This window comes from Oncorhynchus gorbuscha, linkage group LG02 (assembly GCF_021184085.1).
Source record: "Oncorhynchus gorbuscha isolate QuinsamMale2020 ecotype Even-year linkage group LG02, OgorEven_v1.0, whole genome shotgun sequence".
Classification (NCBI taxonomy): domain Eukaryota; kingdom Metazoa; phylum Chordata; class Actinopteri; order Salmoniformes; family Salmonidae; genus Oncorhynchus; species Oncorhynchus gorbuscha.
The window spans coordinates 43413544-43557722 of NC_060174.1; the positions used below are offsets into that span (position 1 = coordinate 43413544).

The 144179-nt window shown below is 41.3% G+C and overlaps 4 protein-coding genes and 1 pseudogene across 5 annotated transcripts in view; 2 read left to right on the forward strand and 3 right to left on the reverse strand.

Moving 5' to 3' along the window:
* Nucleotides 1-691: 691 nt before the first annotated feature.
* LOC123992876 (carbohydrate sulfotransferase 1-like) lies at nt 692-71485 on the reverse strand. The gene is made up of 3 exons (XM_046294485.1): nt 71380-71485; nt 57546-57720; nt 692-2186 (listed from the first exon to the last, which is right to left on the reverse strand). The coding sequence occupies exons 1-3, from the start codon at nt 71380-71382 to the stop codon at nt 1048-1050; spliced, it is 1317 nt and encodes a 438-aa protein (XP_046150441.1). The 5' UTR covers nt 71383-71485; the 3' UTR covers nt 692-1047.
* Nucleotides 71486-83735: 12250 nt separating this feature from the next.
* Nucleotides 83736-85568, forward strand: LOC123992884 (annotated as a pseudogene).
* A 7463-nt stretch (nt 85569-93031) lies between these two features.
* Nucleotides 93032-103508, reverse strand: LOC124002654 (dihydrofolate reductase-like). Its single transcript, XM_046310244.1, has 6 exons — nt 102707-103508; nt 101977-102026; nt 101610-101718; nt 94845-94971; nt 94405-94520; nt 93032-94203 (listed from the first exon to the last, which is right to left on the reverse strand). The coding sequence occupies exons 1-6, from the start codon at nt 102805-102807 to the stop codon at nt 94107-94109; spliced, it is 600 nt and encodes a 199-aa protein (XP_046166200.1). The 5' UTR covers nt 102808-103508; the 3' UTR covers nt 93032-94106.
* A 1852-nt stretch (nt 103509-105360) lies between these two features.
* Nucleotides 105361-116479, reverse strand: cry1b (cryptochrome circadian regulator 1b). The gene is made up of 9 exons (XM_046310258.1): nt 115907-116479; nt 112530-112638; nt 110981-111123; nt 110446-110719; nt 109805-110257; nt 109524-109675; nt 109013-109215; nt 108590-108709; nt 105361-106574 (listed from the first exon to the last, which is right to left on the reverse strand). Exons 1-9 carry the CDS (start codon nt 116062-116064, stop codon nt 106489-106491), a joined length of 1698 nt encoding a protein of 565 aa, XP_046166214.1. The 5' UTR covers nt 116065-116479; the 3' UTR covers nt 105361-106488.
* Nucleotides 116480-119880: 3401 nt separating this feature from the next.
* The window catches only part of btbd11b (BTB (POZ) domain containing 11b), a 133297-nt gene continuing 108998 nt past the window's right edge, over nt 119881-144179 (forward strand). For both annotated transcript variants that reach the window (XM_046310271.1, XM_046310278.1), the window contains exon 1: nt 119881-120967. In XM_046310271.1, coding sequence (XP_046166227.1) covers nt 120100-120967 — 868 coding nt within the window. In that variant the 5' untranslated portion in view covers nt 119881-120099. The remainder of the gene's footprint in view (nt 120968-144179) is intronic.

The following is a 144179-nucleotide window of genomic DNA, read 5'->3' on the forward strand; positions in this document are numbered from 1 at the left end:
GCCAGGATCTTTGAATGAAGCAGAGCTTAAACATACTGTACATTAAGCAGCTTTATCTAAGACCACTCAAACAACCTGAGATTCTCCTCTGTGCTGTCATGTAACATACTGGCCTAGCAGTTGAGTTCTATCAGTTTTTGGAGTGCAATTTTCAAATCACATGCAAACTGTAAAGGAAATACATTTCAATTCCACTGAAACATTTTCTGAAATATCTTAAACAACGAAATATCTTAAACAACTGGGCATAAACAAAACATGCTTGGAGATATTAAATGTGATGAAGTCAACGAGGCTGCGTTTACACAGGCAAAGATGATCTATTATATTTACAAGATAGTCAAGTGACCGCTCTAACAATGGAAATACGTGTCCTAAAAGATGGAAGGCAGGTTGGAGGAGGCAAGATCAGCAAGTGGGACCGTTCTAGCCAATGAGAGGGCAGTGTTGAATTTGGTTGACAAAAACTGCTGATTTGCTTCATGAGGCTTATTTGATCTAATAAAAGTTTTGTAATGGTTAGGTTGTTACAAATGCACTGATATAAGTGGACGCACGTGAAAAAAACAACAACTTTGTATTGGAGTTGTGTATGTTGTTAGCACGCATATCTGGACTCTCATTGGCTAGAATGGTTCTACCTGATCTCGTCTCCTCCCGCCTTCCATCTTTGAGAACATGTATTTCCATTGTTAGAGCGGTCACTCGACTATCTTGTCAATATAATATATAATATTTGGTGATGTACAACTTCGTATCATTGGCTAGGTCTACACAGACAGTACAATTCTGATCTTTCACCCAATTATAGGCAAAATAGCTGATCTGATTGGTCAAAATGTATTTATTTGATTTAACCCTTATTTTACCAGGTAAGTTGACTGAGAACACATTCTCATTTACAGCAACGACCTGGGGAATAGTTACAGGGGAGAGGATTTGTAAAGACCAATTAGTGGAAAAAGATCCAAATGGGACTGCCTGTGTGAAAACAGTTACACTATGAAGCTCGTGTAGCATTACATCCAACCACCTGCATGGTCACAGTTATAGGAGAGTCTGAAATGTCCTGGGCTCCACCAAACTATTTGACATGTTTCTGAGATCAGCCACAGAGTGGACCACCCTGTAGCCTAGAAGAGAGAGTGTATCATTGCAGAGCGTCTGCAAAGTCCTCACTATATCAAACCCTAGTCTTAGCCTCCAGCTCTCTGCTGTGGCTTTGGAGTCTCTGGTGGTGGAATACTTATAGTTCCACTCGGATGTAGAAGGCACGCTGTTGTTGGTGTTCTGTGCGATCCACGAGCGCACGTTCTCGTCCATCTCCAGTCCCACAAACTTGTATAGCTCCCGGGCCTTCTCCGCTGGGTTAATGGCCAGGTCCTCATAGCGGACCAGGAGGTAGCGTCCACGCAGCCATGCCGGTCTCTGCAGCCCCATCTCTGCCGACTCTGCCATGTCCCTACAGGTGCTGGTGATCTGCGATAGGTCCACGTAGCGTGGCTTCCTGCCTGTAGCATTCCAGATCTTCCAGGCGCGGAACTGCTCAGAGAAGGCCATCATCCGTGAGGCCAGGATGGCTCTGGGATCACGCACCAAGTGTACAATCCTCAAGTCCAGCCGTGGGTCCTCGGTCAGGGTACGCAGGTCCCCCACCTCCGGAACACGAACTGTCTTGATGGCCACGTGACCCCGCGACAGACATGCCATGGAGGCCAGGGTGAGGTTCAGCGCACCGCACTTCTTGGGGCACCAGGTCTCATCAGGCTGACCCCCAGAGGCCCCCTCCCCACCCTCGGGGCACACAGGGTTGGAGCAGAGTGCTCGGCTGGAGCTACGGCGAAAGAAGGACCCAGTGATGTGTTCCTGGGGCTCGGGGCGGATGTAGTTCTCCAGGAAGCGCAGGTCACAGGTGTAGAGGTTAAGGAGGAGGTCCCGGTAGGCCCCCAGCAGGGCCCGTCGGTCCAGGGCTCGACGCAGCCTACTGCTGGAGTTGGTGAAGGCCTGTTGGACGTGGTAAAGGGGCTCGAACACATAGAAGATTCCAGGGTGCTGGTTGAAGAGCTGGCCAGTGAAGGAGGAGCCGCTGCGTGTGGTGGTGAACAGGAGGATGTGGCGCCGGGAGGCCGCGGCCGACATCTCCATGGGCAACATGCTGTCGTCACACAGAGCTCTCCACCTGGAGTCTAGATGTACAAAGGGACAAGGAGAGGATCTGTACCCCATGTAATACACATAGAATCCTATTGTACTGTGAAGAATTTCATAAACTACAGTAGCGGCATTTGCTTCTAGAAAACGATACAGTTGATTAAGTATTAAAGTATTAATAGTAGAATAAAAAATGATGGTCAACCAAGGCCCATAATATTGTTTTACATTTTCTCATCAATCTGCACACAATGCCCCATAAAGACAAAGTAAAAACAGGTTTTTAATTGTTTCTGCAAAATGTATTAAAAAACAACGGAAATATCACATTTACATAACTATTCAGACTCTATACTCAGTACTTTGTTGAAAGACCTATGGCAGCAATTACAGCCTTGAGTCTTTTTGGGTATGACGCTACAAGCTTGGCACACCTGTATTTGGGAGTTTCTCTCTCTGTACTTCTCTCCATTCATCTTTCCCTCAATCCTGACTAGTCTCCCAGTCCCTGCCACTGAAAAACATCTCCCACAGTATGTTGCTGCCACCACCATGCTTCCCCGTAGGGATGGTGCCTTGTTTCCTCCAGATGTGAAGCTTGCATTCAGGCCAAAGTGTTCTTGGTTTAATCAGACCAGATAATCTTGTTTGTCATGGCCTGAGAGTGCCTTTTGGCGAACTCCAAGCGAGCTGTCATGGGCCTTTTACTGAGGAGTGGCTTCTGTCTGGCTATTATACCATAAAAGGCTGATTGGTGGAGCGCTGCAGAGATGGTTGTCTATCTGGAATGTTCCCCCATTTCCACAGAGGAACTCTGGAGCTCTGTCAGAGTGGCCATCGGGTTCTTGGTCACCTCCCTGACCAAGGCCCTTTTCCCCCAATTGCTCAGTTTGGCCGGGCGGCCAGCTCGAGGAAGAGTCTTGGTGGTTCCAAACTTCTTCTATTTAAGAATGATGGAGGCCACTGTGTTCTTTGGGACCTTCAATGCTGCAGACATTTTTTGGTACCCTTCCCCAGATCTATGCCTCGACACAATTCTGTCTCTGAGCTCTACAGACAATTCCTTCGACTTGTCCTGGTTTTTGTTTTTTTGCTCTGACATGCACTGTCAACTGTGGGACTTTATATAGACAAGTGTGTGCCTTTCCAAATCATGTCTAATCAATTGAATTTACCACAGGTGGACTCCAATCAAGTTGTAGAAACATCTCAAGGATGATCAATGAAAACAGGATGCACCTGAGCTCAATTTCGATTCTGAATACTTATGTAAGGTATTTATTTTATTTGTAATACAGGCTGTAATGTAACAAAATATGGAAATAGTCAAGGGGTCTGAATACTTTTCTCGAATGCACTGTACAATATTAATGGTCTTGGTTGACTATTATTCTTTATTCCACTACTTTATGAATACAACTTTGAATATGAATTGATTGCCTAATCCACTCAAACTATATTTTGTTATTTTTGTGTAACTTGCCACATCATATTTGCTTCTCTAAAATCCTAAATCTTGAAAACTTGACTGCTGACATGCAAAACATTGTGGGACTGTATCAAGAGTGGATTAATTTTTAAAAAATAAAAAGATAGTTTTGGTATTTTTCCTTTAAGGAGATTATTTGTTAAATTATTCCTTTAAGGAGAACACCATCAGACAAAGATGTTCTGCAATCAACCCTAAGTTCTTAACACATAGACACATGGAAAGAAAGAAGCTTATAAAATAAAATAGAATCTGGTTTCATCATCATTAACAGAGGACTGAGAAAAACCAAGTGAAGATTCTATCAAGCCAATTTCCTTAATAATTCAGAAGGTAAACATGCATGAGTAAGATGCTTGTCTGCCGATGTTTACCCAGGGACCAGTGAAATGGTTCCTCTAAATATAGAGCAGATTGCTACCATGTGTAATTACTGCTGATGAGGAGTTGATTGCAAATGGGACGTTACTTTTATGCGGAGACGAGCTAGACGAAAGGTGCATACAGCCACCGCACAAAAGCTGATTAATTAAGATAAATTGGAAGATAATTGTCAAATGAATCAAAATGAATCACAGATATTACATCTCTCTCATCCTTTCCTCCATGAAAAAGGGGAATTCCCTTGGTGAAGGATTAGCCTACCATTTTCTCTCTCGAGTGTCACTGACTAATGCCCCCACACAAACAAATGTGGCTTTTATGTGGAAAAAAACATTGGAAAAATCAAACTTGTGAACCTTAAATATACAGTACCAGTCAAGTTTTGGGGTTTTCTTTATTTGTACTATTTTCTACATTGTAGAATAATAGTGAAGACATCGAAACTATGAAATAACACATATGGAGTCATGTAGTAAGCAAAAAAAGTGTTAAACAAATCAAAATAGATTCTTTAAAGTAGCTACCCATTGCTTTGATGACAGCCTTGCACACTCTTGGCATTCTCTCAACCAGCTTCACCTGGAATGCTTTTCAAACAGTCTTGAAGGAGTTCCCACATATGCTGAGCTCTTGTTGGATGCTTTTCCTTCACTCTGCGGTCCAACTTATCCCAAACCATCTCAATTGGGTTGGGTGGTGTGATTGTGGAAGCCAAGTCATCTGATGCAGCACTCCATCACTCTCCTTCTTGGTCAAATAGCCCTTACATAGCCTGGAGGTGGGTTGGGCCATTGTCCTATTAAAAACAACAAATGATAGTCCCACTAAGCGCAAACCAGATCGGGTGGAATATCGCTGTAGAATGCTGTGGTAGCCATGCTGATTAAGTGTGCCTTGAATTCTAAATAAATCACTGACAGTGTCACCAGCAAAACACCCCCACACCATCACACTTCCTCCTCTAATGCTTCACAGTGGGAATCACACATGCAGAGATCAAAAGTTCACCTATTCTGAATCTCACAAAGACACAGTGGTTGGAACCAAAAATCGCAAATTTGGACTCATCAGACCAAAGGACAGATTTCCACAGGTCTAATGTCCATTGATCGTGTTTCTTGGCCCAAGCAAATCTCTTCTTATTATTGGTGTCCTTTAGTAGTGTTTTTTTTTGCAGCAAGTCAACCATGAAGGCCTGATTCACACATTCTCCTCTGAACAGTTGATGTTGAGATGTGTCTGTTACTTGAACTCTGTGAAGCATTTATTTGGGCTGAAATCACTGAGGCTGGTAACTCTAATGAAGTTATCCTCTATAGCAGAGGTAATTCTGGGTCTTCCTTTCCTGGGACGGTCCTCATGAGAGCCAGTTTCATCATTGCACTGAATGGTTTTTGTGACTGCACTTGAAGAAACGTTCAAAATTCTTGACATTTTCCGGATTGACTGACCTTCATGTTGTTTCTCTTTGCTTATTTGAGCTGTTCTTGTAATAATATGGACTTGGTATTTTACCAAATAGGGCTATCTTCTGTATACAACCCCTACCTTGTCACAACACAACTGATTGGCTCAAACTCATTAAGAAGGAAAGGAATTCCACAAATTGACTTTTAACAAGGCACACCTGTTACTTGAAATGTATTCCCAGTGACTACCTCATGAAGCTGGTTGAGAGAATGGTTACTACATGATTCCATATGTGTTATGTCATAGTTCTGATGTCTTCACTATTATTCTACAATGTAGAAAATAGTCAAAACAAAGAAAAACCTTTGAATGAGTAGGTGTGTCCAAACTTTTAACTGGTATTGTATATACTCAATAATGAGGTATATGAAATATATTATCAATCAATTATAAAATAGGAACATCTATGTATGCCCTCTACTGGTCACATTTAGAGTGACTGCTGGCCATCAGTTGAAATCGTCACATAAAGAACACAAATTAGAATGTCTAGATACATAATAGTAATTTTCAAGGAATATTGTACTTTAATTAACTGGAACAAAATATATACAGTAGAACATATAGCTACTTCTGTACAGTAGAACATATAGCTACTTCTGTACAGTAGAACAGATTGCTACTTCTGTACAGTAGAACAGATTGCTACTTCTGTACAGTAGAACAGACTGCTACTTCTGTACAATGGAACATATAGCTACTTCTGTACAGTAGAACATATAGCTACTTCTGTACAGTAGAACAGATAGCTACTTCTGTACAATGGAACATATAGCTACTTCTGTACAGTAGAACATGTAACTACTTCTGTACAGTAGAAAATATAGCTACTTCTGTACAGTAGAACATATAGCTACTTCTGTACAGTAGAACATATAGCTACTTCTGTACAGTGGAACAGATAGCTACTTCTGTACAGTGGAACAGATTGCTACTTCTGTACAGTGGAACAGATTGCTACTTCTGTACAGTGGAACAGATTGCTACTTCTGTACAGTGGAACAGATTGCTACTTCTGTACAGTGGAACAGATTGCTACTTCTGTAACAGTGTAAACAGATAGCTACTTCTGTAACAGTGGAACAGATAGCTACTTCTGTAACAGTAGAACAGATAGCTACTTCTGTAACAGTAGAACAGATAGCTACTTCTGTAACAGTAGAACAGATAGCTACTTCTGTAACAGTAGAACAGATAGCTACTTCTGTAACAGTAGAACAGATAGCTACTTCTGTAACAGTAGAACAGATAGCTACTTCTGTAACAGTAGAACAGATAGCTACTTCTGTAACCGTAGAACAGATAGCTACTTCTGTAACAGTAGAACAGATAGCTACTTCTGTAACAGTAGAACAGATAGCTACTTCTGTAACAATAGAACAGATAGCTACAGTTCTTTTGTACAATAGAGCAGACAGCTACTACTGTACAGTAGAACATACAGCTACAGTACTTCTGTATGGTAGAACAGATAGCTACTTCTGTACGGTAGAATATGTAGCTACTTCGGTACAGTGGAACAGATAGATACTTCTGTACAGTGGAACAGATTGTTACTTCTGTACAGTAGAATATGTAGCTACTTCGGTACAGTAGAACAGATAGATACTTCTGTACAGTAGAACAGATTGCTACTTCTGTACAGTAGAACAGATAGCTACTTCTGTACAGTAGAACAGATTGCTACTTCTGTACAGTAGAACAAATAGCTACTTCTGTATAGTAGAACAGATAGCTACTTCTGTAACAGTAGAACATATCGCTAATTATGTAGAGTAGAACATATAGATACTTCTGTACAATAGAACAGATGGCTACTTCTGTACAATAGAACAGATGGCTACTTCTGTACAATAGAACAGATGGCTACTTCTGTACAATAGAACAGATGGCTACTTCTGGACAATAGAACAGATGGCTACTTCTGTACAGTAGAACAGTTGGCTACTTCTGTACAGTAGAACAGATTTCTACTTCTGTACAGTAGAACAGACTGCTACTTCTGTACAATGGAACATATAGCTACTTCTGTACAGTAGAACATATAGCTATTTCTGTACAGTAGAACAGATAGCTACTTCTGTACAATGGAACATATAGCTACTTCTGTACAGTAGAACATATAGCTACTTCTGTACAGTAGAACATATAGCTACTTCTGTACAGTGGAACAGATAGCTACTTCTGTACAGTGGAACAGATTGCTACTTCTGTACAGTGGAACAGATTGCTACTTCTGTACAGTGGAACAGATTGCTACTTCTGTACAGTGGAACAGATTGCTACTTCTGTACAGTGGAACAGATTGGAACAGATTGCTACTTCTGTACAGTGGAACAGATTGCTACTTCTGTACAGTGGAACAGATTGCTACTTCTGTACAGTGGAACAGATTGCTACTTCTGTACAGTGGAACAGATTGCTACTTCTGTACAGTGGAACAGATTGCTACTTCTGTACAGTGGAACAGATTGCTACTTCTGTACAGTGGAACAGATTGCTACTTCTGTACAGTGGAACAGATTGCTACTTCTGTAACAGTGTAAACAGATAGCTACTTCTGTAACAGTGGAACAGATAGCTACTTCTGTAACAGTGGAACAGATAGCTACTTCTGTAACAGTGGAACAGATAGCTACTTCTGTAACAGTGGAACAGATAGCTACTTCTGTAACAGTGGAACAGATAGCTACTTCTGTAACAGTAGAACAGATAGCTACTTCTGTAACAGTAGAACAGATAGCTACAGTTATTTTGTACAATAGAGCAGACAGCTACTACTGTACAGTAGAACATACAGCTACAGTACTTCTGTACGGTAGAATATGTAGCTACTTCGGTACAGTAGAACAGATTGTTACTTCTGTACAGTAGAATATGTAGCTACTTCGGTACAGTAGAACAGATAGATACTTCTGTACAGTAGAACAGATTGCTACTTCTGTACAGTAGAACAGATTGCTACTTCTGTACAGTAGAACAGATTGCTACTTCTGTACAGTAGAACAGATTGCTACTTCTGTATAGTAGAACAGATAGCTACTTCTGTAACAGTAGAACATATCGCTACAGTTCTTTTGTACAATAGAACAGACAGCTACTTCTGTACAATGGAACATATAGCTCCAGTTCTGTGCATTAGAACATATATCTACTTCTGTACAGTAGAACATACAGCTACAGTACTTCTGTATGGTAGAACAGATAGCTACTTCTGTACAGTAGAATATGTAGCTACTTCTGTACAGTAGAATATGTAGCTACTTCTGTACAGTAGAATATGTAGCTACTTCGGTACAGTAGAACAGATAGCTACTTCTGTACAGTAGAACAGATAGATACTTCTGTACAGTAGAACAGATAGCTTCTTCTGGACAGTAGAACAGATAGATACTTCTGTACAGTAGAACAAATAGCTTCTTCTGGACAGTAGAACATATAGCTAATTATGTAGAGTAGAACATATAGATACTTCTGTACAATAGAACAGATGGCTACTTCTGTACAATAGAACAGATGGCTACTTCTGTACAATAGAACAGATGGCTACTTCTGTACAATAGAACAGATGGCTACTTCTGTACAATAGAACAGATGGCTACTTCTGTACAGTAGAACAGATAGCTACTTCTGTACAGTAGAACAGATTGCTTCTTCTTGACAGTAGAAAAAATAGCTACTTGTGTACAGTAGAACAGATGGCTACTTCTGTACAGTAGAACATATAGCTACTTCTGTACAGTAGAACAGATAGCTACTTCTGTACAGTGGAACATATAGCTACTTCTGTACAGTGGAACATATAGCTACTTCTGTACAGTGGAACATATAGCTACTTCTGTACAGTAGAACAGATAGCTACTTCTGTATAGTAGAACAGATAGCTACTTCTGTAACAGTAGAACATATCGCTACAGTTCTTTTGTACAGTGGAACAGACAGCTACTTCTGTACAGTGGAACAGACAGCTACTTCTGTACAGTGGAACAGACAGCTACTTCTGTACAGTGGAACAGACAGCTACTTCTGTACAGTGGAACAGACAGCTACTTCTGTACAGTGGAACAGACAGCTACTTCTGTACAGTGGAACAGATAGCTACTTCTGTACAGTGGAACAGACAGCTACTTCTGTACAGTGGAACAGACAGCTACTTCTGTACAGTATAGACAGCTACTTCTGTACAGTAGAACAGATTGCTACTTCTGTACAGTAGAACAGATTGCTACTTCTGTACAGTAGAACAGATTGCTACTTCTGTAACAGTAGAACAGATTTCTACTTCTGTACAGTAGAACAGATTGCTAAGATACTTCTGGACAGTAGAACAGATAGCTAAGCTACTTCTGGACAGTAGAACAGATAGCTAAGCTACTTCTGTACAGTAGAACAGATAGCTAAGATACTTCTGGACAGTAGAACAGATAGCTACTTCTGGACAGTAGAACAGATAGCTACTTGTGTACAGTAGAACAGACTGGCTACTTCTGTACAATAGAACATATAGCTACTTCTGTACAGTAGAACAGATAGCTACTTCTGTACAGTGGAACAGATAGCTACTTCTGTACAGTGGAACAGATGGCTACTTCTGTACAGTAGAACATATAGCTACTTCTGTACAGTAGAACAGATAGCTACTTCTGTACAGTAGAACAGATAGCTACTTCTGTACAGTGGAACAGCTACTTCTGTACAGTGGAACATATAGCTACTTCTGCTAGAACAGATTACTTCTGTGTAGAACAGATAGCTACTTCTGAACAGTAGAACATATCGCTACTTCTGTACAGTGGAACAGACAGCTACTTCTGTACAGTGGAACAGACAGCTACTTCTGTACAGTGGAACAGACAGCTACTTCTGTACAGTGGAACAGACAGCTACTTCTGTACAGTGGAACAGACAGCTACTTCTGTACAGTGGAACAGACAGCTACTTCTGTACAGTGGAACAGACAGCTACTTCTGTACAGTGGAACAGACAGCTACTTCTGTACAGTGGAACAGACAGCTACTTCTGTACAGTGGAACAGACAGCTACTTCTGTACAGTAGAACAGATTGCTACTTCTGTACAGTAGAACAGATTGCTACTTCTGTACAGTAGAACAGATTGCTACTTCTGTAACAGTAGAACAGATTTCTACTTCTGTAACAGTAGAACAGATTTCTACTTCTGTAACAGTAGAACAGATTGCTAAGATACTTCTGGACAGTAGAACAGATAGCTAAGCTACTTCTGGACAGTAGAACAGATAGCTAAGATACTTCTGGACAGTAGAACAGATAGCTAAGCTACTTCTGGACAGTAGAACAGATAGCTTCTTCTGGACAGTAGAACAGACTGCTACTTCTGTACAATGGAACATATAGCTACTTCTGTACAGTAGAACATATAGCTACTTCTGTACAGTAGAACAGATAGCTACTTCTGTACAATGGAACATATAGCTACTTCTGTACAGTGGAACATATAACTACTTCTGTACAGTGGAACATATAACTACTTCTGTACAGTAGAACAAATAGCTTCTTCTGGACAGTAGAACATATAGCGAATTATGTAGAGTAGAACATATAGATACTTCTGTACAGTAGAAAAAATAGCTACTTGTGTACAGTAGAATAGATGGCTACTTCTGTACAATGGAACATATAGCTACGCTACTTCTGGACAGTAGAACAGACAGCTACGCTACTTCTGGACAGTAGAACAGACAGCTACGCTACTTCTGGACATTAGAACAGATAGCTCCGCTACTTCTGGACAGTATAACAGAAAGCTACGCTACTTCTGGACAGTAGAACAGATAGCTACGCTACTTCTGGACATTAGAACAGATAGCTAAGCAACTTCTGGACAGTAGAACAGATAGCTTCTTCTGGACAGTAGAATGTGTAGCTACTTCGGTACAGTAGAACAGACTGCTACTTCTGTACAATGGAACATATAGCTACTTCTGTACAGTAGAACAGACTGCTACTTCTGTACAATGGAACATATAGCTACTTCTGTACAGTAGAACATATAGCTACTTCTGTACAGTAGAACAGATAGATACTTCTGTACAATGGAACATATAGCTACTTCTGTACAGTAGAACATATAGCTACTTCTGTACAGTAGAACATATAGCTACTTCTGTACAGTGGAACATATAGCTACTTCTGTACAGTGGAACATATAGCTACTTCTGTAACAGTAGAACAGATAGCTACTTCTGTAACAGTAGAACAGATAGCTACTTCTGTAACAGTAGAACAGATAGCTACTTCTGTAACAGTAGAACAGATAGCTACTTCTGTAACAGTAGAACAGATAGCTACTTCTGTAACAGTAGAACAGATAGCTACTTCTGTAACAGTAGAACAGATAGCTACTTCTGTAACAGTAGAACAGATAGCTACTTCTGTAACAGTAGAACAGATAGCTACTTCTGTAACAGTAGAACAGATAGCTACTTCTGTAACAGTAGAACAGATAGCTACAGTTCTTTTGTACAATAGAGCAGACAGCTACTACTGTACAGTAGAACATACAGCTACAGTACTTCTGTATGGTAGAACAGATAGCTACTTCTGTACGGTAGAATATGTAGCTACTTACTTCTGTACAGTAGAACAGATTGTTACTTCTGTACAGTAGAATATGTAGCTACTTCAGTACAGTAGAACAGATTGCTACTTCTGTACAGTAGAACAGATTGCTACTTCTGTACAGTAGAACAGATGGCTACTTCTGGACAATAGAACAGATGGCTACTTCTGGACAATAGAACAGATGGCTAATTCTGTACAGTAGAACAGTTGGCTACTTCTGTACAGTAGAACAGATTGCTACTTCTGTACAGTAGAACAGATTGCTACTTCTGTAACAGTAGAACAGATAGATACTTCTGTACAGTAGAACAGATAGATACTTCTGTACAGTAGAACAGATTGTTACTTCTGTACAGTAGAATATGTAGCTACTTCGGTACAGTAGAACAGATAGATACTTCTGTACAGTAGAACAGATTGCTACTTCTGTACAGTAGAACAGATAGCTACTTCTGTACAGTAGAACAGATTGCTACTTCTGTACAGTAGAACAAATAGCTACTTCTGTATAGTAGAACAGATAGCTACTTCTGTAACAGTAGAACATATCGCTAATTATGTAGAGTAGAACATATCGCTAATTATGTAGAGTAGAACATATAGATACTTCTGTACAATAGAACAGATGGCTACTTCTGTACAATAGAACAGATTGCTACTTCTGTACAGTAGAACAGACTGCTACTTCTGTACAATGGAACATATAGCTACTTCTGTACAGTAGAACAGACTGCTACTTCTGTACAATGGAACATATAGCTACTTCTGTACAGTAGAACATATAGCTACTTCTGTACAGTAGAACAGATAGATACTTCTGTACAATGGAACATATAGCTACTTCTGTACAGTAGAACATATAGCTACTTCTGTACAGTAGAACATATAGCTACTTCTGTACAGTGGAACATATAGCTACTTCTGTACAGTGGAACAGATTGCTACTTCTGTACAGTGGAACAGATTGCTACTTCTGTACAGTGGAACAGATTGCTACTTCTGTACAGTGGAACAGATTGCTACTTCTGTAACAGTGTAAACAGATAGCTACTTCTGTAACAGTGGAACAGATAGCTACTTCTGTAACAGTGGAACAGATAGCTACTTCTGTAACAGTGGAACAGATAGCTACTTCTGTAACAGTGGAACAGATAGCTACTTCTGTAACAGTGGAACAGATAGCTACTTCTGTAACAGTGGAACAGATAGCTACTTCTGTAACAGTAGAACAGATAGCTACTTCTGTAACAGTAGAACAGATAGCTACAGTTCTTTTGTACAATAGAGCAGACAGCTACTACTGTACAGTAGAACATACAGCTACAGTACTTCTGTACGGTAGAATATGTAGCTACTTCGGTACAGTAGAACAGATTGTTACTTCTGTACAGTAGAATATGTAGCTACTTCGGTACAGTAGAACAGATAGATACTTCTGTACAGTAGAACAGATTGCTACTTCTGTACAGTAGAACATATAGCTACTTCTGTACAGTAGAACAGATTGCTACTTCTGTACAGTAGAACAAATAGCTACTTCTGTATAGTAGAACAGATAGCTACTTCTGTAACAGTAGAACATATCGCTACAGTTCTTTTGTACAATAGAACAGACAGCTACTTCTGTACAATGGAACATATAGCTCCAGTTCTGTGCATTAGAACATATATCTACTTCTGTACAGTAGAACATACAGCTACAGTACTTCTGTATGGTAGAACAGATAGCTACTTCTGTACAATAGAACAGATGGCTACTTCTGTACAATAGAACAGATGGCTACTTCTGTACAATAGAACAGATGGCTACTTCTGTACAATAGAACAGATGGCTACTTCTGTACAATAGAACAGATGGCTACTTCTGTACAATAGAACAGATGGCTACTTCTGTACAATAGAACAGATGGCTACTTCTGGACAATAGAACAGATGGCTACTTCTGTAAAATAGAACAGATGGCTACTTCTGTACAGTAGAACAGTTGGCTACTTCTGTACAGTAGAACAGATTGCTACTTCTGTACAGTAGAACAGACTGCTACTTCTGTAACAGTAGAACAGATAGCTACTTCTGTAACAGTAGAACAGACTGCTACTTCTGTACAATGGAACATATAGCTACTTCTGTACAGTAGAACATATAGCTACTTCTGTACAGTAGAACAGATAGATACTTCTATACAATGGAACATATAGCTACTTCTGTACAGTAGAACATATAGCTACTTCTGTACAGTAGAACATATAGCTACTTCTGTACAGTGGAACATATAGCTACTTCTGTACAGTGGAACAGATTGCTACTTCTGTACAGTGGAACAGATTGCTACTTCTGTACAGTGGAACAGATTGCTACTTCTGTACAGTGGAACAGATTGCTACTTCTGTAACAGTGTAAACAGATAGCTACTTCTGTAACAGTGGAACAGATAGCTACTTCTGTAACAGTGGAACAGATAGCTACTTCTGTAACAGTGGAACAGATAGCTACTTCTGTAACAGTGGAACAGATAGCTACTTCTGTAACAGTGGAACAGATAGCTACTTCTGTAACAGTGGAACAGATAGCTACTTCTGTAACAGTAGAACAGATAGCTACTTCTGTAACAGTAGAACAGATAGCTACAGTTCTTTTGTACAATAGAGCAGACAGCTACTACTGTACAGTAGAACATACAGCTACAGTACTTCTGTACGGTAGAATATGTAGCTACTTCTGTACAGTAGAACAGATTGTACTTCTGTACAGTAGAATATGTAGCTACTTCGGTACAGTAGAACAGATAGATACTTCTGTACAGTAGAACAGATTGCTACTTCTGTACAGTAGAACATATAGCTACTTCTGTACAGTAGAACAGATTGCTACTTCTGTACAGTAGAACAAATAGCTACTTCTGTATAGTAGAACAGATAGCTACTTCTGTAACAGTAGAACATATCGCTACAGTTCTTTTGTACAATAGAACAGACAGCTACTTCTGTACAATGGAACATATAGCTCCAGTTCTGTGCATTAGAACATATATCTACTTCTGTACAGTAGAACATACAGCTACAGTACTTCTGTATGGTAGAACAGATAGCTACTTCTGTACAATAGAACAGATGGCTACTTCTGTACAATAGAACAGATGGCTACTTCTGTACAATAGAACAGATGGCTACTTCTGTACAATAGAACAGATGGCTACTTCTGTACAATAGAACAGATGGCTACTTCTGTACAATAGAACAGATGGCTACTTCTGTACAATAGAACAGATGGCTACTTCTGGACAATAGAACAGATGGCTACTTCTGTAAAATAGAACAGATGGCTACGTCTGTACAGTAGAACAGTTGGCTACTTCTGTACAGTAGAACAGATTGCTACTTCTGTACAGTAGAACAGACTGCTACTTCTGTAACAGTAGAACAGATAGCTACTTCTGTAACAGTAGAACAGATAGCTACTTCTGTAACAGTAGAACAGATAGCTACTTCTGTAACAGTAGAACAGATAGCTACTTCTGTAACAGTAGAACAGATAGCTACTTCTGTAACAGTAGAACAGATAGCTACTTCTGTAACAGTAGAACAGATAGCTACAGTTCTTTTGTACAATAGAGCAGACAGCTACTACTGTACAGTAGAACATACAGCTACAGTACTTCTGTATGGTAGAACAGATAGCTACTTCTGTACGGTAGAATATGTAGCTACTTCGGTACAGTGGAACAGATAGATACTTCTGTACAGTAGAACAGATTGTTACTTCTGTACAGTAGAATATGTAGCTACTTCGGTACAGTAGAACAGATAGATACTTCTGTACAGTAGAACAGATTGCTACTTCTGTACAGTAGAACAGATTGCTACTTCTGTACAGTAGAACAAATAGCTACTTCTGTATAGTAGAACAGATAGCTACTTCTGTAACAGTAGAACATATCGCTAATTATGTAGAGTAGAACATATAGATACTTCTGTACAATAGAACAGATGGCTACTTCTGTACAATAGAACAGATGGCTACTTCTGTACAATAGAACAGATGGCTACTTCTGTACAATAGAACAGATGGCTACTTCTGTACAATAGAACAGATGGCTACTTCTGTACAATAGAACAGATGGCTACTTCTGTACAATAGAACAGATGGCTACTTCTGTACAATAGAACAGATGGCTACTTCTGTACAATAGAACAGATGGCTACTTCTGTACAATAGAACAGATGGCTACTTCTGGACAATAGAACAGATGGCTACTTCTGGACAATAGAACAGATGGCTACTTCTGTACAATAGAACAGATGGCTACTTCTGTACAGTAGAACAGTTGGCTACTTCTGTACAGTAGAACAGTTGGCTACTTCTGTACAGTAGAACAGATTACTACTTCTGTACAGTAGAACAGATTACTACTTCTGTACAGTAGAACAGACTGCTACTTCTGTACAATGGAACATATAGCTACTTCTGTACAGTAGAACAGACTGCTACTTCTGTACAATGGAACATATAGCTACTTCTGTACAGTAGAACATATAGCTACTTCTGTACAGTGGAACAGATTGCTACTTCTGTACAGTGGAACAGATTGCTACTTCTGTACAGTGGAACAGATTGCTACTTCTGTACAGTGGAACAGATTGCTACTTCTGTACAGTGGAACAGATTGCTACTTCTGTAACAGTGTAAACAGATAGCTACTTCTGTACAGTAGAACATATAGCTACTTCTGTACAGTAGAACATATAGCTACTTCTGTACAGTGGAACAGATTGCTACTTCTGTACAGTGGAACAGATTGCTACTTCTGTACAGTGGAACAGATTGCTACTTCTGTACAGTGGAACAGATTGCTACTTCTGTAACAGTGTAAACAGATAGCTACTTCTGTAACAGTGGAACAGATAGCTACTTCTGTAACAGTGGAACAGATAGCTACTTCTGTAACAGTGGAACAGATAGCTACTTCTGTAACAGTAGAACAGATAGCTACAGTTCTTTTGTACAATAGAGCAGACAGCTACTACTGTACAGTAGAACATACAGCTAGAGTACTTCTGTACGGTAGAATATGTAGCTACTTCGGTACAGTAGAACAGATAGATACTTCTGTACAGTGGAACAGATTGCTACTTCTGTACAGTAGAATATGTAGCTACTTCGGTACAGTAGAACAGATAGATACTTCTGTACAGTGGAACATATAGCTACTTCTGTAACAGTGGAACAGATAGCTACTTCTGTAACAGTAGAACAGATAGCTACTTCTGTAACAGTAGAACAGATAGCTACAGTACTTCTGTACGGTAGAATATGTAGCTACTTCGGTACAGTAGAACAGATAGATACTTCTGTACAGTGGAACAGATTGCTACTTCTGTACAGTGGAACAGATTGCTACTTCTGTACAGTGGAACAGATTGCTACTTCTGTAACAGTGTAAACAGATAGCTACTTCTGTAACAGTGGAACAGATAGCTACTTCTGTAACAGTGGAACAGATAGCTACTTCTGTAACAGTGGAACAGATAGCTACTTCTGTAACAGTGGAACAGATAGCTACTTCTGTAACAGTAGAACAGATAGCTACTTCTGTAACAGTAGAACAGATAGCTACTTCTGTAACAGTAGAACAGATAGCTACAGTTCTTTTGTACAATAGAGCAGACAGCTACTACTGTACAGTAGAACATACAGCTACAGTACTTCTGTACGGTAGAATATGTAGCTACTTCGGTACAGTAGAACAGATAGATACTTCTGTACAGTAGAACAGATTGTTACTTCTGTACAGTAGAATATGTAGCTACTTCGGTACAGTAGAACAGATAGATACTTCTGTACAGTAGAACAGATTGCTACTTCTGTACAGTAGAACAGATTGCTACTTCTGTACAGTAGAACAGATAGCTACTTCTGTACAGTAGAACAGATTGCTACTTCTGTACAGTAGAACAAATAGCTACTTCTGTATAGTAGAACAGATAGCTACTTCTGTAACAGTAGAACATATCGCTACAGTTCTTTTGTACAATAGAACAGACAGCTACTTCTGTACAATGGAACATATAGCTCCAGTTCTGTGCATTAGAACATATATCTACTTCTGTACAGTAGAACATACAGCTACAGTACTTCTGTATGGTAGAACAGATAGCTACTTCTGTACAGTAGAATATGTAGCTACTTCTGTACAGTAGAATATGTAGCTACTTCGGTACAGTAGAACAGATAGCTACTTCTGTACAGTAGAACAGATAGATACTTCTGTACAGTAGAACAGATAGCTTCTTCTGGACAGTAGAACAGATAGATATTTCTGTACAGTAGAACAAATAGCTTCTTCTGGACAGTAGAACATATAGCTAATTATGTAGAGTAGAACATATAGATACTTCTGTACAATAGAACAGATGGCTACTTCTGTACAATAGAACAGATGGCTACTTCTGTACAATAGAACAGATGGCTACTTCTGTACAATAGAACAGATGGCTACTTCTGTACAATAGAACAGATGGCTACTTCTGTACAATAGAACAGATGGCTACTTCTGTACAATAGAACAGATGGCTACTTCTGTACAATAGAACAGATGGCTACTTCTGTACAATAGAACAGATGGCTACTTCTGTACAATAGAACAGATGGCTACTTCTGTACAGTAGAACAGATGGCTACTTCTGTACAGTAGAACAGATGGCTACTTCTGTACAGTAGAACAGATAGCTACTTCTGTACAGTAGAACAGCTACGCTACTTCTGTACAGTAGAACAGATAGCTACTTCTGGACAGTAGAAAAAATAGCTACTTGTGTACAGTAGAACAGATGGCTACTTCTGTACAATGGAACATATAGCTACGCTACTTCTGGACAGTAGAACAGATAGCTACGCTCTTTCTGGACAGTAGAACAGATAGCTAAGCTACTTCTGGACAGTAGAACAGATAGCTAAGCTACTTCTGGACAGTAGAACAGATAGCTAAGCTACTTCTGGACAGTAGAACAGATAGCTAAGCTACTTCTGGACAGTAGAACAGATAGCTAAGCTACTTCTGGACACTAGAACAGATAGCTAAGCTACTTCTGGACACTAGAACAGATAGCTAAGCTACTTCTGGACACTAGAACAGATAGCTAAGCTTCTTCTGGACAGTAGAACAGACTGCTACTTCTGTACAATGGAACATATAGCTACTTCTGTACAGTAGAACATATAGCTACTTCTGTACAGTAGAACAGATAGCTACTTCTGTACAGTAGAAAAAATAGCTACTTGTGTACAGTAGAACAGATGGCTACTTCTGTACAATGGAACATATAGCTACTTCTGTACAGTGGAACATATAGCTACTTCTGTACAGTGGAACATATAGCTACTTCTGTACAGTAGAACATATAGATACTTCTGTACAGTAGAAAAAATAGCTACTTGTGTACAGTAGAACAGATGGCTACTTCTGTACAATGGAACATATAGCTACGTTACTTCTGGACAGTAGAACAGACAGCTACGCTACTTCTGGACAGTAGAACAGACAGCTACGCTACTTCTGGACAGTAGAACAGATAGCTACGCTACTTCTGGATAGTAGAACAGATAGCTATGCTACTTCTGGACAGTAGAACAGATAGCTAAGCTACTTCTGGACAGTAGAACAGATAGCTAAGCTACTTACATTTACATTTACATTTAAGTCATTTAGCAGACGCTCTTATCCAGAGCTTCTGGACAGTAGAACAGATAGCTTCTTCTGGACAGTAGAACAGACTGCTACTTCTGTACAATGGAACATATAGCTACTTCTGTACGGTAGAACATATAGCTACTTCTGTACAGTAGAACAGATAGCTACTTCTGTACAATGGAACATATAGCTACTTCTGTACAGTGGAACATATAGCTACTTCTGTACAGTGGAACATATAGCTACTTCTGTACAGTGGAACATATAGCTACTTCTGTACAGTAGAACAGATAGCTACTTCTGTATAGTAGAACAGATAGCTACTTCTGTAACAGTAGAACATATCGCTACAGTTCTTTTGTACAGTGGAACAGACAGCTACTTCTGTACAGTGGAACAGACAGCTACTTCTGTACAGTGGAACAGACAGCTACTTCTGTACAGTGGAACAGACAGCTACTTCTGTACAGTGGAACAGACAGCTACTTCTGTACAGTGGAACAGATTGCTACTTCTGTATAGTGACAGTAGAACAGATTGCTACCTCTGTACAGTAGAACAGATTGCTACCTCTGTACAGTAGAACAGATTGCTACTTCTGTAACAGTAGAACAGATTGCTACTTCTGTAACAGTAGAACAGATTGCTACTTCTGTAACAGTAGAACAGATTGCTAAGATACTTCTGTAACAGTAGAACAGATTGCTAAGATACTTCTGGACAGTAGAACAGATAGCTAAGCTACTTCTGGACAGTAGAACAGATAGCTAAGCTACTTCTGGACAGTAGAACAGATAGCTAAGCTACTTCTGGACAGTAGAACAGATAGCTTCTTCTGGACAGTAGAACAGACTGCTACTTCTGTACAATGGAACATATAGCTACTTCTGTACAGTAGAACATATAGCTACTTCTGTACAGTAGAACAGATAGCTACTTCTGTACAATGGAACATATAGCTACTTCTGTACAGTGGAACATATAACTACTTCTGTACAGTGGAACATATAACTACTTCTGTACAGTAGAACAAATAGCTTCTTCTGGACAGTAGAACATATAGCGAATTATGTAGAGTAGAACATATAGATACTTCTGTACAGTAGAAAAAATAGCTACTTGTGTACAGTAGAATAGATGGCTACTTCTGTACAATGGAACATATAGCTACGCTACTTCTGGACAGTAGAACAGACAGCTACGCTACTTCTGGACAGTAGAACAGACAGCTACGCTACTTCTGGACAGTAGAACAGATAGCTCCGCTACTTCTGGACAGTATAACAGAAAGCTACGCTACTTCTGGACAGTAGAACAGATAGCTACGCTACTTCTGGACAGTAGAACAGATAGCTAAGCTACTTCTGGACAGTAGAACAGATAGCTTCTTCTGGACAGTAGAATGTGTAGCTACTTCGGTACAGTAGAACAGATAGCTTCTTCTGGACAGTAGAACAGATAGATACTTCTGTACAGTAGAACAAATAGCTTCTTCTGGACAGTAGAGCATATAGCTAATTATGTAGAGTAGAACATATAGATACTTCTGTACAATAGAACAGATGGCTACTTCTGTACAATAGAACAGATGGCTACTTCTGTACAATAGAACAGATTGCTACTTCTGTACAGTAGAACAGATAGCTACTTCTGTACAGTAGAACAGATTGCTACTTCTGTACAGTAGAACAAATATCTACTTCTGTATAGTAGAACAGATAGCTACTTCTGTAACAGTAGAACATATCGCTACAGTTCTTTTGTACAATAGAACAGACAGCTACTTCTGTACAATGGAACATATAGCTCCAGTTCTGTGCATTAGAACATATATCTACTTCTGTACAGTAGAACATACAGCTACAGTACTTCTGTATGGTAGAACAGATAGCTACTTCTGTACAGTAGAATATGTAGCTACTTCTGTACAGTAGAATATGTAGCTACTTCGGTACAGTAGAACAGATAGCTACTTCTGTACAGTAGAACAGATAGATACTTCTGTACAGTAGAACAGATAGCTTCTTCTGGACAGTAGAACAGATAGATATTTCTGTACAGTAGAACAAATAGCTTCTTCTGGACAGTAGAACATATAGCTAATTATGTAGAGTAGAACATATAGATACTTCTGTACAATAGAACAGATGGCTACTTCTGTACAATAGAACAGATGGCTACTTCTGTACAATAGAACAGATGGCTACTTATGTACAATAGAACAGATGGCTACTTCTGTACAATAGAACAGATGGCTACTTCTGTACAATAGAACAGATGGCTACTTCTGTACAATAGAACAGATGGCTACTTCTGTACAATAGAACAGATGGCTACTTCTGTACAATAGAACAGATGGCTACTTCTGTACAATAGAACAGATGGCTACTTCTGTACAATAGAACAGATGGCTACTTCTGTACAATAGAACAGATGGCTACTTCTGTACAGTAGAACAGATGGCTACTTCTGTACAAGAACAGATGGCTACTTCTGTACAGTAGAACAGATGGAACAGTAGAACAGATAGCTACTTCTGTACAGTAGAACAGCTACGCTACTTCTGTACAGTAGAACAGATAGCTACTTCTGGACAGTAGAAAAAATAGCTACTTCTGGACAGTAGAAAAAATAGCTACTTGTGTACAGTAGAACAGATGGCTACTTCTGTACAATGGAACATATAGCTACGCTACTTCTGGACAGTAGAACAGATAGCTAAGCTACTTCTGGACAGTAGAACAGATAGCTAAGCTACTTCTGGACAGTAGAACAGATAGCTAAGCTACTTCTGGACAGTAGAACAGATAGCTAAGCTACTTCTGGACAGTAGAACAGATAGCTAAGCTACTTCTGGACACTAGAACAGATAGCTAAGCTACTTCTGGACACTAGAACAGATAGCTAAGCTACTTCTGGACACTAGAACAGATAGCTAAGCTTCTTCTGGACAGTAGAACAGACTGCTACTTCTGTACAATGGAACATATAGCTACTTCTGTACAGTAGAACATATAGCTACTTCTGTACAGTAGAACAGATAGCTACTTCTGTACAGTAGAAAAATAGCTACTTGTGTACAGTAGAACAGATGGCTACTTCTGTACAATGGAACATATAGCTACTTCTGTACAGTGGAACATATAGCTACTTCTGTACAGTGGAACATATAGCTACTTCTGTACAGTAGAACATATAGATACTTCTGTACAGTAGAAAAAATAGCTACTTGTGTACAGTAGAACAGATGGCTACTTCTGTACAATGGAACATATAGCTACGTTACTTCTGGACAGTAGAACAGACAGCTACGCTACTTCTGGACAGTAGAACAGACAGCTACGCTACTTCTGGACAGTAGAACAGATAGCTACGCTACTTCTGGATAGTAGAACAGATAGCTATGCTACTTCTGGACAGTAGAACAGATAGCTAAGCTACTTCTGGACAGTAGAACAGATAGCTAAGCTACTTACATTTACATTTACATTTAAGTCATTTAGCAGACGCTCTTATCCAGAGCTTCTGGACAGTAGAACAGATAGCTTCTTCTGGACAGTAGAACAGACTGCTACTTCTGTACAATGGAACATATAGCTACTTCTGTACGGTAGAACATATAGCTACTTCTGTACAGTAGAACAGATAGCTACTTCTGTACAATGGAACATATAGCTACTTCTGTACAGTGGAACATATAGCTACTTCTGTACAGTGGAACATATAGCTACTTCTGTACAGTGGAACATATAGCTACTTCTGTACAGTAGAACAGATAGCTACTTCTGTATAGTAGAACAGATAGCTACTTCTGTAACAGTAGAACATATCGCTACAGTTCTTTTGTACAGTGGAACAGACAGCTACTTCTGTACAGTGGAACAGACAGCTACTTCTGTACAGTGGAACAGACAGCTACTTCTGTACAGTGGAACAGACAGCTACTTCTGTACAGTGGAACAGACAGCTACTTCTGTACAGTGGAACAGATTGCTACTTCTGTATAGTAACAGTAGAACAGATTGCTACTTCTGTACAGTAGAACAGATTGCTACTTCTGTAACAGTAGAACAGATTGCTACTTCTGTAACAGTAGAACAGATTGCTACTTCTGTAACAGTAGAACAGATTGCTACTTCTGTAACAGTAGAACAGATTGCTAAGATACTTCTGGACAGTAGAACAGATAGCTAAGCTACTTCTGGACAGTAGAACAGATAGCTAAGCTACTTCTGGACAGTAGAACAGATAGCTAAGCTACTTCTGGACAGTAGAACAGATAGCTTCTTCTGGACAGTAGAACAGACTGCTACTTCTGTACAATGGAACATATAGCTACTTCTGTACAGTAGAACATATAGCTACTTCTGTACAGTAGAACAGATAGCTACTTCTGTACAATGGAACATATAGCTACTTCTGTACAGTGGAACATATAACTACTTCTGTACAGTGGAACATATAACTACTTCTGTACAGTAGAACAAATAGCTTCTTCTGGACAGTAGAACATATAGCGAATTATGTAGAGTAGAACATATAGATACTTCTGTACAGTAGAAAAAATAGCTACTTGTGTACAGTAGAATAGATGGCTACTTCTGTACAATGAACATATAGCTACGCTACTTCTGGACAGTAGAACAGACAGCTACGCTACTTCTGGACAGTAGAACAGACAGCTACGCTACTTCTGGACAGTAGAACAGATAGCTCCGCTACTTCTGGACAGTATAACAGAAAGCTACGCTACTTCTGGACAGTAGAACAGATAGCTACGCTACTTCTGGACAGTAGAACAGATAGCTAAGCTACTTCTGGACAGTAGAACAGATAGCTTCTTCTGGACAGTAGAATGTGTAGCTACTTCGGTACAGTAGAACAGATAGCTTCTTCTGGACAGTAGAACAGATAGATACTTCTGTACAGTAGAACAAATAGCTTCTTCTGGACAGTAGAGCATATAGCTAATTATGTAGAGTAGAACATATAGATACTTCTGTACAATAGAACAGATGGCTACTTCTGTACAATAGAACAGATGGCTACTTCTGTACAATAGAACAGATGGCTACTTCTGTACAATAGAACAGATGGCTACTTCTGTACAATAGAACAGATGGCTACTTCTGTACAATAGAACAGATGGCTACTTCTGTACAATAGAACAGATGGCTACTTCTGTACAATAGAACAGATGGCTACTTCTGTACAGTAGAACAGCTACGCTACTTCTGTACAGTAGAACAGATAGCTTCTTCTGGACAGTAGAAAAAATAGCTACTTGTGTACAGTAGAACAGATGGCTACTTCTGTACAATGGAACATATAGCTACGCTACTTCTGGACAGTAGAACAGATAGCTACGCTCTTTCTGGACAGTAGAACAGATAGCTACGCTCTTTCTGGACAGTAGAACAGATAGCTACGCTACTTCTGGACAGTAGAACAGATAGCTATGCTACTTCTGGACAGTAGAACAGATAGCTAAGCTACTTCTGGACAGTAGAACAGATAGCTAAGCTACTTCTGGACAGTAGAACAGATAGCTAAGCTACTTCTGGACAGTAGAACAGACTGCTACTTCTGTACAATGGAACATATAGCTACTTCTGTACGGTAGAACATATAGCTACTTCTGTACAGTAGAACAGATAGCTACTTCTGTACAATGGAACATATAGCTACTTCTGTACAGTGGAACATATAGCTACTTCTGTACAGTGGAACATATAGCTACTTCTGTACAGTAGAACAGATAGCTACTTCTGTATAGTAGAACAGATAGCTACTTCAGTAACAGTAGAACATATCGCTACAGTTCTTTTGTACAGTGGAACAGACAGCTACTTCTGTACAGTGGAACAGACAGCTACTTCTGTACAGTGGAACAGACAGCTACTTCTGTACAGTGGAACAGACAGCTACTTCTGTACAGTGGAACAGACAGCTACTTCTGTACAGTGGAACAGATTGCTACTTCTGTATAGTAACAGTAGAACAGATTGCTACTTCTGTACAGTAGAACAGATTGCTACTTCTGTAACAGTAGAACAGATTGCTACTTCTGTAACAGTAGAACAGATTGCTACTTCTGTAACAGTAGAACAGATTGCTACTTCTGTAACAGTAGAACAGATTGCTAAGATACTTCTGGACAGTAGAACAGATAGCTAAGCTACTTCTGGACAGTAGAACAGATAGCTAAGCTACTTCTGGACAGTAGAACAGATAGCTAAGCTACTTCTGGACAGTAGAACAGATAGCTTCTTCTGGACAGTAGAACAGACTGCTACTTCTGTACAATGGAACATATAGCTACTTCTGTACAGGAGAACATATAGCTACTTCTGTACAGTAGAACAGATAGCTACTTCTGTACAATGGAACATATAGCTACTTCTGTACAGTGGAACATATAACTACTTCTGTACAGTGGAACATATAACTACTTCTGTACAGTAGAACAAATAGCTTCTTCTGGACAGTAGAACATATAGCGAATTATGTAGAGTAGAACATATAGATGCTTCTGTACAGTAGAAAAAATAGCTACTTGTGTACAGTAGAATAGATGGCTACTTCTGTACAATGAACATATAGCTACGCTACTTCTGGACAGTAGAACAGACAGCTACGCTACTTCTGGACAGTAGAACAGACAGCTACGCTACTTCTGGACAGTAGAACAGATAGCTCCGCTACTTCTGGACAGTATAACAGAAAGCTACGCTACTTCTGGACAGTAGAACAGATAGCTACGCTACTTCTGGACAGTAGAACAGATAGCTAAGCTACTTCTGGACAGTAGAACAGATAGCTTCTTCTGGACAGTAGAATGTGTAGCTACTTCGGTACAGTAGAACAGATAGCTTCTTCTGGACAGTAGAACAGATAGATACTTCTGTACAGTAGAACAAATAGCTTCTTCTGGACAGTAGAGCATATAGCTAATTATGTAGAGTAGAACATATAGATACTTCTGTACAATAGAACAGATGGCTACTTCTGTACAATAGAACAGATGGCTACTTCTGTACAATAGAACAGATGGCTACTTCTGTACAATAGAACAGATGGCTACTTCTGTACAATAGAACAGATGGCTACTTCTGTACAATAGAACAGATGGCTACTTCTGTACAATAGAACAGATGGCTACTTCTGTACAATAGAACAGATGGCTACTTCTGTACAGTAGAACAGATGGCTACTTCTGTACAATAGAACAGATGGCTACTTCTGTACAATAGAACAGATGGCTACTTCTGTACAGTAGAACAGATGGCTACTTCTGTACAGTAGAACAGATGGCTACTTCTGTACAGTAGAACAGATGGCTACTTCTGTACAGTAGAACAGATGGCTACTTCTGTACAGTAGAAAAAATAGCTACTTGTGTACAGTAGAACAGATGGCTACTTCTGTACAATGGAACATATAGCTACGCTACTTCTGGACAGTAGAACAGATAGCTACGCTCTTTCTGGACAGTAGAACAGATAGCTACGCTCTTTCTGGACAGTAGAACAGATAGCTAAGCTACTTCTGGACAGTAGAACAGATAGCTAAGCTACTTCTGGACAGTAGAACAGATAGCTAAGCTACTTCTGGACAGTAGAACAGATAGCTAAGCTACTTCTGGACAGTAGAACAGATAGCTAAGCTACTTCTGGACACTAGAACAGATAGCTAAGCTACTTCTGGACACTAGAACAGATAGCTAAGCTACTTCTGGACACTAGAACAGATAGCTAAGCTACTGGACAGTAGAACAGACTGCTACTTCTGTACAATGGAACATATAGCTACTTCTGTACAGTAGAACATATAGCTACTTCTGTACAGTAGAACAGATAGCTACTTCTGTACAGTAGAAAAAATAGCTACTTGTGTACAGTAGAACAGATGGCTACTTCTGTACAATGGAACATATAGCTACTTCTGTACAGTGGAACATATAGCTACTTCTGTACAGTGGAACATATAGCTACTTCTGTACAGTAGAACATATAGATACTTCTGTACAGTAGAAAAAATAGCTACTTGTGTACAGTAGAACAGATGGCTACTTCTGTACAATGGAACATATAGCTACGTTACTTCTGGACAGTAGAACAGACAGCTACGCTACTTCTGGACAGTAGAACAGACAGCTACGCTACTTCTGGACAGTAGAACAGATAGCTACGCTACTTCTGGATAGTAGAACAGATAGCTATGCTACTTCTGGACAGTAGAACAGATAGCTAAGCTACTTCTGGACAGTAGAACAGATAGCTAAGCTACTTCTGGACAGTAGAACAGATAGCTTCTTCTGGACAGTAGAACAGACTGCTACTTCTGTACAATGGAACATATAGCTACTTCTGTACAGTAGAACATATAGCTACTTCTGTACAGTAGAACAGATAGCTACTTCTGTACAATGGAACATATAGCTACTTCTGTACAGTGGAACATATAGCTACTTCTGTACAGTGGAACATATAGCTACTTCTGTACAGTAGAACAGATAGCTACTTCTGTATAGTAGAACAGATAGCTACTTCTGTAACAGTAGAACATATCGCTACAGTTCTTTTGTACAGTGGAACAGACAGCTACTTCTGTACAGTGGAACAGACAGCTACTTCTGTACAGTGGAACAGACAGCTACTTCTGTACAGTGGAACAGACAGCTACTTCTGTACAGTGGAACAGACAGCTACTTCTGTACAGTGGAACAGACAGCTACTTCTGTACAGTGGAACAGATTGCTACTTCTGTATAGTAACAGTAGAACAGATTGCTACTTCTGTACAGTAGAACAGATTGCTACTTCTGTACAGTAGAACAGATTGCTACTTCTGTAACAGTAGAACAGATTGCTACTTCTGTAACAGTAGAACAGATTGCTACTTCTGTAACAGTAGAACAGATTGCTAAGATACTTCTGGACAGTAGAACAGATTGCTAAGATACTTCTGGACAGTAGAACAGATAGCTAAGCTACTTCTGGACAGTAGAACAGATAGCTAAGCTACTTCTGGACAGTAGAACAGATAGCTAAGCTACTTCTGGACAGTAGAACAGATAGCTTCTTCTGGACAGTAGAACAGACTGCTACTTCTGTACAATGGAACATATAGCTACTTCTGTACAGTAGAACATATAGCTACTTCTGTACAGTAGAACAGATAGCTACTTCTGTACAATGGAACATATAGCTACTTCTGTACAGTGGAACATATAACTACTTCTGTACAGTGGAACATATAACTACTTCTGTACAGTAGAACAAATAGCTTCTTCTGGACAGTAGAACATATAGCGAATTATGTAGAGTAGAACATATAGATACTTCTGTACAGTAGAAAAAATAGCTACTTGTGTACAGTAGAATAGATGGCTACTTCTGTACAATGGAACATATAGCTACGCTACTTCTGGACAGTAGAACAGACAGCTACGCTACTTCTGGACAGTAGAACAGACAGCTACGCTACTTCTGGACAGTAGAACAGATAGCTCCGCTACTTCTGGACAGTATAACAGAAAGCTACGCTACTTCTGGACAGTAGAACAGATAGCTACGCTACTTCTGGACAGTAGAACAGATAGCTAAGCTACTTCTGGACAGTAGAACAGATAGCTTCTTCTGGACAGTAGAATGTGTAGCTACTTCGGTACAGTAGAACAGATAGCTACTTCTGTACAGTAGAACAGGTAGATACTTCTGTACAGTAGAACAGATAGCTTCTTCTGGACAGTAGAACAGATAGATACTTCTGTACAGTAGAACAAATAGCTTCTTCTGGACAGTAGAGCATATAGCTAATTATGTAGAGTAGAACATATAGATACTTCTGTACAATAGAACAGATGGCTACTTCTGTACAATAGAACAGATGGCTACTTCTGTACAATAGAACAGATGGCTACTTCTGTACAATAGAACAGATGGCTACTTCTGTACAATAGAACAGATGGCTACTTATGTACAATAGAACAGATGGCTACTTCTGTACAATAGAACAGATGGCTACTTCTGTACAATAGAACAGATGGCTACTTCTGTACAGTAGAACAGATGGCTACTTCTGTACAATAGAACAGATGGCTACTTCTGTACAATAGAACAGATGGCTACTTCTGTACAATAGAACAGATGGCTACTTCTGTACAGTAGAACAGATGGCTACTTCTGTACAGTAGAACAGATGGCTACTTCTGTACAGTAGAACAGATAGCTACTTCTGTACAGTAGAACAGATAGCTACTTCTGTACAGTAGAACAGATAGCTTCTTCTGGACAGTAGAAAAATATAGCTACTTGTGTACAGTAGAACAGATGGCTACTTCTGTACAGTGGAACAGATAGCTACGCTACTTCTGGACAGTAGAACAGATAGCTACGCTCTTTCTGGACAGTAGAACAGATAGCTACGCTCTTCTGGACAGTAGAACAGATAGCTAAGCTACTTCTGGACAGTAGAACAGATAGCTAAGCTACTTCTGGACAGTAGAACAGATAGCTACGCTCCTTCTGGACAGTAGAACAGATAGCTAAGCTACTTCTGGACAGTAGAACAGATAGCTAAGCTACTTCTGGACAGTAGAACAGATAGCTACTACTTCTGGACAGTAGAACAGATAGCTAAGCTACTTCTGGACAGTAGAACAGATAGCTAAGCTACTTCTGGACAGTAGAACAGATAGCTAAGCTACTTCTGGACAGTAGAACAGATAGCTAAGCTACTTCTGGACAGTAGAACAGATAGCTACTTCTGCTAACATTAGCTACTTCTGTACAGTAGAACAGATAGCTACTTCTGTACAGTAGACAGATAGAACAGATAGCTACTTCTGTACAGTAGAACAGATGGCTACTTCTGTACAATGGAACATATAGCTACTTCTGTACAGTGGAACATATAGCTACTTCTGTACAGTGGAACATATAGCTACTTCTGTACAGTAGAACATATAGATACTTCTGTACAGTAGAAAAAATAGCTACTTGTGTACAGTAGAACAGATGGCTACTTCTGTACAATGGAACATATAGCTACGTTACTTCTGGACAGTAGAACAGACAGCTACGCTACTTCTGGACAGTAGAACAGACAGCTACGCTACTTCTGGACAGTAGAACAGATAGCTACGCTACTTCTGGATAGTAGAACAGATAGCTATGCTACTTCTGGACAGTAGAACAGATAGCTAAGCTACTTCTGGACAGTAGAACAGATAGCTAAGCTACTTCTGGACAGTAGAACAGATAGCTAAGCTACTTCTGGACAGTAGAACAGATAGCTAAGCTACTTCTGGACAGTAGAACAGATAGCTAAGCTACTTCTGGACAGTAGAACAGATAGCTAAGCTACTTCTGGACAGTAGAACAGATAGCTTCTTCTGGACAGTAGAACAGACTGCTACTTCTGTACAATGGAACATATAGCTACTTCTGTACAGTAGAACATATAGCTACTTCTGTACAGTGGAACATATAGCTACTTCTGTACAGTGGAACATATAGCTACTTCTGTACAGTGGAACATATAGCTACTTCTGTACAGTGGAACATATAGCTACTTCTGTACAGTAGAACAGATTGCTACTTCTGTACAGTAGAACAAATAGCTACTTCTGTATAGTAGAACAGATAGCTACTTCTGTAACAGTAGAACATATCGCTAATTATGTAGCGTAGAACATATAGATACTTCTGTACAATAGAACAGATGGCTACTTCTGTACAATAGAACAGATGGCTACTTCTGTACAATAGAACAGATGGCTACTTCTGTACAATAGAACAGATGGCTACTTCTGTACAATAGAACAGATGGCTACTTCTGTACAATAGAACAGATGGCTACTTCTGTATAATATAACAGATGGCTACTTCTGTACAATAGAACAGATGGCTACTTCTGTACAATAGAACAGATGGCTACTTCTGTACAATAGAACAGATGGCTACTTCTGTACAATAGAACAGATGGCTACTTCTGGACAATAGAACAGATGGCTACTTCTGTACAATAGAACAGATGGCTACTTCTGTACAGTAGAACAGTTGGCTACTTCTGTACAGTAGAACAGATTGCTACTTCTGTACAATAGAACAGACTGCTACTTCTGTACAATGGAACATATAGCTACTTCTGTACAGTAGAACATATAGCTACTTCTGTACAGTAGAACATATAGCTACTTCTGTACAGTAGAACATATAGCTACTTCTGTACAGTGGAACAGATAGCTACTTCTGTACAGTGGAACAGATTGCTACTTCTGTACAGTGGAACAGATTGCTACTTCTGTACAGTGGAACAGATTGCTACTTCTAGAACAGATTGCTACTTCTAGAACAGATTGCTACTTCTGTACAGTGGAACAGATTGCTACTTCTGTACAGTGGAACAGATTGCTACTTCTGTACAGTGGAACAGATTGCTGATTCTGTACAGTGGAACAGATTGCTACTTCTGTACAGTGGAACAGATTGCTACTTCTGTACAGTGGAACAGATTGCTACTTCTGTACAGTGGAACAGATTGCTACTTCTGTACAGTGGAACAGATTGCTACTTCTGTACAGTGGAACAGATTGCTACTTCTGTACAGTAGAACATATAGATACTTCTGTACAGTAGAAAAAATAGCTACTTGTGTACAGTAGAACAGATGGCTACTTCTGTACAATGGAACATATAGCTACGTTACTTCTGGACAGTAGAACAGACAGCTACGCTACTTCTGGACAGTAGAACAGACAGCTACGCTACTTCTGGACAGTAGAACAGATAGCTACGCTACTTCTGGATAGTAGAACAGATAGCTATGCTACTTCTGGACAGTAGAACAGATAGCTACTTCTGTACAGTGGAACATATAGCTACTTCTGTACAGTAGAACATATAGATACTTCTGTACAGTAGAAAAAATAGCTACTTGTGTACAGTAGAACAGATGGCTACTTCTGTACAATGGAACATATAGCTACGTTACTTCTGGACAGTAGAACAGACAGCTACGCTACTTCTGGACAGTAGAACAGACAGCTACGCTACTTCTGGACAGTAGAACAGATAGCTACGCTACTTCTGGATAGTAGAACAGATAGCTATGCTACTTCTGGACAGTAGAACAGATAGCTAAGCTACTTCTGGACAGTAGAACAGATAGCTAAGCTACTTCTGGACAGTAGAACAGATAGCTAAGCTACTTCTGGACAGTAGAACAGATAGCTAAGCTACTTCTGGACAGTAGAACAGATAGCTAAGCTACTTCTGGACAGTAGAACAGATAGCTAAGCTACTTCTGGACAGTAGAACAGATAGCTTCTTCTGGACAGTAGAACAGACTGCTACTTCTGTACAATGGAACATATAGCTACTTCTGTACAGTAGAACATATAGCTACTTCTGTACAGTGGAACATATAGCTACTTCTGTACAGTGGAACATATAGCTACTTCTGTACAGTGGAACATATAGCTACTTCTGTACAGTGGAACATATAGCTACTTCTGTACAGTAGAACAGATTGCTACTTCTGTACAGTAGAACAAATAGCTACTTCTGTATAGTAGAACAGATAGCTACTTCTGTAACAGTAGAACATATCGCTAATTATGTAGCGTAGAACATATAGATACTTCTGTACAATAGAACAGATGGCTACTTCTGTACAATAGAACAGATGGCTACTTCTGTACAATAGAACAGATGGCTACTTCTGTACAATAGAACAGATGGCTACTTCTGTACAATAGAACAGATGGCTACTTCTGTACAATAGAACAGATGGCTACTTCTGTATAATATAACAGATGGCTACTTCTGTACAATAGAACAGATGGCTACTTCTGTACAATAGAACAGATGGCTACTTCTGTACAATAGAACAGATGGCTACTTCTGGACAATAGAACAGATGGCTACTTCTGTACAATAGAACAGATGGCTACTTCTGTACAGTAGAACAGTTGGCTACTTCTGTACAGTAGAACAGATTGCTACTTCTGTACAATAGAACAGACTGCTACTTCTGTACAATGGAACATATAGCTACTTCTGTACAGTAGAACATATAGCTACTTCTGTACAGTAGAACATATAGCTACTTCTGTACAGTAGAACATATAGCTACTTCTGTACAGTGGAACAGATAGCTACTTCTGTACAGTGGAACAGATTGCTACTTCTGTACAGTGGAACAGATTGCTACTTCTGTACAGTGGAACAGATTGCTACTTCTGTACAGTGGAACAGATTGCTACTTCTAGAACAGATTGCTACTTCTGTACAGTGGAACAGATTGCTACTTCTGTACAGTGGAACAGATTGCTACTTCTGTACAGTGGAACAGATTGCTGATTCTGTACAGTGGAACAGATTGCTACTTCTGTACAGTGGAACAGATTGCTACTTCTGTACAGTGGAACAGATTGCTACTTCTGTACAGTGGAACAGATTGCTACTTCTGTACAGTGGAACAGATTGCTACTTCTGTACAGTGGAACAGATTGCTACTTCTGTACAGTGGAACAGATTGCTACTTCTGTACAGTGGAACAGATGGCTACTTCTGTACAGTGGAACAGATGGCTACTTCTGTACAATAGAACAGATGGCTACTTCTGTACAATAGAACAGATGGCTACTTCTGTACAATAGAACAGATGGCTACTTCTGTACAGTAGAACAGATGGCTACTTCTGTACAGTAGAACAGATAGCTACTTCTGTACATTAGAACAGCTACGCTACTTCTGTACAGTAGAACAGATAGCTTCTTCTGGACAGTAGAAAAAATAGCTACTTGTGTACAGTAGAACAGATGGCTACTTCTGTACAATGGAACATATAGCTACGCTACTTCTGGACAGTAGAACAGATAGCTACGCTCTTTCTGGACAGTAGAACAGATAGCTACGCTCTTTCTGGACAGTAGAACAGATAGCTAAGCTACTTCTGGACAGTAGAACAGATAGCTAAGCTACTTCTGGACAGTAGAACAGATAGCTACGCTCCTTCTGGACAGTAGAACAGATAGCTAAGCTACTTCTGGACAGTAGAACAGAAAGCTAAGCTACTTCTGGACAGTAGAACAGATAGCTAAGCTACTTCTGGACAGTAGAACAGATAGCTAAGCTACTTCTGGACAGTAGAACAGATAGCTAAGCTACTTCTGGACAGTAGAACAGATAGCTAAGCTACTTCTGGACAGTAGAACAGATAGCTAAGCTACTTCTGGACAGTAGAACAGATAGCTAAGCTACTTCTGGACACTAGAACAGATAGCTAAGCTTCTTCTGGACAGTAGAACAGATAGCTTCTTCTGGACAGTAGAACAGACTGCTACTTCTGTACAATGGAACATATAGCTACTTCTGTACAGTAGAACATATAGCTACTTCTGTACAGTGGAACATATAGCTACTTCTGTACAGTGGAACATATAGCTACTTCTGTACAGTGGAACATATAGCTACTTCTGTACAGTGGAACATATAGCTACTTCTGTACAGTAGAACATATAGATACTTCTGTACAGTAGAAAAAATAGCTACTTGTGTACAGTAGAACAGATGGCTACTTCTGTACAATGGAACATATAGCTACGTTACTTCTGGACAGTAGAACAGACAGCTACGCTACTTCTGGACAGTAGAACAGACAGCTACGCTACTTCTGGACAGTAGAACAGATAGCTACGCTACTTCTGGACAGTAGAACAGATAGCTATGCTACTTCTGGACAGTAGAACAGATAGCTAAGCTACTTCTGGACAGTAGAACAGATAGCTAAGCTACTTCTGAACAGTAGAACAGATAGCTAAGCTACTTCTGGACAGTAGAACAGATAGCTAAGCTACTTCTGGACAGTAGAACAGATAGCTAAGCTACTTCTGGACAGTAGAACAGATAGCTTCTTCTGGACAGTAGAACAGACTGCTACTTCTGTACAATGGAACATATAGCTACTTCTGTACAGTAGAACATATAGCTACTTCTGTACAGTGGAACATATAGCTACTTCTGTACAGTGGAACATATAGCTACTTCTGTACAGTGGAACATATAGCTACTTCTGTACAGTGGAACATATAGCTACTTCTGTACAGTAGAACAGATTGCTACTTCTGTACAGTAGAACAAATAGCTACTTCTGTATAGTAGAACAGATAGCTACTTCTGTAACAGTAGAACATATCGCTAATTATGTAGCGTAGAACATATAGATACTTCTGTACAATAGAACAGATGGCTACTTCTGTACAATAGAACAGATGGCTACTTCTGTACAATAGAACAGATGACTACTTCTGTACAATAGAACAGATGGCTACTTCTGTACAATAGAACAGATGGCTACTTCTGTATAATAGAACAGATGGCTACTTCTGTACAATAGAACAGATGGCTACTTCTGTACAATAGAACAGATGGCTACTTCTGTACAATAGAACAGATGGCTACTTCTGGACAATAGAACAGATGGCTACTTCTGTACAATAGAACAGATGGCTACTTCTGTACAGTAGAACAGTTGGCTACTTCTGTACAGTAGAACAGATTGCTACTTCTGTACAATAGAACAGACTGCTACTTCTGTACAATGGAACATATAGCTACTTCTGTACAGTAGAACATATAGCTACTTCTGTACAGTAGAACATATAGCTACTTCTGTACAGTAGAACATATAGCTACTTCTGTACAGTGGAACAGATAGCTACTTCTGTACAGTGGAACAGATTGCTACTTCTGTACAGTGGAACAGATTGCTACTTCTGTACAGTGGAACAGATTGCTACTTCTGTACAGTGGAACAGATTGCTACTTCTAGAACAGATTGCTACTTCTGTACAGTGGAACAGATTGCTACTTCTGTACAGTGGAACAGATTGCTACTTCTGTACAGTGGAACAGATTGCTGATTCTGTACAGTGGAACAGATTGCTACTTCTGTACAGTGGAACAGATTGCTACTTCTGTACAGTGGAACAGATTGCTACTTCTGTACAGTGGAACAGATTGCTACTTCTGTACAGTGGAACAGATTGCTACTTCTGTACAGTAGAACAAATAGCTACTTCTGTATAGTAGAACAGATAGCTACTTCTGTAACAGTAGAACAGATCTACTTAGAACATATAGATACTTCTGGAACAGATGGCTACTTCTGTACAATAGAACAGATGGCTACTTCTGTACAATAGAACAGATAGCTACAGCTACAATTACTGTACAGTAGAACATACAGCTAACAGATGGCTACTTCTGTACAGTAGAACAGATGGCTACTTCTGTACAGTAGAACAGATTGCTACTTCTGTACAGGAGAATATGTAGCTACTTCTGTACAGTAGAACAGATAGCTACTTCTGTACAGTAGAACAGATTGCTACTTCTGTACAGTAGAACAGATAGCTACTTCTGTACAGTAGAACAGATAGCTACTTCTGTACAGTAGAACAAATAGCTACTTCTGTATAGTAGAACAGATAGCTACTTCTGTAACAGTAGAACATATCGCTACAGTTCTTTTGTACAGTAGAACAGATAGCTACTTCTGTACAATGGAACATATAGCTCCAGTTCTGTGCATTAGAACATATATCTACTTCTGTACAGTAGAACATACAGCTTCTGTACAGTAGAACAGATAGCTACTTCTGTACAGTGGAACTTCTGTACAGTAGAACAGATAGCTACTTCTGTACAGTAGAACAGATACTTTCTGTACAGTAGAACAGATAGTTCTTTTGTACAGTCTACTTCTGTACAGTAGAACAGATAGCTACTTCTGTACTTCAGTGGAACAGATAGCTACTTCTGACAGTAGAACAGATAGCTACTTCTGTACAGTGAACAGATTGCTACTTCTGTACAGTAGAACAGATAGCTAAGCTACTTCTGGACAGTAGAACAGATAGCTAAGCTACTGGACAGTAGAAGATAGCTAAGATACTTCTGACAGTAGAACAGATAGCTACTTTCTGGACAGTAGAACAGATAGCTACTTCTGGACAGTACTACTTCTGTACAGTGGAACAGATAGCTACTTCTGTACAGTAGAACAGATGGCTACTTCTGTACAATAGAACAGATGGCTACTTCTGTACAATAGAACAGATGGCTACTTCTGTACAGTAGAACAGATGGCTACTTCTGTACAGTAGAAAAGATAGCTACTTCTGTACAGTAGAACAGCTAGCTACTTCTGTACAGTAGAACAGCTATGCTACTTCTGTACAGTAGAACAGATAGCTTCTTCTGGACAGTAGAAAAAATAGCTACTTGTGTACAGTAGAACAGATGGCTACTTCTGTACAATGGAACATATAGCTACGCTACTTCTGGACAGTAGAACAGACAGCTACGCTACTTCTGGACAGTAGAACAGATAGCTACGCTACTTCTGGACAGTAGAACAGATAGCTACGCTCTTTCTGGACAGTAGAACAGATAGCTAAGCTACTTCTGGACAGTAGAACAGATAGCTAAGCTACTTCTGGACAGTAGAACAGATAGCTAAGCTTCTGGACAGTAGAACAGATAGCTAAGCTACTTCTGGACAGTAGAACAGATAGCTAAGCTACTTCTGGACAGTAGAACAGATAGCTACAGTAGAACAGATAGCTAAGCTACTTCTGGACAGTAGAACAGATAGCTAAGCTACTTCTGGACACTAGAACAGATAGCTAAGCTACACAGTAGAACAGATAGCTAAGCTTCTTCTGGACAGTAGAACAGATGCTACTTCTGTACAATGGAACATATAGCTACTTCTGTACAGTAGAACATATAGCTACTTCTGTACAGTAGAACAGATAGCTACTTCTGTACAGTAGAACAAATAGCTACTTCTGTACAGTGGAACATATAGCTACTTCTGTACAGTGGAACATATAGCTACTTCTGTACAGTAGAACATATAGCTACTTCTGTACAGTAGAACAGATAGCTACTTCTGTACAGTAGAACATATAGCTACAGTTCTTTTGTACAGTGGAACAGACAGCTACTTCTGTACAGTGGAACAGACAGCTACTTCTGTACAGTGGAACAGATTGCTACTTCTGTACAGTGGAACAGACAGCTACTTCTGTACAGTAGAACAGATAGCTACTTCTGTACAGTGAACAGATAGCTACTTCTGTACAGTGGAACAGATTGCTACTACTTCTGTAACAGTAGAACAGATACTTCTGTACAGTAGAACAGATAGCTACTTCTGTACAGTAGAACAGATTGCTACTTCTGCTACTTCTGTACAGTAGAACAGATAGCTAAGCTACTTCTGTACAGTAGAACAGATAGCTAAGCTACTTCTGTACAGTAGAACAGATAGCTAAGCTACTTCTGTACAGTAGAACAGATAGCTAAGCTACTTCTGTACAGTAGAACAGATAGCTACTTCTGGACAGTAGAACAGACTGCTACTTCTGTACAATGGAACATATAGCTACTTCTGTACAGTAGAACATATAGCTACTTCTGTACAGTAGAACATATAGCTACTTCTGTACAGTGGAACAGATAGCTACTTCTGTACAGTGGAACATATAGCTACTTCTGTACAGTGGAACATATAGCTACTTCTGTACAGTAGAACAGATAGCTACTTCTGCTAGAACATTCTGTAGAGTAGAACAGATAGAACTTCTGTAGTAGAACATATAGCTACTTCTGTACAGTAGAACAGATGGCTACTTCTGTACAATAGAACAGATGGCTACTTCTGTACAGTAGAACAGATGGCTACAGCTACTTCTGGACAGTAGAACAGATGGCTACTTCTGTACAATAGAACAGATGGCTACTTCTGTACAGTAGAACAGATGGCTACTTCTGTACAGTAGAACAGATAGCTACTTCTGTACAGTAGAACAGATAGCTACTTCTGTACAGTAGAACAGATAGCTAAGCTACTTCTGTACAGTAGAACAGATAGCTACTTCTGTACAGTAGAACAGATGGCTACTTCTGTACAGTAGAACAGATAGCTACTTCTGTACAGTAGAACAGAACAGATATGCTACTTCTGTACAGTAGAACAGATAGCTACTTCTGTACAGTAGAACAGATAGCTACTTCTGCAATAGAACAGATTACTTCTGTACAGTAGAACATATAGCTACTTCTGTACAGTAGAACAGTACTTCTGTAGAACATATAGCTACTTCTGTACAGTAGAACATATAGCTACTTCTGTACAGTGGAACAGATAGCTACTTCTGTACAGTGGAACAGATTGCTACTTCTGTACAGTGGAACAGATTGCTACTTCTAGAACAGATTGCTACTTCTGTACAGTGGAACAGATTGCTACTTCTGTACAGTGGAACAGATTGCTACTTCTGTACAGTGGAACAGATTGCTGATTCTGTACAGTGGAACAGATTGCTACTTCTGTACAGTGGAACAGATTGCTACTTCTGTACAGTGGAACAGATTGCTACTTCTGTACAGTGGAACAGATTGCTACTTCTGTACAGTGGAACAGATTGCTACTTCTGTACAGTAGAACAAATAGCTACTTCTGTATAGTAGAACAGATAGCTACTTCTGTAACAGTAGAACATATCGCTAATTATGTACAGTGGAACAGATAGCTACTTCTGTACAATAGAACAGATGGCACTTCTGTACAATAGAACAGATGGCTACTTCTGTACAGTAGAACAGAACAGTTCTTTTGTACAATAGAGCTACTTCTGTACAGTAGAACATATAGCTACTACTCTGTACAGTAGAATATGTAGCTACTTCTGGTACAGTAGAACAGATAGATACTTCTGTACAGTAGAACAGATTGCTACTTCTGTACAGTAGAACAGATAGCTACTTCTGTACAGTAGAACAGATAGATACTTCTGTACAGTAGAACAGATTGCTACTTCTGTACAGTAGAACAGATAGCTACTTCTGTACAGTAGAACAGATTTCTGTACAGTAGAACAAATAGCTACTTCTGTACAGTAGAACAGATAGCTACTTCTGTAACAGTAGAACATATCTTTCTGTACAATAGAACAGACAGCTACTTCTGTACAATGGAACATATAGCTCCAGTTCTGTGCATTAGAACATATATCTACTTCTGTACAGTAGAACAGATACAGTACTTCTGTGGACAGTAGAACAGATAGCTACTTCTGTACAGTAGAACAGATAGCTACTTCTGTATAAGAACAGATAGCTACTTCTGTACAGTAGAACATATAGCTACTTCTGTACAGTAGAACAGATAGCTACTTCTGTACAGTAGAACAGATATACAGTAGAACAGACTTCTGTACAGTAGAACAGATAGCTACTTCTGTACAGTAGAACAGATAGTACAGTAGAACAGATAGCTACTTCTGTACAGTAGAACAGATAGCTAAGCTACTTCTGGACAGTAGAACAGATAGCTAAACAGATTAAGCTACTTCTGGACAGTAGAACAGATAGCTAAGCTTCTTCTGGACAGTAGAACTAGTTCTTCTGGACAGTAGAACAGATGCTACTTCTGTACAATGGAACATATAGCTACTTCTGAACATATAGCTACAGTAGAACAGATAGCTACTTCTGTACAATAGAACAGATTCTACTTCTGTACAGTAGAACAGATGGCTACTTCTGTACAGTAGAACAGATAGCTACTTCTGTACAGTAGAACAGATAGCTACTTCTGTACAGTAGAACAGTATGCTACTTCTGTACAGTAGAACAGATAGCTACTTCTGGACAGTAGAAAAAATAGCTACTTGTGTACAGTAGAACAGATGGCTACTTCTGTACAATGGAACAGATGGCTACTTCTGTACAGTAGAACAGATAGCTACGCTACTTCTGGACAGTAGAACAGATAGCTACGCTACTTCTGGACAGTAGAACAGATAGCTACGCTACTTCTGGACAGTAGAACAGATAGCTACTTCTGGACAGTAGAACAGATAGCTAAGCTACTTCTGGACAGTAGAACAGATAGCTAAGCTACTTCTGGACAGTAGAACAGATAGCTAAGCTACTTCTGGACAGTAGAACAGATAGCTAAGCTACTTCTGGACAGTAGAACAGATAGCTAAGCTACTTCTGGACAGTAGAACAGATAGCTAAGCTACTTCTGGACAGTAGAACAGATAGCTAAGCTACTTCTGGACACTAGAACAGATAGCTAAGCTACTTCTGGACAGTAGAACAGATAGCTGAAGCTTCTTCTGGACAGTAGAACAGACTGCTACTTCTGTACAATGGAACATATAGCTACTTCTGTACAGTAGAACATATAGCTACTTCTGTACAGTAGAACAGATAGCTACTTCTGTACAGTAGAACAAATAGCTACTTCTGTACAGTGGAACATATAGCTACTTCTGTACAGTGGAACAATAGCTACTTCTGTACAGTAGAACAGATAGCTACTTCTGTACAGTGGAACAGATAGCTACTTCTGTAACAGTAGAACATAAACAGTTCTTTTGTACAGTAACAGACAGCTACTTCTGTACAGTGGAACAGACAGCTACTTCTGTACAGTGGAACAGACAGCTACTTCTGTACAGTAGAACAGACAGCTACTTCTGTACAGTGGAACAGATGGCTACTTCTGTACAGTAGAACAGATAGCTACTTCTGTACAGTAGAACAGATAGTACAGTAGAACAGATTGCTACTTCTGGACAGTAGAACAGATTGCTACTTCTGGACAGTAGAACAGATAGAACAGTAGAACAGATAGCTAAGCTACTTCTGGACAGTAGAACAGATAGAACAGACAGTAGAACAGATAGCTAAGCTACTTCTGGACAGTAGAACAGATAGCTTCTTCTGGACAGTAGAACAGACTGCTACTTCTGTACAATGGAACATATAGCTACTTCTGTACAGTAGAACATATAGCTACTTCTGTACAGTAGAACAGATAGCTACTTCTGTACAGTGGAACAGATAGCTACTTCTGTACAGTGGAACATATAGCTACTTCTGTACAGTGGAACATATAACTACTTCTGTACAGTAGAACAGATAGCTACTTCTGGACAGTAGAACAGATAGCTACTTCTGTACAGTAGAACAGATATGCTACTTCTGTACAGTAGAACAAATAGCTACTTGTACAGTAGAACAGATGCTACTTCTGTACAGGAACATATAGCTACTTTCTGTACAGTAGAACAGATAGCTACTTCTGGACAGTAGAACAGATAGCTACTTCTGTACAGTAGAACAGATAGAACAGTATAGCTACTTTCTGTACAGTAGAACAGATAGCTACTACTTCTGTACAGTAGAACAGATAGCTACTTCTGGACAGTACAGATAGCTAGAACAGATAGCTACTTCTGTACAGTAGAACAGATAGCTACTTCTGTACAGTAGAACAGATAGACAGTGGAACAGAAGCTAGATGGAACAGATAGCTACTTCTGTACAGTAGAACAGATACTTCTGTACAGTAGAACAGATGGCTACTTCTGTACAGTGGAACAGATAGCTACTTCTGTACAGTAGAACAGATTGCTACTTCTGTACAGTAGAACAGATTGCTACTTCTTAGAACAGATGGCTACTTCTGTACAGTAGAACAGATTGCTACTTCTGTACTAGAACAGATAGCTACTTCTGTACAGTAGAACAGATTGCTACTTCTGTACAGTAGAACAGATAGCTACTTCTGTACAGTAGAACAGATAGCTACTTCTGTACAGTAGAACAGATAGCTTCTTCTGTACAGTAGAACAGATGCTACTTCTGTACAATGGAACATATAGCTACTTCTGTACAGTAGAACATATAGCTACTTCTGTACAGTAGAACAGATAGCTACTTCTGTACAGTAGAACAGATAGCTACTTCTGTACAGTAGAACAGATAGCTACTTCTGTACAGTGGAACAGATAGCTACTTCTGTACAGTAGAACAGATAGCTACTTCTGTACAGTAGAACATATAGCTAATTATGTAGAGTAGAACATTCTACTTCTGTACAGTAGAAAAAAATAGCTACTTGTGTACAGTAGAACAGATGCTACTTCTGTACAATGGAACATATTGCTACTACTTCTGGACAGTAGAACAGATAGCTACGCTACTTCTGGACAGTAGAACAGATAGCTGCTACTTCTGGACAGTAGAACAGATTGCTACTTCTGTACAGTAGAACAGATAGCTAGATTCTGGACAGTAGAACAGATAGCTACTGTAGAACAGTAGGAAGTAGAACAGATAGCTACTTCTGGACAGTAGAACAGATAGCTACTTCTGTACAGTGGAACAGATAGCTACTTCTGTACAGTAGAACAGATAGCTACTTCTGCAGTAGAACAAATAGCTACTTCTGTACAGTAGAACAGATAGCTACTTCTGTACAGTAGAACAGATAGCTAACAGTAGAACATATAGCTACTTCTGTACAGTAGAACAGATAGCTACTTCTGTAGAACAGATAGCTACTTCTGTACAGTAGAACAGATAGCTACTTCTGTACAATAGAACAGATGGAACAGAACAGATACTTCTGTACAATAGAACAGATAGCTACTTCTGTACAGTAGAACAGATAGCTACTTCTGCAGTAGAACAGATTCTTCTGTACAGTAGAACAGATAGCTACTTCTGTACAGTAGAACAGATAGCTACTTCTGTACAGTAGAACAGATAGCTACTTCTGTACAGTAGAACAGATAGCTACTCTGTACAGTAGAACAGATAGACTTCTGTACAGTAGAACAGATAGCTACTTCTGTAGAACAGTAGAACACAGTATAGCTACTTCTGTACAGTAGAACAGATAGCTGTACTTCTGTACAGTAGAACAGATAGCTAGCTACTTCTGTACAGTAGAACAGATAGCTAGTACTTCTGTACAGTAGAACAGATAGCTACTTCTGTACAGTAGAACAGATAGCTACAGTTCTTCTGTACAGTAGAACAGACTACTTCTGTACAATGGAACATATAGCTACTTCTGTACAGAGAACATATAGCTACTTCTGTACAGTAGAACAGATAGCTGTACAGTAGAACAGATAGCTACTTCTGTACAGTGGAACATATAGCTACTTCTGTACAGTAGAACATATAGCTACTTCTGTACAGTAGAACAGATAGCAGATAGTAGAACAGATAGCTACTTCTGTAACAGTAGAACATATAGTACAGTAGAACAGTTCTTTTGTACAGTGGAACAGATAGCAGCTACTTCTGTACAGTAGAACAGACAGCTACTTCTGTACAGTGGAACAGACAGCTACTTCTGTACAGTGGAACAGATTGCTACTTCTGTACAGTAGAACAGATAGCTACTTCTGTACAGTAGAACAGATTGCTACTTCTGTACAGTAGAACAGATTGCTACTTCTGTACAGTAGAACAGATAGCTAAGTATACTTCTGTACAGTAGAACAGATAGCTAAGATACTTCTGGACAGTAGAACAGATAGCTGCTACTTCTGGACAGTAGAACAGATACTTCTTCTGGACAGTAGAACAGATAGCTAAGCTACTTCTGGACAGTAGAACAGATAGCTACTTCTGGACAGTAGAACAGATGCTACTTCTGTACAATGGAACATATTCTTCTGTACAGTAGAACAGATAGCTACTTCTGTACAGTAGAACAGATAGCTACTTCTGTACAATAGAACAGAACATATAGCTACTTCTGTACAGTGGAACATATAGCTACTTCTGTACAGTAGAACAATAGAAGTAGAACAGCTACTTCTGTAGCATATAGATACTTCTGTACAGTAGAACAGATAGCTACTTCTGTAGAACAGTAGAACAGATATAGGCTACTTCTGTACAGTAGAACAGATAGCTACTTCTGTACAGTAGAACAGATAGCTACTTCTGTACAGTAGAACAGATAGCTCCGCTACTTCTTAGAACAGATGTACAGTAGAACAGATAGCTACTTGCATAGCTAGAACTTCTGTACAGTAGAACAGATAGCTTCTTCTGTACAGTAGAACAGATAGCTACTTCTGTACAGTAGAACAGATGGCTACTTATAGCTAATTATGTAGAGTAGAACATATAGCTACTTCTGTACAGTAGAACAGATAGCTACTTCTGTACAATAGAACAGATGGCTACTTCTGTACAATAGAACAGATGGCTAGTACAATAGAACAGATGGCTACTTCTGTACAGTAGACAGTGGAACAGAACAGCTACTTCTGCAGTAGAACAGATTCTGGACAGTAGAACAGATACTTCTGTACAGTAGAACAGATGGCTACTTCTGTACAGTAGAACAGATACTTCTGTACAGTAGAACAGATACTTCTGTACAGTAGAACAGATAGCTACTTCTGTACAGTGAACAGACAGTACAGTAGAACAGATAGCTACTTCTGTACAGTAGAACAGATACTTTCTGGACAGTAGAACAGATAGCTAAGCTACTTCTGGACAGTAGAACAGATAGCTACTTCTGGACAGTAGAACAGATAGCTACTGGACAGTAGAACAGATAGCTAAGCTACTTCTGGACAGTAGAACAGATAGCTAAGCTACTTCTGGACAGTAGAACAGATAGCTAAGCTACTTCTGGACAGTAGAACAGATAGCTAAGCTACTTCTGGACAGTAGAACAGATAGCTAAGCTACTTCTGGACAGTAGAACAGATAGCTAAGCTACTTCTGGACACTAGAACAGATAGCTAAGCTACTTCTGGACACTAGAACAGATAGCTAAGCTTCTTCTGGACAGTAGAACAGACTGCTACTTCTGTACAATGGAACATATAGCTACTTCTGTACAGTAGAACATATAGCTACTTCTGTACAGTAGAACAGATAGCTACTTCTGTACAGTAGAAAAATAGCTACTTGTGTACAGTAGAACAGATAGCTACTTCTGTACAGTGGAACATATAGCTACTTCTGTACAGTAGAACATATAGCTACTTCTGTACAGTGGAACATAGTAGAACAGATAGCTACTTCTGTACAGTAGAAAAAATAGCTACTTGTGTACAGTAGAACAGATAGCTACTTCTGTACAGTAGAACATATAGCTACGTAGTAGAACAGTGGAACAGACAGCTACTTGTACAGTAGAACAGATAGCTACTACTTCTGTACAGTGGAACAGATAGCTACTTCTGTACAGTAGAACAGACAGCTACTTCTGGACAGTAGAACAGATAGCTACTTCTGTACAGTTCAGATAGCTACTTCTGTACAGTGGAACAGACAGCTACTTCTGTACAGTGGAACAGACAGCTAGCTTCTGTACAGTGGAACAGATAGCTACTTCTGTACAGTGGAACAGATAGCTACTTCTGTACAGTGAACAGATAGCTACTTCTGTACAGTAGAACAGATAGCTACTTCTGTACAGTAGAACAGATTGCTAACAGATACTTCTGTACAGTGGAACAGACAGCACTTCTGTAGAACAGATAGCTACTTCTGGACAGTGGAACAGATTGCTACTTCTGTAGATACTTCTGTACAGTAGAACAGATTGCTAGCTAAGCTACTTCTGTACAGTAGAACAGATTGCTAAGCTACTTCTGGACAGTAGAACAGATAGCTAAGCTACTTCTGGACAGTAGAACAGATAGCTACTTCTGGACAGTAGAACAGATAGCTTCTTCTGTACAGTAGAACAGACTGCTACTTCTGTACAGTAGAACATATAGCTACTTCTGTACAGTAGAACAGATAGCTACTTCTGTACAGTAGAACATATAGCTTTCTGTACAGTAGAACATATAGCTACTTCTGTACAGTGGAACATATAGAACTTCTGATAGAACAGATATCTACTTCTGTACAGTAGAACAGATAAGCTACTTCTGTACAGTAGAACAAATAGCTACTTCTGTACAGTAGAACATATAGCAGAGTAGAACATATAGCTACTTCTGTACAGTAGAACAGATAGCAGTACTTGTGTAGAACAGTAGAACAGAACAGATAGCTACTTCTGTACAGTAGAACAGATAGCTACTTCTGTACAGTAGAACTACTTTCTGGACAGTAGAACAGATAGCTACTTCTGTACAGTAGAACAGATAGCTACTTCTGTACAGTAGAACAGATAGCTACTTCTGTACAGTAGAACAGATAGAACAGAGAACAGATTGCTACTTCTGTACAGTAGAACAGATAGCTAGCTACAGATTGCTACTTCTGTACAGTAGAACAGATAGCTACTTCTGTACAGTAGAACAGATTCTACTTCTGTACAGTAGAACAGATAGCTACGCTACTTCTGTACAGTAGAACAGATAGCTACTTCTGGACAGTAGAACAGATAGCTACTTCTGTACAGTAGAACAGATAGCTACTTCTGTACAGTAGAACAGATAGCTAAGCTACTTCTGCAGATAGCTAGCTACTTCTGTACAGTAGAACAGATAGCTACTTCTGTACAGTAGAACAGATAGCAGCTACTTCTGTACAGTAGAACAGATAGCTGCTACTTCTGGACAGTAGAACAGATAGCTAGCTACTTCTGTACAGTAGAACAGATAGCTACTTCTGTACAGTAGAACAGATAGCTACTTCTGTACAGTAGAACAGATGGCTACTTCTGTACAGTAGAACAGATAGCTACTTCTGTACAGTAGAACAGATAGCTACTTCTGTACAGTAGAACAGATAGCTACTTCTGTACAGTGGAACAGATAGCTACTTCTGTACAGTGGAACAGATAGCTACTTCTGTACAGTAGAACAGATAGCTACTTCTGTACAGTAGAACAGATAGCTACTTCTGTACAGTAGAACAGATAGCTACTTCTGTACAGTAGAACAGATAGCTACTTCTGTACAGTGGAACAGATTGGCTACTTCTGTACAGTGGAACAGATAGCTACTTCTGTACAGTGGAACAGATAGCTACTTCTGTACAGTGGAACAGATTGCTACTTCTGTACAGTAGAACAGATTGCTACTTCTGTACAGTGGAACAGATTGCTACTTCTGTACAGTAGAACAGATTGCTACTTCTGTACAGTAGCTACTTCTGGACAGTAGAACAGATAGCTACAGCTACTTCTGGACAGTAGAACAGATAGCTAGCTACTTCTGTACAGTAGAACAGATAGCTAAGCTACTTCTGGACAGTAGAACAGATAGCTAAGCTACTTCTGGACAGTAGAACAGATAGCTAAGCTACTTCTGGACAGTAGAACAGATAGCTTCTTCTGGACAGTAGAACAGATACTTTGGAACATATAGAACAGATAGAACTATAGCTACTTCTGTACAGTAGAACAGATAGCTACTTCTGTACAATGGAACATATAGCTACTTCTGGACAGTAGAACAGATAGCTAAGCTACTTGGACAGTAGAACAGATAGCTACTAGAACATCTGACAGTAGAACATATAGCTACTTCTGTACAGTAGAACAGATAGACACAGTAGAACAGATAGCTACTTCTGGACAGTAGAACAGATAGCTAGCTAGCTACTTCTGGACAGTAGAACAGATAGCTAGCTACTTCTGTACAGTAGAACAGACAGCTATAAACAGATAGCTAGCTACTTCTGGACAGTAGAACAGATAGCTACTACTTCTGTACAGTAGAACAGATAGCTGTACAGTAGAACAGATAGCTACTTCTGTACAGTAGAACAGACAGCTACTTCTGTACAGTAGACTTCTGTACAGTAGAACAGATAGCTTCTTCTGTACAGTAGAACAGATGGCTACTTCTGTACAATGGAACATATAGCTACTTCTGTACAGTAGAACATATAGCTACTTCTGTACAGTAGAACATATAGCTACTTCTGTACAGTAGAACATATAGCTACTTCTGTACAGTAGAACAGATTCTGCTACTTACTGTACAGTGGAACAGATTGCTACTTCTGTACAGTGGAACAGATAGCTACTTCTGTACAGTGGAACATATACTTCTGTACAGTGGAACAGATTGCTACTTCTGTACAGTGGAACAGATTGCTACTTCTGTACAGTGGAACAGATTGCTACTTCTGTACAGTGGAACAGATTGCTACTTCTGTACAGTGGAACAGATTGCTACTTCTGTACAGTGGAACAGATAGCTACTTCTGTACAGTAGAACAGATAGCTACTTCTGCAGATAGCTACTTCTGTAACAGTAGAACATATCGCTAATTATGTAGCAGTAGAACATATAGATACTTCTGTACAATAGAACAGATGCTACTTCTGTACAATTGGCTACTTCTGTACAATAGAACAGATAGCTACAGACAATAGAGCAGACAGCTACTTCTGTACAGTAGAACAGACAGCTACAGTACTTCTGTACGGTAGAATATGTAGCTACTTCTGGACAGTAGAACAGATAGCTAAGCTACTTCTGTACAGTAGAACAGATAGCTAGCTAGAACAGATAGATACTTCTGTACAGTAGAACAGATTGCTACTTCTGTACAGTAGAACAGATAGCTACTTCTGTACAGTAGAACAGATTGCTACTTCTGTACAGTAGAACAAATAGCTACTTCTGTATAGTAGAACAGATAGCTACTTCTGTAACAGTAGAACATATCGCTACAGTTCTTTTGTACAATAGAACAGACAGCTACTTCTGTACAATGGAACATATAGCTCCAGTTCTGTGCATTAGAACATATATCTACTTCTGTACAGTAGAACATACAGCTACAGTAGAAAAAATAGCTACTTGTGTACAATGGAACATATAGCTACTTCTGTACAGTGGAACTTATAGCTACTTCTGTATAGTAGAACAGATAGCTACTTCTGTACAGTAGAACAGATATACAGTTCTTTTGTACAGCTACTTCTGTACAGTGGAACAGACAGCTAGAACTTCTGTACAGTGAACAGATTGCTACTTCTGTACAGTAGAACAGATTGCTACTTCTGTACAGTAGAACAGATTGCTACTTCTGTACAGTAGAACAGATTGCTAAGATACTTCTGGACAGTAGAACAGATTGCTACTAGAACAGATTGCTGTACAGTAGAACAGATAGCTAAGCTACTTCTGGACAGTAGAACAGATAGCTTCTTCTGGACAGTAGAACAGACTGCTACTTCTGTACAATGGAACATATAGCTACTTCTGTACAGTAGAACAGATGGCTACTTCTGTACAATAGAACAGATGGCTAACAGTAGAACAGATGGCTACTTCTGTACAGTAGAACAGATGGCTACTTCTGTACAATAGAACAGATAGCTACTTCTGTACAGTAGAACAGCTAAGCTACTTCTGTACAGTAGAACAGCTATGCTACTTCTGTACAGTAGAACAGATAGCTTCTTCTGGACAGTAGAAAAAATAGCTACTTGTGTACAGTAGAACAGATGGCTACTTCTGTACAATGGAACATATAGCTACGCTACTTCTGGACAGTAGAACAGACAGCTACGCTACTTCTGGACAGTAGAACAGATAGCTACGCTACTTCTGGACAGTAGAACAGATAGCTACGCTCTTTCTGGACAGTAGAACAGATAGCTAAGCTACTTCTGGACAGTAGAACAGATAGCTAAGCTACTTCTGGACAGTAGAACAGATAGCTAAGCTACTTCTGGACAGTAGAACAGATAGCTAAGCTACTTCTGGACAGTAGAACAGATAGCTAAGCTACTTCTGGACAGTAGAACAGATAGCTAAGCTACTTCTGGACAGTAGAACAGATAGCTAAGCTACTTCTGGACACTAGAACAGATAGCTAAGCTACTTCTGGACACTAGAACAGATAGCTAAGCTTCTTCTGGACAGTAGAACAGACTGCTACTTCTGTACAATGGAACATATAGCTACTTCTGTACAGTAGAACATATAGCTACTTCTGTACAGTAGAACAGATAGCTACTTCTGTACAGTAGAAAAAATAGCTACTTGTGTACAATGGAACATATAGCTACTTCTGTACAGTGGAACATATAGCTACTTCTGTACAGTAGAACAGATAGCTACTTCTGTATAGTAGAACAGATAGCTACTTCTGTAACAGTAGAACATATCGATACAGTTCTTTTGTACAGTGGAACAGACAGCTACTTCTGTACAGTGGAACAGACAGCTACTTCTGTACAGTGGAACAGACAGCTACTTCTGTACAGTGGAACAGACAGCTACTTCTGTACAGTGGAACAGACAGCTACTTCTGTACAGTGGAACAGACAGCTACTTCTGTACAGTGGAACAGATTGCTACTTCTGTATAGTAACAGTAGAACAGATTGCTACTTCTGTACAGTAGAACAGATTGCTACTTCTGTAACAGTAGAACAGATTGCTAAGATACTTCTGGACAGTAGAACAGATTGCTAAGATACTTCTGGACAGTAGAACAGATTGCTAAGATACTTCTGGACAGTAGAACAGATAGCTAAGCTACTTCTGGACAGTAGAACAGATAGCTAAGCTAATTCTGGACAGTAGAACAGATAGCTAAGCTACTTCTGGACAGTAGAACAGATAGCTTCTTCTGGACAGTAGAACAGACTGCTACTTCTGTACAATGGAACATATAGCTACTTCTGTACAGTAGAACATATAGCTACTTCTGTACAGTAGAACATATAGCTACTTCTGTACAATGGAACATATAGCTACTTCTGTACAGTGGAACATATAACTACTTCTGTACAGTGGAACATAACTACTTCTGTACAGTAGAACAAATAGCTTCTTCTGGACAGTAGAACATATAGCGAATTATGTAGAGTAGAACATATAGATACTTCTGTACAGTAGAAAAAATAGCTACTTGTGTACAGTAGAATAGATGGCTACTTCTGTACAATGGAACATATAGCTACGCTACTTCTGGACAGTAGAACAGACAGCTACGCTACTTCTGGACAGTAGAACAGACAGCTACGCTACTTCTGGACAGTAGAACAGACAGCTACGCTACTTCTGGACAGTAGAACAGATAGCTCCGCTACTTCTGGACAGTATAACAGAAAGCTACGCTACTTCTGGACAGTAGAACAGATAGCTACGCTACTTCTGGACAGTAGAACAGATAGCTAAGCTACTTCTGGACAGTAGAACAGATAGCTTCTTCTGGACAGTAGAATGTGTAGCTACTTCGGTACAGTAGAACAGATAGCTACTTCTGTACAGTAGAACAGACAGCTACTTCTGTACAGTGGAACAGACAGCTACTTCTGTACAGTGGAACAGACAGCTACTTCTGTACAGTGGAACAGACAGCTACTTCTGTACAGTGGAACAGACAGCTACTTCTGTACAGTGGAACAGACAGCTACTTCTGTACAGTGGAACAGATTGCTACTTCTGTATAGTAACAGTAGAACAGATTGCTACTTCTGTAACAGTAGAACAGATTGCTACTTCTGTAACAGTAGAACAGATTGCTACTTCTGTAACAGTAGAACAGATTGCTAAGATACTTCTGGACAGTAGAACAGATAGCTAAGCTACTTCTGGACAGTAGAACAGATAGCTAAGCTACTTCTGGACAGTAGAACAGATAGCTAAGCTACTTCTGGACAGTAGAACAGATAGCTTCTTCTGGACAGTAGAACAGACTGCTACTTCTGTACAATGGAACATATAGCTACTTCTGTACAGTAGAACATATAGCTACTTCTGTACAGTAGAACAGATAGCTACTTCTGTACAATGGAACATATAGCTACTTCTGTACAGTGGAACATATAACTACTTCTGTACAGTGGAACATATAACTACTTCTGTACAGTAGAACATATAGCTTCTTCTGGACAGTAGAACATATAGCGAATTATGTAGAGTAGAACATATAGATACTTCTGTACAGTAGAAAAAATAGCTACTTGTGTACAGTAGAATAGATGGCTACTTCTGTACAATGGAACATATAGCTACGCTACTTCTGGACAGTAGAACAGACAGCTACGCTACTTCTGGACAGTAGAACAGACAGCTACGCTACTTCTGGACAGTAGAACAGATAGCTACGCTACTTCTGGACAGTAGAACAGATAGCTAAGCTACTTCTGGACAGTAGAACAGATAGCTTCTTCTGGACAGTAGAATGTGTAGCTACTTCGGTACAGTAGAACAGATAGCTACTTCTGTACAGTAGAACAGATAGATACTTCTGTACAGTAGAACAGATAGATACTTCTGTACAGTAGAACAAATAGCTTCTTCTGGACAGTAGAACATATAGAATTATGTAGAGTAGAACATATAGATACTTCTGTACAATAGAACAGATGGCTACTTCTGTACAATAGAACAGATGGCTACTTCTGTACAATAGAACAGATGGCTACTTCTGTACAATAGAACAGATGGCTACTTCTGTACAATAGAACAGATGGCTACTTCTGTACAATAGAACAGATGGCTACTTCTGTACAATAGAACAGATGGCTACTTCTGTACAATAGAACAGATGGCTACTTCTGTACAATAGAACAGATGGCTACTTCTGTACAATAGAACAGATGGCTACTTCTGTACAATAGAACAGATGGCTACTTCTGTACAGTAGAACAGATGGCTACTTCTGTACAGTAGAACAGCTAGCTACTTCTGTACAGTAGAACAGCTACGCTACTTCTGTACAGTAGAACAGACTGCTACTTCTGTACAATGGAACATATAGCTACTTCTGTACAGTAGAACATATAGCTACTTCTGTACAGTAGAACAGATAGCTACTTCTGTACAGTAGAAAAAATAGCTACTTGTGTACAGTAGAACAGATGGCTACTTCTGTACAATGGAACATATAGCTACTTCTGTACAGTGGAACATATAGCTACTTCTGTACAGTGGAACATATAGCTACTTCTGTACAGTAGAACATATAGATACTTCTGTACAGTAGAAAAAATAGCTACTTGTGTACAGTAGAACAGATGGCTACTTCTGTACAATGGAACATATAGCTACGTTACTTCTGGACAGTAGAACAGACAGCTACGCTACTTCTGGACAGTAGAACAGACAGCTACGCTACTTCTGGACAGTAGAACAGATAGCTACGCTACTTCTGGATAGTAGAACAGATAGCTATGCTACTTCTGGACAGTAGAACAGATAGCTAGGCTACTTCTGGACAGTAGAACAGATAGCTAAGCTACTTCTGGACAGTAGAACAGATAGCTAAGCTACTTCTGGACAGTAGAACAGATAGCTACTTCTGGACAGTAGAACTACTTTCTGGACAGTAGAACAGATAGCTAAGCTACTTCTGGACAGTAGAACAGATAGCTTCTTCTGGACAGTAGAACAGACTGCTACTTCTGTACAATGGAACATATAGCTACTTCTGTACAGTAGAACATATAGCTACTTCTGTACAGTAGAACAGATAGCTACTTCTGTACAATGGAACATATAGCTACTTCTGTACAGTGGAACATATAGCTACTTCTGTACAGTAGAACAGATAGCTACTTCTGTATAGTAGAACAGATAGCTACTTCTGTAACAGTAGAACATATCGCTACAGTTCTTTTGTACAGTGGAACAGACAGCTACTTCTGTACAGTGGAACAGACAGCTACTTCTGTACAGTGGAACAGACAGCTACTTCTGTACAGTGGAACAGACAGCTACTTCTGTACAGTGGAACAGACAGCTACTTCTGTACAGTGGAACAGACAGCTACTTCTGTACAGTGGAACAGACAGCTACTTCTGTACAGTGGAACAGATTGCTACTTCTGTACAGTGGAACAGATTGCTACTTCTGTATAGTAACAGTAGAACAGATTGCTACTTCTGTACAGTAGAACAGATTGCTACTTCTGTACAGTAGAACAGATTGCTACTTCTGTACAGTAGAACAGATTGCTACTTCTGTAACAGTAGAACAGATTGCTACTTCTGTAACAGTAGAACAGATTGCTAAGATACTTCTGGACAGTAGAACAGATAGCTAAGCTACTTCTGGACAGTAGAACAGATAGCTAAGCTACTTCTGGACAGTAGAACAGATAGCTAAGCTACTTCTGGACAGTAGAACAGATAGCTAAGCTACTTCTGGACAGTAGAACAGATAGCTAAGCTACTTCTGGACAGTAGAACAGATAGCTAAGCTACTTCTGGACAGTAGAACAGATAGCTTCTTCTGGACAGTAGAACAGACTGCTACTTCTGTACAATGGAACATATAGCTACTTCTGTACAGTAGAACATATAGCTACTTCTGTACAGTAGAACAGATAGCTACTTCTGTACAATGGAACATATAGCTACTTCTGTACAGTGGAACATATAACTACTTCTGTACAGTAGAACAAATAGCTTCTTCTGGACAGTAGAACATATAGCGAATTATGTAGAGTAGAACATATAGATACTTCTGTACAGTAGAAAAAATAGCTACTTGTGTACAGTAGAATAGATGGCTACTTCTGTACAATGGAACATATAGCTACGCTACTTCTGGACAGTAGAACAGACAGCTACGCTACTTCTGGACAGTAGAACAGACAGCTACGCTACTTCTGGACAGTAGAACAGATAGCTACGCTACTTCTGGACAGTATAACAGAAAGCTACGCTACTTCTGGACAGTAGAACAGATAGCTACGCTACTTCTGGACAGTAGAACAGATAGCTTCTTCTGGACAGTAGAACAGATAGCTTCTTCTGGACAGTAGAACAGATAGCTTCTTCTGGACAGTAGAACAGATTGCTACTTCTGGACAGTAGAACAGATAGCTAAGCTACTTCTGGACAGTAGAACAGATAGCTAAGCTACTTCTGGACAGTAGAACAGATAGCTTAGCCACTTCTGGACAGTAGAACAGATAGCTAAGCCACTTCTGGACAGTAGAACAGATAGCTAAGCTACTTCTGGACAGTAGAACAGATAGCTAAGCTACTTCTGGACAGTAGAACAGATAGCTAAGCTACTTCTGGACAGTAGAACAGATTGCTACTTCTGGACAGTAGAACAGATGGCTACTTCTGGACAGTAGAACAGATGGCTACTTCTGGACAGTAGAACAGATGGTACTTCTGGACAGTAGAACAGATGGCTACTTCTGAACAGTAGAACAGATAGCTACAGTTCTTCTGGACAGTAGAACAGATAGCTACAGTACTTCTGTACAGTCGATCAGATAGCTACAGTACTTCTGTACAGTCGAACAGATAGCTACAGTACTTCTGGACAGTCGAACAGATAGCTACAGTACTTCTGGACAGTAGAACAGATAGCTACAGTACTTCTGGACAGTAGAACACATAGCTACAGTACTTCTGGACAGTAGAACAGATGGCTTCTTCTGGACAGTAGAACAGATGGCTTCTTCTGGACAGTAGAACAGATGGCTTCTTCTGGACAGTCGAACAGATAGCTTCTTCTGGACAGCAGAAGAGATAGCTTCTTCTGGACAGTCGAACAGATAGCTACAGTTCTTCTCTACAGTAGAACATATAGCTACTTCTGTTTGTTGCTCTGTGTTTGTTATGTGTTATGTGTTTGTTATGTGCTATATATACGGTCCAGCCACTTTGTTCTGTATTAGTGGTTACATGCTTGGCAGAGTCATGCCTATACCTTTGGACAGCAGGCTCCGGCTGTGGTAGACACACACAAAGTAGGCTACAACATACAGTAGAACATGTGCTTCCTAAGCCATATAATGCACAGCCACTTTGTGCTTGTTTTTCTCTGTGTGTGCTTGGCATATTTTTGACACTACCTTTGGGCTGTGGGCTCTGGAAATAGTGGACTCCTTAGTAGACACACAAAGTAGAAACAGTGGAATGTGTGCTCCCTAATCCATTTAGAGTACAGCCACTTGTACTTTTTGTTGTGCATTAGTGGCTACATGCTGGAGTTTTGTCCTACCTTTGGGCTGTCGGCTCTGGCAGTGGTAGACGCCACCGTGGCAGGGCCCAGACAGGGAGTCCCTCAGGGTGCGGATGGCTGTGTACTGGACTCCCAGAGAGGCACACACCAGCAACAGCACTGTCTTCCAGGAGCACTCCATCCTGCCTCCTCCTCTGCCCCTACATCCTACATGCTGCAGCCACCGGGGGAAACATAGAGAGGTCACACTCTCCTCAGGTAAACGTGGTGCAGAAGAGTAGGCATTTGGGATTTGACATTGTGACTTTCATCTTTCTGCAGACATTCTGACCAGATCAGATTTGTACCATAGCTTATTATCATTAACATACAAGGAAGCTACAATAACATATGACCATTTAAACACATATTACCAGAATAACTCAACCTTAATATTTCAACCGTACAGTATATAGCATATGTACACTGATAACTGATGGCTGTCTTCATCTAAACCCGAAGTCGCTGCAGTAAAAGCATAGTTTGTTTACCATTGGGAAAGAGAGACCTGGGTTAAAATACCGAAGCAATAAAAAGCATTAGAGCAAAAAGCCTCTATTTTCACACCTTCAGGTTAATGGTAGGTAATAGCACCTGCCGATCCAGATTATTAAAACCCCTTCCAGCTATGCTTCCACAAACACTCCAAATTGCTCTCTTAGCACTTAGTGAAATAGATCCAAATAGCTCCACACATGAGCAAATATCATCAAAGCCATACCTTGATAGTACTAAATGTATAAATAGAAGGAGAAATTGGAAATGCCTCCTCTTTCTCTCGCCTCCCTCTCTCTCTCTCCATCCCTCCACCATCCCTTCTCCCTTTTAATTCCTCATGTTCATTGATGATGTTTATGTTTTTGTGGCAGGTTAATGTCCCCAGGAACATATCTTACAGCCCAGAGATAAGCTTTTGATGTTCCATTCATCACAAACAGGCAGCATCCCTCCCTGCCATAGACATTCACTGTAAAGAATGGGATCAAAAATTGCCCACATCGTAGTAGACATAATCTAGCACAATAAAATATGATTTGATTATTTTAACTCTAGGAAAATAAAAGGTAGTGATTTGTAAGACTGATCTGTCTGAAGTGTCAATGATTTCCATGAAAAATGTATATCTGAGCATGAATGATTGAATGAGATCAAATAATGAGTAACTTTGACCAGGCTACTTAATACCATTGATTCCCTGGGAAAGAAAAGAACAGGCAATCAGCCGTTATGACAGCACATGTACAGCCCGTACAGCCTGTATGCATATTGGAGATCATGTGAATCCTCAGTGACTAGTTTGGTTTTCATTGCCATTCATAATCAGAGCTCACAGACCCTCTGCTCCTTGTCCTCCCGAGACAACAGAAGCAGATGCCAAGTGTACGGATTAAAGCAATTTGATTTGTAAGGGACTTGTCTTCCCTCTCAAGATCTGCCATTTTGCCGCTATGGGATTCCTCCCAAATATTCCATCAACAGCTCGAAAACAGACTTTGTGTTTTGAATTGTCTGTTGGCCTCATCTATTTTTCATAGCATAACAGCATTACAGAGGATAAATGCCTCAGGGGATGATAGGTTTTAGAAGAGACAGTATGTCTCTTGCTGGGTGTTGTTTTTGAAGAATTACAGTGGGACCTGAGCAGGTGTTTTTCTAGTCTAAATAAAAGGGACAACAGGAGATAATGGCTTTTGTGCTTTAAAGTCCAGAGAAGGGGAGGTGGTCGTTGAAGTGAGGCATAGGGGGGAAAAAGAGGCTTTTGGGAAGCAGGTGAAAGCGGTGACAACTAAAATTCTGAATTCATTTAATTATTGGTTACGTACACAGTTTAGCAGATGTCATAGTGGGTGCAGCAAAATGCTTATGTTACTAGCTCCTAACAGTATAGTAAAATGTCAAACAAGTACACACATAATATTCAATTAAAACTAGAAACAAGAAATTAAGAATGTCAGGACGAATCCAATGAACAAACAAAAAACACTGTATCAGTAATTCAAATGCAATATATGCATATATACACCAAAATACATAGTCAGTGTATCTGTACAGTATGCTGTGTACAGCAGTAGATATATTACAGTGAGCTATGTTGAGAATCCAGTGTAGTGCTGTCAGAGCGTGGACGAGCGGCGCTCCCTCACTTTTCAATTTGAGAATACATGGAGCTGGTAAAACTATTTCTGGAAAATTCATTCTGAGAAATTCTAAATAAATGATTTAATTACCACAAAAATTCTATGAAAAACGATAGCATGAGAAACCAAATAAATGTGTATACGTAGCAGCCTAGAGGTAGGTAAATAGTGTTTTCTTCCTCGTCTTCCCTCTGGCTGTGGAGAGAATGATGAACTATTCTGCTACTTGTTTGCACTGCGGAGGCCCGTCGGAGGCTTGACCACATTGGCCAATCAGAATGTTGAAAAACAATCTAAATTCACTGTGTGTCTGCCTTGATGTTCATAAAACTCCATGGACCACTCTTGCGATGTGGAACCCAGAATGATATGTGACCACTTGGTTATGGCGACACCCAAGCCAGAGTGGCCACCGCAAAGCCCAAGGAGCCTGACCCTCTCTGGAAGTTGCTGTAGCCCTTCCTCAGGATATTTAGCAGCCTACATTGGCTATTGGTTGAGACGCAGGGCCCGTTCTAGCTTTGTATGTCAGGATGGGTAATTGGAAATGTGAATTGGGTCAAGTTGGAGGTAATAATGCATTTACTGTAGGTTACCGTTTATTGAGATGAATGAATACACCACAACAAAGGCTTGATTTTATGGCTGTTTTAAAAAACGACTTTCTGCAATTGTACATAGTAATGATTTATTTTCACTACTTGTAACAAGGCACAAGGTGAGACCCAGATGCAGATTCAGGAGTCTTGGAATGTTTATTAATCCAAAGGGGTAGGCAAGAGAATGGTCGTGGACATGCAAAAAGGTCAAAACCAGATCAGAGTCCAGGAGGTACAGAGTGACAGACAGGCTCGTGGTCAAGGCAGGCAGAATGGTCAGGCAGGTGGGTACAAAGTCCAGAAACAGGCGAGGGTCAAAACCTGGAGGACTAGAAAAAGGAGAATGAAAAAAGCAGGAGAAAGGGAAAACTGCTGGTTGACTTGGAAACATACAAGACGAACTGGCTCACAGAGACAGGAAACACAGAGATAAATACATTGGGGAAAATCAGCAACACCTGGAGGGGGTGGAGACAATCACAAGGACAGGTGAAACGGGTCAGTGCGTGAACTTTGTCAATTGATTTGATATCATGTATAATCAATGCAAATAAATTAATAGTTCTGTAATAGGTTATATTGTAACTACGTGTTCAATCCAATTTTATTTATGAAACAGCGTGTAAACTATGCAATACAATAAAATGCCTACTCTCAAATAAAGCTGTTCTCGCAAACAGTGCAATAATGTTAAGCTATCTATATTTGTATTGACATTAGGCTATAGCCTACAAATAGCTATAACATGTAGTCGTAGGCCTACTGCAAATTATTGTTGTTTGTTTCTGAACTTTGTCCTTATTATTCTTTGTTGAGGGAAAACCCATTGAGACCATGGTCTCATTCCCAAGGGTGCTCTAATCCCAACAAACAATACATTGTAAAACAAAACAGCAATCAATACAAAACACAACATTTATGAAAAGTTACAGTCCTCATCTACTAGGTCCTCAATTAACACCCTCAACTGCCCGAGCAGCACCAGAACATGTAATTATAACGAGTTCTGCAAATTGTTCCAGCAGTGAGGCGCATTAAAACTGGCGGATTTACCTAATTTGGTGGAGACCCGAGGAACCTTAAGAGTTAACCAACCACGTGAACGGGTTTGATAACTCATGTTTTTATACTTCAACTACAAAGTTAGGTAAATCAGAGAAGAGCTTTGTAAACCAAAAAGTTAAGTGATCTACCGGACATTAATGAGGAGTAGGCAACATTTTAATATACAGTGCCTTGCGAAAGTATTCGGCCCCCTTGAACTTTGCGACCTTTTGCCACATTTCAGGCTTCAAACATAAAGATATAAAACTGTATTTTTTTGTGAAGTATCAACAACAAGTGGGACACAATCATGAAGTGGAATGACATTTATTGGATATTTCAAACTTTTTTAACAAATCAAAAACGGAAAAATTGGGCGTGCAAAATTATTCAGCCCCCTTAAGTTAATACTTTGTTGCGCCACCTTTTGCTGTGATTACAGCTGTAAGTCGCTTGGGGTATGTCTCTATCAGTTTTGCACATCGAGAGACTGAAATTTTTTCCCATTCCTCCTTGCAAAACAGCTCGAGCTCAGTGAGGTTGGATGGAGAGCATTTGTGAACAGCAGTTCTCAGTTCTTTCCACAGATTCTCGATTGGATTCAGGTCTGGACTTTGACTTGGCCATTCTAACACCTGGATATGTTTATTTTTTAACCATTCCATTGTAGATTTTGCTTCATGTTTTGGATCATTGTCTTGTTGGAAGACAAATCTCCGTCCCAGTCTCAGGTCTTTTGCAGACTCCTTCAGGTTCTCTTCCAGAAAGGTCCTGTATTTGGCTCCATCCATCTTCCCATCAATTTTAACCATCTTCCCTGTCCCTGCTGAAGAAAGGCAGGCCCAAACCATGATGCTGCCACCACTATGTTTGACAGTGGGGATGGTGTGTTCAGGGTGATGAGCTGTGTTGCTTTTACGCCAAACATAACGTTTTGCATTGTTGCCAAAAAGTTCAATTTTGGTTTCATCTGACCAGAGCACCTTCTTCCACATGTTTGGTGTGTCTCCCAGGTGGCTCGTGGCAATCTTTAAACGACACTTTTTATGGATATCTTTAAGAAATGGCTTTCTTCTTGCCACTCTTTCATAAAGGCCAGATTTGTGCAATATACGATTGATTGTTGTCCTATGGACAGAGTCTCTCACCTTAGCTGTAGATCTCTGCAGTTCATCCAGAGTGATCATGGGCCTCTTGGCTAAATCTCTGATCAGTCTTCTCCTTGTATGAGCTGAAAGTTTAGAGGGACGGCCAGGTCTTGGTAGATTTGCAGTGGTCTGATACTCCTTCCATTTCAATATTATCGCTTCCACAGTGCTCCTTGGGATGTTTAAAGCTTGGGAAATATTTTTGTATCCAAATCCGGCTTTAAACTTCTTCACAACAGTATCTCAGACCTGCATGGTGTGTTCCTTGTTCTTTATGATGCTCTCTGCGCTTTTAACGAACCTCTGAGACTATCAAAGTGCAGGTGCATTTATACGGAGACTTGATTACACACAGGTGGATTGTATTTATCATCATTAGTCATTTAGGTCAACATTGGATCATTCAGAGATCCTCACTGAACTTCTGGAGAGAGTTTGCTGCACTGAAAGTAAAGGGGCTGAATAATTTTGCACGCCCAATTTTTCAGTTTTTGATTTGTAATTTTTTTTTGAAATATCCAATAAATGTCATTCCACTTCATGATTGTGTCCCACTTGTTGTTGATTCTTCACAAAAAAATACAGTTTTATATCTTTATGTTTGAAGCCTGAAATGTGGCAAAAGGTCGCAAAGTTCAAGGGGGCCGAATACTTTCGCAAGGCACTGTAGGATGTAGTGAAGAGTATTAAAACTGTCACGGTCAGGTGCAGAGAAGAGACCAGACGAGGAATCAGTGGTTAAGGATAAACATAATACTTTACTGAGAAACGGTAGCCTCAGGATCACAGTACACTTAAAAAAACACCAAACACTAAGTCTCAAAGTCACTCAGGAAATGAACGCACATGGTAAACAATTCAAGCTTCTGCAAAGGACAACAGAAAACACACCTCTTTTAACAGGGAAATCAAAATCAATAAATTGGACACACCTGAATCTACACACAATACCCTATGATGACAAAGCAAAACAGGTTTTTAGAAAATGTGCAAATGTATTTAAAAAAATAAAAAATGAAATATTACTTTTACATAAGTATTCAGAACCTTTACTCTGTACTTTGTTGATGCACCTTTGGCAGCGTTTACAGATCTGAGTCTTCTTGGGTATGACAGGCTTGGCACGCCGGCTCTGTCAGGTTGGATGGGGAGTGATGCTGCACAGATATTTTCAGGTCTGATGCAATAAGCATGGCACACCTGTATTTGGAGTTTCTCCCATTCTTCTCTGCAGATCCTCTCAAGCTCTGTCAGGTCGGATAGGGAGCATCGCTGCACAGCTATTTTCAGGTCTCTCCAAGAGATGTTCGATTGGGTTGAAGTCCGGGCTCTGGCTGGGCCACTTAAGGACATTCAGAGACTTGTCCCGAAGCCACTCCCGCGTTGCCATGGCTGTGTGCTTAGGGTCATTTTCCTGTTGGAAGGTGAATCTTCACCCTAGTCTGAGGTCCTGAGCACTCTGGAGCGCGTTTTCATCAAAGATCGCTCTGTACTTTGCTCCGTTCATCTTTCCCTCGATCCTGTCTAGTCTCCCAGTCCCTGCAGCTGAAAAACATCCCCACAGTATGATGCTGCCACCACCATGCATCACCGTCGAGATGGTGCCAGGTTTCCTCCAGACATGACGCTTGGCATTCAGGCCAAAGAGTTCAATATTGGTTTCATCAGACCATAGAATCTTGTTTATCATGGTCTGAGAGTCTTTAGGTGCCTTTTGGCAAAGTCCAAGTGGGCTGTCATGTGCCTTTTACTGAGGAGTGGCTTCCATCTGGCCACTCTACCATAAAGGCCTGATTGGTGGAGTGCTGCAGAGATGGTTGTCCTTCTGGAAGTTTCTCACATCTCCACAGAGGAACTCTGAAGCTCTGTCAGAGTGACCATCCGGTTCTTGGTCACCTCCTTGACGAAGGACCATCTCCCCCAATTGCTCAGTTTGGCCTGACGGCCAGCACTAGGAAGAGTCTTGGTGGTTCAAAACTTCTTTCATTGAAGAATGATGGAGGTCACTGTGTTCTTGGGGACCTTCAATGCTACATACTGTACATGTTTTGTTATCCTTCCCCAGATCTGAGCCTCAACAACAATCCTGTCTCGGAACTCTACAGACAATTCCTTTGACTTCATGGCTTGGTTTTTGCTCTGACATGCACTGTCAACTGTGGAACTTTATATAGACAGGTGTGTGCCTTTATATAGACAGGAATTTACCACAGGTGGACTCCATGTCACGCCCTGACCGTAGAAATTATTTTTATGTCTCTATTTTGTGTTCTTAATCAGAGGCAGCTGTCTATCGCTGTCTCTGATTGAGAACCATACTTAGGTAGCCTTTTCCCATCTGTGTTTTGTGGGTAGTTGTTTTGTGTCAGCACGAGACAGAACTGTTTCAGTTTCGTTCGTTCTCTTTGTTGGTTTTTATTCCGTGTTCAGTTCAATTAATAAATCATGAACCCTTCCCACGCTGTGCTTTGGTCCTCTTCTTCAAACAGCTGTTACAGAACTACCCACCACCAAAGGACCAAGCAGCCTGGAAGAGAGGACTAGACATGGGAGGACATCCTGGCTGGAAGGGATCGCCTCCCATGGGAACAGGTGGAGGCAGCCAGGAGAGCAGAGGCAGCAGGAGAAAGGAGGCAGCCCCCCCCCCCAAAAAAAATGTTGGGGGATAAACAGGGAGTGTGGTGGAGTCAGATTGAAGACCTGAGCCCACTCTCCGTTCTTACCAGGGCGAGCATGTGGCTGGTCAGGCCCAGTGCTATGGGGTGATGCACACTGTGTCTGTCCGGAGCTGTCAGAGTCGCCCTCCTGTCCGGAGCTGTCAGAGTCGCCCTCCTGTCCGGAGCTGTCAGAGTCGCCCTCCTGTCCGGAGCTGTCAGAGTCGCCCTCCTGTCCGGAGCTGTCAGAGTCGCCCTCCTGTCCGGAGCTGTCAGAGTCGCCCTCCTGTCCGGAGCTGCCAGAGTCGCCAGTCCGGGGCCAGCGGCGAGGGTCCCCGCATCAGAGGCGCCGCATAAGGTGGAGCGGGGTCCATGTCCCGCACCAGAACCGCCACCGCGGATATATGCCCACACAGACCCTCCCCTATAGGTTTAGGTTTTGCGGCCGAAGGGGAGGGGGGGCCCCTGACCATAGAGATCCTTTTCATGTCTCTATTTTGGTTTGGTCAGGGCGTGGGTTGGGGTGGGCATTCTATGTTTTGTGTTCTATGTTTTCTATTTCTGTGTGTTTGTCCGGGTGTGGTGTTCAATCAGAGGAAGCTGTCTATTGTTGTCTCTAATTGAGAACCATACTTAGGACTGTTTTGTTTTCGTTCATTCTCTTTGTTATTTTGTTTTATGTTCAGTTTAAATAAAAATAACATGAACACTTACCACGCTGCGCTTTGGTCCACACCTTAATACGACGACCGTTACACTCCAATCAAGTTGTAGAAACATCTCAAGGATGATCAATGGAAACAGGATGCACCTGAGTTCAATTTCGAGTCTCATAGCAAAGGGTTTGAATATGTATGTAAATAAGGTATATATGTTTTTTTATATATTTGCAAAAATGTCTAAAAACCTGCTTTCGCTTTGTCATTATGGGGTATTGTATGTAGATTGAAGAGGGTAAATCCATTGTAACGTAGCTGAATGTGGGAAAAGTCAAGGGGTCTGAATACTTTCCGAATGCATGGTATATATAGTCTTGCCCACATTAAGTACAAGTTCAAAACCAACCAGAGCATTTTGTAAAGCAACAAAGTCAGTTTGCCGCTCTAGCAACGCCTGGTCTACATTTGGGGCAATGGCATACATAACAGTATCGCCTGCATAAAGAGGAATATTACGAGTTTTAACAGAGACCAATATCATTTATATAAATAGTAAATAGAACAGGTCCCAATACCGACCCCTGTGGTACACCTTTGGGAATATCCCGGAACATAGACTTAACACCATCAGAAATCACACATTGTGTCCTATCTGATAAATAATTCTCAAACCACTTGCATGAAGTCTGATCCAGGCCCATTTCAGTGAACATTTGAATGAGAGTGTGATGGTCAACAGTGTCAAAGGCTTTGGAAAGGTCTATCAATAAGGAAGCACAATCATTTTTATAATTTAAGCAATTTAACACATCATGTAAAACAAGCGTAGCAGCTGAAACGGTGTTATGTCCAGGACTAAAACCGGATTTTGTGCTATCCTTCAGCACCACAAGTTGGTTCAACTTCATTAACATCATTGTGCTTCAATCGCTTAAAATGACATTTCATCTAGATCAGTTGCCTACTCCTTATAATAATATAATAATATATGCCATTTAGCAGACGCTTTTATCCAAAGCGACTTACAGTCATGTGTGCATACATTCTACGTATGGGTGGTCCCGGGGATCGAACCTACTACCCTGGCGTTACAAGCGCCATGCTCTACCAACTGAGCTACAGAAGTCCTACTCATCACGTATAATTGTTATTACAAATAGAAGATGATCACTTCTCACAATGGTGCTTGTTTTGTAAAGTTAGAACAGAGCTGAATCCATGTCTCACAAGATCACATAATGATTCATTTGACTTTTAAATAACAGAACCGAGTATAATACCATAGCATAGTAGACCTATAACGTTACTGCTATTCCCAAAACACCTCATTTCTAAGGAGATTTTAGGATGGTTAGTCCAAAAAATATATATCATGCTCCAAAACTCAACAGAGCGTGCCACAAGGTAGGTTATACGCTTTGATTGAAACAAAATACAGGAAGTCTAATAGTTTGTTAATTAATTAAAACTTTTTGACGCTACCCATGCCTTTAGCGGGATAATTGTCATCAACAACCGCTAAATTGTAGAGCACCACATTCAAATAATATTACTAAAAATATTTATATTCATGAAATCACAAGTGCAATATAGTAAAACACAGCTTAGCCTTTTGTTAATCCAACTGTTGTGTCAGATTTTTAAAATATGCTTTACAGTGAAAGCAATCCAAGCGTTTGTGTAAGTTTATTGATCGCTGGACAAAACATTATGAACCCCTAGCATCAAAGTAACTTGGTCATGAAAATCAGAAAAGCAATCAAATTAATCGTTTACCTTTGATCTTCGAATGTTTTCACTCACGAGACTCCCAGTTACACAATAAATGTTCCTTTTGTTCCATAAAGATTATTTTTATAACCAAAATACCTCTGTTTGTTTGTCACGTTATGTTCAGAAATCCACAGGAAAGAGCGATCACGACAACGCAGATGAAAATTCCAAATATTATCCCTAATGTCCACAGAAACATGTCAAACGTTTTTTATAATCAATCCTCAGGTTGTTTTAAAATATTTAATTGATAATATATCAACTGCAGCTGTCTTTTTCAATAGGAGAGGGACAGACAATGGCTGGCCAAACTCTGTTGCGTGAGCAAAACGCTGCTGGCACCCAGCCATACAATGACGCAATCTTATCGTTCTCACTCATTTTTCAAAATAAAAGCCTAAAACTAACAACTGTTGACACATTGAGGAAGCGATAGGAATCTGGTTGATATCACTTTAAATGGAGCAAAGGCTGGCTATGGAACATAATATATAATAATAATAATATATGGAGTTTTCAAAACTTACAGTCATGTGTGCATACATTCTACGCCACTTCCTGGTTTGATTTTCCTTTTCAAAATAGGGTTTGATTTTCCTCAGGGTTTCGCCTACAATATCAGTTCTGTGATACTCACAGACAATATTTTGACTGTTTTGGAAACATTAGTGTTTCCATCCTAATCTGTCAATTATATGCATATTCTAGCATCTGGTCCTGAGAAATAGGCCATTTACTTTGGGAACGTTATTTTCCAAACATAAAAATAGTGCTCTGCTATAATTCACTCACCAAACAGTTATTCAAGAAGATCTTAATGCATCTTCCCATGAAACTGATTGAGATCAATCAAATGATTGCCATGGACCAGTAAAATGTGAAGAATTATCATTCACGATTGACAGTGATGATGGCCTATTTTGAAAGTAGGTAACCTATACCTAACTTGGTGTTTGAGGGTATTAATATAACAATATGTATGTGTGTGGGTATAGTGCAATTGAAGTATGTGTTCTATGTATATTCTATAATGATAGGCCATTTGATTGGCTGTCGGTACCAACTTTGATTTGAAAATTATGATGTCATTTAAAAAAGAATAACACTACAACACTGATGGGTGTATGGATGTGTGAGTGTACAGTACCAGTCAAAAGATTGGACACACCTACCCATTCAAAGGTTTTTCTTTCTATTTACTATTTTCTACATTGTAGAATAATAGTGAAGACATAAAAACGATGAAATAACATATATGGAATCTTGTAGTAACCAAAAAAGTGTTAAACAAATCAACATATATTTTATATTTGAGATTCTTCAAAGTAGCCTCCCTTCGCCTTGATGACAGCTTTGCACACTCTTGGCATTCTCTTAACCAGCTTCCTGAGGTAGTCACCTGGAATGCATTACAATTAAAAGGTGTACCTTCTTAAAAGTACATTTGTGGAATGCCTTTCCTTCATAATGTATTTGAGCCAATCAGTTGTGTTGTGACAAGGTAGGTGTGGTATACAGAAGATAGCCCTATTTGGTAAAATACCAAGTCCATATTATGGCAAGAACAGCTCAAATACCCAATGAGAAAAGACAGTTCATCATTACTTTAAGACATGAAGGCCAGTCAATCCGGACATTTCTAGTTTCTTCAAGTGCAGTCGCAAAAACATCAAGCACTATGATGAAACTGGCTCTCAATAGGACCGCCACAAGAAAGGAAGACCCAGAGCTAACTCAGCTGCAGATGATAAGTTAATCAGAGTTACCAGCCTCAGAAATCGCAGCCCAAATAAATGCTTCACAGAGTTCAGGTGACAGACACATCTCAACATCAACTTTTCAGAGGACACTGCATGAATCAGGCATTCATGGTCTAATTGCTGCAAAGAAACAACTACTAAAGGACTCAATAAGAAGAAGAGACTTGCTTGGGCCAAGAAACAAGAGCAATGGACATTAGACCGTTGGAAATCTGTCCTTTGGTTTGCGCTTAGTGGGAGTATCATTTGTTTTTCAAAATGATGGAGTGCTGATTTCAGATGACCTGACCTCCACAATCAACCGACATCAACCCAATTGAGATGGTTTTGGATGAGTTGGACAGCAGAGTGAAGGAAAAGCAGCCAACAAGTGCTTAGCATATGTGGGAACTGTTGGAAAAGCATTCCATGTGAAGCTGGTTATGAGAATCCCAAAAGTGTGCAAAACTTTGAAGTTTTGGGTGGCTACTTTGAAGAATATGGGTGGCTACTTTGAAGAATATAAAATATATTTTGATTTGTTTAACACGTTTTTGGTTACTACATGATTCCATATGTGTTATTTCATAGTTTTGATGTCTTCACTACTATTCCACAATGTACAAAATAGTAAAAATAAAGAAAAACCCTTGAATGAGTAGGTGTGTCCAAACTTTTGACTGGTACTGTATATGTGAGTACAGGAGTCCGCTAGTGTATGAGGTGTGTGTGTGTGACCTGGTGTATGTTTGTTTTGTGTGAGTGAGTCTATCTTTACCTCTTACTACAGGAGGTGGTGGGCTCGGTAGCTGTTCAACAGTCTGGAGATAGAAGCTGTTTATCAGACTTAAGGTCCTGGCTTACTGCTAGATGGTAGCAGAGTGAACAGACTGTGACTCGGGTGGCTGAGGTCCTTATGATCTTCTTGGCCTTCCTTTGACACAGAGTGCTGTAAATTTCCTAGAGGGCAGGCAGCATACATGCAACACACCAAGGTTTGGACAACACATTCAACATCATACAAATACTTCACAACACATTCTCACACATATTCCTTCCCAGTCACACTTGAAACAGCCTCTCTCTCTCTCAAAACAGCCTCTCTCTCTCCCTAACACAGGGAGCATGCCATGTACCATCTGGAACAGCGTAAACTTGCACAGCACAGCACAGCCACAGGCAAAGCAGCTAAGAGAGAAGAGAGCACTCTCAGAGAGAGGGGAGCTCCACTAACCAGAGGCTACAGATGAACCCCCGCAATATGAGAGAAGATGAATCTAGTCCTACATGCCTCCTCGAGCTCAAAGGAAAAAGAAGTGCACACTGGCACTTTTAGATGTGGAGAGGTCAATTGTGGATCTTCTCTTGTGTGTACTTACAGCACATGTATTTACACTGACTGCATAGACACGATTATGATTAAATAGGATATGAATGCATCATGCAACATGCAAAAAGAGGCAGGTGTATGCATGAACACATACACACATTCACATAGCCTGCATTTGCCCTAGCCAAGTGCAATATCAATGTGTTAGACAGTAGATAGGCTACAAGGTAAAAAAACAAAAAAAACATGACATTATAAAAGGTGCATTTTAAACAAAAAAAATGATGTCTAAATGCAGTGTTATTCAAATAAAAACGTTATATCTGTCTTCCCTATCAGAGCAACAGGGTGGAAAGCGTTGTGCACCTGCGTTCCAAGGAAGCTGCATAGTAAATAAATATACAATGTTATGACATGTTGTCTATATAGGCCTACTACTTCTTCAAGATTATAAGAAATCACACAACTATGTAAACTATCAGTGGCGCGGACTCGGAGGCAACATCCTCCAACATAACCGGAGGGAGTCTACGGTGCCGTTCGGTACCTGTGTAGTCCAGGTAAGAGTGAGTTCAAGCAAAGTCCATCGTTATTTATCACCGGTCCGGCAGATAGGCTACGATCGATGTCTGACAGTATAGATAATCATTTCTCACACTTCAAAGTCACACTAATACTGACGTATGAAAGAAGACGAATAGCGAGCAAAGCACAAAACAACAATAAAATAAAAACCCTGCTTCATCTTACCATATAAACTCTCTGCCAAATCAGCTCGGTAACGTCAAATGCATTGGTGGCACCCTTGTTACAGAGGCTCCGTCAGCATCTTCTTGTTCTCGACTGTGTGTTCAGCAGCGGAGTGTGGGATGAGAGGAATGGGAACTGAGTGTCAGAGCAGGCAGCGAGCGGCTTGTGGAAAGGCGCGAAGGGATGGAGCAGCAAGAGAGAGTGTGAGTAGGAAAAGCAGTAGGCAAGCCACCCCAGTGTCATTTTATGCCCAAGGCTGACTCCAAAGTTAATTTATTTCGATATATTTATATAATAGCCTTTGAATCATCACACATTTGATAATAACTGTAAATCTATACTAGATTTGTGGAAAACAGGTGCATATGGTAAGCAAAACAACCTGATGGGCTATTGATAACTATTGGAACTATTCTGTATTTAGTGCCTGTGTCCATTTTGTTTAGTGTTATGGGAAACCTATACAGTATATTGTAATTCTGCAGTGTGCAGAATATCTCCAACATCTATTTTCATCAATGCAGCCAGGAGGGATGCCTCCGCACATCCAGATCATCAGAGGCAGTTTACAATACATCACTGCCGTGCTCTCCACAGGGATTTACCCTGGACCCACTAGCCTACTTACCCCTCAAATGGAGTGGCAATGGCAGGACACACACAGCCTCCCCACGATATTACAGTGACACTATGACCCCTATTTTTCTTCATTTTCTGTGGATGATGCATGCTATCATAACCTATGTTGCCCTGATAGCAGTCTAGCAGGCTTGCTCAGTTAACTCTGTGCCTGTGGGGGAAAGGGTCCTCTAGCTCCTCTTGCCCCGGGGGTTATTTTGGGGTTCGAGCTCACCTTTGGCAGCTCAATTACTCCCAGGTGGTCGATTTTGTTAACCGTGGTTGTGTCCTATTTATATTGCCGTACAGGATTTGTTTTTGGAGCTGCCCTTTCATCTTAGAAACGTTTGTCCCTCTGACAGTGCTCTTTATGACCACCAGAGTTTGTGTGCCCTTTTCCGACCTTTGTTTTAACCTTTAAACGTCTCCAGAAAACAAAGCCAAACAAAAGTGATCCCAGAGCAGGGCTTTGGGGCCCTGCTACAACATCACAAACACAAAGATAGGCCAAGGCAGATTCCCAGCCAAAGCTATATTGTACAGTACAAGGCAAGCAAACATACAGAAAGGGGTTTTAGCTGCCAAGTACACTGAGAGGGAGCCTTGCACTCAACTGTATCTCTCTGGTCCTCCATTCCCGCATACCTGCTATCGTACCATCCATCCTCAACTCTAAACAGCATAACGCCCACACCTCTTAATCTTTTATTATAGTGGGGGTTCAGACCATCAATAAGAGAAGAGGGATTTTATTTCTGTGTGTGATGTAAGACTCCCCTGGGTCAGCATGTTGCCTCATGCCCACTCTCGAGCTTGCACCCCCACAATGCTTGTGCCAGCTCACTACACACATGCACAAACACCAACATGCACACACACATAACTATCAGGATCTTTCAGATTTCCCCACCAATTGATTGCTCTCAGGTCTGGATCACCTTTCTCATGAGATCGGGGCTCAGTAACTATCTGCAATGTTTTTTTGTCAATCAGATAAGCTGTCAGTCAGAATGTGACAGGGGAAAGTACAGCTCTCCGACATTTTATGAGGAGGGATTTGATCTGTGAAGGAAAGTTAACTTCCCTGAGTTCCCTCTATGCTTTGTCTGAGTTGAGTGAGTAAAATGCACCCCTTGGAGCAGGCTCTGCTGCCACATAATAAGCAGGTGAAAGGAAATCTCATTTCAACCTACCAGTATGCCAACAGAGGAGGCAAAATTTGATTGAGCAAACAACCACAAGGGCACACAGGCAGACTTTTCCTCTAATGTAATGTGCTCCTAAACTGTTCTAGGAACGTATTAGAAAACCCGAGCAATGTTATTGGTGCTTCGTTTCCAGCATTATACACTACTATTGTCATAATATAGAAACAAATATAGTTTATAGCCTACAAATATATTTAATAGTTTGAAATATATATTGTTTATTACTGTAGTTAAACTTTATATAATGTGACATTCATTTAATTGGCCAGTCTCTTAGTCTCAGCTTATTATCTAAGTTCTGAGTGTCTTCAAAGTTTGTGTAGAGATTGTGTACTGTTTGTTACAGTGTGTCAAATTTCAGGTCACAGATGGGAGTCATGATTCTATGGAATAATGCTTACCTCAATCAGAATTCTAATCACAGCCTGTTTCATATCTGGCCCTGTGCTGTCCTCTGGTGTCCGCAGAGCCCCTGACCCCACCCATCTCATTGTCTCCCTCCTGGCCTCTCCACTGTCAACTGAGGGAGGATCTGCATTCCAAATGGCACCAAATTCCCTTTATAGCGCACTACTTTTGACCAGGGCCTATAGGGCATTATGTAGGGAATACAGTTCCATTTGGGACGCACCCATACACATATCTGTCCCCTAGGCTGATCCATTCACTGTCTTCTATCTGTGAAAATCCCAAATAATAAGTGACGACTGCATTAGCCAATCATCTGACTGATACACAGTGGCATGCATTTGCTCCCAGCTCTCTGCAATTTTTGGATGTCTCGTCTATTCATTTGAGCTTGGCTGGACTTGGTGCAATTTAGGTGATGATGATGGTGTGTGTGCATGCATACGTGTATTCATGTGTCTGTGTGCATTAAATGTCTCTCTTCTGGCATGTGCTTATTTATGTGGGATGCATTTAAACATGACTAAAATAGTTTTTCAAATAGGAGCTCACTTGAATATACATGATCCAATTTTGACTCTCTTTGTGTTCAGGAACATTTAGCCACTCCTCAGCCGGAATAAAACGTAAGGCATAGATTGACCATAATGGAATGTGGGTTGTTTGCATGATACTTCATATCTTTGAATGATTTTATCTTTCAAGTCTACATTTGAATACTGTTGAGAACCAAGCTCAGACCTTTTCTTTGGAAATGCAAGCCTGCAGCTTGAGAGTAAAGAATAGCAATTACAGTGAATCCACTGTATGTGGGTAACTTCCTGTCAATGCGTGGGATCAGAAATGTTCTAGCAATGAAATTTCCTCTTGGCACCCATCGTGACAGTTAAAGAAGATGCTAGTACTTCTGACATGTCAAAAGAGACAATTACCTGACTAAGACGTTCCCTGTCTAACCGGTCCCTGCATCTCTCGTCGCTCGGCTGGGGATTCTCGTGCGAGTGTTTCATAATGACACATCAAATCAAACAGAAAAGTTTCTGGCACAGAGGCAGGAACATTTCTGGCACAGAGGCAGGAACATTTCTGGTTCAGAGGCAGGAACATTTCTGGTTCAGAGGCAGGAACATTTCTGGTTCAGAGGCAGGAACATTTCTGGTTCAGAGGCAGGAACATTTCTGGTTCAGAGGCAGCCTGAGCCATACCCCATGAACATCAAGACAGTGATAACAATCAGGCCATGGGTTATAAACCAAATTAGTACTTGCGACTTGCTTTTCCTTTTCTAATAGTTGTGTCGACTGAGGTACGGTTTATTTCTGATGTCTGATGATGAGAATGAATATAAGCCTTTCTAACCATTTCCCCCACCTCACTGTATACTAAAAAACAAAGCTATAGAGAAGCCAATTTAATGTGATTGTGAGTATACTGTATTTAGAGGCTCTGTTCTCGTTGAAAAACAAACATAAATCGCTGTCTCCTGGACAGACGAGACACCTGACGGGACAGACCAGAACAGTAATAGAAATGGTTAGCGTGTGTGTGTGTTCAGATCCCAGCCTGGCTCATATTGTTTGGGTTATTTCCTCCTGTCGGTCCCTCACCCTCTCCCTCTTTCTCTCTGTCCCCATGGACCCATCAGCGCTGGCTTCTGGTGCATAATTGGGTCCATTAACACAGCACATCGCTCTCCAGACACCAACAGCCCAGCCAAACTATTCTCCTCTCTCTCACCAACTATTTCACACTCACAGGGCTCGCAGCCATTACATTCACAGGCACGAGTAATGGACCTGGCAGATTACAACCGAGCGCTGCTAGCAGCACCACAGGCTCAGCCAGCAAGTCAGCCGCCAGGGACTCACCAGGGACACCAAGCAGCACGGACACCTTTATCTGTTGTTGATTGTGATGCGAGAGATGTAAGGGAGAAAATCGTTGTATTAAGTTTCTCAAATGTTTTCTGGAGAGGAAGTACAGACCCAAGTAAAACAAAAGAAGGGTTTGGGTTAACAGCTGGGTTAGCTTAATTTCTCTGCATCATTTCATTGACGAGTTTGTGGAGTATTTAGTTATGTACAGTTGAAGTCGGAAGTTTACATACACCTTAGCCAAATACATTTCATCTCAGTTTCTCTTAATTCCTGACATTTAAACCTAGTAAAACTTCCCTGTCGTAGGTCAGTTAGGACCACCACTTTATTTTAAGAATGTGAAATGTCAGAATAATAGTAGAGAGAATGATTTATTTGAGCTTTTATTTTTTTCATCACATTCCCAGTGGGTCAGAAGTTTGCATTACACTCAATTAGTATTTGGTAGCATTGCCTTTGAATTGTTTAACTTGAGTTAAACGTTTCGGGTAGCCTTCCACAAGCTTCCCACAATAAGTTGGGTGAATTTTGGCCCATTCCTCCTGACAGAGCTGGTGAAACTGAGTCAGGTTTGTAGGCCTCCTTGCTTGCACACACTTTTTCAGTTCTGCCCACACATTTTCTATAGGATTTAGGTCAGGGCTTTGTGATGGCCACTCCAATACCTTGACTTTGTTGTCCTTCAGCCATTTTGCCACAACTTTGGAAGTATGCTTGGGGTCATTGTCCATTTGGCAGACCCATTTGCGACCACACTTTAACTTCCTGACTGATGTCTTGAGATGTTGCTTACATATATCCACATAATTTGCATGGTCCCATGGTGTTTATACTTGCATACTTTTTTCTTCTACAGATGAACGTGGTAGGCATTTGGAAAATGCTCCCCTGGATGAACCAGACTTGTGGAGGTCTACAATTTTTTTTCTGTGGTCTTGGCTGATTTCTTTTGATTTTCCCATGATGTCAAGCGAAGTGGCACTGAATTTGAAGGTAGGCCTTGAAACACATCCACAAGGACACCGCAAATTATGTCAATTAGCCTATCAGAAGCTTCTAAAGCCATGACATAATTTTCTGGAATTTTCCAAGCTGTTTGAAGGCACAGTCAACTTACTGTATGTAAACTTCTGACCCACTGGAATTGTGATACAGTGAATTATAAGTGAAACAATCTGTCTGTAAATAATTGTTGGAAGAATTACTTGTGTCATGCATAAGGTAGATGTCCTAACCGACTTGCCAAAATTATAATTTGTTAACAAGAAATTTGTAGAGTGGTTGAAAAACGAGTTTCAATGACTCCAACCTAAATGTATGTCAACTTCTCACTTCCAACTGTAGATTTAGCTCTTTTTATCATTCTCTTACTCTGTTCCATATGTTGTTTTAATATTGCCCTCTGTTAAGATCCCCATTGTTGCATACTGTATACACACATGCACACAGACACACACACAGACAGACAGAGAGATGCACAAACACAAACACACATACAAACACACATTGCAATGGCAACACATCAGAGGGCACATAAAGCATTTCTTTCCCGTTATACACCCAAATCATCACAGGGACGCCTGCATAGAACGTGGATCGATAACTATAGAGATGTTAGAGACCAGCAGCTTCTTCTGGTTCTCATGCCTAACTAATCATGGACTCACTCATACATATCAGCCCCTGAGAGACCAACACACAACAGTGATGGCAGACCAACAGATAAAACTGGTAAATGGATCCGCATGACTGTGTTAAAAACTCAATACTCTGTATTAAGTGTTTTCTCTCTAACCACATATTCATTTTATGCACTAGGGAAAGGGGAATACCTAGTCAGTTGTACATCTGAATGCATTCAACCAAAATGTGTCTTCCACATTTAACCCGACCCCTCTGTATCAGAGAGGTGCAGAAGGCTGCCTTAATCAACGTCCACATCATCGGTGCCCAAGGAACAGTGAGTTAACTTCCTTGCTCAGGGGCAGAACAACAGATTTTTTTCCTTGTCAGCTCGGGGATTCGATCCTGCAACCTTTTGGTTACTGGCCCAACGCTCCTACCCGCCAAGCTACTTGCCGCCCCATTAGTACAGTGATATAGAATCTCTTTCTCTCTCTCTTGCTCCCACTTTCTTTCTCTCTCTCTCTCTCCCTCACTGTCTCTCTCTCTCTCGCTGCCCCCCCCCTCTTTTTCTCTGTCTCTCTCTCTCTCTCTCTCTCTCTCTCTCTCTCTCTCTCTCTCTCTCTCTCTCTCTCTCTCTCTCTCTCTCTCTCTCTCTCTCTCTCTCTCTCTCTCTCTCTCTCTCTCTCTCTTGCACGCTTGTACAATTTGGCTGAAAAATAAGAATTCCCCTTGCGTACCCTCAAAACCATTATCAACATAATTCTGAAACCTTGTAACTCATACAGTGTGAATGTCCTAACGTCATAGTCGAACCAGTGTATCTAGCAGTGAATTATACTCCTGATTATGCACTGCGACTGCCCTTTGTTCTAGTCAAGGTGAGTTGTACAGCTTGTCCCCTGAGTATTTATGACTGGTAGTTTTTTAATGTCATAATGTAATGTATTATAGTATCCTTTATGAAACCTGAGGGTCACCTTGCAAAAAAATAGGACTAAACATATATCCTGATTAAAACGATACACGTATCACTTCAGCAGAAATCTTTTAGAATGAGCTGTACTTTAAAAAAAAGTTGATGACGTTCTTTTTCATTCCAGATATGTGGCAAAACTGTAAAGTTGTTTAAGTCAGTAATGCTATGCATATTTGTATGAATAGTCTTGTAGACATAACAATCAGAAAATATTCGATTTTGATAATGAGTGTATCAATATCAACCCACTGTAAAATCAAATACTCATATCAGATACAAGACTAAAACCGAAACCCACCCATTTAATTCCTCTTTTCTAAAACATTGAGAAACAACAAAGACTTCAAAATAAATGTAGTAAAATAAAATATATCCCTCAACCACAATGGTGTTCATGCATACCACTAGCTTAACACTTAATGGCAAATTGAACCTAAAGGACTGTATAGTAGGTAAGAAAAATACCTCTCATCCACCATGGAAAGTTTTTCAAGGTCTGTTTATTTTTCGCATACCGATGCCATTATGTACATACTGTACTTGACAGGGGAGCAACCCGACTGGTTCAATCATCACTTCATGTCTTAAATGGCCCAAAGCATTTTCATATTACAGACATGCCTCATTTCAGTTATGTATCTGTGCCAAAGATGTTTTTTCCTGGCTGTAAAGAAAAAAATGTTCAAATTCTTTAGATTAGATTTGAACATAGCGTTGTTATTGCTTATCTGTTTTCAATATTTACAGTTATTGCCATGTTGTCTCTCATTCAAATACAGATATTTTGTATGGAGTGTGTGTAACTCTCCTACTGCAAATCACTTGTTACAGTAAAACACTGCATTCCATAAAAACACATTTGTGATTTGGAAAAAAGCAGCAAGACAGCGAGTTACAGACTAGCAGGAAACAGTGTCCATTTGAACCCACATACTTAAAATAATAATAATAATGTATTACCTTTATTTAACTAGGCAAGTCAGTTAAGAACAAATTCTAATTTTCAATGACGGCCTAGGAACAGTGGGTTAACTGCCTGCTCAGGGGCAGAACGACAGATTTGTACCTTGTCAGCTCGGGGATTTGAACTTGCAAACTTTCGGCTACTAGTCCAACTCTCTAACCACTAGGCTTTTCTGCCTCCCCACTTTCAGGTCATATGTTCCTGACAAAACTTTTGATTAGTAAGTGAAGCTTTTCAATGAAAACAGAATCATAACACAGGATCAACCATTGATCCATCCACCTGTCAGTCAAATCAGTAAATCATTTTTTGAACTAAGCATTAAGGCACTGCTTTATGCAATTGATCCCCAGGAAAAAGCTTGAGTACATGAGGCACTCTCCACTGGTTCAGAATAGAGGAATGATGAGACGGACTGTTATGGACCTTGTCCATCTGGGTCCAGTTTCTCTTCTTCACTCAGCCCAGTGCCCATCGTTTTCAGCCCAGACCCCATGGCTGCACCTCTCTCTGTATTGGCAGCTCTTCTCCGACGTACAACCACCACAGCTGCTATCACTGCAACGATTAGAAGCCCAGCCAGCGCTCCACACACAGCAATAAAAATGGTGTTGTCTGCCTCTTGTTCCACAGGTGTGTCAGTGTCTGGGTCCCTTTTCTTTGGTGGGGTAAAGTCAGTGTTTATGCCTCTGTCTTTATCCTCTGGTTTCTCTTTTGGAGTCAGAGACGTCACCTGTTTAGAAATGCATGTTTCCATGTAGTCCTTGTAGTCTTGCCAGATGCTGTCCTTGTTGCCATCGTCATCATTGCCATCAGGGTATTCGTCATCATCATCATCATCTTCATCATCACTGACTATGTAGTTGTCATCGTCAATATAGTCTGGGCTCCCCAGAACCACGCACCAGTACTCCCCCCTGTCCCCCTCGATAAGGTCAGACAGTTGGAGAGAGGAATCCTGCTCAGAGAAAACCACCCGGCCCCTCAGGTCCGCAGGAATGATGATAGTTTTATTCTTTGAGTCCAGAATCAGGTGTTCTTCTTCCAGAGGTTTTCTGCGATACCACTCCACCATTGCACCCCTGTGAGACTCGTCTCTGCCTTGGGCACATTCTAGAACAACATCCTCTCCATCTGAAAACTGTCTCTCAGTGGGCTCTCCACTGGGGCAAAGAACCAAGGCGTACTCAGCAACAAGTAGTGAGGCAGAGAAACATTTGTATTCACCAGAGTAGTTGGCAGAAAGTACATGAACGATCAATGAGAAGTTATCATCATCATCATTATCATCACTGACCAAGATGGCCGACTTTACTGACTTTGAGTTAACATTGCCCATTGGTGCCTCCCATCTTTGATCATGGTTCTTCTCCTCAGAAGGACAGGTGAGAACCACTTTCTCTCCCACAGACGTGAAAACAGTCTTGGGGTCGATCTCATCATTGTTGGGGTTGTAGATTTTCTGGAAGCTGAGGCATCTCTGTCCATCCATGACCAGGCAGTAGAAGTGATGGCTGTCCTTCAGCACACTACCAGAAACATTGAGTGAGATGCCTCCTTGTTTCACTGCAATGACCTCCCGTAGCTCCTCCTGTAGGGGTACCGAAGACACACTGGTGTCCAGGAAGCAGGTAGCCTTATAGTTGGGGAACACCTCATGGTACCATTGAATGGTCTTCCCCTCCAGGCTTGTGGCAGTGATGTTACACTTCAGTACAGCCCCTCCGTCGGACCGCACAGAGGTATCCGCAGAGCTGATTTCCTCGTCGCACACAGACAGCTTGTGTTCATGTTTGTTGGCCAGTGCCTTGTCCTTCCAGCATTCCCTCCTGTACACACCCGAGTCAGACTGTCGGAGCTGACTGATCTGGAGGCCCATGAGCTGGAGCTGGTTGGTGAGTCTGACGCGGCCCACAAAGTCTGCAGGAGGCGAAGGGGATGTCACTTCGTCTGAGGAATTACCAATCAGCTGTTCTCCCTCTGGAGCTGATCTTAAAACAGTGATATAGTCGACTCCAAAGCAGTAGCCCATTTCTATTTCACCTCCCTCTGGTCTGAAGATGGACTCTGGTACCTCTGGCACCTCAGAGTAGGCTGTGCCAACTAGAACGAACAGCAGAAATCCTATTTCCCTAAAATTGTTCATTCTATGCCGTATTGTATTCCTTGTCCATGTGTTTGTCACACACTCGGGATGTGCCTTTCAACTATGCCAGCTCAGAGTAACCTGTTCTGGGTTGTCACTGAGATCCTCCCCATTAGCTCATATCTCAGCTGCCCCCCCCCTTCCCACACACACACACACACACACACACACACACACACACACACACACACACACACACACACACACACACACACACACACACACACACACACACACACACACACACACACACACACACACACACACACACTGTTTCTTTCATTATCTTGCTAGGGTGGACCTGAGCATGGGAAAAGTGCCAGGTGTAGGTGGAAAGTCATCAAAAGTGTGAGTGAGAAGGGCATTATGAAGACAAAACAATAAGTGTGAGGAAAGAAAAGTTGTTCCCTGCTGTCACTTTCTAGTGCTGATGGTTGGACTGGTTTGACTCAGTCATTGGGAGCAGTTTATCACCATGCCAAGGGCCTCTGAGGGCAGCTGTAAGAGAGACGTGTATGTGCGTGCGTGCGTGTTTGTTTGTCTTCTTGCATGAATGGTTATGTTCCTCCCATTGTTCAAAGTGTTGGAGGTTATAACTTGCTCTGTATCTAGTTCGAGCTGATCACTTCTGTTGTTTGATGGTAGTCATTTAGTGTGCATGGTTTAATGGAACCAAAGGCAAATCCAAGGCCAAAGTACTTGGGGAGGCCAACTGTATATCCTAGGGCAAGGTTATGGATGGGCAGAAAGGCATGCAGGGATGTCATTCTGCCGCACAACATGCTACATGTGGCTACATTGTACAGTTGTTAATTTTAGGTTGATTTCATTACACACTGGGCGCATTGTGCACTTCGCTATTTTTACACAAGGCATTTTCTCATATCTCATTTCTGTCATTTCTTCAGTTGTGACACTGAAGCATGGATTTTCTCTAGCAATTTGGAAGCATTCAAATTTAGGCTGATCATAATGTTAATGATGAATGCTTTTGTTCTTAATACAAGCAAGGACATTTTATAGACGGAGAACATTGAGTTCAAGCATCAATCTGTAATTACAATAGAAAAAAAAGTTGTGCGATCAAAGAGCTAATTGAAGTGATTTTTACAATGATGTCAATGGGCACCGGTCCTCAAAAATGGTCCAGCCACCATCTTCATCCCTGACCTCACTGCAAAAACCATAATTACATGAGCTAAATACAATATACAATAGGTACTGCTGATTTGATAGATCTAATCTATATTCTATAGTACCTGTTTGGCTGCCTGTATATAAGTCATTATCCTCAGGTGCCTTTTATGTTGATGCAGACTTACAATAATGAGTCCCAATTTCCTCTCAGTCACTAGATTGGGAATCTGCAGACATTTCCTGAGCTAGGCTAGAACAGCTTGTGGAGCTGGTGATCAAGTGGTGTGATTAAGCCCCAACTGTGAGAAACTCTGCCTCTCTCGGTTCACTCCAATTCAGCTCTGTGCTGATTACAGTGATCAGTGTCTGTTCTGTTTTCTGCTGCTTCTGAGATGCATCGACTGCTATTTGATTTGAAATGTACATTTGCAAAAACACCTTAATTACTGGAAGTGTATGGTGCAAGACTGAAGCTCTGAGGGAGAAAATTATATTTTCCTTCTTTATTATTTTAGTGTGCATTTTCAGCTTGAATAATTTTAGTCTGCCTTTTAGTTTGAGTCCCTAAGAGATGAGTTTGGATGTTTGCAGTATCTCTTCAACTGTGTATTACCGTTGATGTACACTTGGTTGCGCTATGGTGCAGTTACAGATACTACCATACAGCCAGTCCACCAAAGAAGCAAAGTTCAGTTTCATAACAAAACATCACATCCACTGGCTAAGATATTTATAATTATAAGCAGGGTGGATCGTACCCTGAATGCTGATTGGCTAAAAGCCATGGTATATCAGACCATATATAGCAATGGTATGACAAAAATTACTCTGGAGTTTGTGGTATATGGCCATAGCTAAGGGCTGTATCCAGCCACTCCGCATTGTGTTGTACATAAGAATAGCCTTAGCCATGGTACATTGGCCATATACCACACCTCCTCGGGCCTTATTGCTTAAATAACCCTCAGGTACTACTGTTGGCTAACTAGCTTATATACCGTTATGTACTTACTTGTTGTTTCTATTTGGAAAGTACAAGGGATGTGAAAGAACATGCGGTTTAATTTAAAGAACAGTCTTGTCCTCCAAACATCTTCAAAGTATCATCACAATTCATCCTGCTTTAGCAGCCTATCTTAGCTGTCAAGGCAGCTAGCTGGTCAACTGCTATCACACACTGACAAACCAATGTTGTTATGACTGATGTGATATTTGTACAATTCTTCATTATTACTAAGTTATGTAGTGCTGAGTTTATGTTCACTTTGTGTTGAATCACAACAAATCATTTTAGTGTATTTTGTATGGTCAAGGATCTGTAGCTAACTAGCTATCATGAAAATGTCTGTTATATCACACCTAGGTCAGACCTGCAATGGTCTGTGACTGAGCACCCATGTTGCGATTAGTTGCAACGTCCCTATGAGTTCACTGTCAGCGGGTTCAACATCTTCCCCCTCTCAGGCCCTTATCAACCCCGGGGGATTCGGCACAGCAGAGAACCAGGTGACCGTGGAAGCCCTCTATGACCTCTCAGTGGACATCCAGAAGATCCACCAGCTCAAGGGTTGGGTCCTGCACCAAAGCCCTGCCTACGTGAGTGAGATGGCCAGTATGCTGCGAGACATTGGGGCAGAGGGCCTCGTGAACGCCTGGGTCCTTGAGCTTTACCCCGAGGCAGTCCTCTGCAGCCCGGAGCAGCAGCAGGCCCAGAGAGAGCTGTGGAGATCCATCTGACCCATCTGACTTGGATCATTGAGGCGTTCCATGCCTCCTTCTTCACCTGCTCCAGCCATCACGCCAACCAGAGGGCCAACATCGACTACTTCCAGTTTGCACCTGAACAAGCGCATCGTCACAAAGCTGATGGCCAGCACCCCCAGAGTTTCAGATGCCCTGTGGGGCAGAGCGAGGAAATTATCCACCTGGAGCTGAGGGGCGATGAAGATCTGGCTGCAGAAGCTGCTCAGTCAGAACCCCTTCGTGCTCCTCAAGCCCTCAGAGGTCCTGAGCGACAACCTGCTGTTCCTCGAGACAAGGGACTTCACCACCGCTGAATTGCTCCTCCTCCACCTCCTCTCCAAGCATGCGTCTCAACTTGGCTTACTCAAAGGAGACTTTGGGCTGCTCAGATGCCAACTGTCCAGCCTTGCTCTACTACCCTGAGGCCATCCTGGCTGAATGCTTTGAAGGTCCCCTCAGAGCTGGCCAATCGTTCTGGAGCTGACCACACAAATATAGTTACTGTATGCAAAGTTCTCATATTTGGGAACCCTATTAGATTGTTTTTATTCAATTCTTGCTAGTATGAGAACGGGAGCCCCTATCAGCAAAGTAGTGTGTTTGCGGAAAGCTGAGTATTTTGACTATTGATCGGTGTCTTCAAATCTTTGGTATGACTTACTACCACATATGGGCATGTACACATTTATAAGGGCAGGCCGAGCCATGACCAAATTTCAAGATGGCTGCTACCTACATTCCGGTTAGCGTTGTGAAGCATAAACAACATAAACACGCAATATGTTGATACACACCGAAAGCCGGGACTCCGCAGATCATGAGGATATCTTATTTCTCTGCCTGTGACCTACCATTATTGACCTCCAGGCCCGAGAGTCAAAATGTTTATTTTACACGTTTTCACCAAACCTCTTACAAGGTAAGCTTCGGTTTGGTCTGTGTTTGAGCTATAGCTACATGGGGATATCAAATGAATCCTTAGGTTGGTAGAAACAAATCTAGCCTATTGCCATTTTATCTGATGATGTATGACTTAATGGCAACATCGAATGTCCCCCGAGTGACTATCTTTGCGCATAAGAAAATGGTGTTGCCTGTTTACGCACTGTAGGCATCCATATCCCCTGTATGTTCCCCGACACCACCACAATGTTTTCGAGAGGTTGATGTTGTAGAAATTGAGATTTTATAGTGAACAATAACTTTTAGGCACATCCAGTGTGCAAAAACTGTGCAATTACCACATTTTGACACTTTAGAGAGGTTGAAAGGACACTTGAATGGACCCTGAATACCCCATAACACCACCAGGTTGATATGGTAGAAATTGTGATTTTAAACTGAACAAATAACATTTAGGGATTGCAAATATGTAATAGCACTGTAATTATCTAATTTACAGACATATGCCACTTTGGTGACCACACCTGACGACCACACCTGACCACTTACAAAAACATCTGCCCATTTATAGCTGTTAGGTCTATCAATCCCATTTTTTCTGATATTGGTCACATGTTGTGGGAGCCATCTAATGTGTTTCCAGCTCTGAACATCAATAATTCACTTATAGCTTGTCAATGAAAGATGACTTTCAAAATAAAATAAAATAAAAAGACTGTTATTTTGTGTGTTCTGAACTATGTAACTCCTATCTATCTTCTGATCATTTCCTCATATTCACCCAGATGTCTTCTTTCCAAATATACCACGTTTTTGCATCTCTGAATCAGGTAATTACACATGAATAGCAGTTACCTTTGGGTATGTCTTTTTAGGCGGAAATCTACATTTTGCCATTACATTTAAGTGGTTATGATGTACGGACAGGCACTAAGAAGGACTTTGAGATTAGTTCAGGTAAACTGCAGTTGTGGAGGAGGAGAGACCACTATTCAGCCCTGTTGCCCTGTTAAATGGGGGTTGATTGACCTTGATTTCATGGTCTAAAATGCAGATCCATGTGATGATGTCATGGTGAACATTCTCATATCACAAGAGGAAGGAGACTTGAATCAGAGTTTGGCTTTATGCTGAATGGTATTATTAAGGTCAGGAGAAAAACTTGCCTTGAAAGTCGTCTCATACAGCAGACATCTCCTCCCCAAGTGCATTTAGCCTGGGGATGAGGTAACCTTGAAAGTAGTCTCATGCAGCAGACATCTCCTCCCCAAGTGCATTTAGCCTGGGGATGAGGTTACCTTGAAAGTAGTCTCATGCAGCAGACATCTCCTCCCCAAGTGCATTTAGCCTGGGGATGAGGTTACCTTGAATGTAGTCTCATGCAGCAGACATCTCCTCCCCAAGTGCATTTAGCCTGGGGATGAGGTTACCTTGAAAGTAGTCTCATACAGCAGACATCTCCTCCCCAAGTGCATTTAGCCTGGGGATGAGGTAACCTTGAAAGTAGTCTCATGCAGCAGACATCTCCTCCCCAAGTGCATTTAGCCTGGGGATGAGGTTACCTTGAAAGTAGTCTCATGCAGCAGACATCTCCTCCCCAAGTGCATTTAGCCTGGGGATGAGGTTACCTTGAAAGTAGTCTCATGCAGCAGACATCTCCTCCCCAAGTGCATTTAGCCTGGGGATGAGGTTACCTTGAAAGTAGTCTCATGCAGCAGACATCTCCTCCCCAAGTGCATTTAGCCTGGGGATGAGGTTACCTTGAAAGTAGTCTCATGCAGCAGACATCTCCTCCCCAAGTGCATTTAGCCTGGGGATGAGGTTACCTTGAAAGTCGTCTCATGCAGCAGACATCTCCTCCCCAAGTGCATTTAGCCTGGGGATGAGGTTACCTTGAAAGAGGCAACACTTGAGCTTATCCCTGTATTTAAATACTATTTTGATAATAATATTTTGATATTATATGATGCAACGTTGAATACAATGGAATGTCAATTGAATGTGTGTGAGGAATTGCCTATGTATTAAAACCAGCCAGAATCACTGTGGATAACATGATCTATGATAGTTTGGGTTGTTATTGTTTAACTATTTAACTATCCGCATTGACCCTTTTTGCACAAACTCTTTTGACTAATCACACACTCTTGTTGCCTAGTTTGTAAGTCGCTCTGGATAAGAGCGTCTGCTAAATGACTTAAATGTAAATGTAAATGTAGTCACTTTATCCCTACCTACAGTGCATTAGGAAAGTATTCAGACCCCTTGACTTTTTCGATATTTTGTTACTTTACAGCCTTATTCTAAAATGGATTATTATTTAAATCCTCATCAATCTACATACAATACCTGATAATGACAAAGCAAACACAGGTTTTTAGAAATGTTTGCAAATGTATTAACAATAAAAAACTGAAATACCTTATTTACATAAGTATTCAGACCCTTTGCTATGAGACTCGAAATTGAGCTCAGGTGCATCCTGTTTCCAATGATCATCCTTGAGATGTTTCTACAACTTGATTGGAGTCCACATGTGATAAATTCAATTGATTGGACATGATTTGGAAAGGCTATGGAAACCTGTCTATATAAGGTCCCAAAGTTGACAGTGCATGTCAGAGCAAAAACCAAGCCATGAAGTCAAAGGAATTCTTCGTAGAGCTCCCAGACAGGATTATGTCGAGGCACAGATCTGGGGAAGGGTACCAAAACCTTTATGCAGCATTGAAGGTCACCAAGAACACAGTGGCCTCCATCATTCTTAAATGAAAGAAGTTTGGAACCATCAAGACTCTTCCTAGAGCTGGCCGCCGGGCCAAACTGAGCAATCAATGGAGGAGGGCCTTGGACAGGGAGGCAACCAAGAACCCGATGGTCACTCTGACAGAGCTTCAGAGTTCCTCTGTGGAGATGGGAGAACCTTCCAGAAGGACAACCATCTCTGCAGCACTCCACCAATCAGGCCTATGGTAGAGTAACCAGACGGAAGCCACTCCTCAGTAAAATGCACATGACAGCTCGCTTGGAGTTTGCTAAAAGGCACTTAAAGACTCACAGAGCACGAGAAACAAGATTCCCTGGTCTGATGAAACCACGATTTAACTTTTTGGCCTGAATGCCAAGCAATACGTCTGGAGGAAACCTGGCACCATCCCTACAGTGACGCATGGTGGTGGCAGCATCATGCTGTGGGGTTGTTTTTCAGCAGCATACACTGGGATCAGGGAAAGATGAACTGAGCAAAGTACAGAGAGATGCCTTGATGAAAATTTGCTCCAGAACGCTCAGGACCGCAGACTGGGATGAAGGTTCACCTTCCAACAGGACAAAGACCCTAAGTGCACAGCCAAGACAACGCAGGAGTGGCTTTGGGACAAGTCTCTTTGAGTAGCCCAGCCAGAGTCCGGACTTCAACCTGATCGAACATCTCTGGAGAGACCTGAAAATAGCTGTGCAGCGATGCTCCCTATCCAACCTGACAGATCTTGAGAGGATCTGCAGAGAAGAATGGGAGAAACTCCCAAATACAGGTGTGCCAAGCTTGTAGCGTCATACCCAAGAAGAGTTACGGGTCTGAATACTTATGTAAGTGGGATATTTATTTTAATACATTTGCAAACATTTCTAAAAACATGTTTTTGCTTTGTCATTCTGGGGTTTTGTGTGTAGATTGATGAGGATCATTTTCAAAAATCCATTTTAGAACATGTAACAAAATGTGGAAAAAGTCAAGGGGTCTGAATTCTTTCCGAATGCACTATGTATGTCACAGGAGGCTGCTGAGGGGAGAATGGCTCATAATAATGGCCAGAACGGTGCAAATGGATTGGCATCAAACACCTGGAAATCATGTGTTTGATGTTTTTGACACATATCAACAATTCCACTACAGTCATTACCCACGAGCCCATTCTCCCCAATTAACCTCCCGTGCTATGTCTAATATCTACCTCACATATCTACATATCTACCTCAATTACCTCATACCGCTGCACATCGACTCAGTACTGGTACCCTGTGTATATAGCCAAGTTATCATTCATTACTCATTGTGTATTTATTCCTTGTGTTATTATTTTTCTATTATTTCTATATTTTTCTCTCTACATTGTTGGGAAGGGCCCAGAAGTAAGCGTCTCACTGTTAGTCTACACCTGTTGTTTATGAAGCATGTGACAAACACAATTTGATTTGATCTCAGTGGCTCAATAATGGCAGTATTGCTTTCGTCCCCTTAGGAGGCATGTGTTTTGAACAGAGTTATTGTTTCTTTGCAGATAGGATTACCAGTATTTTAAGTGCTGAAATCAAGTATCAGTTCATTGGGAATGCTTGTTTTACCTGTGTTTATAGGTCTATCACACTGTCATCTTCAGTGTAATAGGCAAACACTGCAACTGCAACACCACATACTGTACTGTAAGCTTCTTTCAAAGGCCTTTCTTAATGTGCTAAAGCCTGCCGGAGCCCTTGAAACATGCTCAGAGTGCATTTTAATGGGGAATGAGCAGCACAGCTAATGAAGTCATGACTTTATGCCTCAAGGTCCCCAGCTCAGATAAAATGTAGATGATGGGGTCACTGCCAAACCAACAGACTGGGTTAAGCCTGTGTTTGAAATGGCACCCTATTCCCTATAGAGTGCACTACTTTTGACCAGAGCACTATGTGCCTTGTTTAGAAGTAGTGCACTATAAAGGGCAATTTTGAAACATGTACAGTATCCTATATGTTTTTCTATTGGATTAACTGTTGTTAAAATAAATACATTGAGAAGATATCATTTTGTTTTGGTGACTAAACCAATGCACTCACTATATTTCAGAGTAAACTTATATTTGGATCAATGGTTGTGTGGTGAAAGATGTCTACAAACAAAATGAATGCACAATGAAATGTTTTGAATGTTAGACTGGCTGCGTTACAAGTGTTACCAGATGTCTACAAACCAAATGAATGCACAATGAAATGTTTTGAATGTTAGACTGGCTGCGTTACAAGTGTTACCAGTTTGGAGTTTCGTACGTGTGAAAATGGTACCAAAGTGATTAAAAAAAACAGTAAACTGTATCTCTCCCCTCTATGGTCAGACTATGGCAGCATCTGAAATGGCACCCTATTCACTTTGAATGTACTATGCTAGTTTTCACATTCGGCTATAATATACACTTAAATTTAGACTTTCGGTCAAATGTCCATAATCTCTAGGTGTGATCATTCTAGGTGTGATCATTGAAGACATCTTTCACAATGTAATCAAATAAAATAAATGAAAGAAACAATGTTTAGCAGGCACTAGTTTGAATTAAGCCTGTCTTCAGCATTTGGCTATAGGTTCTCATGGAAATCGCAGTAAATATCCTCATTGTTCATGCACTTGGGAAAACCCTTTTGGCATAGTGAATACAAGCCTGACGTTGGTTTGCATTGAAATCATTGCATACCTCATCCACGGCCCGAAGAAGAGTGGTACGCTCATGTGGATGGCAGTCATACATCTTCCACCTGTATTGTAATCGTGTATTGTATTAAAGCAGTATTACATTGTGTGTTTGCATTGTAGTGATCATGTATGTGGCTCAGTTAGTAAGAGCATGGCACTAGCAACACCAAAGTTGTGGGTTCGATTCCCACTGGGGTCACATACCAAAATGTGTGGACTGTTGTCACTTTGGATAAAAGTGTCTGCTATGTAAATGGCATATATTACAGTATAAGGGAACTGTACAGGCCAATGCAATTTTAGTAAAGCGGTGTTACATAGCACACATCTGATCTTGTCAATATCAGATTTTTAAAAACGTACTGTGAAGTAAAAGCATAATAGTCATCATCTTAGTAGTACATTTGAGTATATACCCTACATGTTATGTTTCTACCTTACGAACATACATTTTCGTGATGTAGTTCTCAATCTGCAAACCCGGTTTACATGTATAGGTTTGCCGAACGGTTAAGTGATCATTAATTGAGAGCATTCGGATGAAGTAATAGCACAATGTCTTTTATCAAAAGATAAAATAATCATATCAAAAGGAGTGTGAGCGTTGCATTGTAGAAGGCAATTACTTTATATGAGCATGTATTGCAATTGTGAAACAATTGCAGTTCTCCATGAAACACTGACTAAGTTTGGTGGAAGAAAGTGACTGCATGATTTTGTGTGTTGTACTTATTCAATTGAAAATGCACATAGAGTTTTTGTAACAACTGCCGTTTTGATTATGTTCTGAGTTTTGTACTGAGAGTTGTGAAAATGTACCACATACTTGTGAAAATTGCACCAAAGCGAGAAAAAAATACTGGAACAAGATCCACTTCACCATTCCCCCATATCCTGTATCATTAACAGCATGGGCCTGTAGTCATGGAAATAGCCAAATGATAAGTACATGTTAATGAATTTGGGTTTTAATTGAATTGATATTAGGTGTGTCTACTTCTGAGTCATGTACAATTTCAAAACAAGACAGCTATAAGGGTATGTTTGGAGACATTGGAGTCCCAAAGGTACACTTCATTTTCTACAGTCGGTTTCAATGTCAGTAACTTCACCCTCATAAATTGTCACACCAAAATGCATTCAGTAATCTCCAAATTGCTGCAATCTTTAAAAACAGAGTACCATCTACTGACCTCTATTGGTACTACCTGAATTTTTCATGAAAAAAAGTAACAGATTGGGATTGAATGGTTGAAAGAATTATGAATGTTTATTTAGAAGTGTGGCAGCTTTGTTTATGCATTTGTACATATTTGCTTTGAATGATTCATTTATTTTCAAATGTTAATAGTATATTTTTGACATTCTTAGTTTTTTATACAGATGTGCTTTGTTGCAACTCAAAATAAACTACCTTAGTTCCTACTTTACATTTCCTCTCATTCTTTTTGAATTTAATGCATGGAAAATATCATGTGTAACAACGTTCAAGTTCCCATAGCGAAAGTAGCTAATTATCAAGGTCAATGTTTTTATTTTAAAAGTAACTAAATTGCTTTTACGCTGAGTACTTTTTAAATTAGCTACGTTATTAAACTTTTACTTTAGTATGTTTTATCACCAGTCATGTTAATTCTACTTGAGTAAAATGTCATTAAAGTAACAGTACTTCTACTGGAGAAGGATATTTCAGTAGTCTTTCCACCCCTGACAGTATGTTCTCTGTTAAAAGATTTGCTTCCATTTGAGTGAAATGAACTAGACCCTGCTTGGTGTATAAATGCAAATGATGTCTTCACCTCCCTGTCTCCCTCTCTCTGTCCTTGTTCCCTCTCAATGATGATCCCTGTGTGCTGCTCTACGGTGACTGTCAGTCTGAATTTATATCCCAAAGCAGGAGAGGTTAATAAGAGGGAGTATAAATTGTTATTTTCCATTTCAAACGTGACACCGGTTATTATTAGCCCGGGTTACACATGGCTTTTATGGGGAATAACTCAGGGAAAATATGAAAATAGATGACACCTGCAATTAAAATGTATGATTACCAGCTGCGGCGACAGCATGGCAGAGTATTAAGGTGGTAAATATTCCATGTCTGGGGTCAGTAGGGCTTGGAGAATTCATGTGGGCTGTGACCACGGCTAATAATCTTTCTCCTCAGCTGTTATCATACCAGGATCTCCCAGGCATAATGGGCTTCCCAAATCGTACCCTATTCCCTATGTAGTGCCCCACGAAAGTAGTGCACTACATAAGCTAGAAAATGGGGTGTCATTTGGGACGCGCAGATAGTTTCCCTCAGTAAAGGTTACCCTGTTTCTTGTGGGAAGAAGATTTGACAGGACCTGTAGCTTTCAATCATATGGCACGGACTAAACACTCTTGGGACTCATATCTTGAGCAATTTCCCCATAGTCACTTTCTTTGTGTTTATAAAAAGGTTGTCTGATTGGATGTTCTTAAGTACTTTGATACACAATTATATAGAGGACATCAGGTCATAATCTGTTTGACAGTAATCTGTCTTTCTGTCTGACAGTAATCGGTCTTACTGTTTTTGCAAAGTCGAGTTCTAAGAAACTGATTCACATATCACATTCACCCACATCCATGACATTCGATCATGTTTTTATTTTTGTAGAAAGGGAAAGAAATTGGTTTCAGGGGGCACTTTGTTCTCTATGTCTTGTCTTATGTCTCCATCTAGTGGATCATTTACTCCAACATCGTGTACTGAAAGATGGAGTTGTATGAATATTTACTGATTGACAAGTGATTCAATTAGCCATGATGACAAATACAATATCATGCCAAGTTGAAGAATTTACAATAGAAGATGCATGTTTTCCCCAAAGGAACTGTATGTTAGTATCATTACAATGTATATCACTACATTGCAGAGATTCCTCAATTGTAAACATTTGCAATACATTTAATAACAGCTCTCCTACACCTTTCAAGAAACATCATTCAGAATAAGCAAGACATTTTTTGTTTATCTGGAATAAAATATGTATTTCCTGGCTCATATTAAGCACTCTTATACTCTTTTGATAGAATCATAATTATACATATAAAACCATTCAAGGCTGATTTCCAGCCTTTGGTTGGCGACTTCATAAATTGTAAATTGCAATATGTTATGAAATCTTCAGACATAAATATCGCCCTCTGTTACGTAAGCACTATCAGGAACAACCCCCCCCATCCTTAGTGCCCATGTTGTTATGAGTAACCCCAGACCACTCGTCTGACATACTCTCTGACTCAGACAGAGCCATATTGGTTTGGTCCTAGCAGAAAATTACAGATGAGGGGAGAGGATAGCAAGGATGATACAACAGACAAGGAAGGATATTATCTGGGACAGCAGTGGATCCATCATTTGTACCAAAACATGAAAAGCCTTCTGTATCTGACAACACATGACCTACAGTAAGACAAATCTGAATGGGATGGACACATTGACTGATCTGATTCATTAGTGTTATGGCACTGTGCAGATTGAGTCACTGGCAGATGAGATGAAGCAGAGTGAGTGGGACATGTGCAATGTACAACTGGATAATGATTACTATTAGAATTGCACTGGAGAACTGAATAGTTAAAAAAAGGCACCCGACGTCTGACAAAGAACAGTCCGTGTTTGCATTCATGCAGTAAGTTACAGTTTTAAATCACCTCAGCGCTACAGATCTCCCTCTTGAAAACTTCATACTTAAATGTAACCCCATTCTCCTCCTGAATCTCATTTGGTACTCCAGGAAACCTAGTTTGAAGTTAAGGGAAACAAAGGGACAACTTAGACAGAGTGACGAAGACACAAAAAGCTTTCAAACACTTGGCCTGACGTGTGGACCTGGTCAATCAGAACAGAGTATAGATTCACTTATCAAAACAGTCCAAAGATTAAGCAAACAGTGCTGCAGCCTAGGGCCAGGAGAGCAGAGAATAAAATATGCTTCCGTACCTCTGTTGTTTCTTAAAAACGCTTCGGTCAAACTGCGGAAAGAAGACGTCACAGTCGAAGTCAGCCATGATGTCAGTGAGGAAGACGAGTTCACACCAGGGATGCATCAGAGCCTCCTGATGACAAGGGAAAGGTACTGTAATGAGCTACAGTATAGACAAATATAGTGGATGGACTGTCCTATAATAATCTATGTTCATCCACTTATTTATTCCTAACCAATATATTGTATTTAAAGTCCTGGGCGAATTTGAATAAAGCATCTCAGAGTAATGCTGATCTAGTATCAGTTCCCCCTTTCCATGTAATCTCATTCATTATGATCTAAAAGTCAAAACGGATCCTAGATCAGGACTCCTACTCTGAGATGTTTTAGAAATACGGGCCCAGGTCAAACTGCACCACAAACTTCCCACTACCCACAGAGACACAAAAGTCACCTGATAGACCCGTGGACCACCCACAACCCAGATGGTCTCCACCAGGTCACATAGGGGTTGCAGCAAGGCTAAGCTGATCATGCTGTTGAAATCTTGACACAGGAAGTGGGCATGCTCCGGGAGAGTACTGTGAGGAGTGAGTGACACCCAAAATAAGTAATCATTTCTAAAACCCAACTTTTCTGTATGCATTAAATAGTACCCTTAAAACACTATTCTCAATGTCAACAGTGAAGAGGCGACTCCGGGATGCCTGCCTTCTAGGCAGAGTTCCTCTGTCCAGTGTCTGTGTTCTTTTGCCCATCTTAATCTTTTATTTTTATTGGCCGGTATGAGATATGGCTTTTTCTTAGCAACTCTGCCTAGAAGGCCAGCAACCCGGAGTCGCCTCTTCACTGTTGACGTTGAGACTGGGTACTATTTAATGAAGCTGCCAGTTGAGGACTTGTGAGGCGTCTGTTTCTCAACCTAGACACTCTAATGTAATTGTCTTCTTGCTCAGTTGTGCACCGGGGCCTCCCACTTCTCTTTCTATTATGGTTAGAGACAGTTTTCCCTGTTCTGTGAAGGGAGTAGTGCACAGCGTTGTATGAGATCTTCAGTTTCTTGGCATTTTTTCACATGGAATAGCCTTCACTTCCTCGAACAAGAATAGACTGACGAGTTTCAGAAGAAAGTTCTTTGTTTCTGTCCATTTTAAGCCTGTAATCAAACCCACAAATGCGGATGCTCCAGATACTCAATGAGTCTAAAGTAGGCCAGTTTTATTGCTTCTTTAATCAGAACAACAGTTTTCAGCTGTGTTAACATAATTGCAAAAGGGTTTTCTAATGATCAATTAGCCTTTTAAAATTATAAACTTGGATTAGCTAACACAACGTGTCATTGGAACATTTCAACGTGTCATCTGAGCTTTTCTTTCAAAAACAAGGACATTTCTAAGTGACCCCAAACTTTTGAACGGTAGTGTAAACGGACAAAATTTGACTCTGTTTAATTTACTCAAGTTTAAATGATAAGTCAAAATATTAACATGGCCAACTTTGAATACAAGACTCATTGAGGTACAGTTGAAGTCGGAAGTTTACATAGACTTAGGTTGGAGTCACTAAAACTTGTTTGTCAACCATTCCACAATATTCCTGTTAACAAAGTATAGTTTTGGCAAGTCGGTTAGGACAACTACTTTGTGCATGACACAAGTAATTTTTCCAACAATTGTTTACAGACAGATTATGTCACTGTATCACAATTCCAGTGGGTTAGAAGTTTACATACACTAAGTTGATTGTTCCTTCAAACAGCTCGGAAAATTACAGAAAACGATGCCATGGCTTTAGAAGCTTCAGATAGGCTAATTGACACTATTTGAGTCAATTGGAGGTGTACCTGTGGATGTATTTCAAGGTCTACCTTCAAACTCAGTGCCTCTTTGCTTGACATCATAGGAAAATCAAAAGAAATCAGCCAAGACTTCTGAAAATTGTAGACCTCCACAAGTCTGGTTCATCCAGGGGAGCAATTTCCAAATGCCTGAAGGTACCACATTCATCTGTACAAACAATAGTACGCAAGTATAAACACCATGAGACCACGCAGCCGTTCTACCGCTCAGGAAGGAGATGGGTTCTGTCTCCTAGAGATGAACGTACTTTGGTGCGAAAAGTACAAATCAATCCCAGAACAACAGCAAAGGACCTTGTGAAGATGCTGGAGGAAACAGGTACAAAAGTATCTATATCCACAGTAAAACGAGTCCTATATCGACATAACCTGAAAGGCTGCTCAGCAAGGAAGAAGCCACTGCTCCAAAACCGCCATAAAAAAAGCCAGACTACGGTTTGCAACTGCACATTGGGACAAAGAGTGTACTTTTTGGAGAAATGTCCTCTGGTCTGAGGAAACAAAAATAGAACTGTTTGACCATAATGACCATTGTTATGTTTGGAGGAAATATTGGGAGGCTTGCAAGCCAAAGAACATCATCCCACAAGTGAAGAATGGTGGTGGCAGCATCATGTTGTCGGGGTGCTTTGCTGCAGGAGGGACTGCTGCACTTCACAAAATGGTTGGCATCAAGAGGAAGGAAAATTATGTGGATATATTGAAGCAACATCTCAAGATGTCAGGAAGTTAAAGCTTGGTTGCAAATGAGTCTTCCAAGTGGACAATGACCCCAAGCATACTTCCAAAGTTGTGGCAAAATGGCTGAAGGACAACAAAGTCAAGGTATTGGAATGGCCATCACAAAGCCCTGACCTCAATCCTATAGAAAATATGTGGGCAGAACTGAAAAAGCATGTGCAAGCAAAGCCTACAAACCTGACTCAGTTACACCAGCTCTGTCAGGAGGAATGGGCCAAAATTCCCCCAACTTATTGTGTGAAGCTTGTGGAAGGCTACCCGAAACGTTTGACGCAAGTTAAACTATTTAAAGGCAGTGCTACCAAATACTAATTGAGTGTATGTAAACTTCTGACCCACTGGGAATGTGATGAAAGAAATAAAAGCTGAAATAAATAACTCTCTATCTGACATTTGACATTCTTAAAATAAAGTGGTGATCCTATCTGATCTAAGACAGGGAATACTGTATTTACTTGGATTAAATGTCAGGAATTGTGAAAAACTGACTGACTTAAATGTATTTGGCTAAGGTGTCTGTAAACTTCAGACTTCAACTGTATATGATTTGGAGCGAGTGGTCGCATCGGCACTTCGCTCCCGCAGGTAGTATAACTTTTTCATTACATTATATTTCATTTCATTATATTTCATTATAGCACAATGGTTTGATTTGTCTAATCTTAGCAATTTCTTCTCAGCTAGCTACATAGCCGTCTTTGTATCAAAGATAATTGCGTAATTATCGTATTTCGCCGTCCTAACGTAGTCTTCACTAGCCAGCTAGCTAACGTCCACTGATTAGCTGCACTGGAGAAACTATTACACTCAACTGAACGACTTGATTAGTGTAGTGTTAGCTAGCTACATAGCTGTCTTTGCTGTCTTCGTATCTTCGTTCCAAGATAATTGTGTTGTTTAAGGTTTAGAGTGTGTAGTCTTAGAGTGATTATCTTAATTTACCGAGGTTAGCTAGCCAGCTATTTGTCGTCCTTAACGTAGGAGACTCTGCTAGCTAGCCGACAGCTAGCCAACGTCTTCTGAATAGAACTCAACAACCCGGTCGCATTCACAGGTAGTATCACATTTTCATTTCATTTCATTACAGTACAACGGTTTGATTTGTTTGATCGTAGCTAGCTACATAGCTAGCTACATAGCCGTCTTTGTATCAAAGATAATTGTGTAGTCTAGAGCGATTTTCTAGGTTAGCTAGCCAGCTATTGTCGTTCTTTTAACGCAACGTAACGTAAACAACACTACTAGCTAGCCAGCTAGCCCCCGAATAGCAGCACTGCAGAAACTATTACACTCAACGGAACGACTTGATTAGTGTAGTGTCAACAACGCACCCACTGCCAGCTAGCCTACTTCAGCAGTACTGTATCATTTTAATCATTTTAGTCAATAAGATTCTTGCTACGTAGCTTAACTTTCTGAACATTCGAGACGTGTAGTCCACTTGTCATTCCAATCTCCTTTGCATTAGCGTAGCCTCTTCTGTAGCCTGTCAACTATGTGTCTGTTTATCCCTGTTCTCTCCTCTCTGCACAGACCATACAAACGCTCCACACCGCGTGGCCGCGGCCACCTAATCTGGTGGTCCCAGCGCGCACGACCCACGTGGAGTTCCAGGTCTCCGGTAGCCTCTGGAACTGCCGATCTGCGGTCAACAAGGCAGAGTTCATCTCAGCCTATGCCTCCCTCCAGTCCCTCGACTTCTTGGCACTGACGGAAACATGGATCACCACAGACAACACTGCTACTCCTACTGCTCTCTCTTCGTCCGCCCACGTGTTCTCGCACACCCCGAGAGCTTCTGGTCAGCGGGGTGGTGGCACCGGGATCCTCATCTCTCCCAAGTGGTCATTCTCTCTTTCTCCCCTTACCCATCTGTCTATCGCCTCCTTTGAATTCCATGCTGTCACAGTTACCAGCCCTTTCAAGCTTAACATCCTTATCATTTATCGCCCTCCAGGTTCCCTCGGAGAGTTCATCAATGAGCTTGATGCCTTGATAAGCTCCTTTCCTGAGGACGGCTCACCTCTCACAGTTCTGGGCGACTTTAACCTCCCCACGTCTACCTTTGACTCATTCCTCTCTGCCTCCTTCTTTCCACTCCTCTCCTCTTTTGACCTCACCCTCTCATCCCCCCCCCCCACTCACAAGGCAGGCAATACGCTCGACCTCATCTTTACTAGATGCTGTTCTTCCACTAACCTCATTGCAACTCCCCTCCATGTCTCCGACCACTACCTTGTATCCTTTTCCCTCTCGCTCTCATCCAACACCTCCCACACTGCCCCTACTCGGATGGTATCGCGCCGTCCCAACCTTCGCTCTCTCTCCCCCGCTACTCTCTCCTCTTCCATCCTATCATCTCTTCCCTCCGCTCAAACCTTCTCCAACCTATCTCCTGATTCTGCCTCCTCAACCCTCCTCTCCTCCCTCTCTGCATCCTTTGACTCTCTATGTCCCCTATCCTCCAGGCCGGCTCGGTCCTCCCCTCCCGCTCCGTGGCTCGATGACTCATTGCGAGCTCACAGAACAGGGCTCCGGGCAGCCGAGCGGAAATGGAGGAAAACTCGCCTCCCTGCGGACCTGGCATTCTTTCACTCCCTCCTCTCTACATTTTCCTCCTCTGTCTCTGCTGCTAAAGCCACTTTCTACCACGCTAAATTCCAAGCATCTGCCTCTAACCCTAGGAAGCTCTTTGCCACCTTCTCCTCCCTCCTGAATCTCCCCCCCTCCTCCCTCTCTGCAGATGACTTCGTCAACCATTTTGAAAAGAAGGTCGACGACATCCGATCCTCGTTTGCTAAGTCAAACGACACCGCTGGTTCTGCTCACACTGCCCTACCCTGTGCTCTGACCTCTTTCTCCCCTCTCTCTCCAGATGAAATCTTGCATCTTGTGACGGCCGGCCGCCCAACAACCTGCCCGCTTGACCCTATCCCCTCCTCTCTTCTCCAGACCATTTCCGGAGACCTTCTCCCTTACCTCACCTCGCTCATCAACTCATCCCTGACCGCTGGCTACGTCCCTTCCGTCTTCAAGAGAGCGAGAGTTGCACCCCTTCTGAAAAAACCTACACTCGATCCCTCCGATGTCAACAATTACAGACCAGTATCCCTTCTTTCTTTTCTCTCCAAAACTCTTGAACGTGCCGTCCTTGGCCAGCTCTCCCGCTATCTCTCTGAATGACCTTCTTGATCCAAATCAGTCAGGTTTCAAGACTAGTCATTCAACTGAGACTGCTCTCCTCTGTATCACGGAGGCGCTCCGCACTGCTAAAGCTAACTCTCTCTCCTCTGCTCTCATCCTTCTAGATCTATCGGCTGCCTTCGATACTGTGAACCATCAGATCCTCCTCTCCACCCTCTCCGAGTTGGGCATCTCCGGCGCGGCCCACGCTTGGATTGCGTCCTACCTGACAGGTCGCTCCTACCAGGTGGCGTGGCGAGAATCTGTCTCCTCACCACGCGCTCTCACCACTGGTGTCCCCCAGGGCTCTGTTCTAGGCCCTCTCCTATTCTCGCTATACACCAAGTCACTTGGCTCTGTCATAACCTCACATGGTCTCTCCTATCATTGCTATGCAGACGACACACAACTAATCTTCTCCTTTCCCCCTTCTGATGACCAGGTGGCGAATCGCATCTCTGCATGTCTGGCAGACATATCAGTGTGGATGACGGATCACCACCTCAAGCTGAACCTCGGCAAGACTGAGCTGCTCTTCCTCCCGGGGAAGGACTGCCCGTTCCATGATCTCGCCATCACGGTTGACAACTCCATTGTGTCCTCCTCCCAGAGCGCTAAGAACCTTGGCGTGATCCTGGACAACACCCTGTCGTTCTCAACCAACATCAAGGTTGTGGCCCGTTCCTGTAGGTTCATGCTCTACAACATCCGCAGAGTACGACCGTGCCTCACACAGGAAGCGGCGCAGGTCCTAATCCAGGCACTTGTCATCTCCCGTCTGGATTACTGCAACTCGCTGTTGGCTGGGCTCCCTGCCTGTGCCATTAAACCCCTTCAACTCATCCAGAACGCCGCAGCCCGTCTGGTGTTCAACCTTCCCAAGTTCTCTCACGTCACCCCGCTCCTCCGTTCTCTCCACTGGCTTCCAGTTGAAGCTCGCATCCGCTACAAGACCATGGTGCTTGCCTACGGAGCTGTGAGGGGAACGGCACCTCAGTACCTCCAGGCTCTGATCAGGCCCTACACCCAAACAAGGGCACTGCGTTCATCCACCTCTGGCCTGCTCGCCTCCCTACCACTGAGGAAGTACAGTTCCCGCTCAGCCCAGTCAAAACTGTTCGCTGCTCTGGCCCCCCAATGGTGGAACAAACTCCCTCACGACGCCAGGACAGCGGAGTCAATCACCACCTTCCGGAGACACCTGAAACCCCACCTCTTTAAGGAATACCTAGGATAGGATAAGTATTCCCTTTCACCCCCTCCCCTTTAAGATTTAGATGCACTATTGTAAAGTGACTGTTCCACTGGATGTCATAAGGTGAATGCACCAATTTGTAAGTCGCTCTGGATAAGAGCGTCTGCTAAATGACTTAAATGTAAATGTTTTTAGGTTGTGGACTGTGTGTGTGATTGGTAGTAGTGTAACTTTCGGCTTACCTCAGGGTGGTACTCAGGACCACATGGAGGACATTGGGCATCATAGAGAACAGACTGTCTGGGTTGGAGAACCAGCAGCCCCTGCCCCACACCATCATGTTAAATTTCCCTGTGAAAGGGATTATCAAGTTCACCTTACATTGTAAAGACCGTTTGGAAGAAGTAACTATTTCATTACTTATAGTGAACAATGCTGCCAAACTATCAGTAGCTGAATAACTCCGGTTGTAGTATCTATTATACCTTTTCTATTGCATTTCAACAACAGCTTCTTTGTCTGCATTTCTCTGTGCTCTACACTTTCCCATCATTGAGTTGGAGCACTGTTAAAAGCCTTTAAGTCAGAAAGGAAATCAATCAAAATTACCTGGTAGGGAGACATTTGTAGTAGTTTCCAAAAAGAATTTGAATTCTGTCCTGTGAACGCAATATTTTTATACATTGATTACATTCGGGCCAATACTTTCAACTCTTTGCCAAATATTCCTATGTATGGACCTAAGCCAGTTCAAGAACCAGAAACTTGATTTTAACATTTTCATATTGAAATACATGTAGACAAGTGTTATACCTGTCATTAAATGTTATCAAGTAACTGTGTCCATCCCAAAAAGCATAATGGGATCTGACTTTACATGCCACCTGTTGACAACTGGTCAAAATGTAATTAGGGTAACTAGCCTACAATCACACAAAGATGAACTTTACATCAAATAGCCATGTATATCCTTTTATAGTTTATTCGCCTAAACATTGCCTTCATCCACATACCAATTATTTTCCAAAACGTTTTTTTTTTTTGTGTCAGCGATAAGACATTGTTCTTAGGGGGTTAGTTACCCTTAGTACGCCACGCATTTAGGACATACTTAAATGTAGTATACGCATCAATTAATGGTCCAAGTATAGATGTTTAGAAAGACCTAGTAGCCTAAATCTATGAAAACGAAAAAAGGAATTGTTATCATTGAATATACTACAATCACACAAGTATGTAACGTGTAATGCTGGCTTTTAAATAGTCCAAACATAAAACCGGAAGACATACATCAAATCAGAATCCATAAGGGAAAAATAAATAATAATTTCTCTCTTACGGTAAATCCCATGGCAAGTGTCCATCTTTTCCTATTCCCATGTTGTTGCATGCAGCGGCGATGAGCCGCAACGGTTTCTTCTGTACTTTGGCCGCGCACATCGTCGATACGTTAGTAGATGGTACAGTGTGAACAGGCTGGTTTAACGAGTTTACAAGTGTTTATATAACTCGCTCAGATACGCAAGCAGGCTTAATACCGCATTGGATGAGGATAATTTCAGTGCATAACAACCACTGAATTGTTCTACCGAGTATGACAAAAGCCAAAGGCAACTGTAGACAGGGGGGCGAGGGTAAGTATTTTGCTTGTTGAATCCAACGTTTTTGTGTGTGGAGAATGAGTTTCTAGAATTTGCGGCCACATCTGGAACCGCTCTTTCCGGTTTCTACGTGACTGTCCATGTTTACCACTGATTATGAAACAATCAGAGGCACTGGGGTCGCACCCCCTCCCTCCCCAGATACACTAGATGACTAAAAGCATGTGAACACCTGCTTGTCGAACATCATTCCAAAAATCATGGCCATGGATATGAAGTTAGTTCCCCAGTGCTGATATAACAGCCTCCACTCTTCTGGGAAGGCTTTCCACGACATGTTGAAACATTGCTGCGGGGATATCCATCCAGCCACAAGCGCATTAGTGAGGTCGGGCACCGATTAGGTCTGGTTCGCACTCGGCGTTCCAATTAATCCCAAATGTGTTCGATGGTCTTGTTCTGTGAGCTTGTGTGGCCTACCACTTCGCGGCAGAGCGGTTGTTGCTTCTAGATGTTTCCACTTCACAATAACAGCATTTACAGTTGTCTGGGGCAAGGTGAAAGTCACTGGAGCTCGTCAGCAAGCCCATTCTACTGTCAATGTTTGACTATGAGATTGCATGGCTGTGTGTTCGATTTTATACACCTGTCAGCAACAGGTATATACTTTTGTATATAAACTCAGCAAAAAAAGAAACAACCTCTCACTGTCAATTGCGTTTATTTTCAGCAAACTTAACATGTGTAAATATTTGTATGAACATAACCAGATTCAACAACTGAGACATAAACTGAACAAGTTCCACAGTCATGTGACTAACAGAAATGTAATAATGTGTCCCTGAATCAAGGGGGGGGGGGTTCATAATCAAAAGTAACAGTCAGTATCTGGTGTGGCCACCAGCTGCATTAAGTACTGCAGTGCATCTTCTGCTCATGGACTGCACCAGATTTGTGAGTTCTTGCTGTGAGATGTTACCCCATTCTTCCACCAAGGCACCTGCAAGTTCCTGGACATTTCTGGGGGGAATGTCAATCACCCTCCCATCCAACAGGTCCCAGACGTGCTCAATGGGATTGAGATCCGGGTTCTTCGCTGTCCGTGGCAGAATACTGACATTCCTGTCTTGCAGGAAATCACGCGCAGAATGAGCAGAATGGCTGGTGGCATTGTCATGCTGGAGGGTCATGTCAGGATGAGCCTGCAGGAAGGGTATCACATGAGGGAGGAGGATGTCTTCCCTGTAACGCACAGAGTTGAGAATACCTGCCATGACAAGCTCAGTCCGATGATGCTGTAACACACCGCCCCAGACCATGACAGACCCTCCACCTCGATCCCGCTCCAGAGTACAGGCTTCGGTGTAACGCTCATTCCTTCGACGATAAACACAAATCTGACCATCACTCCTGGTGAGACAAAACCGCGACTCGTCAGTGAAGAGCACTTTTTGCCAGTCCTGTCTGGTCCAGCGACGGTGGGTTTGTGCTCATAGGCAATGTTATTGCCAGTGATGTCTGGTGAGGACCTGCCTTACAACAGGCCTAAAAGCCCAGTCCAGCCTCTCTCAGCCTATTGTGGACAGTTGTAGCACTGATGGAGGGATTGTGCGTTTCTGGTTTAACTCTGATTTTTACGAATCAGCTTTGAAAGACAGGGTCCTGAAAAAGGGACGTTTCTTTTTTTTGCTGAGTTTATATTGTAGCATATAAATAGGTTACAAAACATGGCAAAAATGTTTAATTACAGGAAATAAGCTGTAAAACGTTCTGGAATTTTGCAAACCTATCCTCTTTGCCTCATTGCAAAATGTGTAGAATAGCATGAAATTAGCTTTGAAACAGCAACATTCTCTCTGCCCTATGGAAATATGTGTAAAATAGAATATTTAGATAAGTTTCTTTAGCCTATGGTAAAATGTGTATCATTGTAGGAAGTCACCCCCCCAGAATATCCCTTGCTCAAACCTTGCAGGGGCCCAGCAAAGCTGTTACACCACTATTACTTTAGATTCATTGTATTTTGCATTTACTTTGTACTATTTGTATTATTGAACTTAAGTTGTAAAGTAAGTATCCTTGTGCGAGCCGGAGCCAGGCTCCTAGTTCTGTAGTGTGAGGCAGCATGATGTACATGTACAGGACGCTAGTCTATTGCAGGGCCTTACCCCCAATTTATCTCAATGCTGAGTGCCAAGCAGTCACATCAGGTCACATTTTTGGTATGACCATGGCCAGGTATCGAACTCACAACCTTCCAATGTCAGGGTTGACACTAACCACAATGCCACTGAGTTGGTCATTGAACTTAAGACAACCGATATTTGCATGTGCATGCCATAAGCAAACCATTACACTAAAATAAATATTACTTTGAGCCAGTGTTCATTTTTTTAACCTTTTACTACAGATACATAAAGAACAGTCAATTTGTCAGTCTTCACACACAAATAACAATTGGGTTACAAGAAAACAAAATCATGCTATATCAAATTATTACTGTACAAATTGTGAGTTGAATCACTCACACACTTATATACAGAAAGGGTTATATACTTCCCTTAAAACATTTACAAATGGTAATAAGGAAATGTGTTTATAAAATGTATTATGCACTTCTGCTGCCTTTAAATGCTCCTCAGAACCTTTGATTTCTGAATATCCAACAGCACTTGAAGGCGGCATTATACCCTATAGAATAACTAGGGGCATTTGACCTGACAATTCCAGGTTGGGTAATCGTGTTATCAGCTTGTTTGTTTGTTTTACCTTTATTTAACCAGGCAAGTCAGTTAAGAACAAATTCTTATTTTCAATGACGGCCTGGGAACAGTGGGTTAACTGCCTGTTCAGGGGCAGAACGACAGATTTGTACCTTGTCAGCTCTGGGGTTTGAATTTGCAACCTTCCGGTTACTAGTCCAACGCTCTAACCACTAGGCTACTCTGCCGCCCCCCCTCCTTGAGGCTGATGCCATTCCCAAAGGCTAAGACTGTATATTATACTGCACATAGCATGCCCTCAGACTCAAACACAGCCACCACCCAGTGTTCTTTCAGCAAATATAACTTGTGCATCCATGTTCTTTGTATTAATTATAGTGATGCCAACATTTCTATTCAAGACAGTTTGGTGGTGTGCATGTTAAAGAGAGTCATCTTGTGAGACAGCATTACCTCCCTCTAGTAACACTGGGGACAGTGTCACTGTGGACTTGTGATTTGAGCTGTGGGTTTGAGATTCTCCACAGAGACAGAAGGTCACAGACCATTAGTTCTCTGAGCATCATGTGGTCGGATGTTCCATTTAGCCAGCTGACTTCACAGAAAGCTGGCAGAGTTTGTGGAATGCTTGCAGCCTTCTCTCCTCCTCCATTCCTGCTGCTGCTCACATAACTGAGGTAGATGTGCTCCTGTAGAGTTGACAGAGTCAGGGAAGGAGAACGCAACGTTGAGGCGCTGGTCAATTCTGCTGGAGAGCAGAGTGGCTGGAATCCCCTCTTTCTTCTCCTCTTCAGGCACTAGTTGCTGGTCTGCCTCCGGGCCTTGTGGCTACAGCCCGGTGTGAGGTCCTCATTGCGACGCTTCACAACGACCTGTCCTCTGCCTGAATCAAAGATCAATGATAATATAAATTTTTAGATCATATACAGTTGAAGTCAGAAGTTTACATACGCTTAGGTTGGAGTCATTAAAAACTTGTTTTTCAACCGCTCCACAAATGTCTTGTTAACAAACTATAGTTTTTTCAAGTTGGTTAGGACATTACTTTGTGCATGACAAGTCATTTATCCAACAATTGTTTAGAGACAGATTATTTTACTGCATCACAATTCCAGTGGGTCAGAAGTTTACATACACCAAGTTCACTGTGCCTTCAAACAGCTTGGAAAATTCCAGGAAATGTCATGGCTTTAAAAGCTTCTGATAGGCTAATTCACATCATTTGAGTAAATTGGAAGTGTACCTGTGGATGTATTTCAAGGCCTACCTTCAAACTCAGTGCCTCTTTACTTGACATCATGTTAAAATCTAAAGAAATCAGCCAAGAACCTCAGAAAATAAATGTGGACCTCCACAAGTCTGGTTCATCCTTGGGAGCAATTTCCAAACGCCCGAAGGTACCACATTCATCTGTACAAACAATAGTATGCAAGTATAAACACCATGGGACCATGCAGCTGTCATACCGCTCAGGAAGGAGACACGTTCTGTCTCCTAGAGATGAACGTACTTTGGTGCGAAAAGTGCAAATCAATCCCAGAACAACAGCAAAGGACCTTGTGAACATTCTGGAGGAAACAGGTACAAAAATATCTATATCCACAGCAAAACGAGTCCTATATTGACATAACCTGAAAGGCCGCTCAGCAGGGAAGAAGCCACTGCTCCAAAACCTCCATAAAAAAAGCCAGAGTACGGTTTGCAACTGCACATGGGGACGAAGATCGTACTTTTTGGAGAAATGTCCTCTGGTCTGATGAAACAAAAATATAACTGTTTGGCCATAATGACCATCGTTATGTTTGGAGGAAAAGGGGGAGGCTTGCAAGCCGAAGAACACCATCCCAACCGTGGAGCACGCGCGTGGCAGCATCATGTTATGGGGATGCTTTGCTGCAGGAGGGACTGCTGCACTTCACAAAATAGAAGGCATCAGGAGGATGGAAAAGTATGTGGATATATTGAAGCAACATCTCAAGACATCAGTCAGGAAGTTAAAGCTTGGTCCCAAATGGGTCTTCCAAATGGACAATGAACTCAAGCATACTTCCAAAGTTGTGGCAAAATGGCTTAAGGACAACAAAGTCAAGGTATTGGAGTGGCCATCATCACAAAGCCCTGGCCTCAATCCCATAGAAAATTTGTGGGCAGAACTGAAAAAGCATGTGCAAGCAAGGAGGCCTACAAACCTGACTCAGTTACACCAGCTCTGGCAGGAAGAATGTGCCAAAATTCACCCAAGTTATTGTGGGAAGCCTGTGGACGGCTACCCGAAACATTTGACCCAAGTTAAACAATTTAAAAGGCAATGCAACCAAATACTAATTGAGGTTGTAAACTTCTGACACACTGGGAATGTGATGAAATAAAAGCTGAAATAAATCACTCTACTATTATTCTGACATTTCACATTCTTAAAATAAAGTGGTGATCCTAACTGACCTAAAACAGAGACATTTTACTAGGATTTAATGTCAGGAATTGTGAAAAACTGAGTAAATGTATTTGGCTAAGGTGTATGTACACTTCTGACTTCAACTGTAATCTGATTATTTCCCTATGAAATTGGTTATGGAAAAATGCAAACATTTCTGGTACGCATCTGCTTTGACTAATACTTTCCATTTCTGATCGGTATTACTATTCTGACCCTTTGTTCAATCAGGGAGGTCAATTAAAAGCCTATTCTAATCTGTAACCACTTATCATCTTTAGTAACATCAAGCCTGACAAGTACTATCACATGACACACCTTTCCCACCCATGCCACAGCCCACATCAGAGATGGATGAAGTCACAGTCAATCTCAGTGTAGATAAGATTAAGGTTAACACTGATCTTTGGAAAAATCCCAGTTTCTCTGTTGCAGTCAAGGAAGGAACGAAGGAGGTTTGTTACCTGCTTGAGCGGCTCCCTCAATCTGGATTTCTTCATGGGAGGGCCCTGGTATTGGACCCGTCATGACCCCTGCACCGTATCCACTGTCATTAGGATTGGCATGCACTGTCGCGAGCAGCCCTGTGAAATGGAGACAGAGTTGGACAGTCAGTCTACCGCACCACAGCCTCCTAGACAATCATTGATAATGGTAACAATACAGTTATAAAAGAAAATAAAGTCACTGTATTCACAATCAATTTCAAAGTAGGAGCGCTGATCCCCCCCACTTTTATTCATTATATTTAAAAGTCAAAACTTCTACTCCGTGACACTTTGTGAATAGCTTTTCATGGAAATTGTTAGTGTCTGAAAATAGCTGATTTGCAGCAGACTTCAAAGCGATTAGCTGTACATTAATCAGGTCATGCGCTCTGTGCTCACCCAGGCCGCGGTAGCAGGAGAGCTGTTGGTAGATCTGCTTCATCCTCTCCACGTTGAGGCGGCTGGCCTCTGCGTGGTGCACCATGGGTTTGGGGTAGTGCACACCGATCACGCACTTGGACGCCTTCTGCACGCTCTCGGGTGCGTTCCAGGGGTCGTAGATGTACTTGGCCGGGAAGCCCTTCAGTATGGGAAGATAGCGCCTGGAAAAAAACAAATGGAGAAAAGACAGTTTTAAAAAAGGACCATGGTGACTTCTGAAATGAACAATAATGAAACAAATATCCCATGACATTTCTAGTTGGTACAGCATGGAAATCTCATTAAGACTCTGGAGTGTATAATGAGACATTGTAGTCTAGCAGGTCGTATACAAAATTGTTTGTCATGGTTTTCTGCATGTTCTACATGCCTTGTCACAGGCATGGTGAATTAAAACACTAAGGTCTAGTACAGTGTACCACACTGGTTAAAATTAGCAGTGGACAACTAAGTGCAGGGAAGATCTTACCGTATGTAGTCTCCGTTGGGGTCTGTCCTCCTGCCGAAGCCCACGGGGCAGTAACAGTGGAAGAACTGCTGGAAGAAGGAGCTGCAGGAGAGCCACATCCAGCTGCCTGCGTTCACACTCCAGTCTGCATCCAGCAGCAACTCCTCAAATACCTGACAGGTACAGAAACAGAAGGTACAGAAACAGAACAATGAACAGTCATACATACATCAGATTTCCCAGTCATACATACATCAGATTTCCCCCTGTCATCTCCTCTCTCCCCCTGCCCCAGTATCTACCTTCATGCCCTCCTCCCAGCTGATCCACAGATCTCCCCGGGTCAGGAAGCAGGCCACGGCGTGTCTGGCCAGGTGGTGGATCCAGCCCTCCTGCCTCAGCTGGGTCATGATGGCGTCGATCCAGGGGAACCCTGTCCTCCCCTCGGCCCACTTGGCCAGCGCCTCTGGGTTGCGGTCCCAGGGAATCTGCACGCACACAGGGTTGCCCTCCATCTTGTCGAAGCAGGGGTTGTTGGTGGCCGTGGTGTAGAAGAACTCGCGCCACAACAGCTGGCCATAAAGTGAGAGGGGCGGAGAGCTGTTTTTCTTCACCTTCCTGTAGAGGTCAGTGAGTTTGAAGTAGAAGAGGCGACAGGAGAGGCAGCCGAAGCGGAGGTAGGGGCTGAGGCCCGTGGAGCTGGCCAGCAGGGAGTTGGCGTTCATCCGGGGACGCTCAAAGTTGGCCACCCACGCCTGGAACATAGAGGGTTAGGGTTTGAGTCAGGACCCCAGTGGAACCCGTCTATCTCACAGGTACATGACACACTAAGTTCTAAAACAGTCACATTTTCAGGAAGAAAATGGATTCCAACACAGGTACTGTATGTGTCCACCACACTGGTTCAGTAGTGGTGAGATATAAAGAAGGGACTCCTTCCCACCTTTCTCTCCAGGTGCCTCTCCAGGCGAGTGAGGGCCTCCGTCTCTCCCCCCGGCCATACTGCTGTAGCCAGGCCTTCTGTCTCAAAGCCAAGCTCCTCCAAGGACGGCACGCCAAACTTGTCGTCGTGGTCGTCACTGATGGGCGTGGCACACTTCCGCATGACCTCAGCGGTGATGGTCTCGGCGGGCATCTCCACGGCATCCATGTGACTAATGAGCACCTGGAAACGCTTGTAGGTGAGAGGGGACTGGCCTCCGTTCAGCTCGATGATCCTACAGAGACACATGGACAGAGATAGCGGAATTTAGTGCATCACATAAATTAAACTAGAATGTTAGTGTTATGAATATGTTGCTAATACATCAGGTTTGCGTATTTGCACAACTTGATGACTTAATAACAACAAGGTAATAACATTCTCATTGCTTTGACATGGGTTGTGTTCTCACAAGATCTAATATATGTCAGCCATGAACTACAGTAGCTAGATCTCCTTGACGGTGTGTGTGTATGTGTATCTAAGTTTCACTCACTTGTCTAGGTCGTAGAGTGTGTGGGAGACTTTGACCGTTACTTCCACCCCGGCCTCGCTGGCCAGCTTTTGGATGGCGGCATCACGCTCCTTGCCGAAGGGCTCAGAGTCGTACTCGTAAGACAGCCGGCTAATCTGCCATTCCTGGGAAGTTGAGAGAGAGAGACAAGTTCAGACATGCCACAGTCAGACGCCATGGTAAATAGGGAACCTTTACTTTGGTAAAGATCAAGAACATGTAGGAAGTGCATAGAAAATACCATGGAATTCAAATAGTACTAATGTTCACATACAGATCAAGTGAAGACTACCTCAAGGACTCAGACCATGAGAAACAAGATTGGAGGAAACCAGGCTCCACCTGGCCAATACCATCCCATCCATCGCAGTGGCAGGGAGACTAGTCAGGATCAAGGGAAGATGAACAGAGCAAAGTACAGGGAGATCCTTGATGAAAACCTGCTCCAGAGTGCTCAGGACCTCAGACTGGGGTGGAGGTTCACCTATTTTTATTTGACCTTTATTTAACTAGGCAAGTCAGTTAAGAACAAATTCTTATTTTCAATGACAGCTGTTAACTGCCTGTTTAGGGGCAGAATGACAGATTTGTACTTTGTCAGCTCTGGGATTTGAACTTGCAACCTTCCGGTTACTAGTCCAACGCTGAAACCACTAGGCTACCCTGCCGCCCCAGCACTACAAACGACCGTAAGCAAACAACCAAGACAACATGGGACTGGCTTAGGGACTAGTCTCGGAATGTCCATGAGTGGTCCAGCCAGAGCCCAGACTTTAACCCGATCAAACATCTCTGGAGAGACCTGAACATACAGTGCCTTGCGAAAGTATTCGGCCCCCTTGAACTTTGCGACCTTTTGCCGCATTTCAGGCTTCAAACATAAAGATATAAAACTGTATTTTTTTGTGAAGAATCAACAACAAGTGGGACACAATCATGAAGTGGAATGACATTTATTGGATATTTCAAACTTTAACAAATCAAAAACTGAAAAATTGGGCGTGTAAAATTATTCAGCCCCTTTACTTTCAGTGCAGCAAACTCTCTCCAGAAGTTCAGTGAGGATCTCTGAATGATCCAATGTTGACCTAAATGACTAATGATGATAAATACAATTTGATATTTCAGTTCTCTTTTTTTCTTATTTTTTGCAAAAATGTATAAAGACCTGTTTTTGCTTTGTCATTATGGGGTATTGTGTGTAGATTGACGAGGGGGAAAAACTATTTAATCAATTTTAAAATAAGGCTGTAACGTAACAAAATTCTGAAAAAGTCAAGGGGTCTGAACACTATCCGAAGGCACTGTATATCAAGACATTTGGGATGATATGACACACTGGAAGTATAGTACAGTAACTGACTAGTTTAATCCCACGAGACTGTATTTCTATGGGGCATACTGTACTTTTATGAGGCATACGTGTACAGTACACAGTGGCTGTGCAGTACTGTAAGTGTGATGTGTTAACTCTGATACGGTAGTGTGATGGTTTACTACTACAGTACAAGTGTGACAGTGTTAATTGTACCTTGAACAGCCTGGGGAAGACATCAGTAGGCTGGCCCCGGATGACAAACAGACGGGAGTGGAGCTTGCGGAGGCTGGCGTCTAGGTCCTCCAGACACTGGAGTAAGAACCTGGAATCAAACAGAGAAGATGATCAATGATTTGATCATATAATCAGAGAGGAAATCCTGCTCAGGATTCGCAAAAAACCTGTCGCCTATTTTTATTATGTTTTATGGTATTTAGTTTAGTCGTTATCCCAAGGTCACATGATGGATGTTCCAGCTCTCATTAGGCACGAGTGAAGATATGATACAGACATCCATCATGTGAGCCGTGGCTCAAATACATGTGGTAAGTAGAGTTGCACCATATCAAAGGGCTTTACGTTATTGCAACAAAGCCTTTGAAGTGAATGTAAAGTGGTGATTGAATCAAAAAGAAGGCTCGTGGAAAGGATTCGCAATCATGGGAATGTCAGCTGCTTCTCTCAGTGCAGAGAGCTTTATGCAGGGAGATTCTATTGAGAAAACATGTCCTTCACCACCAGATTATAAAAGCACTCTCAATTTTACATAGGCCAAATCATCTGCTGGTAGCCTATCATTTAAAACACCTAGTGGAAACATTGAGTGGAAGATCTGGCTGACTGAATGGAACATACTACGCTATGAGTAAGTCATGTAGAACAATAAGGTCTCTGTACCATCCCAGCCTTGTAGTATTTACATGACAACAGGAGGGCGCTCTCGGCTCACAGCAAAGTCCACAGTTTAACAAAACGATAGACTGCTCCATCAACTGGCAAAGCATGGCTAGTGGAACTACAAGCCCTCATTAGAATGTGGAGATTTTAAACTGTAATTCCGAGGTAATGGGTACACTAGCATAAGTGACAAGCCTGGGCCAATGGGGAAGGACTGCTTGATTGATCCTCTACAAACAGCGCTACCTTAGACCTTCTCATTCTGCTGTCATATGATCCTCAAACTACATGGGAAGTGTTGACCACAAAATAATATTGACTCCTGCTGAAGCAAGCATGACGTGAGTCATCATTGTATCATGTAGCCAATAAATTACTCCTTTAACTAGGCCTAATTTGATATTTACATTTACATTTAAGTCATTTAGCAGACGCTCTTATCCAGAGCGAACTTGGATATCAACCAAGTCAAGAGAGGGCGACTGTCTGAACGTTGTGTTCTGTGTTGGGTGACTGGACTGTCCCTTTAAGGAGGCATCAATTCATCCAGACCCTTATCTGAGAATGGTGTCCTCGTTTTGTGTTGCGGTCCTCCATTCACACAGTGAATGCTGTACTTGGAACTCGAATGAAACAGGTTTGGTAGAGCGTTTATCACAAGCAGCAGGGTTTAAAATATGATCTCTGAAAAGGTAATATAACCTATTATGCAACATATGACGACTAGCGGCCCTGCAAGCAATGTCATCATCATGCATACACTTGAACGGCAGGGTAATGCACAGTGACCACAAAGTGAACATTGCTGGGTATGCTAAATCCCATCTGAGACTCAGTTGTTCCACTCACCTGGAGCAGACTACACACACTGGGAACTTTATATTGACTAGGCCTAAATATATTCTAGCAGGCTGGTGCTGGTCCCAGAGGAGAAGTGTTCTTTCTTATAGCTAGGACAGCCTATGCCATTCTGTTCTGGCTGGTAAAGCTACAAGCTGCTTACCTATTGCAGATTCAGTCTTCCCAGTCTGGTGCAGGTCTACACTTTTGTTTCTGGTGTCCTTTGACAGCTCTTTGGTCTTGGCCATAGTGGAGTTTGGAGTGTGACTGTTTGAGGTTGTGGACAGGTGTCTTTTATACTGATAACTAGTTCAAACAGGTGCCATTAATACAGGTAACGAGTGGAGGACAGAGGAGCCTCTTAAAGAAGAAGTTACAGGTCTGTGAGAGCCAGAAATCTTGCTTGTTTGTAGGTGAGCAAATACTTATTTTCCACCATAATTTGCAAATAAATTCATTAAAAATCCTACAATGTGATTTTCTGGATTTTTTTTCTTCTCATTTTGACCGTCATAGTTGAAGTGTACTTATGATGAAAATGACAGGCCTCTCTCATCTTTTTAAGTGGGAGAACTTGCACAATTGGTGGCTGACTAAATACTTTTTTGCCCCACTGTAATGTGAGCTGCCTGGCGCAATCTCCGGCTAATAAGGCAGCTACTATAAGAGAAGTCTAGATCTCAGGAGGAAGTGGGGTTGAGCGGTGGGTTGAATGTAGGTCAAAGCTGCGAGGACTGGAGAGGAGAATGTCATAACCACCCCAATGACACAGTGCCCCATTTCCAATGCCTGCCCGCACTCAGCCAGGATGGGGAGGGGGACTTACATAATCCTTACTGCTGTGCATGTTCTTAAACCCTGCTGAAATGTAGGCCTACTCTCCAGGTGGTAATAGAAACTACTGAGAATACCCTGCGTACAGGGATGTTTTCGACATGGGTAATGCAGTCAGGTCATTCTCCTCTTCTCCTGCTCTAAAACAGGAAGTTATGCCTTACATGAACATTCTTATAAGTGGCCAAACTAAAGCAGCATAGTATGTGGGCTAAATGAAAGGGAGGGAATCCAAGGTAAATCAGTAATCAACTGTCCTTGGTGCCCTGGAATGCCCTTGTTTCCTGTGTGGCACACAGATGTACTTGTAATGCAATAATTGACAGTCAATATTTACTATAACTGTGTGCATAAGTGTGGTGCTAGGAAAGCCCTACTTTCCTGCCTTAGTGGTACACCACACCCACACACTAATGTCATTCATAACCACCTACAGCACTGGGATTCCTCATTCTGGTGTTATGATAACCAAATCTGGGTTTTCCTTAACCTATTGGCCAAATGTGCATAAGTGGCGTCTGGCATGCCCACAAGGTCATAATCTATCGAAAAGGAAACCATGATGGATCCATCAGAGCCCCTAGGCAAATTCACAAACGTGGCAATGCAAAAAGCAGGGACCTGTGTGACCTACATCTGCGGTAAACACATCCGTGTTGGGTGAGTGCAATACGAGCCACTCAATTAAAACACGTCCTCTAATACAGGGGTTCCCAAACGCTTTCTATGGGAAACTGCTCACTCCCCTCATTGGTGGAGAGAATTTTGCAAGCTTAAAGCTTATTTCCTGCAATTCTATAAATGTTGTCATGGGGTGCAAATAAAATTTTGCAGTTAAACAAAAATACTAAATTAAATTTAAAAAACATTAGCTGACATGGGCTAGTTGATCTGGACATTTCTTACAAGTTATAAATATCTCTCTAAGGTCTGCAATGACTAACATGACAAGAGGAACTGATGATGCACTACCCAATTTAGAAATTGCACCTTGTGCATTCTCCTATTAGGACCCCTACCTCCACCTGCTGATGCCCACGTTGGAGGACCCTGCAAACCAGGGGTCTAGGATGTAAACATAGCGAAGGGTGTCCGCTCCCCGGATCGACTCCTTTAGAGAGGGGTTGTCGTGGAGCCGCAGTCCCTTCCTGAACCAGTGGATCGTGTTGCCGACCATTTCACCTGCTGTCTATTCTAGTTATGTCCACGACTCGAGTCGTTGGTTATAGCGCTGATGTCAAAACAAAACGCGTAGGAGCTAAAACAATAGCCCTTGCATGCCCAAACTAAGTTTCGGTTCTGTCGCCGAGATGGTTTTTTTAATGTTATATTATTTTTTATATTTTTTATTAACCTGTTATAAACGATGTTCGACCTGATGGCTAGCCTAGCAGCTCGAAAAATGTATAATTGCCTTGTCGTATCTTGCTATTTTCCAGATACGGTAGAAGAGCGAGTGAACTAAAGTACAGTAGGTAGAGCGTTTTGATGAGAAATTAAACTGTCTTCCAGTATCACTCGAATGTATTTTCATATTCTAAGAAAATGTTCCCTGTTGAAATGAACTTTCTTTGACAACGGCTCCACCCAAAGAGGTACGCGGATAAGAATGAACGAATCTGATTGGTCAATGTCACCAGTTATGTAACGTTTGCTCGCTCACGTTTCGGTAGTGTGCTTACTCCTATCTTATGTTTTTCCACAGGCATCACTTATACACGGTAAATATCCACACAACACATTATTTGATGTTTAATAAGTTATTTACAGATTACTTTAAACACCATAGTCTGAATATCGATCTTATTTTGGATGTTGTTGACAAAAATGTGTGCCGCCTGCCCGCGTCATGATTATTTACGCAGGACCCGGATGAACACATGTACTAGAAAAAATGATTATGCAAGTAAATCTGTAGGCCTAGTGGGCAACCCATCACCATCACACGTCTAAGCATGTGATGAATGTCAAATACTATCTGTCATGAGACTATGATGCCATCATTTCAAAATGGATACAAACCAATTAACTATTCTTGCCTAGATATTATGCATGCCTACCAATGCAGAATTTCAGATGTGATCAGATTTCAATCAAAAACGTATCAGCAAAGATCATAAGGTAGCCTAAACACCTTAAAAGAAGCAACCAACTGTCACACAGTATTGCATTAGTAGGCCCTACACTTTAATTGCATTGTCCTGAAGCATGAGGTGTGAAAACATCATGTGGATGATGACTGTGTGAAACAATTACAAACTGTAGGAGTTTTTATTCATGAGACAAGGGATGGGTGGGTAGTTGGATGATGAAACATGCAGGTTGAATAGCTAGACACTAGATTGTAATATGCAATAACCATTTCTAGTAGCATACATTACGCTGTGTATAGTATAGTTGATAATCATTTGATGAAGGAAAAGTTCAATGACAACATGACTGTGTGAACGTTGAATATGTAAAATAACAAGGGAATTTCTTTATAGTAGCCTTAAGTAGCCTTAAGTAGCCTTAAGTCTTAATGTATGGAAATGTATGGTGAGACTAGATCTTTAACATAATGATATAGGTTTGCAAACTGAGCACCAGGGTTCAGTGTTGCTCCAGGGATAAGCAGCACACAACTTCATCACAAAATGTACCAACAATACTCTCCTCAATCAAGTTAAAATCAAATAAATGTAATTTGTCACATACACAGTTTACAGCAGGTGGGAAAGGTGCAGTGAAATGCTTATGTGCTAGATCTTCAACAATGCGGTACATCAGTCAATAATAACAAGAAAAAGAGTCATGTAAAAAATAACAAGTAATAGAAGCGGTAGTATGCATTGTAATAATAGGCTGTATAGAAATATAAAGTGGGTAGTGGTGTCTTGGTCGCGCAGTAGAATAAATAGTATATAATAGAACATCAGGGTTGACTGTTGTGTGTGTCTGAGTGTGTGTGTGTGTTCAATCCCACAGATGTCAACAGTGCCCCATATCAGGACCAATTAAAGTTAGATGAGAAATAGTCTATGTCCCAATTATGTCTCTTTCCTCCCAAAATGTGCACTTGTTTACTTCCCCTCGCTAGTTTGAAAGGAAATGACTGGTATAAGAAATATGGTGGAACATTTGCCTGGCTACGCTTCCACATCGCTACGGCCAAGTGACGCTTCTCCACGATAAGTCTGGATTTGCCTCCCTCCCCAACGATTTTTAGAATGCAAAGGCATTCTGCCCATTCTTATTGGTCCAAGAAACCTGATAGCGTCAAGGACAGTACAGTATGAAGATAGGCTAAAACTGCTTCTCCAATAGAAATCCCTGATCACACTTGTAGGTGATGTCATGGCAACGTTGGCTAGCTAAGCTCTGGAGTAGAAACACATCATCGTGTCTAACGGTTGCCTCGCGTCAAACTGCGCATGTGCAGGCCATCAAATCAAATGCTCTCCTTTGATATAAAGTTATTTTTTACAAAAATGAAAATGTGTCAGTTTGTCACTCATGAGGTTGGAGTGATAACAACTTCAACTACTTAAGACATTGGCTGGAGTCAAGGTTGTGCCTTTAAATTTAGAAAAAAATAACAAATAAGGAAACATTTTTCACTTCTCTCATTGACTTCTCAAACCCCGGGCTGGTCTGTTTGGTTTCACAAGCATTCCTGGAATTCTCACAATCTTGGGCCTCTGGGTTTAGAAACTCTGTGATGATGTTGTCTACTTTGACACTCTGATTGGTTAGATTTGTTAGAGATGATCCAATCGCTGATTAATTTGTTTTGTACAATGCCCCTCATTTGGAAGTCCCACAAATGACTTCTAGGATGGCAGTTTCAGACTGAATGTATGTAGCAATCGATAGAGCAGCAGAGTTAAATTCAGGGTGAGTCATCGGACAAGTGGAACATCCCACTAGCCCATGCATCAACCAATCCAATGCTTTTACATTTGTGGGAATTTAGACTTCAGGAGATAGGTGATATTAAGATGTGCCCAAAGCTATCTATGGCATAGGGCTGTCAATCAGCTCAGGGACATTTTCTGTTGTTACACATGTTGACATTCACAATATGTTATGTACAGTGTAACCAACCTCTCTCTCTCTCTCTCTCTCTCTCTTTCTCCCTCTCTCATACATGCAGTTTGTGTGTGCCTGTAAAATTATAATTTTTAGCCTGTCAAAGGCTCTATCCACACACATGCGCGTGCGCATACACACACACACACACAGTCAATCAAAAGATGCATCTTTAGCATTTGATGCAGTATAACGTGCGACCTTGACAAAGAATGTAGATGTCTTCCTATCAATGAGCTCTAGCTATCTCCATGTAAGGGACGCAGACCACAGAGAGGGGATACATTATGCATGTCATCCATTATTAATAGTCTTGAGTCATGTTACCATCATTACTGGCAGAAAAAAAATGTGTAAGGGACTTTACTATCCATAGCATGACACATTTGCTGCACTATGTGGATAACCACATTATCCAGTTTATCCAGTCAATTAGAATCAGACCATTAGCAATGATGTTTGACATGTTCAAATTACAGCAAATAAAAGGACTGTGGTGTTCCTCTGCCCAGGCTTTGCTGATGCATGCCAGATCTTACAACGCTTGGATAGGTATTTAGGTATAAGATACCCACATCATATATTATAGCAATCTGTCAGTCAATGACACAATCGATGAAGTAGCGCGCAACCATTGGTTAATGCAGGGGAACTCGACCATAGCTTACCTTATGAAGTTATATTTTCCAATATAAGCTAACAATTAAATTAAGAATATTACATTAAAAATAATTCTATAGGTATTTAATATTCACTTCTCCTATGGGCTGTACATTGAACTGAGTAGCCTAATCTACATTAATAGATGGAGGCGGTCCTAATTCAAAAACTCAGTTTTCCCGAGAGGTTATTGGCCGTTTAAAGCGCTCTATTCTCCATAGCCCCGCCTCCATCTATCAGGCTCTTACTGCGTAAAATACAGACCACTGTAGCTGCACGATGTGCTACGATGCAACGACTTTGAAGTTTTAGTTTGGACTGGGGAATAGCAAGTTGATGTTTTTTCAATGAAGGCAACAGGATAAAATGTTTAATCTTCAGAATACATTGCACTAGGGCTTTAATTGCATTAATTTAATTTTATTAGGCGACGTTTTGTGCCATTAATTCCAAAGCCCTCTTTACAGTATGAGGTGTAGTTATGGCAAGGAGTAGTAATAAGTCAGTTACGAGGACCCTGGAGGATTTGACGCTTGATTCGGGTTATGGTGGAGCAGCGGACTCCTTCAGGTCTTCCAGTGCTTCACTGTGCTGTTCCGAGGCACATATACCGTATGCGCATGGGGCGAATTTCTGGCATTTAACCGACTCCATGCACAGTCGCCACAACAGCCTAGACACTGTCAACACCGTCCTGGTCGAAGACGCCGAGAACCTGGAGTGCTTCGGACAGTGCGCTAAACTACCCGAGCTAGAGGACGTGCCATGGAGCCTCGGGGAAGTAGAGAGCGCACTAAACAAGGACGAAGAGTTGAGACTGGGGGTCGTGTCACAGGAGATCCTGGCTAGGCTCTCTGTCCTCATCAGCCGTGCGCTCGTGAGGGTCGCGAAGGAAGCGCAGCGCCTGAGTTTGCGCTATGCCAAATGCACCAAATATGAGATTCAAAGTGCCGTTAAGGTTGTCATGTCTTGGTCTGTCTCTGTGAACTGCATCACAGCGGCACTCAGTGCATTGTCCATGTACAACATGAGCACTGAGGACAAGTTCAGCCGCGGAAAGTCGCTCCGGTGCGGACTAATTTTTAACGTGGGGAAGTTCTTCAGGTGGATGGTGGACAGCCGGGTTGCGGTGAGGATCCACGAGCACGCGGCCATCTACCTGACAGGGTGCATGGAGAGTCTTTTCCGAGAAGTGTACGCGCGGGCACTGCGCAGCGCACTCGTGGAAAAAGATAACGGGATCCCTAAGTTCACAGTCGAGTCCCTCGAACAGGCCATCAACAACGACTCGGAGTTATGGGGATTCCTGCAGCAATATCAACACCTCATTTGTGGGAAGAATGCGAGTGGTAAGTTGTGTACCTGTTAATTAAGTTCTGTGACGCATCAATTTTGCGCGTAATTTTTACGTAGTATTTGTTATTGTGCCAAAAACAGTGAAGTGATATCACCGGCTGTAATATAGTCATTATCAAGTTAGCATTTCACTCTCGCATACAACATTGGCGTTGGACAGGAGTGGAGGGATAACATGACCTCACATATTAATTATGTATTTGTTCCCGTGTCTGTGACGTGTCAGGATCATCCTGGGTAACCTCATTGTTGAGTAACTGTATTCAAATGTTCTATGCTGACGTACAAGCATAGAGGGTCCCCAACTTACATGCTTTCGCAATGGCTGTTTCTCAACAACAACAACAACAAATCTAATTTCAACATAAGCTCTTGCCTACAGACTTCTCCATTGGTCTTCCATGCTGCAATATATTTCATCAGTTGTAATCTAATGTAATAATAACCTAATGTAATAACAGGCTTTATTACATCTGTGATATATGATTTCAAAGTGCTTCTGTGGCTCCATACTTCAACAAGGTTATGTAATACAGAGCCCCAGGGCAAGTGTTATCATGGGTTATTCTGAGTGATGTGAATGGGACTGAGTTGAAGACAGAGGAGAGGACCCTACTGATGCTGTTTTAAAGAGAGCTAAGGGGTAGGAGAAAGAGCACAGTTCAAATGGCTCCATGTACTGCCAATGGTCCTTAGCACATCATAACACCCATTGCAATTGCGACAAATGGAGACCTCAAATGCACTGTGCCTATCTGTAGAAGGTTATGTAGCCTACCTCACAGCATTCTCATTTCCAATGTGTAACAATATTTAACATATCTGAGTGATGGTTGATCTTTTAACCGAATGCTAACCGGAACCCCTCATATTGTTCCAGCCATTCTCTCTCTGCCTAGTAGGAGTAATTGAGGTGATTATTCCAGTATTATGGTAATGTTGGCCTCTCTCTTAGACTCAGTATGCATATCTTTATAGCATCTCTACTGCTACCAGAGCTATTTTCCTTCGTTGGTGATTTTCATAAACAGAACTCCATATCCATTGTGGTGATTAAATCTCCCTGTTTTTTTTTTGCATTTAGTATGACTCCCCTCCCTGCCCACCGCTCCCCTTCTCATCCATGCCCTCCTCCCCTTCTCTCTAAAGCCATAGAGTGGTCCCCTGTGCTGGCAGAGTGGGCTCCTTGGTCAGAGAGAGGGTATTTGTCCTGCAAGTTAGAGTGTATTTGTTATAGGGACCAGAGTTCTTCCTGACCATGCAATTTGATCAGGGAAAACTCTTGGCCTTATAGGCTGTCTCAGAGGCCCTTGTCAGGTCATGTGGTCAGTAAATACTACTAGAACCTAGTTTTAATTAACATCTTACTATTAAAATGTCCAAGATCAAGATAGCAGCATGTTATAGCAAAAGAAAAACAGCTGTCATTCATTGGAAAGAGCTATTATAAAGATATATTATTTTATAATCCTCTACATTTCCCACTTTCCAGTGTGAAATAAAGTCGTATTGATGTGGTAAGCATTTCATGTCATGGGAGCCATTGGAACACCACAGGGACCATTACCCCTACCATCACCACCACCACAGGGACCATTACCCCTATCATCACCACCACCACAGGGACCATTACCCCTACCATCACCACCACCACAGGGACCATTACCCCTACCATCACCACCACCACAGGGACCATTACCCCTACCATCACCACCATCACAAGGACTATTACCCCTACCATCACCACCACCACAGGGACCATTACCCCTATCATCACCACCACCACAGGGACCATTACCCCTATCATCACCACCACCACAGGGACCATTACCCCTACCATCACAGGGACCATTACCCCTACCATCACCACCACCACAGGGACCATTACCCCTACCATCACAGGGACCATTACCCCTACCATCACCACCACCACAGGGACCATTACCCCTATCATCACCACCACCACAGGGACCATCACCACCACCACAGGGACCATTACCCCTATCATCACCACCACCACAGGGACCATTACCCCTACCACCCCATAGCTTCAAGAGATATCAAAAGTAAAAATACAAGTATAAATCATTTAAAATTCCTTATGTTAAACAAACCGGCACGATTTTCTTGTTTTTTAAATTTACGGATAGTGAGGGGCACACTCCAACACTCACACATCATTTACAAACTAAGAATTTGTGTTTAATGAGTCCGCCAGATCAGAGGCAGTAGGGATGACCAGACATGTTCTCTTGATAAGTTCTCTAAAATGTGCAGTTTTGTCAAACAACACAATGCCTCAAGATTTGAGGGAGCGTGCAATTGGCATGCTGACTGCAGAAATGTCCACCAGAGCTGTTGACAGAAAATGAATGTTCATTTATTTACCATAAGCCGCCTACAACGTTGTTTTAGAGAATTTGTCTTTACATCCAACCAGCCTCACAACCACAGACCACGTGTAACCACACCAGCCCAGGACCTCCACATCCATCTTTTTCACCTGACTGCAGTTTATCGTCGTAACCGAATTCAGTGAGCAAATGCTCACGTTCGATGCCACTGGCACGCTTGGGAAGTGGGCTCTTCATGTATGAATCCCAATTTCAACTGTACTGGGCAGATGGCAGACGGCGTGTAGGGTGTCATGTGGGCAAGCGGTTTGGTGATGTCAACTTCGTGAACAGAGTGCCCCATGGTGACGGTGGGATTATGGTATGGGCAGGCATAAGCTACGAACAATGAATGCAATTGTATTTTATTGATAGCAATTTGAATGCACACCACACACATGCTGAGGCCCATTGTCGTGCCATTCATTCGCCGCCATAACCTCATGTTTCAGCATGATAACGCATGGACCCGTGTCGCAAGGATCTGTAAACAATTCCTAGAAGCTGAAACTTTCTCAGTTCTTCCATGGCCTGCATACTCACCAGACATGTCACCCATTGAGAATATTTGGGATGCTCTGGATCGACATGTACGACAGCGTGTTCCAGTTCCCGCCAATATCCAGCAACTTCGCATAGCCATTGAAGAGCAGGGGGACAACATTCAACAGCCTGATCAACTCTATGCAAAGGAGATGTGTTGCATAGCATGGTAGTCTTACCAGATACTGACTGGTTTTCTGATCCAAGCCCCTACCTTTTTTTAAGTGATCTGTGACCAACAAATGCATATTTGTATTCCCAGTCATGTGAAAACCATAGATTAGGGCCTAATTTATTTATTTCAATTGACAGATTTCGTTATATGAACTGTAACTCAGTAAAACCTTTGAAACTGTTGCACGTTGCGTTTATATTTTTGTTCAGTGTATATTACGTTCTCAGCATCAACAAAACTCTCTCTATCTTGTTAAGTGTGTTCAGGTGTGTTGACCGTCTTAATGCTTGTTTCCTTTGAAATGAGGTCTATTTAAAAAGACTAAAATGAAGAGCTTTGTCTGCATAAAACAGGACACGCTGGCTCCATGCTGGTGGCACAGTGGACTAATTCCACGGATTGAGAATAGAATATTCTAGGTTTGAATGTTCCTGTCACATTAAAACATTTGTGTCTGCATGATTAATGTCTAAGCTAAGGAAGTTAATTTCCATATGACCTTTCTGTGCTGGGAGTAAACATGTTTTTTTTAACCCAAAATTAACTAGCAGTGTTATTAAAAGTAGAAAGTTTTAAGGAAGTTATTCAAAAACCTGACCTAACATTTATATTCTCATATCGTTAATAAAATATCTCCCAGGAAAACATTCAAGGAACCAGAGTAAAACGTTCTCAGAACCTCCCTGGTATGTATGTAGTTCTGTCCTTGAGCGCTTCTTGTCTATTGATGTTCTTTATTATGTCATTCTGTATTTTGTTTCATGTTTGGTGTGGACCCCAGGAAGAGTAGCTACTGCTTTTTCAACAGCTAATGGGGATCCTAATAAAATACCAAAAAATTCCAAATACTTGCAACCTAAATATAAACTTTCAGAACAGGGAAAATCTTTACTTCTGTTCTCAGAACGTTTAAAAAACGTTCAGTGTTACCTGTCAGGAAACATATAGCTTCCTTTCCACAACCAATGTGAAATCAAAAACATACGTTCCGACAACTTCCAAAGAACCAAATGTACTAGCTGGGATTTCTCTACAGTGCAAGTTAGACACATGGGGCTTATTTAATTTTAGACACAAGTTTTATGTCAGTTTAGTATGCTATGTCTGGGTGTGTTTCTCTATAGTCTATGGAGACTGCAGCTGTGAGAGAATGTGTAGGTTGAAGTTCCATTCAGGGCTGCTTTGTGCCTTATCCAGTATTTCCCTGTGAGATTGGTGCCTGTTGTCCACAGTATGACATGTGCTGTGGTAAGCATTGTGGTCCAACAGGAATGAGAGGGGTTTGCTATGGTACCTGACTGTAGCAGACCCTGTAATGTCTGGGGCTGGGATATCTGTGGCATAGAAAAACACACACATACCCACACACACACACACACAGTCTTGTATAACAAATCTTGTGGGGACACAATTCAGTCCCATTCAAAATCCTATTTCCCCTAAACCTTAAAACCTAACCTTAACCCTAAACGTAATTCTAACCTTAAACCTAAACCCCTTTGATCAAATATTTGTTTGTTTGCTTTTCTTGTGGGGACTTTGACGCGCGCACGCACACGCACACGCACACGCACACACACACACACACACACACACACACACACACACACACACACACACACACACACACACACACACACACACACACACACACACACACACACACACACACACACACACACACACACACACACACACACACACACAAGCCCCTTGCTTAGAGAGCAGCAATGGGTTTAATAATGAGTGTAGGCAAAGTTAATGCTACATGGTGTGTGTTACTGTGGTTTCACAGACATTTGAGGTGAGGAGGGATTTTTGCCAACTTTATTTCAGATGATCAAGCACTAAGACGTGATCAAAAACCAGCCAAACCAGAACCCAAGGTGGAGATGGATTTAGTGTCTAAGGTTTATCTTTGACATTATTCATAGGCCATGGAGGATTTCTGAAAAACATTTAGCCGTCTCCCTTTCTCATACACTGCGTGATGACACATGCAGCTGGCAGACTGACATTAAGCACATTGCACTCTGTCTCAGTCAGAGTCTATGGGAGCCAGTGCAACTGCGGAGTCACTGTGCACCAGACAGATAGAAACTGAGCATCAGCAGCATTGTATCCAAGAAGACCTTGGATATACACTGAGTGTACAAAACATTAAGAACACCTGCTCTTTCCATGACATAGACTAACCAGGTGAATCCAGGTGAAAATGCCGCCGAATAAGAAGGAAGATGTTTTACGTGCCCCCAACCGATTGTGTGGTTTTTTGCTTTGTTTGTAACATTTTTTTACTTATTTTGTATGTAATGTTGCCGCGACCGTCTCTTATGACCAAAAATTATTTCTGGACATCAGGACTGCGAGAAAACAAGAATAACGCTCACCCAGAGGCGGTACTCCTAGTAGCCAGGGACTTTTAATGCAGGGAAACTTAAATCCGTTTTACCAAATTTCTATCAGCATGTTAAATGTGCAACCAGAAGAAAAAGCACTCTGGACCAGCTCTCCCTCACCCTCCAATCTGACCATAATTCTATCCTCCTGATTCCTGCTTACAGGCTAAAATTAAAGAAGGACGCACCAGTGACTAGATCAATAAAAAAGTGGTCAGATGAAATAGATGCTAAGCTACAGGATTGTTTTGCTAGCACAGACTGGAATATGTTCTGGGAATCCTCCGATGGCATTGAGGAGTACACCACATCAGTCACTGGCTTCGTCAATAAGTGCACACAATAAGTGCACAGTTACCATAGCCCAACCAGAAGACATGGATTAACATCTGCACTGAGCTAAAGGCTAGAGCTGCCACTTTCAAGGAGCGGGACTCTAACCCGCAAGCTTATAAGAAATCCCGGTATGCCCTCCAAAGAACCATCAAACAGGCAGAGCGTCAATGCAGGACTAAGATCGAGTCGTACTACACCGGCTCTGACGCTCGTCGGATGTGGCAGGGCTTGCAAACCATTACAGACTACAAAGGGAAGCACAGCGAAGAGCTGCCCAGTGACACGAGCCTATCAGACGAGCTAAACTACTTCTATGCTCGCTTTGAGGCAAATAACACTGAAACATGCGTGAGAGCACCAGCTGTTCCGGAAGACTGTGATCACGCTCTCCGCAGCCGATGTGAGTAAGACCTTTAAACAGGTCAACATTCACAAGGCCGCAGGGCCAGATGGATTACCAGGACGTGTACTGCAAGCATGCACTGACCAACTGGCAAGTGTCTTCACTGACATTTTCAGCCTCTCCTTGTCAAAGTTTATAATACCAACATGTTTTAAGCAGACCACCATAGTGCCTGTGCCCAAGAACACTAAGGTAACCTGCCTAAATGACTACCAACCCATAGCTTTGAAAGTCTGGTCATGGCTCACATCAACACCATTATCCCAGTAATGCAAGACCCACTCCAATTTGCATACCACCCCAACAGATCCACAGATGATGCAATCTTTATTGCACTCCACACTGCCCTTTCCCACCTGGACAAAGGAACACCTATGTGAGAGTGATATTCATTGACCACAGCTCTGCGTTCAACACCATAGTGCCCTCAAAGCTCATCAATAAGCTAAGGAACCTGAGACTAAACACCTCCCTCTGCAACTGGATCCTGGACTTCCTGATGGGCAGGCCCCAGGTGGTAAGGGTAGGTAAGGGTAGGCCCCTTATGGGTGCGTGTGCTCAGTCCCCACCTGTAGTCTTTGTTCACTTACGACTGCAGGGCCAGGCACGACTCTAACACCATCATTAAGTTTGCCGATGACACAACAGTGGTAGGCCTGATGACTGACAACGACGAGACAGCCTATAGGGAGGAGGTCAGAGACCTGGGCGTGTGGTGCCAGGACAGCCTCCTCTCCCTCAACGTGATCAAGACGACGGAGATGATTGTGGACGACAGGAAAAAGAGAACCGAGCACACCCCCATTCTCATCGACGGAGCCATAGTGGAGCAGGTTGAGAGTTTCAAGTTCCTTGGTGTCCACATCACCAACAAACTAACATGGTCCAAACACACCAAGACAGTCGTGAAGAGGGCACAACAAAACCTATTCCCCCTCAGGAGACTGAAAAGATTTGGCATGGGTCCTCAGATCCTCAAAAGGTTCTACAGCTGCACTATCGAGAGCATCCTGATTGGTTGCATCACTGCCTGGTATGGCAACTGCTCGGCCTCCAACCGCAATGCGCTACAGAGGGTAGTGTGAATGACCCTGTACATCACTGGAGCCAAGCTTCCTGCCATCCAGGACCTCTATACCAGGCGGTGTCAGAGGAAGGCCCTAAAATTTTTCAAAGATTCCAGCCACCCTAGTCATAGATTGTTCTCTCTGCTACTGCATGGTAAGCGGTACAGGAGCACCAAGGTTTTGTCCAAGAGTCTTCTAAACAGCTACTACCCCCAAGCCATAAGACTCCTGAACACCTAATCAAATGGCTACCCAGACTATTTGCATTGACCCCCCCCCCTTTTTACACCGCTGCTATTCTCTGTTATTATCATCTATGCATAGTCACTTTAATAACTCTACATGCATGTACATATTACCTCAACTAACCGGTTCCCCCGCACATTGACTCTATACCGGTACCCCCCTGTATGTAGTCTTGCTATTGTTATTTTACTGCTGCTCTTTAATTAGTTGTTACACTTATTTCTTATTCTTATCCATATATTTTTTAAACTGCATTTTTGGTTAGGGGCTCTTAAGAAAGCATATGTAATCAAATTGTTGTATTTGGCGCATGTGACTAATACAATTTGATTTGATTTGAACGCTATGATCCCATATTGATGTCACTTGATAAATTCACATCAGTATAGAGGAAAGGGAGGAGACATGTTAAGGATTGTTAAGCCTTGAGACATTTGGGACATAGATTGTGTATGTGTGTGTCATGATGTTGGCCTGTGGGTAGGTTTATGACAGTGATAAATACCTCTTTCCCCCTTTTTCCTCTCTCCACCCTACTAATGGTACATTTGCAAACCCTTGGTTAACATAGAGATTCTGGGAACATCAGAAGGTGGGGGGAAATGAACAATATTCTGGTAATCCGACCAATGGTGGTACTTAATGAATATGATGTCAGTTTGGTTGTCATCTGAGACATTCTCATCAATGAAAAGATAACATCAATTCTACAGTGGAAAGTCTACCCATCAGAGTTATCGGATTCACATGGAATTGTTGTTCAATTTAAATGTTTGAATATGAAATTATTTGTGATGGGATGAAATGTGTTTTTAGCTTCTAAAATTTGAGATTTGGGTTTTCATAAGATAGGGCTCTGCTCAATCAGTGGCCCGCCCCTGTGAAGGGACATGGGCTATAAAACTTTTCAAACACGCCCTCCTCTCCTTTGAGAGGAGGCTGTTCTAAGGGCAAAAGCGGGAGTTGCAGCTCAATATTAGGAAGGTGTTCTTAATGTTTTTTTACATTCAGTGTATAATCCCATGAAAAAACAGCAGTCTGCAGTGCTATACCAGCAAGCAAGTAAATGCAATAGGGAGACCACATTAGTTATCCTCCAGGGATTTGAAACATCGGAGGGCATCCTCGTAAAATTCTGACGTAGCCTCCCATTAATATCGCATTGATACCCCTTGACTCATTTAGGATTCGACCCATAGTGAATGGCTCATGGTGTGTGGAAAATCTTTTTTTAGAGAGAGGATTTGGCATGATGAAGTAAACAACCGATCGGTACTTCTGAATATAGCTCGTGGGAGTCAGGGTCCACAAGTGGCAATGCCGATTAGTCAGACAAAGCTGTGCTGTCACACACACTCATTCTCTATAGACTTGCTCCAAGCTACTCCTGTAGCTTGGAGGCACAGTCTAGTTCTGCATGCAGACAGGTATTTTGGTTGAAAATGTGTTCTGCATAAAAATAAATGACATTAACTTACTTATATTATATCTTTTAAATGGAATATAGCCAACAATATAATTTTTTATGATATCATTTACTTTTACTACAATGCTGCTTTAGGCTTATTGTCAGTGACAATGTGTATTTCATCTTACTGAGGCCTGTAGGAAAGAGAGGAGCTCAAATTCACTCAGATATTGTGGCATGTTGGAGCAAGACTCTAGGTTTCTGCTCCTTGATTCATGATAAGTGAACCATGAACAATGGTTCTCAGTAATGTTCGTACACACACACACACACACACACACACACACACACACACACACACACACACACACACACACACACACACACACACACACACACACACACACACACACACACACACACACACACACACACACACACACACACACACACACACACACACACACACACACACACACACACTCTCTCGTCTTTTCTCGGCTATGTTTGTTTCTCTCAACCAATACCAGATTTAGTCAGATAAGACCTCTAATCTGGTTAAAGATCAACATCAACAAAAAGGCTTCCAGGCAGAGTTGTGGACTCGAGCAACGTTCGCTCTAATTTTTCTCATCACTGAGCACATTTTGCTGAGCGCAAACTTGATCATTGTGAAAATTCTGTGCAACTTCCAGCACGTGTTTACTGTGAACAGTGAGTCTGTACCCACTTTAAGTTAGTTTTAATAGTGAACATGTAGGATACTGTGACTATTAGATCATAATGTAGGCCTACCAGGATCGCCTACCATCAAAAACCCTGAGAGAAAATGCATCCCATAACATTTTAACATGGAAATAGCTGTTATATCATTCAGCCTACAGAAGCAGCCAATGTGAGTTGTTCAATGTTTGCCTACATTCCTTGAGACTTTTGACTTTTTCCCTGATCAGATAGCCCCCTACACCACACAGTCTGCATGCTGTACCCGTTAAAGGGATGGTTCGGGATTTTGACAATGAGGCCTTTTATCTACTTCCCCATATTCAGACAAACTCGTGGACCTTGTTCCCTCCAAATTCATTTAGGCTATGAGTAAATTTCAGGTCTGATGAGCACAAACCTGAACTTTGAGAACATTCTGTGAAACTTCCAGCGTGCATTCACTGTAAACACTGAGACTGTACCCGCTTTAAGTTACAATGTAACGACGTTCGTCTGTTGAAGAAAGAGAGTCGGACCGAAATGCAGCGTGTTGGTTACTCATGACTTTAATGAACTGAATCGCGGTACATGAAATAACTGAATACTTAAATACAAAAACAACAGAACGGAATGTGAAACTTATTACAGCCTATCTGGTGAATACTACACAAAGACAGGAACAAACACCCACAAAATACAAAGCGAAACTCAGGCTGCCTAAATACGGTTCCCAATCAGAGACAACGATAAGCACCTGACTCTAATTGAGAATCGCCTCAGGCAGCCAAGCCTATACCACACCCCTAATCAGCCGCGATCCCAAATAATACAAACCCCAATACGAAACACAACATATAAACCCATGTCACACCCTGGCCTACCCAAGCATATAACAAAAACACAAAATACAATGACCAAGGCGTGACATACAGTTTTAGACAGTGGTCAAGTAGGCTACATTGGCTGTTTGGTCATAATGTAGGCAAATCATCAAAAACCAAAAATTTGTCAAATAACATATTAACATGGAAATAGCTGCTCTATCATTCAGTCTACAGTACCAGCCAATGTGTGGTGTTCAATGTTTGCCTACATTCCATGAGACTTTTGAAAAAAACATGCAGAGCTTGACATTAACCTGTTGATCCACTTGTCCTTCAGACAAGACGGTGACTGGAAATGTTGTTGTGTTGTTTGATGCAAGAAACCACTTTACAAAATATAATGCATTATTATTCCCATACCATTATTACAGATAATCAGATAAATTAAGCTACCCTCTGCCTATTGGCTACTTAGCTTATTCAAGCCTGTCTCAAAATACAACACTGCCACTTTAAGTAAAAAAAAAGCTTTTTACCTGACCCGCTTTTCAAAGATGTCTAATGTACACTTTGGTGCTCTTGTAAAAAGTAATCACTCCTCCATTGTTGACTACAAATGATCTATAACTGGGTTAATTAATCACTAACTAGCAAAGTATAAGAACAAAATGTGCACATGAGGCTACATGCATCTTTCGCTTTAATCTCAAAACAAGCGCATCTACTCACGACTGCTCATACTGTAAGCACTGTCCATTTCAAAGTAAATGGCACAGATCTATATATGGCAATGGTCTATTTACATATAGGCCTATTTGCAGCTCTGATTGTTTATTCCGCACTGGTTTGTGTTGAGTATGGGCTGAGTAGGGCTTGTCAATGCAATATAATCCTACTTCGATTTGCCTACAACAAAATCTCTTGCATAGTTCGTTTTGTTTTGCTATGTTGCATTGAAAGTGGCTAATATTGCGTTGTTTTGATCACAATCACAAGTAAAGGGAAACGTTAATCGTGTAATCAGGGAAAACTTTAGAAGAGTGGTCACCAACCTGTTCTGAGTCAGCTTGACTTAAAAAAGGTAAACATATGCACCATTAACCAATTAAAAACAGCACTGTAACAATGAGGTTTGTACAGTAAGCTATAGGCCCAATATATTATCATTGCATATTGTCTCTGCTTGAATTGCCCCACCAATGCATTGTATTTCGGGCTATTTAAAAAAATATATATTTCAAAATTTGAGATACTGGTAACATATCCGTTGTTGTATTACTTGTGAGGTACAGCTGAGTGAGCATACATTGAAATACACTGAACAAAAATATAAACGAAACAGGTAAAGTGTTGGAACCATGTTTTGTGAACTGAAATAAAAGATCCCAGAAATTTTCCATACGTATGAAAAGCTTATTTCTCTTACATTTTGTACACACATTTCTTTATATCCTTTGCCAAGATAATCCATCCACCTGACAGGAGTGGCAGATAAAGAAGCTGATTAAAAACCTCTTTAAGGAATACCTAGGATAGGATAAAGTAATCCTTCTCAACCCCCCCCTTAAAATATTTAGATGCACTATTGTAAAGTGGCTGTTCCACTGGATGTCATAAGGTGAATGCACCAATTTGTAAGTCGCTCTGGATAAGAGCGTCTGCTAAATTACTTAAATGTAAATGTAAATGTAAAAAGCATGATCATTACACAGGTGCACCTTGTGCTGTGGACAATAAAAGGACACTCTAAAATGTGCAGTTTTGTCACACAACACAAAGCCACAGATGTGTCAAATTTTGAAGGAGTGTGCAATTGGCATGCTGACTCTAGGAATGCCCACCCAAGCTGTTACCAGAGAATTGAATGTTCATAAGCCAACCAGCCTCACAACTGCAGACCATGTGTATGGTGTCATGTGGGCCAGCGGTTTGTAAACAGAGTTTCCCATGGTGGCGGTGGGTTTATGCTATGAGCAGGCATAAACTATGGACATCGGACACAATTGCATTTTATTGATGTCAATTTGAATGCACAAACATACGTTGATGATATCCTGAGGCCCATTGTGACGCCCATTTTCTTTTAAAGTATCTGTGACCAAAAGATGCATATCTGTATTCCCAGTCATGTGAAATCTATAGATTAGGGCCTAATTTATTTATTCAAATTCTGATTTCCTCAAATCAGTAAAATCAATGAAATTGTTGCATGTTGTGTTTATTTTTTCGTGCCTGCATCTGATGGTCAGTCTCAGCAGAGGGAGAGAGCAGCAGACTGAGGGTCCACCTCTCAACAGCCCTCAACTTGAGTCGCACCTCTGCCTCATGCACAAATTAATGTTGTTACTCCTATGAACAGAGAAAGTGAAATATTCCTCGATATTAAAAAAGACCCAAGCCGCTAACAATAGCAACATTTCAAGCCTATCGATACACTTTCCTGCTCATTCATTACTGCTGCAGTGCTTGTTGTAGCGCTGGGTGGAAATAGGAAGAATGCACATTTTATGGCTTATAAAAGTGTTTAATACAAAGTGGTGACAGTGCTGAGTAAGACTCACTCATAAAAACAGTAGCTCTTTGCTGTATTCATTGACAGTCTAGTCTCTCTAATTATGGTTTTAAACATTTTGAAATCTCACAGTATCAACTTTGCTGTAGCTTTCTTTTATGCCTGCTACATTACTGCAGACAGTCATTTGAGCCATCCGATTCGCCAGTGGTAGACCTATAGTTCACTTGATTTTCTCTCTGGGCCCGCTGGGAAGGCAGTTTGTACCTTCAGACAGCAAGAAATGGTTAAAAATGGCAACAGTTCGCCTATCCAGCGCGCCCGCACATGTGCAGTTTAGAGTAGAGGTCGACCGATTAATCGGAATGGCCGATTAATTAGGGCCGATTTCAAGTTTTCATAGCAATCGGAAATCGGTATTTTTGGGCGCCGATTTGCTGTTGTTGTTTTTTTTACACCTTTATTTAATCTTTATTTAACTAGGCAAGTCAGTTAAGAACACATTCTTATTTTCAATGACGGCCTAGGAACAGTGGGTTAACTGCCTCGTTTAGGGGCAGAACGACAGATTTTCACCTTGCCAGCTCGGGGGACCCAATCTTGCAACCTTACAGTTAACTAGTCCAACGCACTAACGACCTGCTTCTCTCTCGTTACACTCCACAAGGAGACTGCCTGTTACGCAAATGCAGTAAGCCAAGGTAAGTTGCTAGCTTGCATTAAAAACAATAAAAACATAAAAAACAATCAATCATAATCACTAGTTAACTACACATGGTTGATGATATTACTAGATATTATCTAGCGTGTCCTGCGTTGCATACAATATGACTGAGCATACAAGTATCTGACTGAGCGGTGGTAGGCAGAAGCAGGCGTGTAAACATTCATTCAAACAGCACTTTCATGCATTTTGCCAGCAGCTCTTTGTTGTGCATCAAGCATTGCGCTTTTTATGACTTCAACTTCGGAGATGAGGCTCGTGTACCCGAAGTGAAATGGCTAGCTAGTTAGCACGCGCTAATTGTCGTTGTGTTGCTGGTTCGAGCCCAGGGAGGAGCGAGGAGAGGGACGGAAGCTATACTGTTACTGGTAATACTAAAGTGCCTATAAGGACATCCAATAGTCAAAGGTTAATGAAATACAAATGGTATAGAGGGAAATAGTCCTTTAATTCCTATAATAACTACAACCTAAAACTTCTTACCTGGGAATATTGAAGACTCATGTTAAAAGGAACCACCAACTTTCATATGTTCTCATGTTCTGAGCAAGGAACTGAAACGTTAGCTTTCTTACATGGCACATATTTTACATGGAACATATTGCACGTTTACTTTCTTCTCCAACACTTTGTTTTCACATTATTTAAACCACATTGATCATGTTTCATTATTTACTTGAGGCTAAATTGATTTTATTGATATTATATTAAGTTAAAATAAGTGTTCATTCAGTATTGTTGTAATTGTCATTATGACAAATAAACTAATCGGCCGATTAATCGGTATTGGCTTTTATGGTCCTACAATAATCGGTATCGATATCGACGTTGAAAAATCATAATCAGTCGACCTCTAGTTTAGAGGAAACACAATCACTTTTTTTATCCACAGAGCACATTGATAACAGGTTGTTAAAACTTCTTATGGCTGCAGGGGCAGTATTGAGTAGCTTGGATGAAAGGTGCCCAGAGGTGCCCAGAGTAAACGTCCTGCTCCTCAGTCCCAGTTGCTAATATATGCATATTATTATTCGTATTGGATAGACATTCTGAAGTTTCTAAAACAGCTTGAATGATGTTTGTGAGTATAACAGAACGCATATGGCAGGCAAAAACCTGAGAAGAAATCCAAACAGGAAGTGAGAAATCTGAGGTTGGTCGGTATTCAACCCAGCCCCTATTGAATTCACAGTGGGATATGGATGAATTGCACTTCCTATGGCTTCCGCTAGATGTCAACCGTCTTTAGAAACTTGAATGAGGCTTCTACTGTGTTGTGGGGCTGAATGAGAGCTGAATGAGCCAGGTGTCTGGCAGAGAGCCACAGGCTGGTCATGTGCATTTCACATGATAGCGACCTGCATTTCATGGCTTCTCTACACACAAAGGAATTCTCCGGTTGGAACTTTATTGAAGATTTATGATAACAACACCCTACAGATTGATTCTATACTTAGTTTGACAAGTTCCTTTGACATGTAATATAACTTTTTTATGTTTTCATCCGACGTTCGGATGGACCTGCACGAGCGTCTGGATTTTTGTACTAAACGCGCTAACAAAAGTAGCTATTTGGACATAAATAATGGACATTATCGAACAAATCAAGCATTTATTGTGGAACTAGGATTCATGGGAGTGCATTGTGATGAAGATCATCAATGGTAAGGGAATATTTATAATGTGATATCTGATTTCTGTTGACTCCAACATGGCGGATAATTTGATTTATTTTCTGAGCGCCATTTCAGATTATTGCATGGTTTGCTTTTTTCGTAAAGTTTTTTAAAAAAATCTGACACAGCGGTTGCATTAAGGAGAGGTATATCTTTAATTCCTTGTGTATAACTTGTATTTTCATCTACATTTATGATGAGTATTTCTGTTGAATTGATGTGGCTATGCAAAATCACTGGATGTTTTTGGAACTAGTGAACGTAACGCGCCAATGTAAACTCAGTTTTGTTTTTTTAAATATAAAAATGAACTTTATCAAACAAAACAAACATGCATTGTGTAACATGAATTCATATGAGTGTCATCTGATGAAGATCATCAAAGGTTAGTGATTACATTTATCTCTATTTGTGCTTTTTGTGACTACTCTTTTTGTCTGGAAAAATGGCTGGGTTTTTCTGTGAGTTGGTGGTCACCTAACATAATCGTTTGTGGTGCTTTCGCTGTAAAGCCTATTTGAAATCGGACACTGTGGTGGGATTAACAACAAGATTACCTTTAAAATGGTATAAGATACATGTATGTTTGAGGAATTGAGGAGATTTCTGTTGTTTTGAATTTGGCGCTTTGCACTTTCACTGGCTGTTGTCATATCATCCCGTTAACGGGATTGCAGCCCGAAGAAGTTTTTAAGCAACAGTTTTTTGTTTGTCCAGACCATAGAGAGACTATTGAATTAGTATCACTGTTTTAATTCCTAATCATAATGTCTAAATTCTCAAAGTAAATACTGCATATCCTTTGTCCCGTCCCTGATTTCATCGTGGGGGACAATTATTACGGTGCACCATAGACGCAACTCTTCACTTGCGCTCTCCAAACTCCCGCCAGTGGAGAGTGCTTTGTTCTCTTGTTGAAATGTTTGCTGTTGCTTTCACATGTTTAAATGCATATGTAGTAAATCAATAATTGCTAGCGTTTCATCATTCCATCTCTGTACCGTTTATTACAACACTTAGGCATTTATTTTGCATGTTTGATATGAAACATTTACATTCAGGGAGACAACTTTGGTTTTCGAAGTGTGGGGGAGATAATATTTTTTAAATCCAGTCTGATAAACAGCCTACGCGACCCCTCGGATAAACAGCCTACGCGACCCCTCGGAGTCATCCGCATGGTCCTAAAGCACACTGTTCGCCTCATTTTGTATCACATTCCAATGCTAAAACTGGGGGGGGGACAAAAATGAATGTCCACCCCATCCCCAGTGAAAGTTGCGCCCTTGCTTTCATTTATTATTTCTTACCGTCTCAGTGGGTGTGATATTTATCGTGCACATGAACGTTTGTAAGAGTCATGAGGTATTTGTATTTAATTCAATGTATGGTTTCCTTTGTTTGTATTTCCCGGGTTACGTCGTAGGTTTGTTCATAGTTCCGTGTGTAAGTGTCCTATGTCTCTGTCATTCTGGTTGTGCGTAATAGCGCGCCATCCTTTGGAGTCAGTACATTGAAAAAGAGAAAATTATTGTTCCATCTATGAATGGTGATGACATATTTAATAATCAATGTCTGATTAAGAGGAATGTAACAATGGATGTAGAAATCACATTTGACATTCCAATTGCCAATTGGGTAATTGTATGGTCCTGGGCGGTGCATATGTTCCTGGTTGAGCTACTGTTAGACAGATTTGATTTGTTTTTTTTTAAGAGGCTGTGCGGTCTTTCCCTTTAAGCCTGCATCTACACAGGCAGCCCATTTCTGATATTTTTTCCACAAATTTGTCTTTTGACTAATCACATTAGACATTTTCACATCATATTTTTATCAGAGCTAATCTGATCCGTCAAAAGACCAATTAGTGAAAAGAATATCAGAATTGGGCTGCCTGTGTAAACACAGCTGTGTCCGTTCAGATAGGAAAGGTTAAGACTGATACAGAGGCTAATTATTTTGGGCTATTGCCCATATATATTTGGTAAATCTAATTGCATATTTTGTATGACCTGTGCTTTTCAATGGTGAAAGCTTGGTAGTCCTGCACTTTCATTATTGGAACACCAAGACTTGTAAATTAATTTGCATTCCGAGCATGTAAACCTGCCTTGCCTTCTGCTGATTTCATGCTCTTACCACTGCTACATTGTCCCTATTTTACAGTTACATAATCAAAACGTGTTGTAGACAGAACAATGAAAAGTGCTGTTTGGTAGCCTCAAGAAATAGACTAAATTTGTACTTGAACAAGTCATTGCATGTATAGATTTTTAAAAAAAACTTGAATTAAGACTTGACTTGAAAAAACTTGACTCAACTTGACTTACTCTTAGAAAGCACGACTTGGACTTAACTCAAGATTCAACTTGTTTTACTTGGGACTCGACTTGAGACTCTGATCTTGCGACTTGAGACTTGCTCGTGACTCGAATAATAGTGACTTGGTCCCACCTCTGCTTTCGGGATACCAACCGATCGTCTTGATTACAACAAATTCACCACCCTATTTCTAACCATTGAAAGAAACAGTGTGGACCTGCAAATCCACCCCAATACCCATTACTACATAATACACCATAGGTTCAGTTCCACACAATTAGACCCGATTCACTGTCTCCTTAGTGTCAGTGGACACAATGATAAAGAGAGACCCATCAAACCCATCAATAGTTATGTGATGGTTTGTGTTTGAGTGGGTAGAGAGCAGGTTAATCTTCAGAGCATGTGCTAATCCTAAAGTGGAACATGCTGGCATAGCAGACTCCATTCAACCCGGACCACCGTTGCAGAACACATACAGAACACTGCTGCAGAACACATACAGAACACCGCTGCAGAACACATACAGAACACCGCTGCAGAACACATACAGAACACCGCTGCAGAACACATACAGAACACATACAGAACACCGCTGCAGAACACATACAGAACACCGCTGCAGAACACATACAGAACACATACAGAACACCGCTGCAGAACACATACAGACCACCGCTGCAGAACACATACAGAACACCGCTGCAGAACACATACAGAACACCGCTGCAGAACACATACAGACCACCGCTACAGAACACATACAGACCACCGCTGCAGAACACATACAGAACACCGCTGCAGAACACATACAGAACACCGCTGCAGAACACATACAGACCACCGCTACAGAACACATACAGACCACCGCTGCAGAACACATACAGAACACCCATGTGTTATCCAAAGATTGCTGCGATGATTTGCAATGCTAGCTAATCTATGTTCCATCATACAGTCACTTCTAAAAGGATGCAGCTGTTTGCAGCCTTGTGTTTATACTTCATGAATTTGGGAGCTCAAGACTGGTTGAGAGAGTTTATAAACAGACCAATAACAACAGAGATGGTTGAAACCAATTGACTGAAATAACGATGGCGAGATACCAAATTGACACCACTGATAGGTTTAGGATAATTTACTTCATGAAAGCTATGATCCCTTATTGATGTCACTTCTTAAATCCACTTCAATCGGTGCAAGTGAAGGTGAAGGGGTGTTCTTAATGGTTTATCCATCCAGTAGTCCTTGGCTATGGCACTTGGGCTCTATCTTGTGGCTTTGTGAAATAGGTATAAGGACACTATTATTCTAGCCTGTGTAAATCACTTTATGTGTGCTTCCCTCGCAGAGGGGAAATAAATTACTCATCAGCTGTACAACATAGGGCCTGATGTGGTTCATATGGAAGATAAACATCTCCGCTCCAGGCATGTCACCATCTCAGAGATATAAACATTCCCATGTGATTTCTGATTTATAGTGTTATCGTAGGTAGAGATGTTCAGGGCATGGGGAACAACGATGTCACTGTAGACATGCTCTGTCTGTACGTGTGTGTGTGTGTGTGTGTGTGTGTGTGTGTGTGTGTGTGTGTGTGTGTGTGTGTGTGCGTGCGTGCGTGCGTGCGTGCGTGCGTGTTTGTTTGAGAGAGAAAACATAAATGACATAATTATACTTTTTTTTTGCTGGGTCACTTCCTAGAGCCCAGTGGAACTGATGATTCAGCTCCCAAGGACTGCTATCCCACTGGGATAGCTATAACTGACTATAACAGCTCTGGTCATTGCTTTACTCAGAAAACCTCCCTCCACTCAAGTCGGATGACTTCCATAAGATTACTCCTGAAAAGAGAGGATATCTCTCCGACTCCTTTCTCAGTGCATTCATGATGAGGCACCTTTGTATCATTGCTTTGATTGAGAGTATTCATTAAAGATGGGTAATATTATTTAAAGATCTATTGAGTTTAATTAAATTAGGCACCCAACTGAAGAAAATGGACTGAAACAGGGAGAAACTACCTGAACCTGTCCAATAATAAATGTATTACTTATTTCCTATTGGAAAATGTTTTGCTATTGTGTTCCCCAATGAATAGAACCCTGAGTTTGGATGACCTTGTCCTGTCCTGGATGTCTGGCAGAGGTCTATTATTACTGTCAGTCCAGACATGGAGGACTTTGCTGGGAACCCATTCCTCCCTTCAACCCTGCAGTCTGCACACTGAGACACATAGGCCTTGGCAGATAGCCCCTTATTCAGCGTCAACCTCCAGGTTTAGTGTGTTGTGTTGTGTTGTGTTGTGTTGTGTTGTGTTGTGTTGTGTTGTGTTGTGTTGTGTTGTGTGTGTGTGTGTGTGTGTGTGTGTGTGTGTGTGTGTGTGTGTGTGTGTGTGTGTGTGTGTGTGTGTGTGTGTGTGTGTGTGTGTGTGTGTGTGTGTGTGTGTGTGTGTGTGTGTGTGTGTGTGTGTGTGTGTGTGTGTGTGTGTGTGTGTGTGTGTGTGTGTGTGTGTGTGTGTGTGCGTGCGTGCGTGCGTGCGTGCGTGCGTGCGTGCGTGCGTGCGTGCGTGCGTGCGTGCGTGTGTGTGTGTGAGTGAGAGAAAAAAAACCTGCGTTACTGTGGGTCTGTGTACATGTGTGTGAGTCTGCATGCATGTGGGTCTGTGTGTGTGTGGATTGTCCCTTTGACAGGCAAAAAGGTATCATTTTTACACAAACACACAAAATAAGAAAAGGGAAAGCATGTCAGAAACCCTATTCATTCAGGCAGCTCTTGTGCCCCTCACTCTTAGACATTGAGTAGCTTAGCCCAGCCTTGTCGAGTACCGACGACATATGGTACGCATTACTCCTCGAAGGTATGTCTTTTCTTCATGATATTTTTTTATTGCAAACACATGCTCGTTCCTGCGTGACTCTTATTTCACCCTTGCTGAGAATCGGTGAGAGACAGAATAAAAGGCTCATTGTGAGGAAACGGATGGAGAGCAGGTACAGCATAGCCCTTCATGTAGTTATATAGGAGTCGGTAGCGCTTCTCCTGCCCTTCACTGCATTCCTCAACCAACTCAAAAGCTTTACATTTAAGCTGAGTACATCAATGTATCCCCCTAGGGAAGAGGGAAGGACACTTATGATTATATTTATAATTGTCTTAAATAACCTAAATAATGCCGCTCAGCTTACTGTATGTTTTGCCTTATGGCTTAGTCATTAACATAGACTTTATTTGTTTGTTTAGCTTTTGCAGCAACTACTCTTCCTGGGGTCCACAAAAAAGCAAACTTGACAAGTAACAAAACACTGTTAGACAAGGAAAGTCACACACATTTAAAATACAATGATATACAAGCAATGCAACAACAAAAAATGATGAAGAATACATCAAAAATGATGTGTGAGTTACTGTGTCTATGTTTTTGTGTGTCCCCTCAGTCCCCGCCGTGCCATGGATTGTTTTTTAATCTGTTTTTAATGGTCATTTTGCTGTTTGCTTAAGTAATTGGAGATGGGAGTTCCATGCAATCATGGCTCTGTTTAAAACTGTGCATTGCCGTGAATTCATTTTGGAGACTGTGAAGAGACCCCTGGTGGCATGTATTGTGGGGTACGTATGTTTGTCTGAGCTGAATGTTATTTGATGCAGACAATCTGTCATTTTTGTCACAGTAATATTCTCCATAAAAACGAGACGGGAAGCAGTTAATCTCTCATAAACCCTCAACCAGGAAAGACTGGCATGCATGTTGTTGATGTTAGTTCTGTCTGTGCAGTTAAGGGCAAGGCGTGCTGCTCTGTTTTGAGTCAGCTGCAGCTTTGTTAGGTCTTTCTTTGCTGCACTTGACCATATTACCAGACAGTGATCATGATGGGACAAGACCAGAGCCTGAACAACTAGTACAGTTGATTTTTGTGTAAAAAATGCCGCTCCCAATCTTCACAACAACTTTGGCAATTGACCATCCAATGTTATACCTCGGAGTTTAACTTCCTCAACTTGCTCAATAGTCACAACCTATATGTATTTAAGACCAGTTTATTATTAATCACCCATTCTGATACTGACTGTAACTCCTTATTTATAATTTTTGTGAGCTCACTGGCTTTGGGTGCTGACATGTGAGTTTGGAGTCATCCGCATACATAATTATTCTAGCTTCAGGTATGACCATTGGGAATTCATTTGTAAAAATAGAGAGGAAAGACCCAAGGCAACTACCCTGAGGGACACCACACTGTACATACTTTATCTGATGTTAGAGAAGCTTCCATTGAAGAACACTCTCTGGATTCTATTGAATAAACCATGTGATGGAAGGTGATGTAAAGCCATAGCAAGTGAGTTTCTTCAATAACAATGTATGATCAATAACATCAAAGCTTGCCTGAAATCTAAAAATACAGCTCCAACTATAATGTTATTATCCATTTATTTTAAACAATAATAATTCATCTAAGTCAGTGCAGTAAAAGTTGAGTGCCCTTCTATATATATGCATGCTGAAAGTCAGTAGTTAACTTGTTCTCTGATAAATAGGATTGTATTTGGTCAAACACAATCCTCTCTATCAGCTTACTAAGAACAGGCAGCAAACTGATTGGGCGGCTGTTAGAGCCAGCAACGGGTGCTTTCTTATTTTTAGGAATTGAAATAACTCAAGCGTCCTTCCCTGCCTTTGGACACACACACTCCTTTAGACTTTGCTTAAAGATATAGCAAATAGGGGTGGCAATACAGTCTGCTACCATTCTCAGTAGTTTCCAATCAAGGTTGTCTATACCTGGTGGCTTATCATTATTGATAGATAACAATATTTTTCGACCTCTCTCAAATTCAAAACAGCAATCCTTCTCTTTCATTATTGTAACGGCGTTCGTCTGTTGAATGAAGAGAGTCGGACCGAAATGCAGCGTGTTGGTTACTCATGCCTTTAAAGAATGAAAACGCAGTACATGAAATAACTGAAACTAAATACAAAAACAACAGAACGGAACGTGAAACTAATACAGCCTATCTGGTGACTACAACACAGAGACAGGTACAAACACCCACGAAATACAAAGCGAAACTGAGGCTGCCTAAATACGGTTCCCAATCGGAGACAACGATAAGCACCTGACTCTAATTGAGAATCGCCTCAGGCAGCCAAACCTATACCACACCCCTAATCAGCCGCAATCCCAAATAATACAAACCCCAATACGAAACACAACATATAAACCCATGTCACACCCTGGCCAACCCAAACATATAACAAAAACACAAAATACAATGACCAAGGCGTGACAATTATTAGATATTTTATACAGGAATATGATGGTTCACTGTTCATTGTTGTCATTTCACTTATGAGCTTTTCCACTTAACTAGTAAAATATTCATTGAAATGATTGCCAATATCGAAAGGGTTTGTTATAAATGACCCATCGACTTCAATTAATGATGCAGAGGAATTAGGTTTTGATACTC

Bases quoted from the DNA above. Each gene is read 5' to 3' on its own strand.
- LOC123992876 (XM_046294485.1), bottom strand. The intron at 2,187-57,545 runs GTAGGACAAAAC...TTGTACATCTAG, and splicing joins CCAGAGCCGACAGCCCAAAG to ACTCCAGGTGGAGAGCTCTG.
- LOC124002654 (XM_046310244.1), bottom strand. From the start codon at position 102,807: ATGTGCGCGGCCAAAGTACAGAAGAAACCGTTGCGGCTCATCGCCGCT. The intron at 102,027-102,706 runs GTAAGAGAGAAA...TTGCGTTCACAG, and splicing joins CACTTGCCATGGGATTTACC to GACAGAATTCAAATTCTTTT. The intron at 94,972-101,609 runs GTAAGCCGAAAG...CACTCCTCACAG, and splicing joins GTCCTGAGTACCACCCTGAG to TACTCTCCCGGAGCATGCCC.
- cry1b (XM_046310258.1), bottom strand. From the start codon at position 116,064: ATGGTCGGCAACACGATCCACTGGTTCAGGAAGGGACTGCGGCTCCAC. The intron at 109,676-109,804 runs GTAGATACTGGG...TGTACCTGTCAG, and splicing joins GCTGGGAGGAGGGCATGAAG to GTATTTGAGGAGTTGCTGCT. The intron at 109,216-109,523 runs GTAAGATCTTCC...GTTTTTTTCCAG, and splicing joins CCCAACGGAGACTACATACG to GCGCTATCTTCCCATACTGA.